Here is a 144179-nt window from a genome sequence, read left to right on the forward strand (position 1 = left end):
GCTAGGGTTCATCCACCCACCAAAGGAGAAACTTTTTTATACACCTCAGCTTTTGCATAGGGTCACTTTGGCAATTCCACTTCCAGAATTTTTTGATGATTCTGATGGAAATTACTGAAGGGAAAAGATGTTTTCAGTGGGACAGGGATTAAGTACTTGAATTGTGGTTTTGATCTATGGGCCATTTCCTGAGTCCTTGGATTTTAAACTCCAGCCAATACTTATTTCCTTAAAGGATCTGTAGTCTGCTAGGACTGCCATGACAAAATACCACAGACCTGGGGGGCATAAACAGGAGACATTTATTTTCTCACAGTTCTGGAAGATTGAAGTCCAAGATCAAGGTCTCGCCAGGTTTGGATTCTCCTGAAGCCTCTCTCCTTGGCTTGCATATAGATCTTCTCACTGTGTCCTCACACTGGCCTTGCCTCTGTGTGCATAAGTATCTGTACCTCTTCTTATTGAAGTAGGCCCCCAGTCTCCAGGACTTGATGGTATTAGTTAGAGTTCTCCAGAGAAATAAGCAATAGGATATAAAAGGAGACTTCTATAGAGTTGATTCATGTGGTTGTGGAGGCCAGGAAGTCCTATAGTTTGATGAGGAACTAGGTGAAGCCAGTGGTATAATACAGTTCAAGTCCAAAGACCTGAGAAACAGGGGGTTGATGATTTAAGTCCCAGTCTGAGTCCAAAATTCCAAGAACCAGAACTTTCAATGTCCGAGGGCTAGAGATGGATGCCTCAGCTCTCCCAGAGCATAAACTCACCCCCCTCTGCCATTTTGTTCTCTCGAGCCTCTCAGTGATTTAGATGATGCTCACCTGCACTGGAGAAGGCCATCTGCTTGATACAGTTCACCAATTCAAACGCTAACCTCTTCCAGAAACACTCTCGAACACATCCAGAAATAATGTTTTACCAACTATCTGGGCATCCTTTAGCCCCGGAAAGTTGACATAACATTAACCATCACACTCATTGAACCTTAATTGTCTCCTCAAAGGGCCTGTCTCCAAATACCGTCACATTGAAGGTTAAAGCCTCAACATATGAATTTGGAGGAGCACAATGTAGGGCATCACAGAGAATATACCAGACAAATTAACAGAACCAAAAATGGAAACTCTGTAGAATGGTAGAGAAGTTTAAGTGAACACTCTATTTTAACTTGACCCATAATACCATCAGAGCACAAATACTGTGAGTTAAATCATACTCCTGAAATAAATCAACTGTATATAGAATTAAAGCACTGAATTTATGGGAAGGGATTGGTCCTATTGCTAATCTCTACCTTTTAATATAATTAAAAGGGGCTTCTACTCAACCAGAACCCTTAGACATTCATTTCAGATCCAAATGATAAAGTATGTCAAAATATATATCTTGGAAACCGTCGGTATTTAGCTTTTCTGATAGGGAAAACTTTTGTGGACATAGCATTTAATAAATAAGAGAAGAGGGATTTTTCACTCAATATCCTTATGATCTGAAAGATGGCTGCTATTAAATTTAATAGCCATTACTATTTCAATAAACAATGAACACAACCCAGAAGGCACTTTATCCAAAATGTATAAAATCTATGCAAATCAACAACTGTGATGAGCCAATGGGAGAGTTGGCCTTCTGGCATTAATTTGCTATTGGCCCCTGGTACTTACTTTTCCTCTTCATCAAGAAGCATGGCTCTACTATTCCCTGAGCCCTGATAGATATCTGTCATGCATAGGATAGCATAGCTAAGGGGCAGTTTATAACATGGGATCATTTAAAGGAGGGATAAGATCCTGGAAACAGCCCTAGATTATATTAAACAGCATCTTAAAACAGATATAACTAAGGACTACAGATAGATTTTTCTGAACCTCAGAGTACCCAACCTTTTCTGGCAGCTCTTGATATTTCTATCAGGTGCCTCACACCTGACATCATCTAAGTGAAAATGTGCTGGTGCCTTCTTAGCCCAACCTACACTGTTAGCTTAAATTTCCCATTTATCTTTGTATTTTTTATTATTTTCTTCTTGATTCTAGCATTGGGTTATTTTCTTCTAACCCCCAAACCCATATTACTTTAGATGACTATATCTGTTTCCAGTGTGTCTTACCTCCCATGAAAGTTTTCTATTTAACTTCACTAATGCTGAAGAGTTACTTCTTCAGTAGTTATTACTACTAATAATTATTAGCAAAGCAGGGTGGTGGGTGTGGGGGAGGGGAGAGAGAGAATTGCAGAGGATACACAAGAAGAAATAGCCTATAGGACAGACTTTCCTTTGTAGTAAAGAAATTTGTGTGTATATGGTGTCTGATTCAACACATGTATGGCTGGTAATGGCATAAGAATTTGGAAAACACTTTTCACTAACAGTTACTATAAGGGGGGAAGAATCGTGGCTGAGTTTTTTTTTTTTTTTTTAGTTGCACTCAAACTCTGAAGAACTTCCACAGACAGGACCTACAATGTTCAATTTCTTCCCCGATTACTGTTCCCAAATTGTGAACTCAAAAATAACATGGGAACAGTAGCTACACTGTCCTGTTGCTGCTCTACAGTAAATTGCATTTTACTCTAGGAAGGAATATTTAGAGTGAACAATACAAAACATTACATTCATATTAAATTCCCAAAGCAAACCATCTATTCCCTTGGTTTAGAGTGACCGAGATGGCCTTAATGTTTCCCTCAGCTTGACTGAACCTTAGACAGACTTATTCTTGACCCTAGACCCCGACCTGCCTTTCCTTGGAGCATTTTGTCTAAAAAACTTGTAAATTTTTTTTCTGCCACCTTCAGATATATCTTTTTTAAATTATAGTTTATTGTCAAGTTGGTTTCCATATAACACCCAGTGCTCATCCCAACAAGTGCCCTCCTCTATGCCCATCACCCATTTTCCCCTCTCCCCTATCCCCCATCAACCCTCAATTTGTTCTCAGTATTTAAGAGTCTCTTATAGTTTGCCTCCCTCCATCTCCTTAACTATTTTTTCCCCTTCCCCTCTCCTAGGGTCCTGTTCCACAATGTCATCTTTTTTATAGATTCTTGCCAGTTTTACAGTCCAGGGATGTCTTTCTCAAGGACCTGGGAGCCATTGTTTCAAAATGTAATCATCAAAGGAGATAGCACCCTTATCTCCCCGTCTCTGGGGGAGGGCAGGAGCCCCATGTGATCGCCTAATCACAGAGAAAACATTTGCAAACTCAGGAAATAACCCAGTAGGCTCTACACATCACATCCATCAACCTCTTGCTAACATCCTCCACCAGCTCACTGCAGCCCTTAAAAACCCTCCTGCCCTTTCTTTCAGTAAAGCTGACTTCAGGCTCCAGTTCCTCTCCTATTTTGTAACAGTCTTAAATATGGCCATCCTTGACTGTTTAACTTTGTCTACTGCAATTTTTGCTTTGACAAGAGTTTATCATTCCAATAACTCGGCTCTTCATGGAGAAAAGGGAAAAGCTCCTTTTCTCTTGGCTTCAATGAGTTACTTACTTCACAATTAACAATGGATCCCTAAATTCTTCGTGGTAAAGCACCTCTAGGACATCTGCTGTTAATTGCAGGCAAGTTGTTTGAGAAGTCCACGTACATGTGTTGATAAGGAGCTCTGAAGATATTCATTATTATCATCATTCATTCAACAAACACTTACTGAGCGTTGACCAGCAACTGTGCTTGGCCCTGGGTATGCACTGGGAAGCACGCAGACCCAGTCTCAGCCTGCAAGAAACTTCAGTCCAGCATCAGTGTTACAAGGATAGCAGCTTGTAAAGCATTCATGTGTTTTTTTCTTTTTTGTCTTTCTCTTGGCTCTGACCTTTGGGGACATCCTTCTGTCTGGGGGGGAGAAAGGGGATTAAAGGAGGCATGCAAAGAGACAGACCAGTGTAATGCAAATCATCACCTTCATGCATTCAAAGTGATGCTTTTGTAGCAAGAGATGGCCCTTCAGCCTGGGCTGTTGTCCTGAGAAAAGGTGTCCAGCTTTCCTTATGTCCCCAGTAGTATATCCAGAGCCAGGCTTGGAGGACTAAACCACAGGGTCTTTACACTCGGGGCCTGGACACAACCTGCCCGATTTTGGCCCTGGGGGAACTGTGGTGAGGAGAAGGGAGCCCAGAGGCATGAGGCAAGACAGGTGACTTACTCCACTCTGGCTACTATTTTTATTTAAAAAAAAAATGCCATAGATTGGGTGGCTTAGACAACAAACTTCTATCTTTTATCGTTCAGGAGGCTTGGAGGTCTGAGATCAGGGAGCCAGCATGGTTGGGTTCTGGTGAGAGCTCTGTTCCTGCTGTGTAGACATTCTCTGCTGGGTGTGTCCTCACATGGCAGAGGGAGGCCAGGAGCTCTGGTCTCCTCCTTTTCTTACAAGAGCACTAATCCAAGGGCGCTTGGGTGGCTCAGTCAGTTAAGTGTGTGACTCTTGATCCCAACTCAGGTCTCTTTTTTTTTTTTTTAAATTTACATCCAAGTTAGTTAGCATCTAGTGCAATAATGATTTCAGGAGTAGAATCCAGTGATTCATCCCCTATGTATAACACCCAGTGTCATACGTGTTCATCCCAACAAGTGTCCTCTTTAATATCCCGTGCCCATTCAGCTCATCCATTCACACACAAGCCCTCCAGCAACCCTCATATTGTTCTCTATATTTAAGAGTCTCTTATGTTTTGTTCCCCTCTGTTTTATATTACTTCCCTTCCTTTATGTTCATCTGCGTTGTATCTTAAATTCCACACATGAGTGAAGTCATATGATATTTGTCTTTCTCTGACTAATTTCGCTTAGCATAATAGCCTGTAGTTTCATCCATGTAGGTGCAAATGGCAAGATTTCATTCTTTTTGATTACCAAGCAACACTCCATTATATATATATACATATATATACCACAGCTTCTTATCCACTCATCTGTCGATGGACATTTGGGGATCTCAGCTCAAGTCTTGGTTTCAGAGTCATAAGTTCAAGCCCCACTCTGGGCTCCATGCTGGGTACAAATCCTACTTAAAAACAAAACAAAACAAAGCACTAATTCCATTATGGGGGCTATACTTTCATGACTTCATCTAAGCCTAACCACTTCTCAAAGGCCCCAAAACCATCACACTGGGGGTTAAGATTTCAATGTATGAATGGGCAGTAGGGAGACAGAAACATGCAGTCTATACCTACAAGCCAACAGGCAAACTCTTTTTCAAGCGTGGATATCCAGGACAGAGTTGTGGCCATACTACACATGGCAGGCTGTGAAGGAACCAGTTTATAGGCTGCCCACACTTCAGTTCAGGGCCTGGACACATCCTGCAAACTTGACAGCATAGAAAAGCAAGGTCATTCCAAAGGATGCCTTGAAGAGCAATTGTCCTGGGCCAGGCAGATTCCTGGCCTGGGACCAGGTAGAGAAATCAGGCTCAGAGGTCTGCAGATAGCAAAAGTCAGCAAGGGAGAATGAACAGATGTGTCCCCGGGGTACTGCCTGGGACAGGCTGCAAGTTCACCAGTTGCAGACAGAAGAGCCATCACAGGGAGGACAGAACTGTAAACACAAAGCCCCCTGCTTCTACCCAAAGCCATTTTAGGGGAAGAAACAAGGGAGGCTACTGGACCATGTTGCTCTTTAGGCAATTGCCTAAAGAAGGTATTTAAATTCAATTGAGGCTTTTAAAATTAAATTGGATGAGATAAAATTTAAACTGGAGGGGACTAAAAGCCAGATCTTACCCAATAACCTGTGGGGTGGGCTCCGGGGGAAATTGGATCACACAGCCACAATGAAGGCTTTACATTTTCTCTGTACTATGAGCTAAATTGATGACCCTGCACAACAGCCTGCCTTGGTTGCTGGCAGAGGAACATTTCATCCTCATGACAGCTGGTGCTCTGCTTGTCCTCATTTACAAATGAAGAGGAAGGGGCACAGGATGGATGATAAAAAACTTCCCATGGTCCCAGAACTAGTGAGTGGTAGATCAGGACCCAAACTCAGGTGAGGCTAGGTCGAGAGCCCACACTTGTAACCCATGCCCCACACACCCCTGATCAGAAGACAGTTAAGCAGAAGGCCTGGGTAATTAGGATTCCCATTCAAGCAAATGGAAGGTACCATATAAAGCTTTCGTATCAAAAAATCAAGCAAAAATGCCCTACCAGCAAGCAAAGCTCCATGACTTCTAGGGGTCTCGTGCCTGGTAACACAGTCTGCCCTCAAAACTAAAAAAAAAAAAAAAAAAGTATAACAGCAGCAGCAATATTTAAAGATGAAATGAGAGCAGTTAAGAGAAATGGAAGTTGGAAGAGATTCCCTGTGACAGCTGTATTTTTAGGTAAAGAAAGAAAGGAGACTGATTTTTCTTCCCAGGACTCTGGATCAAACTGAGGTTTGATTAAAGAAATGACCTTGAACCGGAGCAGAGAATAATAAAAGATAATTTCCAGTAAGTATGCTAGCTCAAATTAATGACTTACTCTTTATTTTTAAACTGAATTCAGTAGAGATTTACATGCATTAGGTTACAATGATTAACATTTGAAATTTGACCTTGAAATAATCTTTACATTGTAAATTCTTAATGATCGAAACAATGTTCTCAGTGATTAAAACATATTAGTGATTAATTATTAAAGGAGAATAATTGCAAATACACATTCCTAAAATCTCAAGGCTTTTAAACCATTTGTACAAATGACTGGACATTTTTAAAATTTGCTAAGAAAAAAAACAACCCTCCATCTGATTCTGTCTTATTTTTCTTTTCTTTTCTTTTTTTTTTTTTTGGATTTGCATTCTCAAGCCAACAACAAGAGAAAAGGTACTTCTCACAAGCTAGAAATACACACACCTGTGATCCCATCAAAGCTAGAGAGTAAAGAAAATCGTTCTGTATAAATCTGTAACATTACAAAATAATCCCAAGAATTTCTTAAATAAGGTTAATAAAAAGTCAGTAGCTTTGATCATCATTTATCTTTTAAAAAAAACACTTTGAAGGGCTTCTGGGTGGCTCAATCAGTTGAGTCTCCAACTTGGACTCCAGTCATGGTCTCACGGTTCATGGGTTCGAGCCCCAAGTCAGGCTCTGTGCTAGCAGCTCGGAGCCTGGAGCCTGCTTCAGATTCTGTGTCTCTCTCTTTTCTCTGCCCCTCCCCTGCTTGTGCTCTCTCTATTTTCTCAAAATAAATTTTTTTAAAAATTAAAAAAAAATTTTTTTTACAAATAGTTTATTGTCAAGTTGGTTTCCATATAACACCCAGTGCTCATCCCCACATTTTTTTTTAATTTTTTATTTATTTCTAGGAGAGAGAGAGAGAGACAGCGTGAGCAGAGGAGGGTCAGAGAGAGAGGGAGTCACAGACTGAAACAGGCTCCAGGCTCTGAGCTGGCAGTCAGCACAGAGCCGGACGCGGGGCTCAAACCCACAAACCACGAGATCATGACCTAAGCAAAAGTCGGACGCTTAACCGACTAAGCCACCCAGGTGCCCCAGCTCATCCCCACATTTTTAAAAATACTTTGTAATCAGTTTAATAACTGTGACTGATTCCCAAGCTGATAACTAGACAAGTGAGCTACCTAGCAAACCAGATTTGCCCAGGGGCGCCTGGGTGGCTCAGCTGGTTAAGCATCTGAATTCAGCTCAGGTCATGATCTCACGGATTTGTGAGTTCTAGCCCCATAACAGGTTCTCTGCTCTCAGCATAGAGCCCACTTCGGATCCTTGGTCACCCTCTCTCCCTACCCCTCTCCCCTAGCTGCGCTCTCTCTCTGTCTGTTTCAAAATAAACAAACTTAAAAAAAAAAAAAAAAACTAGATTTGCCTGAACAAGTTTTACTGAGTAAGGTTTCAAGAAACACTGTGTCTCACACCATAGGGAAATAATACTCAACTGAATATTGGCCCTGTGTATTTTAAGCCCTCTTTCCTAATGCCATGGCTCTTCTTAACTAAGATGTACTTGCCTGGTATAGATTTCCTCTCTACAGAAGGAACCCCAGAGTGTGTACAAGCCAGGGCTGTCTGTGGCATCTCAGGTCAAGGCTGTGGCATCCCAGGGCCAGGATGAAGGCCTCTCAGGAACACCTGCCTCCTAAAGCCAAGTACACCTGTCCAACTTTATGGGAGAAGATCCAAAGGATTCCCTACACTCTTCCCAAACCTGTCCCTTGTCTGTGGGGTCCCATCAGTAGTGACAACTTTTAATAGAAAAAGAAAAAGAAAGAAAAGGCAATTTGCCTGGGCATTGACCTACATAATTTTCTGAGTTGTCACACATTACTTTTCACAATCTATTCTATGTTGATCATTTACCTATTTTTTTTTCAACATAAGGAGTGATATTTGAAATGTTACCTATAGTAACTTTCTACTGCTGAATAAAAAACTACCACAAACTTAGTGGCTTACAGTAGGTTCGATTAAAGAAATTTTATTTTGTTATTTTTATTTAATTATTTCACAGCTTCTGTAGGCTAGGACTCTGGCACATTTTAACTGGGTTCTTTGCTCTGGGTTTGGACTAAATGTTTGTATTCCCCCAAATTCAGATGTTGAAGCCCTAATCACTGATGTGCCAGGAACTCTGGGAAGTAACTGGTCTTAGATGAAGTCATGAGGGTGAGGCCCCATGATGAGAAGAGTGTCTTATGAGAAAATGAAGAGACCGAGTCGCTTGCGCTCTCTGTCATGTGAGCCCACAGCAAGAACACGCCATCTGCAAAGCAAGAAGAGGGCCCTCACCAGACACAGAATTTGCCAGCATGCTGATCTTGGACTTCCAAGATCTCGGAGAGCGAGAAATAAATGTCTGTTGTTTAAGCTGCTCAGTCTATGGTATTTTTGTTATAGCAGCCAGAGCAGATGAAGACAATCTCACAATGCTGAAACCAACGTGGTAGCCAGGTATATCCTCATTCAGAGGCTTAGTGAGGGAAATAAACTCTTGCAAGCAGCTTCAAGTTGTTGACAGAATTTGTTTCCTTGGGTCTATGTGACTGAGGTCACCAATTTCTTGCTAGCTGTCAGCTGGGAACCACTCTCAGCTACTAGAGGGTGCTCCCAAGCCCTTGCCACGTGGCCCTTCCTATAGGCCCCTTCACACTTCAAATCTATCTCTTCAGAAGCCACTCAATCCCTTTTAAGGGCTCATCTGATTTGGTCAGGCCCACTTCAAAGTCAACTGATTTGGAACCTTAATTATATCTGAAAAACCTCTTCACTTACATCACATAACATAACCTAATCATTGTGTCCGCAGTCCCACCCACACTTAAGGAAGGGGAATTGTGTAAGGTGTGTATACCAAAGGTCAGAAATGGGAGGCCATCTCAGAATTCTATTGGCCTGGTTTCTCCGTGGAACCCTACTAATACACATGGTCATTCTGTGAGTTACAATTCAGACTCCACAATTACAAATCGCTCCAAACCCAGTGTGTCCTTTATTTTACACATTTTCATGCAAAAGGCAAAAATGGTAACCCCTTAAGGATTTTTTAATGTTCACGACAGCCTAAAGGGTCCCAGCAAAGTTGTATTCCATGTAACCTTTGGGCTGTAGTTGGTTTGCTTTCCACAGAATCCATTGACTGTCTGGTCCCTTTGATGCTACTTTTCTGCAGGGGCAATTTGCATTCTCTTAGCCTTATGACTGATAGAAAGTGGAAGACAACAAAGAAAACAGGGAGTACTCCTGATGAAGGAGGTATCTTAATCACTATCAGATATTGTCAGCTGCATGTAACTGAAAACCTAACAAAAAGGAGCTTAAACAAAAATAAAGACAGGGTTACTCCACATAACAGAGATCTGGGTCAGAGGAGAGGGAAAGAGAGAGAAAGAGAAAAGAGAGAAGAGAGAGAAGGGAGAGAAGAGAGAGAGGCTCCAGGGTTGATTATTCAGTTGTTCATCAAGAACTTTCCCTCTTTCTTCTTTCTACTCTGCCATCCTAAGGATGCTGACTTGGGATGACTCCCTTCCTAGTCACAAAGAGGCTGCCATAGCTCCAGGTATCATGCAGAGATGACAACAACAATATCTAGAAGCACAAAGGTACTATTCCTTCTAAGTTGCCTCTCTTTACATTACAAAATAGAGCATGAAGAGACCTACGTTATTCTACAAAATACAATGAAAAACACCAATACTTCACAAACTGTTCCAAAGAAAAGAAAACATTTCCAAACTTTCTTCATGAGCTGAGATTACCTAAATACCTAATACCAAGACAAAGATAGTACAAGAAAATTATAGACCAATATCCTCTGTGAATATAGATAGAAAAATCATCAATGACATATTAAGAAACCCAATACAGCAACATTTAAAAAGGATTATGACCAAATGGGATTTGTCCCAAGAATGCAAAATTGGTTGATATGAAAATCACCTTATAAGGGGAAAACAGCCGGAGACAATTGGTAAATAGATGTGGCTGTGTTACAATAAAACTTTATTTACACACTCTGGGTATCCACCCAAAGAAACTGAAAGCTTTGACTCAAATATGGGTTTGTACATCCATGTTCAGAGCAGCATTATTCACAATAGGCAACAGATAGAAACATCCCACATGTCAATCAAGTAAGGAACAAAATATATACATTCAGGGGAATATTATTCAGCCATAAAAAAAAGAAGGAAATCCTATCACGTGCTGCAAAATGGATAAACCTTATAGACAGTAGGCTAAGTGAAATAAGCAAGTCACAAAAGGACAAATACTCCATGATCCCACCCCTAGGAGGTATCTAAAGGAGTCCAACTCTTAGAAACAAAAAGTAGAACTATAGTTCCCAGGGGGAGAGGGGACAGCAAAAGGGGAGGGGTTATTCAATGGGTACAGAGTTTCAGTTTCACAAGATGAAAGAGTTCTAGAGATCTGTTGTACAACGAAGTGAATATAGTTAACACTGCTGAACTGTGCATCTAAAAACGGTTAAGATGTAAAGTTTTGTTATGTGTTTTCATCACAATAAGAAAAAGCAATGATGTAAAATGAATAAGTCCTGGAGATCTAATGTTCAATTGTTAATAATACTATATTGTATACCCGAAATTTGCTAAAAGGGGAGATCTGAAGTGTCCTTGCCACTAAGGGGAAAAAAAAGATATGGTAAGTATGTGAGGTGATGGATATGTTAGTTAGCTCAATTGTAGTGATATTTCATAATGTGCAAATCATCCAGTTGTACATCTTAAACATATGTAATGCTTAATTCTCAATTAAACTTCAACAAAGAAGATAAGGAACAATGAAATGCTGGCACATGCCACATCGTGGATGAACCTCAAAAACATGATGCTAAGTTAAATAAACCAGACACAAAAGGACACATAGTATATGATTCCACTTCCATGAAATATCCCAAATAGGCAAATTATAGAGACAAAAAGTACATTAGAGGCTACCAGGTGCAGGGGTGGGGAGAAAGGAAAGAGGAGTTACTATTTAATGGATACAGAGCTTCCGTTTGGGGTGATGAAGTTCTGGAAATAGGTGGTGGTGGTGCTTACACAGCACTGTACTCAATACCACTAAATTGTACACTTAAAAATGGTTACAAGGACACCTGAGTGGCTCAGTTGGTTCAGTGCCTAACCTTTGATCTCAGCTCAGGTCATGATCTCACAGTTGGTGGGTTCAAGCTCAGCCTCAGGTTCTGTGCTGACACTGCAGAGACTGCTTGGGATTCTCTGTCTCCCTCTCTCTCTGCCCCTCACCCCCTCTTAAATAAATACATATTTTTAAAATGATAACAATGACAAATTTTATGTCATGCATATTTTACCACAATTTTTTTAAGTTTTTATTTAGGAAAAAACAAACTTCATTTCCAAAAATAGGGACTGGCTGTGGTTCGCTGAGCCCTGATCTAGAGTCTCTATAACACTAAGAGGGCTGTGGGTGTGTCTTTGCTCCAGAACGACCCCAGCGGAGGAGGTGCAAGGGGGTAGTACTCGGCATGAGCTCTGACGGCCTGTGTCCCTTCCTCATCAGGACGCACACATACACATCTGGCACATGGAGGAAGGTGTGCTTCTATTAGGTTATGTGGCTTTCAAAAGCCTCCAAACCATGTCTCGTATGCGATGCTGTGTCCCTAGAAGAGCAAACACAAGTGGGGCTGTCTGGGCAGAACATGCAGAGCAGCGGTTCAGGACCCCCAGGCACGGTTCACCGCATCACCTTCATGCATGGCGCTTCTGCTCACAGCCTCAGTTTGAACGGCCGGTTCTGATTTGCTGGCTCGATGACACCCTGCATCGGAAAGCATGTCGCTTACAAACGAACGAGACCAAGTGAGGAGTGGCATTGCGTGTTTGGCAGATGGCTGCCACCGTCCTTGGGCATACTTTCAACCAGAAGCATAAACAGCCTAGCAGAAACAGACATGAAACGCGAGGCCTGAGGTCATAATTCAATGTAGAACCACCTGCAGACCAGCACAGGTTTATTAGACGACTAATAAAAATAAATCATGGACGTGTTTTTAAAATGACTCTCCGTGTGTTGTGGTTATTTCTCAGGCATACCGTAAATTACCTGTGAAGTGCTACTTCCTACAGGATTTTTTTTCTCTCTCTCTCTCTCAAATATAAAGGGGTTATAAGGCTAAAGAATGCAGACATGCATCACGTCTGCAGAAATCATAAAAAAAAGATCAAATGTAATATTTTCTTTCAACGTGGATGCCTGCTTTGAGATTTTCCATTCAAGCAGCCTTGAACACAGCCTCCAGCGTTTGCCAATTACTCCTGACAAATACCATTTGGGCCTGAGTGATGTTGTAAGTGAAATAAAACAGTGGGAGGGAAAAACCAGAACATGATAAAAGGCATTTTTCCCTTTTTGGTCTGCTGAGAACTTACTGTAAGTTATACATTCACGAGGGAAGGCCTTGCTTCCTGCCAGTGACGGACCCCATGTGATTTTGAGTTCTAAGGTGACTTTTGTTTGACAGTAATAGGAAGGGAAGACAAAACTCAGTTTTCATGTCCCTTAAAAGGGAGTCAGCTCTTTTTTCCTTCTTCACAAAGGAAAAAATGTATATAAACAAAAGAAGGGACACCGGGCACTGTTCCCATCATTCCGCACAATTACGAGCTAATGTGCAAGAACAATGCCGTGAAATCAGCTGCCAGCAGGTCCGCCTGGCGCAATCTTTGAGCTTGGAGCATGTCAGAACCCGCTACGGGTAACCATAGCCACGAGACAGGAAAGGCACAGCCAGGGTCCTGAGTGTGGTTGTCTGTTACACACACACACACACACACACACACACACATACACACCAGGAACCCACGGAGGCAGCACTGCCTCAGTCTTTGAGATTCCAACCAAACTCAGCCCTACTCTTTTTTATTTTTTTAAATGTTTTTATTTTATTTTTGAGAGAGAGACAGAGCATGAACAGGGGAGGGGCAGAGAGAGAGAGAGAGGGAGACATAGACTCTGAAGCAGTATCCAGGCTCTGAGCTGTCAGCACAGAGCCTGACACAGGGCTTGAACTCATGGACTGTGAGATCATGAACTGAGTTGAAGTCAGATGCTTAACTGACTAAGCCACCCAGGTGCCCCAGCCCTACTCTTAATCATAGTGTTGTAGAGAATCGGGGAGCGGCCCATAGAAATGACCCGAAAGAAGTTGCGTGGGTACAAAGCCCATGTGGCATCAAGCAGACCTGGGCAAGCTGTGTTTAGCCCAGTCTGCCTTCTTCGGCAAGGAGGAGACTTTACCTAGTGACCCACTGAGCTGGGCTTCCTTCATCTCTCCAACATGGTGAGGATGCAATCAATTCATAGATGGCACCCGTCTGGTACTGCACTGGCCCCTATTAGCTAGGCAGACCCCGGAAATGAATACAAGGTAAACACATGGCCAGGCTAAACGTCCCTGGACCCTTGCAGTCAAGGCCCACCAGTGGTACTGTGGTAATTACCACCAGTGGTAATGCCTCTACAGTGGTTCGGTGATCTCATAACAACACTGCTGCATTAGGATCTACTTCTTCCCTGTGAATGTGAACCTCAGAAATGTGTCGGGGAGGCTGGAGTTCCATGGCCAACTGGCCAGCAGCTCCCCAGCGTGGGGTGTAGGTGAGGAACAGGCACCCTCTGTCGGGCTCCTAACCTGGTCCTGCGGGGACGACTGGGAACAGCCATGCGCCTCAGTAAAGGGGGCAAAACCACAATCATTGCTCTGAGACGCTGGCCTTGTGAGTCCCGCCCGTAGCACCCGCAGCCCCGCCCCACCATCTGCAGATGAGCCAGCTCCCAGGGTACTTGCGTCAAGGACCCGCATCCCGCAAGTGTGCTGAACACGTTGCTGATGGTCAGACTGGCCCAGGAGGCTAGGAAGACTGGCCCAAACACAATCCCTGGGGCTAGCCGTCCTCCCGAGTCACAGCTTTTCTAACTTCTGCAGGTACACATATCCTGTTACAGTGCGGACTCTGAGGTACAAGGTCCGGGGTGGGGCCTGAGACTCTGCATTTCTTTCTCTTTTTTTTAATATCAAATGTTAAATGTCAAGTTAACTAACATACAGTGCGTACAGTGTGCTCTTGGCTTCAGGAATAGGTTCCCATGACTCATCGCTTCCATACAACACCCAGTGCTCATCCTAACAAGTGCCCTCCTCAATGCCCATCCCCCATTTTCCTCTCCCCCCACGATCCCCCATCACCCCTCAGTTTGTTGAGATGCTGCATTCCTCACAAATCCCCAAAACTGCCGGACTGGTGGTCTGCATATCAGCCTTTGAGGGTCAGGGCTCTATGTGACCCCAACAAAAGATGCTGAGAACGCTAGCCTCCTGAGGGGTGGTCTCTGGTGGCAGAGGCCTCTGCTATAGACTCCTGCCACTAGCAAACCATAAAATAAAGAGGGTGGGTTCTAATGGTTGCCCACTGCCAGGATTCCGTCCTACAGGTATCAGAGACACTGCCTTCTGAATAAAAAAAGAGGAATATTTCATCTTTCACACAGTCTCTGCTGAGGTTTGTGCCCATAGGATCCATGGCTCCCAACCTCGGCTGTGCTGTGGCTACCTGCTCTGAATCTTGACCCACAGTCATCACAAAGAGCAGTTATCCCAACCTGAACACTCTGGAGCAAGATCTCCTTCCCAAACAGGCAGCCGCCACCAGCAAGGCAATTTGCATCAGGTAAAACGATCATCTGCAGCTTTCTCTGGTCTTTCAATCAAGGGGGCGGAAATCCAATACGGTAGTAAGGGCCTCATGCAGCCCTTGCCAGCACACTCCGGGTGAAATGCCAAAGAGAAAACAAGCATCCAGTCAGGGCAAATCCAGAATGTGTATCAATAGCAAGAGGTGTAGAAGGAGAAGAGTAATCCAAAGGAAAGATGTGTGATAGTTCCCTGATCTGCAAGGTGAGTTAGTCTTGATCTAGGGACAGATAAAGAGAGGCAAAATAAATGGAGAAAGTCCGACAGACCAAAGAAATCATTTCAAATGAGACTGCCCACAGAGCCACTCTGGGATGCTATGCTAGGTCACTCACTTCACATCGCCAGCGGTTTGATCTGGAAGCTGTCGGCTGCCTGTGGGCAGGGAAGCCCAAGGACACGCTGGTGTTTCCCCTCTACCTTGAAGCTCTGTCTTCAGATCAAACGCATGCCTCAAACAACGGATGGGCCAGCTCTCACATCAGTCAGAAGAAACAGCTCTTCTCTAGCTCTCCACAAAATTAGCCCCATTTTCTAATTCCAGAAACATCTGGCAGAGGAGGAGTCACAGGAATAGACCCCTTTCTTTGTGAACTTCAAGGTAGAGGGGAAACACCAGCTTTCCTTAAAAGCTCCCTGTCCTCTGTTTGCCTGCATGTCAGGACCCACGTCTACCTGCTATCAATGATGTTAGAAATTAAAGCCTGCTATGTGCTGTGAGAAATTGTTTCTCAAAAGAAAGTGCTAAATATCAGCATTTATTTATGGCTTGTCTGGATGCAGAGACAAGGCAGTTTCTGCGTCTTATCAGACCCACTCCCCCATCCCAGCCCCTTCCTCTGAGCATAACACACCTGGCCAGGCCCCCTATCTGCCAGCTGTCACCTTGAACTAATGTTTATCTGCCTGTGTTTCTCACCCAAGGAGATCCAACACCGCACGGAGAATAGGAGCCTCTGCATTTCATCCCAGTAACAACACCCAGAGTTGTTTTTGCCTTGTCTGGATCCTAACATTTGGAAAAAAAAAAAAAAAAGATAACTGTTGGCCTCATTTCAACAGAGCCTCAGTGACCAGAGTCAGTGTCCTCAGCCTAACGGTCTTCTTGTGCCATCTAGTGTACAAAAGTGGAAGTGTCTCAAGTTCATGGCAAAGTCCCACAGGATTCAGAGATCCGCTGGGTATTTTTCAGGCATCGGTCCAAACACTTGGGACTCTTACAGGTGTGACTGGTTTTTAGAAAGAGTTGTAAGAAAAGAACTAGGATGCACTTGAGCATCTGTTGTGGTCTGGCCACTCATACTTAAACATACTCACTGAACCAAACGTTAAAGCATTTGAGTTTTGGATGAATCTGTTCTCAGTAGGGACTGGCACCTTTTAAAAGGTTATTTAAGCAGCATAAATGGGTGTAGTCATCTAGTGATGGGCACTCTGTATCCTGCCTTCCAAAATATTGTCATTGGAGGCATTAGCGGAATACCAGAGTATTCCAGCTGGGACAAGTTAAAGCAGCTTGTTCCTCTAGAGCAGAGGCTCAGAGAGGGAACTGTGGCATATATTAGAGTCACCTGGGAGTGATGCTGGCATATCTCAGACCAATTAAATCTGAGCCTCAGGGGGAGAGGGAAGGGATCTGGGCTCAGCAGTTTTTAAAGCTCTGCCACATGCAAGAGAGGTGGTGTCTGTCAGCAAGGTGCAGAGCTAGGGGGTCCCAATGCTCAGGTCACCCAGAAAAAACAAAAAAACCTGTAAACAAACAACTACAAACCAAGGAAAATAGCTCAGGGAAAGCTCTGGACTACAATACAAAAAAAAAAAAAAAGTGGCAAAACCCCTGCAGAGCTTAAAACCCAAGGGAGGACACATAGAGAAGCACAGGAAGGATTTTGGCCGCATCTCCCCCTCCTCGGGTCAAGAGCAGCTTTGAGGCATGGGATCCATTCAGAAGGAGCTCCTCACAGGGTAAAGGAGAGCAGGAGAACCCCAGCAAGCCACACCACTGTGGATGTCTGCAGCCTCTGCTACCATGGCCTCCCACGGTCTACACCACTGCTGATCCCAGCTGACAGCTGCCCAGACTCCCTGCCACCAAGTACCCTCCTCACAGCCGGAGCTGTCACTGCAATAAGATCTGCCCTCAGGGGTCCTGTCACTGCTGTGCCCAGCTCTTTGGGATCCAGACTTCACAGTGCCTCACCATCTACAAGATGGGGGCTGCCACTGCCCTGAGCTCTGCCCTCAACTCAGGTCACAGCTTTGTCCCATCACAGGGGCTGCTCTGAACCCTACCCCCAACTCCCATGTCATGCGTGTGAACCTTCATTGATTGGGCTGCTCTACCATTGCTCTGACCCCTACCCATCCCCTCCCCCACCCCACCCCGGGCCCAGGTCAAGGCTGGGAACCTTCACTGATTGGGCTGTGTGGCCATTGCTCTGACCCACACCCCTCAGGTCCCAGGTGGCTGCTCTGAACCATCATTGCCAGGTCACACTGCCACGGCACCGATCCCGATCCCTGGGTTCCAGGTCAAAGCCCTAAACTGTCATTGGCAGGGGCACGGCTGTGCCCTGAGTCCTGACATCCTCCCTGGATCCTAATGTGTGGCTTTCAGAGGCCATCACTAGGGATGTGCTTCTGCTATCCTGCAAATTTCCCTGAGGCCAAAGTTGGGACTTTGACCCACCACCTTCTACAGGGTGTACTGCTACTGCCCCCTGCCCCCTGGGCCCAAGCTACTGCTGTACCTGCCATCCCAGGGCCTGTGGCATTGCTGCGTCCCCAACCTGGCCAAAATCACTGCAAGACCCAGTGACCCAGACCCTGGCTTCACAGGGTTCCACACACGCACACCTTAGACTTCAGTGTCACTGCCACAGCAAGTGCACCTGTGCCTTAGGAACCAGGCACAGTGGTAGCCCCACATTCCCCTACAGCCAGGACTCCGAGTGCCAGCACGACAGACTATACACCAAGGGGGATCCCCTCTGCTAGCACTTCCTCCCATGGGCAAAAACAGGAGAACAGAAGATCCTAGCAACCTTCACCTCCGTATATCCCAAAAGCCTTAGTTACCACTGCCACCCAGTCTTGGCCACAGAAGATCCACCACGAGTCTGCACCTACACTGACCTCAAGCTGATGAAGTTGATGGAGACTACATTGCTGTGCCTTCCAAGATCCAAAGACAAGATGCTGTGTCCCACCTAGCTGGCACCCTTGCAGCCAACTTTTGGTGAAAGTCTTTCCCCACCAAAGCCAACTCAAATGGCTGGAAGAGGTGAATGCACTCCCAAATGTGCAAACATCAACACAAAGCTGTCAGAAACATGAAGAAGCAAACGTGACACCATGAAAGGAACATGATTTTCCAGTAACCAGTTCCAAAGAAATGCAGATCTTTGAGTTACCTGAAAAAGAATTTACAATAATTTTAAGGAAACTCTGTGAGCTTCAGGAGAACACAATTTAATGAACTCAGGAAAACAACACATGAGCAAAATGAGAAGTTCAACAGAGACATAAAAAAAAAAAAAAAAAGAATGTTACAGAGACTCTGAGCTGAAAGAATACAGTGAATGAAATTTTTAAAAATGCAATAGAAAGGTTCAACATTAGGCTCAATCAGGCAGAAAAGAAGAATCTGGAAACTTGAGGACAGATCATATTGACATAATGCAGTCAGAGGAGAAAAAAAATGGAATGAAAAGAAAGTGAAGAAACCCTATGTTAATTATGGCATACATCCAACAAAACAATATCTGCACTATGGATGACCCAGGAGGAGAAGAGACAGAAAAAGGGAAGAAAATTTACTTAAAGAATGGCTGAACACCCAAATCTAGGAGAAGTATGGCCGTCCAAGTACATGAAGCATAAAGATCCCCAAACAGATACAACCCAAAGAGATCTGCACCAACACACAAAAAGAGAATTTTGAAAACAGCAAGAGAAAAAAGATGAATCACATACAAGGGAATCTCAATAAGGCTATCAGCAGATTTATCAGCAGAAACCTTGCAAGCCAGGAGAGGAGATAATATATTCAAAGTGCTCAAGGAAGAAACCTGTCAGCCTAGAATACTTTACCCAGCAAAGTTTTCCTTAAGAAATGAAGGAGAAATAAAAACTTTCCCAAACAAACAAAAGTTGAGGGACTTTATCACCAACATACCTGCCTTACAAGAAATGTAAGGAGTTTTGAGGCTGAAACAAAAAAGATACTAATTAGGGGCGCCTGGGTGGCTTAGTCGGTTAAGCATCCGACTTTGGCTTAGGTCATGATCTTGCGGTTCGTGGGTTCAAGCCCTGCGTCAGGCTCTGTGCTGACTGCCAGCTCAGAGCCTGGAGCCTATTTCAGAGTCTGTATCTCCCTCTCTCTCTGACCCTCCCCTGCTCACGCTGTCTCTCTCTCTCTCTCCTAGAAATAAAAAAAAAAAAAAGATACTAATTAGTAACATGAAAACAGATGAAAGTATAAATTCACTAGTAAAGGAAAACATATCATCAAATTCAAAATACTCTAATACTGCAAAGGTGGTGTGTAAACCATTTTGAACTCCAACATACAGGTCAAAAAACAAAAATGATAAAAATAACTATAGCAACAATATTTTGTTAATGGACAGATAATATAAAAAGATGTAAATTGGGACACCAACAACATAAACTGTGAGTATAGGCAAGTAAATGTGTAGAACATTTTTGTGCAATTGAAATTAAGTTATCAGCTGAAAATAGTTACAGTTTTAAGATGTATAGTGAAAGCTTCATGATAATCATAAAGCAAAATCTATAATAATTACATGAATGAAAAAGAGAACAGAATTGAAGCATACCACTGTAAACAAAATCACCAGCTCACAAAGAACGATAGATAGCAAGAGAGGAAGAAAGGAACAAAGGAACCACAAACTGTCAGAAAGCAATTAACAAAATGGTGATAATCTTTACCTGTCAGTAATTAATCTAAATATAAATGCTTTAAATTCTCTAGTTAAAGGCAAAGAACGGCTAACTACACCAAAAAATGGATTAAAAAAACAAAACCCAACTAAATCCTGTTCACAAGAGACTCATTTGAGCTTTAAGGACACTCACAGGTTTAAAGTAAACGCTGGAAAAAGATATTTTCTGCAAATGAAAACCAAAAGAGAATAGGGATAGCTATACTTACATCAGACAAAACAGACTTTAAGTCAAAAACTGTAACAAAGACAAAGAAAATCATTATATAATGCTAAAGGAGCCGATTCATCAAAAGGATATAATGACTGTAAACATCTATGTACTCAATATTGGAAAACTTAAATATAGTAAACAATTATTAATATATCTGAAAGCAAAAATAGACAGCAACACAGTAATAGTAGGGAACTTCAATACCTCACTTTTAACAATGGGTAGATCATCCAGAGGAAAAAATCAATAAGAAAATAATGGACTGGAATGACACTTTAGACCAAATGTACCTAATAGACATATACAGAACATTCCATACAACTGCAGCAGAAAACACATTCTTCTCAAGCATACATGAAACACTCCAGAATAAATCATGTGTTAGGTCAAAAAATAAGGATTAAGAAATTTAAGAACATTGAAATCAGGGGTGCCTGGGTGCTCCAGTCAGTTAAGCATCTGACTTCAGCTCAGGTCATGATCTCACAGCTCAAAGGCTCATGGGTTCAAGCCCCACATCAGGCTCTGTACTGACAGTTCAGAGCCTGGAGCCTGCTTCGGATTCTGTGTCTCCCTCTCTCTCTGCCCCTTCCCCCACTCATACTCTGTGTCTCTCTCTCAGAAATAAGTAAACATTAAATTTTTAAAAAACCATTGAAACCATGTCAAGTATCTTTTCCAACTACAATGGTTTGAAACTGGAAATCAGTAGCAAGAAGAAACCTGGAAAGTTTACAAATATGTGAAATTTCAACAACACACTTCTTAACAACCAAAGGGTCAAAGAAATCTAAAAAATATCTAGAGGCAAAGAAAAATGGAAACACAACACACCAAAACTCTAGTATGCATGCAAAGAAATTCAAAAAGGAAAGTTTATAGTGATAAATGCTTACAATAAGAAAAAAGATCTCTCTCTCTTTTTTTTTAAAGAAGATCTCCAATACACAACCTAACCTTACACCTTAGGGAACCAGAAAAAGAAAAACAAACTGAGACCAAAGTTAGCAAAAGGAAGGAAATAGTAAAGAATAGAGCAGAAATAAGTGACATGAGAACTAAGGAAACAACAGGAAATATCAACAAAACTAAGAGTTGGTTTTTTGAAAAGATAAAAAATTGACAAACATTTAGGTAGACTAAGAAAAAAAGAGAACTAAACAAAATTACAAATGAAAGAAGAGACATTAGAACAAATACAACAGAAATTCTAAAGATCATAAGAGACCACTGTGATCAATTATATGCCAACAAATTACATAAGTTAGAAGAAATTGATAAATTCCTAGAAACACATAACTTACCAAGACTGAATCACTAAGTAATAGAAAATTTGAACAGACCCATAACAAGCAAGGAGATTGAATTAGTAATCAAAAATCTCCCAACAGATAAAAGCCTAGGACCAGATGGCCTCACCGGTGAATTCTACCAAAATTTAAAGGAAAATTAATACCAATCCTTTTCAAACTCTTCTAGAAAATTGCAGAGGAAGAAACACTTCCAAACTCTTTTTATGAAGACAGCATTACTGTGATACTGAAGGTAGACAAAGATACCACAAGCAAAGAAAATTATAGACAAATATCCCTGATTAACCCAAATGCAAAAATCCTCAACAAAATACTAGCAAACCAAATGCAAGAACACACTAAAATGATCACACACCATGATCAAGAGGGATTCATCCATGGGATGCAAGGATGGTTGAACATAAGCAAATCAATAAATGTGATATACCACATGAATAGAATAAAGGATAACAATCATATCATTTTAATAGATGCAGAAAAAGCACTTGACAAAATCCAAGATCATTTCATTAAAAAAAAAAAAACCCTCAACAAATTAGGTATAGAATAAGTGTTCCTCAACATAGTAGAAGTCATATATGACAAGCCCGCAGCTACATCATATACAGTGATGAAAAGTTAAAAATCTTTTCATCTAAGATCAGGAATAGACAGGGATGCTCACTCTCATCATTTCCATTTAACATAGTACTCGAAGTCCCAGCCATAGCATTTAGGCAAGAAAAAGAAATAAAGGCATGAAATCAGAAAGGAAGATGTAAAATTATCTGTTTGCAGCTGACATGAGCTTTTGCATAGAAAACCCTAAAGACTCCACCAAAAATCTGTTAGGATGAGTAAATAAGCTCAGTAAAGAAGCTGAATACAAAGTCAACATATAAAAATCTATACATTTCTATACATTAACAAACTATCTGAAAGATGAATCAAGAAAGCAATCCCGGGGCGCCTGGGTGGCTTAGTCGGTTAAGCATCCGACTTTCACTTGGGTCATGATCTCGCGGTTCGTGGGTTCGAGCCCCGCGTCGGGCTCTGTGCTGACTGCCAGCTCAGAGCCTGGAGCCTGTTTCAGTCTGTGACTCCCTCTCTCTCTGAACCTCCCCTGCTCATGCTGTCTCTATCTCTCTCCTAGAAATAAATAAAACATTAAAAAAAAAAATTAAAAAAAAAAGAAAATCCCACTTATAACAACATCAAAAACAATAAAATACATAGGAATAAATTTAACCAAGGAAATGAAGGACCTGTACACTTAAAAGTTTAAGATACTGATGAAAGAAATTAAAGATACAAATAAATGAAAAGATATCCCATGTTCATGGATTGGAAGAATTAATATTGTGAAGATTCATACTACCCAAAATATCTACAGATTCAATGCAATCCTTATCAAAATCCTAATGGTATCATTCACAGAAATAGAAAAAAGTATACAAAAATTTGTATGGAACCACAAAAGACCCTAAATATCCAAAGAGATCCTGGAAAAAAAAAAAAAGAACAAAGTTGGAGGCATCACACTTTCTGATTTCAAGCTATATTACAAAGCTATAGTGTGGTACTGGCATAAAAAAAAATCATATAAACCAGTAGAAGGGAATAGAGAGCCCAGACATAAACCCACACATACATGGTCAACTAAATTTTGACAAGGGCACCAAGAACACACAATGGGAAAAGGATATTCTCTCCAATAAATGGTGTTAGGAAAACCTGATGTTCACATGCAAAAGAGTATAACTGGACCCCTATATTACACAAAAATTTAACTCAAAAATAGATCAAAGATTAAAATGTAAGACCTGAAACCATAAAACTCCCAGAGGAAAACATATGGGAAAAGATCCTTGACATAGGTGTTGGCAATGATTTCTTGGACAAAACATCAAAAGTACAAGCACAAAAGCTAAAATAAACAAGTGAAACAGCATCAAACTAAAGACCTTCTGTATAGCAAGAAAACAATCAACAAATTGAAAAGGCAACCTACAGGATGGGTGAAAATATTTGCAAACTATATATATGATAAGGAGTTTATATCCAAAATATACAAAGATTTCATACAATTTAATAGCAATAAAGCAGATAATACAATTTAAAAATGGGCACAGGACCTGAACATTTTCCAAAAAAAGACATATAAAATGTATTTGAAAAGGTGCTTTACATAACTAATCATCAGAAAAATGCATATATATGTGCGTATACTCAAGACTGGGATTGCTGGATGATAGATATATATATCTCCAAAGGAATTGAAATCAGTATCTCAAAAAGATATCTGCACACCCATCTTCATTACATCATCATTCAAAACAGCCAAGATATGGAAACAATGTAAAATGTCCTTCAATAGATGAATGGGTAAAGAAAACAGAATATTATTCAGCCATAAAAAAGAAGGAAATCCTGCCATTTGCAACTACATGGATAAACCTGGAAGGCATTTTGCTAAGTGAAATAAGCCAGACTGAGAAAGACAAATACTGTATAATATCGATTATATGTGGAATATTAATGGGGGGCGGGCTAGTTTCATGGAAACAGAGAACAGAATGGTGGTTGCAAGGGCCATGGGACAATGAAACGGCATACGTCAAAAGGGTACAATTTTTCAGTTGTAAGAAGAGTAAGTTTGGAGGAACTAATGTACAGTATGTTGACTAGTTAATGCTACAGTACTGTTTACCTGAGAGTCGCTGAGAGCAGATCTTCAGCATTCCTCCCACAGAAAGAAAAAAAAGTTCTCATTGTCAACCATGTGAGCTGATGGATGTGTTCACGATCTTGCTTTTGGTGATTGTTCTATAATGTGTACATGTGTCAAATCATCATGTATATGCCTTAAGTCTATACAAATGTACTTTATAAATGTGGTTCCCAGGGACAGCTAAGGCTTCAAACGGCTGCTGCGACCCTTATTGTCTGAGGCTTGGAAGGACCCAAGGACCTAAGATCTATGCTGCCTGCGACAAACACACCCTTAGACTTGACCCCCTCCTCCCCCATCAATGACATCCTGAATTCCCTTTTATCTTGAACACTCTGAAGTATCCCTCTGTGACAAGGGTGAAGTTAGAACTGGAATTATTTACTGTCCTAAATAATTGCTACATAGATTTCGCACAGTCCTGGTTTTTGCCTTATCTTCTGGCACTGGCAGAAGGCTTCTAAATGCCCATCGTCACAGCTGCATAACCAGACAGGCACCCTTGAGATCAAAAGGAGGGCCCCACCCCCAGAACAGATTCCTCTGAAATGGGAGAAGCCTGCCTTGCAGGACCACTCACCCCTTCTTGCCCCTCCGTCTTTTGTGGGACGTGGGTATCACAGTGACAGGGAGGGGGCTGTAAAGCTGAAAACCACAGGGAGAGGGCTTGGCCTTCTGTGGAGGCCCTTTCTCCTGGCACCTCGGTGCTGCCTGGCTCCTTGTCGCCAGTCTGCCCAGTGTGGTCGATGAGGTTGCCTATTAGAACACGAAAACAAGGGGAGCCTGGCTGGCTGTCAGTTAAGCTTCTGACTCTTGGTTTCTGCTCAGGTCATGATCTCCTGGTTTGTGGGTTTGAGCCCCTGCTTTGGATCCTCTGTCTCCTTCTCTCTCTACTCCTTCCCAGCTTGCACTCTCTCTAAAAAATAAATAAACATTAAAAAAAATTTTTTAAGAACATGCAAACAAAACAAACCGCTTTAAGAGGGCCCTTCCTCACCCTGCACTGGAGGCTGCCCATCTTTGGAGGCAGAAAAATGTATAACTGACAAGTAACAGACTTGAATTGAGAGACTCTTGGGTTCTCATTCCAACTGTTTGATGTGGGCACAGTTTCTTCATCTATGAAACATGTAACACCTGCCTCATAGAGCCACTGTGAAATCAGAAGGGAAAATCAAATGAGAACATGAAGGCTGGTGCAGGGTGGGGTCTCGGCTGCTGTTAGTTCCTTCTCCACCTCTTCCTGGGCTGAGGCTACCCCTTCCCTTTCTCCTCCAACTGCCCAACTGCCCCGCTCTCCACTCTGATTCTTCTCTAAAGAATATAGTTGGGAAGTCCATTTGAGAGAATGTCTAGATCTTCTTACACTATGGAAGGAGAGTGCAGCACAGTATAAAGTCCACCAGAATCAGAACGAAAACCTGGATTCTGATACTAAATCCAGAGTCCAGAGCAAGCTCCATTCACCAGTCAATGGACATTTGGGCTCTTTCCATACTTTGGCTATTGTTGATAGGGCTGCTATAAACATTGGGGTGCATGTGCCCCTTCAAAACAGCACACCTGTATCCCTTGGATAGATACCTAGTAGTGCAATTGCTGTGTCATAGGGTAGTTTAATTTTTTGAGGAAGCTCCATACTGTTTTCCAGAGTGACTGCACCAGTTTACATTCCCACTAGCAGTACAAAAGGGTTCCCCTTTCTCCACATCCTCGCCAACATCTGCTATTGCCTGAATTGTTCATTTTAGCCATTCTGACAGGTGTGAGGTGGTATCTTGTTGTGGTTTTGATTTGTATTTCTCTGATGATGAGTGGTGTTGAGCATCTTTTCACATGTGTCTTAGTCATCTGGATGTCTTCTTTGGAACAGTGTCTATTCATGTCTTCTGCCCATGAAGCATGCTCTTAACAAAGGCTTCAACTACTGTGTTGGAAGGTAGCGCCACCCCGACCCGTGGCTCTGCACTCACCTGCTGAATGCCTTCAGCCACGTTACCTCCCTTCTCTAAACCTGTCTGCTCTTCTATGAAATGTGGCTAAAAACACCTCCTCTCAAGGAATGAGTTATTTTTGAAGACAGGTTCCCTGGGCCATGAGTCTGTTCTTCCGTATACTGAGGAGTCTCTTTGCTTATCAAAAGAAGACGTCATGAGAGAGGGGATTCATGCATTCATTCACTCACTCACTCACTTATTCATTCATTCAAGAGAACAAATCTACACCTTTATTTACTTATTTTATTTTTTCAAGAGAACAAATCTACACCTTTATTTATTTTCCAGTTAGTTTAAATCCTTGAGGGGTATGGCATCACATGGATTCTGTGGCTAATGGCTTTAGCAGGAAGGTTGCTTCGGAATTTGGCACGAACCATGCCACGTTTCCATGAGTACGAGGTACTATTCCCCAGATTACTCTGGTTTTATTTGGTTTGCCACCAGGAGTGTTGTTCTTTGCTTTGTACATATAAGCACATCTCTTGCCTAGAGAGGATTCAGTTTCATCTCAAGCATAAACACCTTTTAAGAAGAGCTGTGTGCTCCCTCTGGTTCCGGAGACCCTGCTTATAGTAAGCAAAAATGGCTTTGGACCACAGCTTTCCAGACATATTTGTCGTTTCAGGAGTCCTGTTCCCAGCACGCCTCCGCAGGTCCCAAGATGGTGGAAAGAGAAAGGCCGAGGAGAGAGGGGATTTAAGTAGGCAGGTCTGTAGTAGCATCTCAGCCCTCCAAATGTTCTTCCAAGGATGGCTGATTGAGCTACACTTTAATTGTACAAAGTCCTGATCAGGTGACATCAGGTGCCTCCCTAGCCTGGGTACATCTTTCACAGACACGGTCTTTGCTGTGTGAAGCCTACAAGCATGTTATCTGGAGACCGACTGAGGTTTGAATCCCAGCTCTGCCCCTCAGTAGCTGTGTGACGTCAGCAATAACTTTACCTTTACGTGTACAGAATCAGGAAAATATGACCTGAACTGGTCGTGGTAAGGATAAACAAGGTGATCAATGCGGTACATGGGCAGAGGGTCTAATGCTACCAGGCCGTTACTGTCATTGTCAGACTGACAGACTCTGGACCTTCCCGGAAAAAGTGTGAGCTGTAAGTGAGAAGAGGGGTAGAATCCTCACCAATTAGGCACTAACCTTACTTCTTTAAAAAAGAGCTTTATTGGCCTGTAACTCTAAAGGTTACACCATTGACCCATTTAAAATGTACTATCCAGGGGCGCCTGAGTGGCTTAGTCGGTTAAGCGTCCGACTTTCGCTTAGGTCATGATCTCGCGGTTCGTGGGTTCGAGCCCCGCGTCGGGCTCTGTGCTGACGGCCAGCTCAGAGCCTGGAGCCTGTTTCAGTCTGTGACTCCCTCTCTCTCTGACCCTCCCCTGCTCACGCTGTCTCTCTCTCTCCCAGAAATAAATAAAAAAAATTAAAAAAAAAAAAATCTCATCCAAATGCATTCATCTACCTTTCCCATTTATCTTCTATGGCAACTGCTGAACAAATTATTCTGTCTCACCCTATAGAGGGAAGAAACTGAGGCTCGANGCCAGCTCAGAGCCTGGAGCCTGTTTCAGTCTGTGACTCCCTCTCTCTCTGACCCTCCCCTGCTCACGCTGTCTCTCTCTCTCCTAGAAATAAATAAAAATATTAAAAAAATAAATAAATAAAATAAAATAAAATAAAATGTACTATCTAATGGGCTTTAGGATACATGGAGGGCCACATAGCCACATCACCCCAAAGAGAAACCCTCCACCCCAGCCCTCATCACTCAATCCCTCCAGTGCCCTGTCCCACCCATGCCAGCCACTAATCTACTTCCCATTGCTTTAGATTTGACCTTTCTGAACATTTCATATAAATACATTTCAAATATTTACTTGAGAAAGAGAGAGAGCACATGCATGAGAGAGAGAGGGGCAGAGAGAAAGGGACACAGAATCTGAAGCGGGGTCTGCACTGTCCACACAGAGCCCAACACGAACTCACAAACCATGAGATCATGACCAGAGCCAAAGTCAGGTGCTCAACCAACTGAGCCACCCAGACACCCCTCATATAAATGCAATTATATGTGGTCTTTTGTGAACAGGTTCTTTTCATTTAGCATGTTTTTAAGGCTCATCCATGTGGTAGCATGTATGTACTTTGTTCCTTTCTGTGCCTGAGTGATATCCCATTTTATGGCAAAATCTCATTTTATTTATCCATTCATCCATGGATGCACATTTGAACTGGGGCTGTTATGAATAATGCCATGACGAACACTGCTATACAAACTGCTATGAACATTCATGTTCACATTTTTGTGTGGATGTGTGTTTTCAGTTCTTGGCTATGTACCCAGAGGGGAGAGTTGCTGAGTCAGAAAGTAACTCTATGCTAAACCTTTTGAGGAACTGCCGGACTGGGTTTCTAAGCAGCCACAGCATCTGACTTTTCCATCAGCAGTGCAAGAGGGTTCCAATTTCTCCACATCCTCAACACTTTTTTTGTTACAGCTGTCCCAGAGGGTGTGAAAGGAAACCTTGCATTTTTATTAAAATTCTTTCATTAAATTTATTAAATTATTTTATTAAATTTATACTATATTTTTGTGAGTTTTTACAAATTTACTCACAGCCTAATGTTAAAATTGTGGAATAGTTTATAGAATAGAAGGAAAGTAAACAAAATATTCAAGGAAAGGTTACAACAGAATAAAGTCAGAACTGCCCTCTGAAAGGTGAAAGAGAACAGCACCAGAGAGAGCACATGGCATTGTAGAATGTGACACACTGGCAGGTTGTACACGGCACCTGGCAGATTGTACTGGCACACCGACAGGTTGTGCGTGGCACACTGGCAGGTTGTGCATGGTACACTGGGAGGTTGTGTGTGGCACAAGGCAGGTTGCACGTGGCACAGTGACATGTGTGGGGCACAGTGGCAGGTTGTACATGGCAGTGGCAGGTGGTGTGTGGCACACTGGGAGACTGTACGTGGCACAGTAGCAGGCTGTGGGTGGCACACTGGCAGGCTTATAGAAAAATGCTTCAGGCCTACTTCTTCCCTCTTAACATTCCATTCCCTTTAATTCACAAATGACTTTCTGGATGTGTTTAAAAAAAAAAAAGACCCTTTTCCAAGTGAACTGACAGGGTGACATTCCTGACAAAACTCTACACTGAAATGTGGGCTGACAAATCTATCACACAGAATGTGGTTGCTGTTTGCCAACTGGGGTGCTAAAATAAATTCCCCATTTCTGCGCCTTGCTGGGCCCTCTCAGGACGTGCCTCGGTGGTTCAGTGAGGGCCATTTTCACAGAATCACAGCTCTGATGGCTAAGTCATTACCAGTCTCCACTTTCAGGCAGAAGCACATAAAGTGCCCCAGTCTGAGAAGCGCCTCTGCTGTTTTTAGCTTGAAAGATAAGGACAAACAGTCCTTTAACTTCTCAGTGTCTGTGCCCTCAGGCCAAGTCAGCCGGTGGGAGGCTCACCACCCACAAACTCTGTAACCAGATACCCACAAGGAGAGGGTGTGCCCACAAACTCTGTAACCAGATACCCACAAGGAGAGGGTGTGTTAGGAACCTCAGGCAAGCCCAAGGCAGCAGTGAGGAGGAAGGCCGAAATGCCCGGGGGGGGGGGGGGGGAACTAAAGAAGGAAGAAAACCATGCCATTGGGAAAAGAGCAGGGTAGAGAAGGGCTTTGCTGGCCCTCACAATGATTTTGTAAGGACAAGCCAAAGGAGGCTGTGTGTCACTGTCAACGGTGGTTTACCCTGTGGGCCAGACTGCCCTACAAGGAGCCACAGATTTCTTGCAGAAAGTCTGACTGCACACATACACCAAGCATGGTCGATAAATGGAAAAGTCTTATTCTGCTGTTTTCCAAATACACATAGATCTGGTGTGGATGATGAAATATTTCTCATTTGTAAATGTGTGAGTAATGATTTTTGTCATTGTGTATAGTTTTTCTAATCACTGGACAACTCAAGCACAACAATTACAGGAGCCTGTGAAGTTTTTCATGTTAAAGTTAGGTGGCTTTGTTTTCAAAAGGTGTAAAGCACCTTCACGTAGTTCATGTGTGTATGTGTGTGTGTGTATACACATACATATTTAGGTCCTAAATGTCCACTAATAGAGGACAGAAAAAATAAGTATGGTATAGCACAGGGGTCAGCGAACTATGGCCGATGACCTGTCTTTGTAAATAGTCTTAAGGAACACAGCCATTCAACTTGTTTGCATATTGTCTATATGCTGTGCAATAGTTGGGGCAAAGGCTGTATAGCTCAGAAAGCTTAAAATATTTACCACTTGCCCCCATTAATGTTTGCAGACCCCTGGTATAGCACATCCTGAAACACACAGCAGCTTTTTTTTAATTTTGAGAGATACAGAACATGCAGGTGCACACAAGTGAACAGGGAAGGGGGAGAGGGGGAGAGGGGGAGGGAGAGAGGGAGAGAGGGAGAGAGAGGGGGAGAGAGAGAGAGAGGGAGAGAGAGAGGGAGAGAGAGAGGGAGAGAGGGGGAGAGAGGGGGAGAGAGAGGGGGAGAGAGAGGGGGAGAGAGAGGGGGAGAGAGAGGGGGAGAGAGAGGGGGAGAGAGAGGGGGAGAGAGAGAGGATATCCCAAGCAGGCTCCACACTGTCAGCCCAGAGTCCCAACACACAGCTTGATCCCATGAACCATGAGATCATGACCTGAGTTGAAATCCAGTCAGACCCTTACCCGACTGAGCTACCCGGGTGCCTCCACAACAGCATTTAAAGATAAAGTCAACACCAACTGCACATACAAACAGGGAAAGACACCCAGACACTGTCTCCTAAGGTGAGTGGGCCCCATCTGCTTGTTTGGGTTGCACCTGAGAGCAGGCGTTCCAGGGCTGAGGAAGAACGAAACCCGGGAAGGAAAAGTGAACTCGGGGCACCTGTGGTCTGATGGGGGCAGCCCTACACTGTCCGGCCCCAACCTCGGGAGAAGCCTGGTGGTCTCTCCACGGCCCCAGCCCCTGCGTCACTTCTCCACGGGTCCCCTGAGGCCAAAGACAATTGAAGGCTGTGGAGGGAATATCCCTTCTTCCCTCCCTGGTTCTGAAAAAGGATAAACAGGAAAAGAATAAGGAAGGGAGTTCACATACGACTACGGCTTTAGGTCAGTTTGTCTACACTGAGCCCCAGAATCAAGCAGACGTCCCCACTGAGGTAGAGCTGCACCAGATGGTCCAGGCCTCCCGCATGGCGTGTTGATGCCTACTGACACGGAGGTGACAGGCCCACACACACGAACCCCATCCCCATGGCAGGGCAGCACGGTAAATCCCGGACACCAACACACCCATGCCGTGGACCCCGATCCCTCCAACGGCCGGGTGAGTGGGCATTTTCGCTGTAGCACACATCAGGTGTACAATCTTAGGCAATTTCTTCCCCTTTCTATTTATGACATAGGGTAACTGTGAGGCTTAAAACACCACATACCAAGACCTGAACCCAGCACCTCGCATCCAGCACTGCTAATATTTAATAAATGTTATTGTCTTATATTCCGATGGCAGTCCAGTTTTTATAATAAATGCATATTTGCTCCTGTGACAAATGATAGAACACCTGCTCCGACTCCCTCCCAGTGATCCTGACTGTTGACTGACAGGCATGAAACTACTAAGAAAAGTGTAAATCCTGAGCTAAACTCTGAGTACTAAAAGTACTAATTAGTACACACTTTATATACAAACCACACTCAGAGGAAAGTCAATAGCCTAAAATGCTTTTAGTGTTTAAAAACAAAAAGGAAAAAAATAGGGAAAGACTCAATTCAAAATGGCCACCTGAGCACAAAAATTCATATATTCCTCCCAAACCCCCATGAAAATGATTTTAAAAAGCAGAATAAGAGTTAAACACCCACCACAAAGAGAATAGAAATGTCTGACGAGAGACTTAAACACATTCTGGAAAACCGCAGAGGGAGGTCTGTCTGCCGAGGCAGGCCCTCCCCTCCCCTGTATTTAATGACTGAACTTCCATTCAATCAAATTCAGATGGGCAGTACCCATACTGTCCCTCCTACAGCCCGTTCCCTGGTTTCTGGTGAGCAAGGCCAAGAAGGGGGGAGGTGGCATCCATCACCTGGGCCTCTGCCCAACATGAGTCCCAGCCCCTGGCCCTTCTGTACAGGAGGTCCACAGTCTCCTTTTCATATCGGAAATCAGAAGGAAAAATTCGAAGTGATTTGCTTTAGCTCAGGGGGCCAAATCCCACCCCCCCAATCCACCCCTATCCCCCACCCAAAACCACCTACCGCCAGCACATCTCTAAACCGATGGTATCAGAGCAGAATAAAAGCACAACTTCTTGTCCTTTTATAGCTGCTGAGTCAGTGGGGAAGCAGGACACCCAGGGAAAGGCCACACACAGAGCCCCTCAGGCCCCTCTCCTTACAGAGCAGTGCTTTCCTCCTACTTCCTCCTGCAGGCCTGGGGTCTGTTCTGAGAATATTTCTCAAAGTGCTGTGAGGGACGACACGTCCATCATCACTTCCACTCCAGAATCCACAGAGCCTGCCCTGTCCCCTGAAGATGTCCTTCAGCGTCTGAGCGGCGGCCACCACTCCATCCCACCAACAAAGAAAAGCAGAAGGAGCAGGATAAGTATATAATTGTTTAATAGGAACCACTCATTGACTGTAAATGATTCTATACAAATAAACCTTTAAAACTGGTTAAGAAGTCACACCCACCACGGGAGGTGATCAAACACATTAGGTGAAGTTACCTAAAAGGTGTCTGCAAACTGTTGAGAATCTTAGCAGAGGCCTGCAGAATCTTTAGCTCTTCTGTCCACAATGTTTCTACCAAAGTTAGCTGGTTTATCAAAGTCACTTCTTCATCTTTCATATGAGAAATCTGGAAGGTATTTTAAAATTATTTTTTTCTTGTAGTAAAACACACATAAACATAAAATTGACTATTCTGACCACTTTTCAGTGTACAGTTCAATGGCATGAAGTACACTCACAATGTTATATAAGCATCGCCACTATTCACCCAGAATTTTTCCATCATCCCTAATGGAAATTCTCTACCCTATTAACAGTAACTGCTCAGCTCCCTTTCCCCCAGCCCCTGGTACCTTCTATTCTACTTTCTGTCTCTATGAATTTGCCCATTCTAGATAACTCACATAAGTGGAATCACACAGTATCTGTCTTTTTGTATTCCAGTTTATTTCACCTAGCATAATGTCTTGAAGGTTCATTAAAATTATTTTTTAATCCCAGTAATGTTTTCATTAAAGTGAGCTGATTTCTCAGTAAAACATGTACTAAATAAAAATATTTTTAAAAAAGAGTACTTGAAAATTCATCCAATAATTTTACCTACTTAAAGGTATAAACACAATGCCAACAGTCATAAAATCCCAGAAATTACATCAGTGTTCATCTATTTAAACATCAAACAATGCCCTAATAAGGTGTAACAAGTAGAAAACAGGTTAACTTCTCAGTCAAAACACTTCTTTAGCAGACGAATGTGATATTCTAGAAGCATACCTTCTGAAGCATAGCATTGGTCTCCTCTGTGAAATAATGGCATATTTTCTGGGCTATGTCCAAACTTGTTTTCTCATTTGTATCTGAAATTACTTCCCCCAGAAGTATTCTTTTCCAGCACGTACTAGAATGAAATTGTTTAGTAATTAAATGTCAGCAGGCTCTCAAAACGTAAAGAAAGCCTTTACATTTCAACACAACACACAAACTCTTCTCCTGTTTTTCTAGAAGCATAATAAAACTCACTCCATTAGCGGACTCCCTAAGCCTCCCCCCACATGCAGTTCCCGTGTTGAAGCAGACAAGGTAGAGGAGCAAGGAGGAGAAACAGGTGAGAATAAGAATCAAGGGGACTGCTGCTCTTTGCAGGCAGGGACTGAACTCTATTGTCATCGCAATCCTGTGTCTAGCACATAAATTAAGTAGAGTCACGTCCACCAGCCATGGGAACAGAGGAAAAGATAGAACAGGAAGGTGAGAACAAGCCAATAGGACTAAGGACTAAGGACAAAAGCGGAAGAATTTTCCTTCTCTTCGAGTGACAGCCTTTCCTAAACTATGGTAAACTGGACAGAACATGTTTCACAAAGTAAAATGTTCTCAAGATGGAAGGAGGAATTTATAATGAAGCCTTTCTTTTTTTTTTTTTTTTTTTTTTTTTATTTATTTCTAGGAGAGAGAGAGAGAGAGAGACAGCGTGAGCAGGGGAGGGTCAGAGAGAGAGGGAGTCACAGACTGAAACAGGCTCCAGGCTCTGAGCTGGCAGTCAGCACAGAGCCCGACGCGGGGCTCGAACCCACGAACCGCAAGATCATGACCTAAGCAAAAGTCGGACGCTTAACCGACTAAGCCACCCAGGCGCCCCTAATGAAGCCTTTCTGTACATATAGGTCATTCCCATTTTATAATCCAAAAATATGTAGGAAATAGGGTTCAGGAAGCAAATGGGGTCTACTTTCTGCAAGAGGAATCTAAGTGTTTCAGGGTAAGCAAGAGGGAGTCACTGCAAGATGCTGAGCCGGAAGGTGGCAGAGCCAAATCTACATGCTAGAAGGTGGCACGAAGCAAAGAGGAAGAGAGTATAGGAAGAAACTCTGGATGCAGATAATCTGAAATGGAATGGCTTAGGAACGGAAAAGTAAGGTGACAAGTGTCACATCAGAGTGGAAGTATACAGCAGTCACTAAGAAATTCAGAGCAGCTGGCAACCTACACAGGGAATAAAGTCTTAAAGGTCTTCAGCTGTAGAGATAACAACTGAAACATCAGGAGCAGGGAGGGAAGGAGGGAGGGAGGGAGGAAGGAAATCACACTATATGCCAGGCACAGTGTTTCATATAAAACCATCATCTAATTTAATCTTCACAATTAAATTATTATATATACAAATATATATAATTATAAATTATATATATACAAAGAAAGCATTATTATCCCCATGTTAGACACAAAGAAACTGAGAATTGGGAAGGTAAGTGACAAAGCTGAGGAGAGGTAGAAACAGCATGCAAACGCCCAGCTGGCAGAATCCCTGCCTCGGGCCTTTTCTGCTGCAGTACTCCAGACGGCCACTCCAGACGGCCACTCCAGACGGCCACGGCAGATGGCCACGGCAGATGGCCATGGCAGATGGCCACTCCAGACCACCACTCCACACCGCCACTCCACACCGCCACTCCAGACTGTTAGGAATAACTCAAAGGGAGGAAAAGGGTCTCAGGGTGACCTCTGGGAAACAGCCTGTTGTTTTATATAATTTGAGGTATGTGCCTAAGAAGGACTCATACCTTTTTCCAAGAAGGATTTAAAGACACTTAACGTGAGCACACGTGAGACGAAACAGAAGGTGAGATGAATGGACAGGAAAACAAGACAAAGGAAGGTTAAGGGAAGAAGAAGATACAACCAGGATACACTGCATGCCTTAAAATCCTACACATTTGAACGAACCACAGATTTGCCTACAAGTTTTCCAGCAAACAATAAACAGAAAGAAACGTTATCAGACACAGAATCCACAATGACTGTAAGATAAAAACACTCCATCTGCTGAGAATAAACACACTCTTTCTGCTGTTGAGACCGGGGAGTGATTTTTCCCCGAGTCCCTGAAGAAAGATGTAAGCCACATCTTAACAGGCACCACTGAATGAGCACCAACTACTTCGCGGCACAGTGCTCCGCGTCAGCTCATTTAGTCCTCCCACCCACTCAAGGATGGGGTCACCATTTTCAGCAAGTCCTCTCTTCAGGTGGCTTCTCTCACCTGAGCTCTTGCTAAGCAGTGGACCCAGGCTGAAGTTGCTCCCTGCACTGGGAAGCACGCAGCTGTATGAGCGGGCAGTCCTTTCCATGCTGGGGGAGTCACTGGCAGCCTCAAGGTCATGTTCAGGAGCCTAACCAGGGTGTGTGTCTATACCTGGGGCTCTTCTATCTGCCCCCCACCCCATGGAAATATCCAGGCCTCTCCTTTAGCAGGGGTCTGGATCTGCCCCTGGGGAGGGCACAGCTCCCCAAGGAAGCTATTTGTCCCCAGGGAAAAACGCCCTACTCAGTCTTCCCCCTGAACAGTGCTGATGCATTTTTTAAAATATTTACTCTTAACAATCAGCTGCAGTTCACCAGGGGAAAATACCTGAGAAGTTTTGAGGCGCATGTACTCTGATTGTGACTCTAAAGCCAGAATTCCAGAAATGGTGAAAACTTAGAAGTGAAACACTCACCACACGGGCAAGTTCCATAAAGAATAAGCCACCCAGTACCCAGTGGCATTCCTTTCTCCTCCCAGGCTGAGTGTTTGAACGTAAGCCAAAGGAAGCCCCCGGCTTATGTCTAGGTTGTAAGCACCGCTCATGACCGACACACGTGAAACTTACAATTCTTCAGCTTCCAGACATAACAACTTAAGAGCTGTGAGTAACCTCCAAGATGGTCCATCCCATCCAAATGTCAAATTCCTAAAGCATAAGAATAAATAATGACACACCTGTCATTTCAGTACTTCATGACACCATGGCAAATGGCTGACGAGCTAAACGTTTTCTGAAGGGGCTGAACATTATGTAACCTGGCATCCTGGTCACAAATGTAAAAGAGAAAACTAAGTCTGCAAATACATAAGAATAAAGCCAGAGTAAAACAAAACAAAACAAAACAAACAAAAATAAACACAAAACTCTTTCTTAAAAAAAAAAAAAAAGGTAAAAAACTATCTTCCAATTGACTTTGGTAGGGAGCTGAGCCTGGGTGAGGAGGCCAGACGAAGAGGGTGTGTGCCACAAGCCCCTGGAGATGAAAGATGAATATGGGCATCGCCCCGGGCATCAGACAACTGGCAGCCACCACAGCCAGGCTGCTCTCACACCGCTGTTGGATCATTCAAACTTGGTTTCATTTACAGAAGAAAATCTGAAAGGGAGAGCCTCGAACCCTATGTATCCCACTTGCTGTGGAACCACCTAGCCGGCCCCTGACAGCCCTGCTTCCGAAGCGCCGGGAGCGCACTGCAGGGTGACTGAGGGCCCGCCAGGCCTGCAGCAGCCCGATGCCATCCCACCTGACCCTGTGCTGCACACCGGGCTCCCAACCAAAATAAACAGGGCTTTCTTATGGTTTGATCACTTAATACTTCAAGCCTAATACACCCAAACAATCTTCTTGATAAGTACCTTACACTCCTTGTGTGCCCACATCAAGCACAATTTAGTACACATAGTAAATGCTCAGTAAACACCTACCTGTCAACAGGAACTGTTAACAGGAACAAGTCAGGAGGTATCTCATATCTATAGAAACCCTGCCTACCATTTTCTCATCAAAGTTTCCTGAAGGAGTAATTTTAAGAGACACTTACTCTATAAAGTCATGATCCTTTAAAATGGAAATCTTCTTGTTCATCTGTTTATCTGTTGATGGAAGGTATTTAACAAGTATATCTATATAAAATAAAAAGATCAGAATGAAATTTAGGGTGTCATTCGATAGAAATGTGCACCTTCTAAAGTTACTCTCTCTTTACTCAGCAATGAAGATGTGTGTGAATGGTTTTACCTAATTCACACTGAAAAGCTCCAGAATTTACTAATTCACAGTGAAAAGCTCCAAGTCAATGAATCTTTATTTGGCCCCTGAAAAGCTACAAGAATTCCAGGGCAAGGGACCAAACATCCACAGACTCCATGTATGCTCCCACTAAGCCAATGAGCCCATAAAACCAGGTCATTAGGACAGTGGCAGGAAGCTGGGAAGTGACACTGACCACACATGCAGGAGCTGTACATACATGAGGAATTGTTTGGAATATAAAGGTCTCAAAAGCCAGAATTCAAAATTGGATATTTGTGATTATGATAATAAGCAATAACATGCAAAAATTAAAGCTTTTGGGGGTAACAGGGTGATGCCTGATTTTTCTATTTTCAAAATTTCTCTTTTGGGGTACCTGGCTAGCTCAGCTGGTTAAGTGTCAGACTTCGGCTCAGGTCATGATTTCGTGGTCTGTGAGTTCAAGCCCCACGTTGGGCTCTGTGCTGACAACTCAGAGCCTGGAGCTCTGTGCTGACAACTCACAGCCTGAAGCTGCTTCGGATTCTGTGTCTCCCTCTCTCTTTGCCCTTCCCCTGCTCACACTCTGTCTCTCAAAGATAAACATTTAAAAATGTTTTTAATTTCCTTTTTATATTTGTATGGTTTTATTTTTTTAATGTAAAAATAACTAAAATGTAAACTTTGTTCAAAACTGTTTGACAAATCAGTATTTCATAGTCATCAATATTAAAGCTATTCTGATAACAGGAGGCTAATCTCAAAGCTAGTTTTCTAAGAGATCCAGCAAGGCTCGGTTTTTGTTTTTTTATTTCTATTTTGAGAAATAATATTATTTCTTGTAGGATGGAGTAGTTTCACCTTGAACAAAAATTTCCATTTCCATCAGCTTTCATTGATTAAAACTACTCCAAATTATGTATTCGGTAAACCTCTGGCCATATTTCTTCAAAGCCTAGAAAACTATTTCTCTGCTGTGTCAAGAGAAGGGAAGAAATCCATTTTCTATGTACTGTTATTAATACTACATTAGGAATTTCCACAGCATAAATTTAATAGCGCAATTATTTCTTTTAAGTAGTAATACCAATGATGGCTAGTTAGTAGGTCACAAAATATAGCAATCAATATTTCATTGTGGCATTAAACCCCCCAAAACACAGACTATGTAAAAGATTTATCCCTGTGATTATCACAGTCCCTCATACAGTAGGTCCCTAAATAAATATTTTTTATGTTTTGCTCTCTAATCTATCCTGTATTTAGTGACAGTAGCAATGTTTCAGTACAAAAATTTCTATTTCTTCCCAACTTTTCAATATTATAATCATTTCCTTAGTGGCTTTCCTTTTCTTCTGTTCTACTGTCTGTCTTAACCGAACACAACTTTTCTCAGTTCTTCCTATCCTCGATAATAATGGAAGCTTTGTTGTTTCACTGGTCCTACCTAAGGGAAGATAAATGGTATACATTTTAGGGTTTTGCGATTTTTACTAAAACTTAAAAAAACTATATCCCAAGACAAGGAGGAAAAAAGAATTATATCATCTTAGTAAGAACAAAGTTGATTCCAACCTTCTGAGACATAAACACAAGCATGAGGATTATGGACGGAAACGAATCCATAGTCCAGGAGCAGCCGCTGGTTATCATGAGGGCCATAGCAGATGAACACCTCTTCATGCTTCCTACAGCTGGAAGCTGTTCTAATTTCGTAACAGCGAGTTTCCTCATTAAATGCTGCTTCTACCTAGAAAGGAAAATTGTTCAAGTTTTTTTAAAACCAAGCATAGAACTAAAAATATTAAGTTACTGTATTAATTTAAGGCAGATGCAGCTTTCAAACACTCCTCCCTGAATTTAACCACATGTGGAAAAAGCCACATCTGCACTGGGCCTCTTGTTTGCCTCCACATAACCCCTCTGTGAGGGAAGGGTCCTGCCCAAGGATTCTCGGGATGGTCGCACACATGACACCTGACAATGGACAGGTAAGACTGACAGCAGTTTGCCAGTCACATATACAGCATGGGGAGTAAGGACACACCGGCTACACTCAGGAGCAGTGTGACTAGGAGGGGCCGTGGGCAGCAGGATTTGGAGTAACAAGAGGTGACCCCTGGCTCCCATGGGAAGATGTGACTGCTTGCTTGAATAATCTCAAGGGCTGGCAGGAATCTGAACCTGGAGGCTGCTAGGTTGAGGCCAGGTGGTGTGTGCTAATCCAGCTGATGGGGCCACCGTGGGGATGGGTGCATATCCAGTGAGAGCAGGGGGCTCACAGTCAAGCCGCTGGGGCCCTGTGAGGCCCTGTGACATCAAGGCAGCAGAGGAACTTCAGATTGTACAACACACAGCCTTTGAGCAGCAGGATACTGACTGACACAATCACATGGATTTTGTGACAATTCTGTTAGTTAACAGATGACAGAGGAAAAGACAAAGGTGACCTACCCGCTCTCCACAATAAGGAGTGGGTACAGGCACTAAGGCCTCCATACTACACAGTGAGGGCAAGGACCAGCAACGGGCTAAAATTCCCAGCATGCTGCACAACAGAGCAGGGCCATGGTTTTGAGTTATGTGCCAAAAGCCAGCTGCAAATCTTTAAACCAAGGATCGGCAATCTTTCTTCCATCAAGAGCTGTAGGGCAAATAATTCAGGCTTTGCCAGAGCCCTGGGGCCACAAGCCCACAGGCTGTAGTTTGTGATGCCCCTTCACTTGGCTGTGAAATCGCTGGGTTAGAGCACAAATGCACTGACAGCCCAATAAAAATAAAAGTCACGCCAGTGAGGACCGACTCAGTCCCTGTGTTCAGCATCCTATTACACTGCACACCCCGACATTATTTCATTAACATCAGTCACAGAGACACCCATCTAATCTCTACCTCCTTTGCTTCACAGTGTCAAAAACTCATCTTTCTACAAAAGCAACAAGCAGACAGGCAAGGAGATGGCCCTGGCCTAACAAAGCAAAGTACGGGCCTCCCTACACTCTTCTCTCACTGGCATGTGGGCTAACGAGATGCCAACGATCTTCTCCAGGTGGGGTGGGGTCCGAGGGGAACAGCACGGGCAAGGGCCCAGCCAGTGTATCTCCAAGTGTACCCTGAGCGGGTTACAGGTATGCCGACATGTGCACACCTCTGCCCTTGAAGCCAGGCACTTAACCCCAGCAAGCCTGCAAGTATAATCGTCTCTGTTACGTGCCACAGGGGGAAAGGGCTGGGGACGAGATCCAGGACTACCTCCCAAAGAGGGTCTCTTTAATATTTCCCAGATATTCATCCATCCAGTAAAGGCTTAAAGAATGCCCACTACATGCCTGGCCCTGTGTTGAGCACTGTGGTTAACGGGCAAAACAAGGCAGAGTCTCCATCCTTACACAGCTCAGAGAGGGAGGCAGCAAGTCAGTCAGCAATCACGGCAAAGATCAATGCTGACAGTGATGCCACCACGTGTGAGAGGGAACAGGACAGCAATCTGGACCTCTGTCCCCACACTGACAGGATGAAAGAGGAGTCTGCACCAAAGGTGGGGGTAGGGGGCTGCTGGTTAAGGCCATCCAGGGGACACAGCACTGAGCACTGTGGGCCTGGACAGCAGAGTATGAAAACACAGCAACAAAAAAGAAAAAAAGAAAAAAAAAATTGCTATGAAGGGAAAATGGGGCTGGGAGGAAGGACAGAAAATCTCCTGGCGGCAGGGAGCTTTACCTAATGACAGCAACACCTCTCTCTATGGTTTCAAAGTCACCGTTTCTACAAGTCAGAGTCCTTCCTGTCAAAACAGAACATGCCCCTTGCCCACTGCTCACCTGCACGTGTGGGCTGTGATTCAGCAGATCCAGGAATGGGGCGAGTGCGCAGGTGTCCGGCTCTGCGGAAAAGCAGCGCCTCCGCCTGTGCTTCACGTACACGGCCCTGGTGTTGACCGTACACCAGGCCCATAGGAAGGCACGGTAGCTAAAGATGCTCTCGACAGCCTCGGAAAACAGAGGCTGCAGGGAAGAGAAGAAGTCTCTGGAAGAAGAAAAGAACTCTTGCACGCGGGCTCTCTGCTCTTCGGCCTTTCCCTTCAAAGGTTTGGGAAAAAGATTCACCACTTCTGGCTCCAAACAAACAGGGCAGGTGTAGGCCTTTGGTAAAATCTCCAGGTAAGGTTTCCACAGAGACTGGTCTCCAGCATGCTTTTCTGAAACCAGAAAGGTACACAGAGCCAGCAGAGGAGATGGAGGAGGGTGCCACCTGTTAAAATTAACAGCCAAAATAACTTAAATTGTTAAATTATTAAAAAGCAGATTAAAAATAATACTTTTATTCAAAATATGGAATAAGCTAGAGACACAGATATCCTAATGGTGTTTTCTGCTCCCAGAGGGACTGTAGCCAAACTGTTGTTACACTCTGAGCTTATTTCAAGTGCCCAAAAGGGGGTCTCTTGCCTCCTCAAACTTTCCTCTCCAGAGTACACCATGATGTAAGCGCTCTAAAGAAGTCATACTGATAAGTGACAAGAACTGGCTCACTAACCCAAAGTTCCAGCTTTGTTTTTCAGGATTCCCTTTTGTAACAAGCTTCTTTGTTTCCAACTGGTTCTCTAGTTTTAAAGCTTTTGCTCTGATTTGGGGTGCCTGGGTGGCTTAGTCCCTTAAGCGTCCGTCCGACTTTGGCTCAGGTCATGATCTCACGGTTCGTGGGTTCAGGCCCCGCATCGGGCTCTGTGCTGACAGCCAGCTCAGAGCCTGAAGCCTGTTTCCAATCTGTGTCTCCTTCTCTCTGACCCTCCCCTGCTCACTCTGTCTCTCTCTCAGAAATAAATAAAACATTAAAAAACAATTTTTTTAAGCTTTTGCTCTGATTCACTTATTTCACTTGGATAAGGGTATCAAACTTGGTGGGGGAAAATTGGTGGAAAGAATCTAGACCTGCCCCATCCAATAAGCACAGACTACTTAGAGCTATTTCAGTTTTAGGGTTTTTTTTTTTAATTAAATATAGCATTTATGCCAAAGACCGAAACTGCACAGGTCATCCCTGATGGCAAGGCCCAGGGAAACACCTGTGTGAAAGGACTGCGCAGATCATCCCTGATGGCAAGGCCCAGGGAAGACTGCAAGGCAGTCAGAAGAACCCCCGGAAGAATTCTTCTCTACTTTGTCTGTACCTTTTACTCTCACTTCTGCTGTTAGTCTATTCTAGGGTTAATATGAAACCAGAATCGCCCAAAGTTCCCCGCTTCCTCCAAAATGGAATGTACCTAAATATCATGTCCGCCCTCTCAATCAGATGTTGTCTAATGAATATTGTAGCAATTAGCAAAATTGGAGACAATCCGGTATGCATGGAGTCTATAAGAGACCTAGAATTCATTTTCCTTGAATAATTGCCAGTAAGAATACATATTATGCCATAAGCAGAGACAAAAACAAGACTTACTAGTTGTGGAGGACTTTCTCGAAAAAGTGTTAGAGAAATATTTGCCTGCTGACCTCAAGCCTGTAAGGCAACTTATGGATTGTTCTGGCCAAAGAGTGAGATTGGTAAATGCAGAGACCAAATTCTAGTTGATCCACGTAAAACATTTCCATACAACATCTATGATAAATGTTGACATTGTTCTTTCTTAGTAAGGGGTTGTGAGAGTCTGTTACCTACAACTGCGGGTACAAGTATATCCTGTTTTTGCATGCCCACTAAATTTAAATAATTAAAGAGCACTGTGATCTCATGTATTCTGGCAATATACTTCACTTATCCTTAGATACCCTGTCATACGTAGTAAAGAATATATAAAACTTTGTTATGACTACCTGGTTGAATTCTATTGGTTGAAGTGGAAATTATGTACCATGAAATCACTGTTGTCAAGAAAACTTAGAAATGTTAAGTCCTATGACTGTAATAAAAAAATGTAAATTGTTTAAGCATGATTGTTTGAATTTGCTATATAAAAACCCTAAGCTGAAAAATAAATTTGAGCAGTCCACCTGAAGAGGCTGGCTCTGTGTCGTCTTTTGCCGACGCCAACCATCACTCTCTGGGCCAACCCTGGCTTGCAGAGGCTGGACCCCTGCACATTTACAATTCAGTTCCTCAGTCACGTTGGCCACATATCAAGCACTCAATAGCCATATGCGGCTAATGGCCACCATACTAGACCAGAGAGAGTGAAATATTGCTATCACTGCAAAGTTCTACTGTATGATACTAACCTAGACAGAAACTCAAGAAGCTCATTATACATTTGCTAAAGTTTTAATTCTGAAATGTACCCAGTCAGTTACCAATTATACCTTGCAGTATTTTTATTTGTTACCAATAAAAAGATCTCATGTTGCATGAATATATTTAGAAAAGTTTTCATTAATCTTTCAAAGTCCAGATTCTACACTGCAAAATATCCTACTCAAAATTTCAGAATGATACAGAAAATGTTAATACTAAGAGTATCCTTGCTTCTACTCAGGCCAATAAAGATACATTTGCCTTCGAAAAACATGTCAAGGAGATTAAAAGTCCAAAACTTACCTTGGGTTAAGAAGCAATACAATCTTTCAGCCCTCATAATTTAGAAACCCCTTCTGCTAAGGATCTCACTCACTCTGTCCTCATAAAAGTCTCCCAAAACAAAGGCCCCCTATAACAAAACCCAGAAAATAGTTCTCAGCTCCTTTTTTGGCCTCCTCCTATGCTAAATAAAACTAACTCTTTCATAATGTCAATAGCTCTTCATAGTTGAAGGAGAATTCAAGCATGTACAGTAAAATAAGAGTAACATTTGTCAAGACCTATGATGATGGAGGAGAACAGGCTACGAGGAGTCAAGGCACTCAGAATGATTTACGTCCATTCTCCCATTTTATCTTCATTTTCTATAAGTGATAGATCAGGATTCACACCCACATCCCAAGCAGCCTATTAAAAACCTTAAAAATGCACTTTACTTATTTATTTTTTTTACAAATAGTTTATTGTCAAGCTGGTTTCCACATAACACCCAGTGCTCATCCCCACAAGCACCCTCTTCCATGTCCATTTCCCCCCTCACCCCCCACACCCATGAGTCCTCAGTTTCTTCTCAGCATTCAAGAGTCTCTCATGGTTTGCCTCTCTCCCTTTCCCCCACCATTTCCCTCCTTCTTCTCCCCCCATGGTCCTCCGTTAAGTTCCTCCTAATCCTCCTATACGTGCAAACATATGATATTTGTCCTTTTCTGCCTCACTTATTTCGCTCAGCATAACACCCTCAAGGTCCATCCATGTTGCTACACATGGCCAGATTTCATTCTCTCTCATTGCCATGTAGTATTCCATTGTATAGATAAACCACATCTTCTTGATCCATTCGTCCGTTGATGGACACGTAGGCTCTTTCCAAGTTTTGGCTATTGTTGAGAGTGCTGCTATGAACATTGGGGTACATGTGCTCCTATGCATCACTATTCCTATATCCCTTGGTTAAATTCCTAGCAGTGCTATTGCTGGGTCATAGGGGAGTTCTATTGTTAATTTTTTGAGGAACCTCCACACTGTTTTCCAGAAGGGCTGTACCAGCTTACATTCCCACCAACAGTGTAGGAGGGTACCCGTTTCTCCACATCTTCGCCAGCATCTAGAGTTCTCTGATTTGCTCAAAAATGCACTTTAAAAGGAATCAAGAACATACTTCAGAGAAGAAACATGTATGAGGTATACGAAGGGGGTGGTCCTAATGAACTAGGCCTTAGTTGACATATTTGCCGATGATGTGGACTTGAAAGGACAAGCATTTGAGCAGACAATCACGGGTGTGGTCACTTACTTAGCGATGTACGCCCCTAAGTAGCTTCTAATCACTGTGTCCGTGGTGAGCAGGCAACTCTCAGGCAATGAAATAATCACCTGTCCCTCCTTACCAAAAAGAAAGTAAAGTTTAGAACACCCATGCTTTGAGAAGAACCTGTGAGCACAAGTTCTGTGAAGTCTTGAGTCCACCACCGCCTCCTAAGAACCCAGCAAAAGCCAACCACGGACACCGAGGAGCCCACCGGCAGTCTGCCTCCCAAGTCCCTGGGTCAGCAGATGCAGGCAAGACTGCTCCGATGTCAGGGACCGCAGCCCCACCAACAATCAAAGGTGACTCATGTGACTGACATCCACTAGCAGTCAGCCTTTCACCAGCACATACGGAAACACTTTGACAACTCACATCATATTGTTCCTTCACTTTCTTACACAAGGAAATTGTGCTAGCTGTGGGAAATGGCAGAGACCATTCCATCTGGTGAAATCCATGCGTCCAGTGACTACTCCCAGCAATGGCCTACTCTCCATAACATCTCTGCCAACTAGATAAAGAAAGGGCAGCCCGCCCACACAAGGGTCTCATTTACTACCTGCAAAAGTGTAGCTTTCAGTTCCTCCCACTGAGACAGAACACAGAAAGAAAAATTAAGATGTCAAGTAATAGACACCAGGAAGAAATAAAGCATTAAGAAGGCTGATGTTAATTAAGATCCTGGCTTTCATTATAACTGGCATCTAAGTTGGTTAAAAGTCTCAGCCAAAAATCTTCTGGGTTCAATTTCTGGTTTCAACATCTGTCATTCAAGATCAAGTTGGATGGTCCCTAGAGTCTACTCCCACTCCAACAGCCCACGATTTTCTGACTTAAAAAAAAAGGCACTTAATAAAATACTCTTCACTGGAATAAATCTCTTCATCATCAACACTTAACAAACTAGACACTTAAAATCTGTGCATTTCACTATGTGTAAAATATGTTCCTAATGTTCAAAAAGTTTAACAGAAAGCTGTATTTGAAAGCAGATGTGAAGCAACTGCCAATTATCATTTCAGAATCTAAACAAAGATGGCCTATATTTATTGCTTTAGATGTGAGGCGTGTTTCTCCTCCAGAAATAGAGCACAGTCAATTACGTGTTCTCTCAAAAAATACAAGTATTGTGGGCTCCCTAGGTGGCTCAGTTTAGTGTCTGACTCTTGATTTTGGCTCAAGTCATGATCCACACTGGGCATGGAAACTGGGATTCTCTCTCTCTCTCTCTCTCTCTCTGCCCCTCCCCCACTTGCTCTCTCTCTCCCTCCTTCTCTCAAAAAAAGTAAGTAAAAATATTGTACAATGTCACTGTACTTAATATTATTGAACCATACACTTAAAAATGGCTAAAATGGTAAATTTTGTCATATATATTTTATCCCAATGTAAAACTTTTAAATTAAAAAAATAAAAGTACAATAGAGTTATACATTAAATGGTACCACTCTTTAGGCTAAACATGTGTACACAGCTGGATATTATAATTAAGGAACTAAAAATAAACTAAAGGATTAACTTCTAGCGTTATAGAAAACTGTGCATTAAATGTCCTTTAAATAGCACAGAAAGAACTAAAATGGGCCTGGGAGATCACCTATGTCACCTACCTTGTTTTGCAGGTGAGAAAAGAAGCTGGGGGTTTGGGGAGGTGGGGTTGGGGGTCTCGAGCTGAAGGCCACCCTGCACCCTGGGACAGGCTCCAAGGCTCTGCTCTCTGCTTCCTGAGGCTGCACTCATACACCACACACAGCCTCTCAGATAAGAGCGCCTTCCTCCCCTGGCACATTTAAAATATGGTCTGCTTTATACAATTGGCGGTGCCAGAGACGGCTAGCTGCCAACCCAATGTGCCTTCTCCCCTCCTGCCATTAACGCACTCGAATCTGGAGGTTCCAGGGAAAGGACGCGGCTCACCTCCCTCGAAGCCAGCTGGGGCTGTGCGCCTAGTCACTGTGGATGCAATGGAGCTGGAATTTCCTTAAAAGAAGGAAGCCTGCCCTTCCTCACCCCCTGGCTCCATGCTGCTGCTCAAGCTCCAGGAGCTAGACCGTGGACCTGAGGGTATAGGGCTTCCTCTAGGATGTACACAGAAAGCTGGAAGGAGCCTGGGCCTCTAACGGCCTGGGACAACCACACCAGCCCAGGTCTGCCTATCCAGGCTTGTTTACTTGAGAGCAAAATAAACTTCTACTTTGTTTAAGCACTGTTACGTTGGGTTTGTCTCTTATACGCAGCAAACTTAATCCTGACACAATTATATTCAAACCTATCATTAGGTAAAAAATGGCTGTGTGACTGAAATATTTAATTCACTTGATCTGAAGCACAAAAACAAAGCAGCAAAATCTACATTAGGTTTAAGGATAAGAGAAATTCTCACCCGCAGGGAAGTTTTGCTCATCAGTCCTCTTCCTGTACCTAAGACACAAAAAGAAAAAAAAAGGGTAAATCCTATGATATCTTCAAGATCTCAGGGATATCATTTTCAAAAGAAAAATGCGATTGAACTTCGAAATTACACAAAGCTGAAGCTAGGCATCTTTTATCCTTTGGCTCTCAGGGGAAACAGAGGATCAAGGAGCTGTTCTGGAAAATATCCTGACCTCCTTTTGCATTTATAATACTTGAAGAGCAAAGAAGCAAGACCTAAAGATAATCAACTTTACACATATCTACTGTGGTGTCTCTTACAGGCCCCTTTGAGCTGGACCCTCTCCTCTGGGGCCTACTGGCCGTGCTGGGGGTCTGCTCTTGACGCCCACCAAAGCTGAGAGGCTGGACCCTCAGCTACCCTTACCCACTACCAGGCCAGCTTTCTCCATGATGATCTTGAGACCTCTTTGACTGGCTGGCCAGTAAAACCCACTCAGGCCCCACAAAGACTGCAGATGACACCCTCCCCTCCCCAGTCATGAAAGTCATTAGACTCTCCTTGACCAGGTGAGCTCAGCAGGTGCAATCCAGGACCAGCTCCTCCCTGTGAACCAAGGCCTTGGCCAGAGCAGTCACAGCAAGTAACTTCACCAGCTGCACTGTCAACACCACCAACACCCAGAAATTAACCCTGCCAGGCCAAAGGCTGCCTTCCCGTAACAGTCAGGTAATGGCTTTTCTGGCAGGCCTAGGTACACTATGACCTATAATTATTATATGAGGTCCAGAATATTCATCTTTTCAAATTCACACTTCTTGATCTTTTTCTCTCAACTCGGAGGGAATATAATACAATTCAGCAAAGGTCAATCCCTGCAGGACTACTGGGAGCTCCTACTTCATGGATGGAACTTCTACCTCGAGTCCTCGATCAGGTGTCTGCCAAGTCTGATTTGAGGAGTCATAACTCATCTCCCCACCCAGAAGCATACTGTCTGTTAACTATTTGGTTTTAGGAACTTATTTAAATATCTTCTGTATGTCCCACGACAGAGTTACTCATCCCTGGGGGTCAGAACCCCTTCTGGAACCATTTACTAATGGGAGGATTTTTTCTACAGGGTCATCCTTTAAAAGACCTTTGTACTAATCTAAGTGGAAATTTCTCTTCAAATATTTATAGGAACAGAACCTGGCATATGAAATAAATCTGGAAGATATTTCACCTGTATTTCTACAACATAGTATCAATATCAGAAAACAAATCACAGGAACGTTTACTTACTAAGGCAAGGTAGGAGGATAAGGCCATTAGGAGCTTATAAAAGTAAAGCTTATTACAGACTTCCCAGCACCTTGAATTTCTGCGATCATAAGTCTAACTGGGAGACCCAGATTGGCCAGTGCTTTTGGTGGCAAAAGGAAATACTAGGGTCAATAATCAAAGCATAAATCAGGTGAGAATCTAATGAGAATCTAAAGACTGAATCCTGCTTGCAACTTAGGAGCCTTGCCTTGCCCCTCCACAAACCATGATTAAATACCCAGAATTGTTCCCATAAATGGTCCCTCCTGTTAGATTTAGAGCTAAAAATATACAAAACATTTAAAGAAGACATGTCAAAATTCCAACCCACAATGTGATGGCATTAGGAAGTGTGGCCTTTGGTAAGTGATTAGGTCATAGGATGGAACCCTCATGAATGGGACTTGGTGCCTACGGCAACAGTAGGAAGAGACCAGAAAGCTTGTCCAGCTCCCTGCTCTCCAATACGTGAGGACCCAACACGAAGATGGCAATTTGTAAACCTGAAATCAGCCCTCATCAGACACTCAATCTGCCCATGCCATGATCTTGGACTTCCCAGCCCCCAGAATTGTGAGAAAGAAACTGTTGTTTAAGCTACCCAGTCTATGGGAATTTGTTACAGCAACCCAAACTAAAACAGAGGATCCTTGCCCCTAGAAATGTAAGTAGTGGGCTATGATCATTACCAAACCGCTCTGCTTTAGCTTCTCTGTGACCATGAATCTGGAGGTGGGCCCAGAAAGAGTTGTTCCAACTAAAAATGGTAACTCTTTACCGCTCCAAATTATAGACAGATTACTTATTTTCAGGCATTCCATGTAAACATATGCCAATCCCTGCTTGATCATTTTAATCCTATCCTTCTTAAAGCAGAGAGAAATCCGAGGCATTTCTCAGACAGTGAAAGACACAAGTCCACACCCGACACAATTTTCTCTGGATCATCTTGTGAAGAACTCCATCCAGTCAAATCTAAGAGCATGACTTTTACTATTTTTTGTGCTTCCTGACACACAAAAACAGAAAGTTAAAAGTTCTGTTAGAGCTTGACAAAAATGGTTTACCATCTTACATACGAGCAGCCCTAACAGATAATGGCAAGTATTTTAGCCCAAAGTCACCATGTATAACTGACACATAGGGTATAACTACATACATCACCTCATTCAACCAGAGCCACACATGGTCAATTATTTATCTTGATGATATATAAGGAAGTTAATTTGCTCAAAGTTAAATTTTGTAACAGGTACTTAATCATTTCAGTGGCCAAAAGGAGCACTCAAGAGGCATATGATTTAATTTTCTGTAAGGTTAGTGCGCTGTATCTGCCCTGCAATATAGAACTTCAAGGCCCTGAAGGCATAGGCGTCTCTATGCTACACCAGACCCAGAATCCTTCTGAAGAGCATCTTGGTCCTCTCCATGGATACTTCAAGCCCCCTTCTGGACAAAATTGGGTGGTACTGTATGCAAGCACACACCCAGAGCAAGCTGCCAAGTTCTAGGAGAGAATGTTCCAGAAGAAAATACTAATCCAAACTCTATATCCAGCTCCTCAACTCCAGAAAATTATGTTAATTGGCCTCTGCTTAGGTGACTGTTGAAGCTATAGCCACACAGAGGGCACAGAGAGGGCTACTCCTCTAACACTTGGGGAGCACAGCCACATGCCAGCTAAGGCCTCCCTAGGACTCCTCTTCTCGAGCCACACCACCAGAGAATGAGCACTTCCACTGGTTGTTTGGAAACTCCTTCTCTTGGAAAATTATTTTGACTCACCTGAGCTATGGATAATCCCATCAGCCTACATGGTTTGAAAAGTCCCATGAAACCACCATAAGCATGATGATAAGGACACCAGTTACATTAATAAATGCCTTCCCTATGACAACCCAACAAAGACATTTCCCTTAGGTCTCAGTTCCAGGAATACCTGAACTTCTGCTGAGTAAACAATTTAGTTTTGTTTATAGAACACAAAGACTCAGGTGTTGATCATATAAATCGTCTGGTGTCTGGAAAGACAAGTCAAATTTGTGGCTCACCTCCCAGGTATACAACAAGATTTTAGAATCAGGGCTTTTACATATTACTCTTATCCCTTCCTTCACCTTATTTTTCAATGCTCCTTTTCCTTTTAGAATTTTTGATATTATTTCATCATTTGGGAATTTCTCCTCATAAGTCACTCAACTTATTTTTAGAACAAGGTGAAGGATAAATAAATATTATTGCTACAAAGTAGAAAACCTGGCACAACAGAAGATGTGCTCCCAGAGAGAATACAGACCACCTTGAAGAACTACACCTGTTTTCCTATCACCACAGGTCTCTCATATTAGAAAAGTCATGAGACTTTAATAACAGGCCTTACCTGGAAAACAAGCAGGTATTAAGTTTGTATCTTCAAACTTTCTGTCTTTCAGCCACTTCTTAAGCTCTATAAATTCAGGCTTGTAACTCTCAGTCACTAATCAAGAGAAAAAAGAAAAAATAGAGAATAAGTACAGTGTTAAGTAATTAATCAAATTACTTTAATTATTTAATTACTTTGATTAATTAAATTAAATGAACATTAAGTAATTAAGTAATTAATTAAAAAGTAATGGCCTTAGATAGTCATATTATAAAAAAGAATAAATTTTAAAACATGCCTAAGTAACATGAACTAAAAAAGAAAAACCATGATCACCTCAAAGATTCAGGAAAAGCATTTGATAAAATCTACATTCATTCCTGATAAATAATGCCAACAAACAAGGATAGAATTTCCTCAACCTGATAAAGACTATCTAACAAAAAACCTACAGCTTACACACCTGACAAGCATGTCTGTTCTCCACACTTCTATTCAAGATTGTACTATTGATTCTAGCCAGTGTAACAGGGAAAGAAAAATAAATAAAAGGCATCTATTATGGGTTGAACTGTGTACCCCCAAAATTTATATGTTGAAGTCCTAACCCTCAATACCTCAGAATAAGACCTTATTTAGAGATAGGGTCTTTACAGAAGTAATCAAGTTAAAATTTAGTCATTTAGGGTGGGCCCTATTCCAATATGACTAGTGTCATTATATAAAAGAGAAGATTGGACACAGGCATGCATGGAGGGAAGATGATCGAAGAGACACAGGAAGATAACCATCTACAAGCCAAGGAGAAAGGCCTGGAAAAGATGCTTCCCTCTTAGCCCTGGGAAGAAACCAATCCTGCTAACACCTCGATTTTAGACTTCTAGCCTCCAGAACTATGAAATAGGGAAATTTACAGCTGTAAAGGCCTGTATGAAAAAAGAAGAGCCACTTAAAAAACAGGCAAAGGACTTGAAGAGACATTTCTTCAATAATGGCATACAAATAGTGAATGAATATTTTTTAAAGTTCAACATCATTAATCACTAGGGAAACGCAAACTGAAACTACAATGTGCAGGGGCACCTAGGTGGCTCAGTCAGGTTAGCGTCCAACTCTTGGTTTTAGCTCAGATCATGATCTCATGGTCTGCGGATCTGAACACCGCATTGGGTTTTGTGCTGATGTGTGAAACCTGCTTGGGATTCTCTCTCTCTACCTCTCCCTTTCTCATGCTCTCTCTCTCTCTTTCTCAAAATAAATAAATAAATAAATAAATAAAAATTTAAGATAAAAAACCTATAATGTGCATCACTCCATACCCATTAGGATGGCTACTGTAAAAAAAAAAAAAAAAAGCATAAATTATAGAAAGTGTTAACAAAGATGTGGAAAAGTTGGAACTATTGAGCACTGTTGGTGGAAATGTAAAATGGTGCAGCTGCTGTGGAAACCAATGATGATTCCTCAAAAAATTAAAAACAGAACTGACCCAGCAACTCCAATTCTGGGTATACAGCCAGTATAGAAAGCAGGATCTCAAAGAGATATTTGCCCATGTTTATAGCAGCATTACTCATAATGGGCAAGAGGTAGAAAAAACTAAATATCCACAGATAGATGAAGAGAATGTGGCATAAATACAATGGATTATTATTCAGCTATAAAAAGGAAGAAAATTCTGATACACACTACATAGATGACTCTTAAGGGCATTATGCAAAGTGAAATAAGCCAGTCACAAAAGACAAATACTTTATGATTCCACTTATATGAGGTATCTAGAATAGTCAAACTCATTGGAACAGAAAGCAGAATGGTAGTTGCTAGGGGCAAGGGAAAAGTGGAGAATGAGGAGTTTACTACTTAATGGGTACAGACTCGCAGTTCTACAAGATGAAAAAAGTTCTGGAGATTCATCGCACAACAATATGAATGCATTTAACACTCCTGGAGTACACTTAAAAATGGTTACAATGGTAAATTTTAAGCTATATGTATTTTACCACAATTAAAAATATTTTTTTTAAAGATCTAAAGTCAATAACATGAATAAACAGAGAAATATACCGTGTCTATGGATTAGAAGACTAAACACTGTTAAAATGTCAAATTCTCCCCAAAGTGATCTATGGATTCAATATGATCCCAACCAAAATTTAAGCAGGCATTTTTGTAAAAATTAACAAAATGATTCTAAAATCCATATGGAAATGCAAAGGACCTACAATAGTCAAAAACACTTTGAAATACTGATTTCAAACCTTATTATAAAGCTATAGTAACCAAGATTATGTGATACTGTCACCAAGACTAATAAAGAAATCAATGGAAAAGAATAGAAAATCCAAAAATAGACCCACACATTTGAATAGATGATTTTTTACAAAGGTACAGAAGCAATTCAATGGAAAAAGGATAGTTTTTTCAATAAATATTGCTGAAACAAGTGGATCTACATAAGCAAAAAAAGATGAACTTAGTCCTATCTTGTACCATCTATAAAAATTAACTCAAAATTAATCAAAGACTTAAATATAAACCTAAAACTATAAAACTACTACTAGAAAACATACTAGAAAATCTTTGCAACCCAGGCTTATGCAAATTTCTTAGGTACAACACCAAAAGGAAGATCCCTAAAACAGCAAATTGATAAACAGGACTTCATGAAAATTTTAAATTTCTGTTCATCAAAAGAAACTGTTAAGAGCATGTAAAGAAATACCACAGAATAATTGTAAATATTTGCAAAACACCTATCTGATCAAAGACTTATATCCAGAATATCCTAAAGAACTCTCAGTAGTCAAGAAAAAGAAAACAAGGCATTTTTCCAAAGAAGACATACAGATGGCAACAGACACATGAGAAGGTGCTCAACATCACTCATCATCGGGGAAATGCAAATCAAAACCACATGAGATATCACATCACGCCTGTGATTGCAGAATGGCTAAAATCAAAAACACAGGAAACAAGTATGAGTGAGTATGTGAAGAAAAAGGAACACTTATGTACTATCGGTAGGAATGTTATCAGATACAGCCATTGACCAAGAGAATAAGGAGCTTCCTCAAAAAATTAAAAACAGAAAAAAAATAAAAATAGGATTACCATATGACTCAGTAATTCCACTACTGAGTATTTACCCAAAGAATATAAAAACACTAATTCCAAAAGACACCTGCACCCCTCTGTTTATTGCAGAATTATTTACAATAGCGAAATTATGAAAGCAGCTCAAATGTTCACTGACAAGACAAATGGATAAAGAAGAGGCGGTTCTCGCGCTCTCTCTCTTTCTCTCTCTCACACACACACAATGCAATATTACCTAACCAAATTAAAAAAAAAAAAGAAATCTTGCCATTTACAACAACATGGATGGATCTAGATGGTATAATGCTAAGTGAAATAAGTCAGCCAAAGAAAGACAAATACTGTATGATTCCACTCATACATGGAATTTAAGAAACAAAGAAAGAAAAAAAGAGATCAATAAAACAACACACTCTTAAATATAGAGAACAAATGATAGTTACAGAGAGGAGGTGAGTGGGGGGGTGGGAGAAATAGGTGATGGGGATTAAAAGTGAACTTATGGTGAGCAGTGAGTAATGTATAGAATTGTGCAATCACTATACTGTACACCTGAAACTAGAATAACACTGTACATTAACTGTACCGGAATTTTAAAAATTAAATAACTTATAAATAAATAAAAATTAGCATTTTCAGCCCAAAAAACAATAAAAGAATAATAGTGCAAAAAGATATATAGAAGAGGATTTACTAAGACGCTATCTTAGTAAACACCCAATAAGCATCATAGCAAAGGGTGACAATTAGTAAAAACTTAAAAATGGCATTACCAAATAAATAAGATCTCAGCTCAGTCTTAAAGGTTGGAGAAAAGCTGAATAAGTTCTAAGAGAAGGAAAACCAGTGATCTGGACTGAAGAAGGATTTGGAGGAATGGCAGAAGTAGACATATGTAGGGTGTGCCCAGGGAGCGGCAAGTAGAGAACATACTTCTGGTCCATGCAGTGGCAGGGTGAAGCCCCCACATAAGGGAGGTAATGTCAGGGAGGAGGAGGAATTCATATATCATGCAAAATAGAATGAGGATCCACGGAGGCTTTTAAACCAAAGGGCAACATGAGAATAGTCCCTTAGGAAAGTTAGACTGAGAGCAACAAATGGAAAAACAAGCAAGTTAGAAAAACAAGGGTGTAGATAAACCAGCAAAGAGCCAGCTGAAATCTTTCGGTAGTAGATGGAGTGGAAGAAGCTACCTAACAAAAACTAGACAAGATTTAGTAGGACACTAGCTAGAGAGAGCAAAGAAACAGGAAAAGATTGCCTCAGATGGTGCTGACAGGCTTGGGATCAAGTAGGAAAAGTTTTATTAACTTTCATCAAAAATAACAACTGCATTTGTTGGTCAAACAATTCCACATACGTCTTGCTCAGACTCAGTTATACTGAATCTGAAATGATGGATTTACACCCAAACACTGATACTCTACAGGTAGCTATAGGTCAAGAAAAAGGTCAGGACTGGAAACAGAAGCCTGAAGTCAATCCCAAAGAAGACAAAGGTGAAGCAATGAGAGGGGCGCCTGGGTGGCTCAGTTGGTTAATCATCCAGCTACCGCTCAGGTCATGATCTTGCGGTTCGTGGGTTTGACCCCTGCATCAGGCTCTGTGCTGACAGCTAGCTCAGAGCCTGGAGTCTGCTTCGTATTCTGTGTTTCCCTCTCTCTCTGACCCTCCCCTGCTCACGCTGCCTCTGTCTCTCAGAAATAAATTTTAAAAAACATTAAAAAAAAAACTTAAAAAACAGGTGAAGCAATGAGAAATATATTGACATTCCCTTAAGAGTTTAAAAGAACATAATGGTATTCCTTAAAAAAGTATTAAGAAATATTCTCTTTGAACATTGCGCATGTGCCTTTGAGAAAAGCTACATGTATCTGTTAATACCAATCAACAAGAGATTCCTTTTCTTCGTCACCGGCACCAAAAGATCAAAACCGTACCTCCTCTTGAGACAGAATTTCTGAAGAGTTTCTGTCTTCTGATCCGGCTTGTTCTTCCTCTTCCCATCTTCATACTAAAACTGCAGTTTCTATTCAGGTGCCCAATCTAATATAATTTCTTTGCCTTTCTTTCCAATTGTATGATAAGCATTGTTCTTTGTACCTACAAGGATTTAAACACACAAGCTTATATTTAGTAAAGACTTTCTCTAGTGTTTTTGTACAAAAACCTTTATACTGTGAGCTAAATCATCACTCCTTAAGCAGTAACGAACCGCCCATTATACTGCTCACTCTAAAACAGTTTTATGTTAAAGTCCTACTAAATGCTGATTAATCATCAAAATCCTCATAACCGATTTCACAACTGTGTGCTTTGGTGACTTATGTATCTCAATTCCAATCAACATTTACTAAGCACCAGTCTAACACTGAAAAAACAGTAGTCATAAAGCTTCTATAAGGTAAGACTTCTTAGAGGGGGGAAAAAAATTCTGGGATGCCTGGGTGGGTCACTTGGTTAAGAGTCTGACCCTTGATTTCAGCTCAGGTCATGATCTCACCATTCATGAGTTTGAGGCCTGAGTTGGGCTCTGCACTGACAGCAAAGACCCTACTTGGGATTCTCTCTCTCCCTCTCTCTCTGCTCCTCCTCCACTCACACACACATGCTCTCTCTCTAAATAGTTTTGTTTTCTGTTAAATCCTCTTTCAGTGTGAAGTAAATAATTTGTTCTTAAAACTAGGATCCTGAAATCAATATAAGTAAATGGGGAGTTGCAAAAAACTAGAAGGAATGAGAGCCAAGAAGGCAGACAAAACAAACAAATCATCATAAAAACTACAATGACTATTGGGATATTACTCAGGGACCGAAAAGAATGAAATCTTGCCATCTGAAACAACGTGCAGGGAAGTAGAGTGTAATATGCTATGCAAAATAAGTCAGAGAAAGACAAATATCATATGATTTCCATATGTGGAATTTTTTTTTAATGTTTTTTTTGGCGGGGGGGCGGGGACGGGCAGAGAGAGAGACACACACACACACACAAAGAATCCGAAGCAGGCTCCAGGCTCTGAGCTGTCAGCACAGGCTGGACACAGGGCTCAAACTCATGAACCTTGAGATCACGATCTAAGGTGAAGTGTGATGCTTAACCAACTGAGCCACCTAGATGCCCCAACATGTGTGCAATTTAAGAAGCAAAGCAGATGGGGGCACCTGGACAGCTCAGTTGGTTAGGCATCCAACTTCAGCTCAGGTTATGATCTTCCAGGTTATGGGTTTGCCCCCCACCTCCCCCTCCCTTGGGCTCTGTGCTGATAGCTCAGAGCCTGCAGCCTGCTTCGTATTCTGTTTCCCTCCCTCTCTCTTCACCTCCCCTGCATGTACTCTTCTCTCTCAAAAAAATTTTTTTTAAATTTTTTAATAAAAAGAAAGTGAACACAGAGGGATGGAAGGAAAAATATATGATAACAACAGAAAGGGAGGCAAATCATAAGAGACTCTTAAACACGAAAATAAACTGAGGGTTGATGGAGGGGAGGTGGACAGGGGATTGAGCTAAATGGGTGACAGGCATTAAGGAGGGCACTTGTTGGGTGTTACATCTAAGTGATGAATTATTAAATTCTCCTGAAACCAATACTACACTATATGTTACCTAACGTGAATTTACATTTTTAAAAATGATATTTTCCTGCCAAAAAGGGACTACTGCAGTCTCTACATGCTATGTCTTTGGAAGCATAAAAAATGAAATCCATTCAACACACAATGGGGTGGAGTATCATACAGCCATTTACAAGAAGGTATGTGCGGTGTTCAAGACACATTACATGGAAAAATTAAGCTGCGGAATCTTCAATGACGCCTTTGGGCTTCGCTGTGGACACATGCTGCATGTTTATAAAACAAGAGAATTTAAGGAAGGACATTCAAAAACGTGCCCGAGGAGGGGCCGTTACTATTACTTTTCTACCCTCCCATTCTCTGACTTCCGTGTGTCTGAACACATAAGTGACCTAACATGAATATTACTTAGGGGCATATGTAGCACTGGAACCACACGCACGACTGGTTTTAGAATCAACGCAGAAATAACGGGACGGAAACAGTAGGAAGCCCAGGCACCACGACGACCCCACCCCAGCAGCGGAAGGCTCCCTCATCTACCCCAAGTCCCCTCCGGGGCCCGGCGCTCCGCCCGCACCAGGACGCCGGGTGACAGCGCGACGGACGGCACGGACCTCGCTTCACAGGCGCAGAGTCGCGCGGGAGGCGGGTCACGGCCCCCGCGGTACGAACTCCCGGCAGGCCTCGCGCACCCCCGGAGCGACTCAACCGCGGTCCAGGGGCTACACCCGCTGAAGCACGTCCGGCTGACGGAGGTTACTGCAGTCGCAGCGTAACGCCAGGGCCGCTGGGGGTCTGCGAGCTGAGCTGTTCTCTTCACACCCAACTGTGAAAGCACACGGGGCTCCAGCGCGCCCCGATCCCGGGACCCGGACCCCCGGTTCACCACCGTCCGTCGCCCCGTAGTCCTTCCGGCTCACCTCGGCGGCGGCGGGCACAGCGAGGCTAAAACAGCGCCGCAGAGACACGCGAGTTGTGGAAAGAGCCCCGGCAGCTGAGGGAGAGGCCCAGTTCAGTCCCGCCCGCCGCGAGTCCTGACCAACCGAGTCCTCAGTCGCCCCGCGGACGTCTCGCGTTACTGCAGTACCATCCTCCTAGAGTGCGACTGCGCCTGCGCATTCCCGCGCGTGCGCCCAGTGTCCCGGAAACGCCTCGACCGCCCCGCCCCGCCGGAGCCTGTGGAAAGAAAACCCAGCGGCCCCCGGCGAGGAAGGTGAGCTCCATAGAGCTGGCCTGCGGAGTCCTTCGTTCTCTAATAGAGGGGACGAAACCAGTAGTGCGCGCGGCCTGGCCCGACCCCTAAAGCCGCCAGGCTTCTCTTGGACCCTCCACCCACTGACATCGGTCTCGCACTCAGGCCCAGGTAGCATCCGGCCCTACCTGGCAACCTTTGGCTCGACCCCGCCCTTCCCTTCCCAGCCGGCCCGGCCTCGCCCCTTTGCTCGGCTAGCACCGCCCCACTTCACCTGCCTGGGCCTAGCTCTGCGGGTACCAGCCTTAGAGAAATCCACACCCTTCCTGGATATGGAGCTTAATTTCTGCCTCCTTCCCCGCCTTGATTGCGATCTATGCTTAGTGACTTGCTTCCAAAAACTACATTGTGGAAAGGGGAGAAAATCAACTACAGTAGAGAAACCTGGCAGATACTGCCATGGTCACGTGATGAGGGTGACTAGTAAGCATGTTGATGTATGATTCCCCAGATATAAGAAGGGTAGTTCATCTCTGTGGTATTCCTCCCCAAAACTCATAATCTCAGTTTCTCCTTGAGGAAAATATCAGACAAACCCCAAAATACCCGACCATGTACTTTAACAAAATCTATCAAACTTAGTATAAAACAAGTGAACTCTGAAAATCTCTCATAAAGCAGAGAAAATTAAGGAGACATGACAGTTATATGTAATGTGGTATTCTGGAGGGAATCCTGGAAAAGAAGATTTTAGGTGGAAAGCTAGTAAGATCCAAATAAAGCATGGAGCTTAGTTAATACTACTGTTCCATGTTGCATTCTTGGGACCAATAATAATAAGATGTTCATAATAGGGAGAATTTGATGAGGAGTATATGGGAGTTCTCTAGTACATTTGCCACTTTTCTGTATATTTATCTAAAATTACGTTTATGAAAAGTAAGGGAGGGACTGGAAATAGATCCAGATTTGGACCTATGGTTCATGCTGTCATCAAGGGCCAAGGCTCTTTCTAATTTTCACCTGTTAGTTTGTTTCCTCATGGTGTCAACACAGTTTTGCTGCAGCTCCAAGCATCACATCCTCACACAAATGCATTCAAGACAGAAAGAAAAGGATCAGATGAAACAAGATTTTTCCTTTTATGAAGGAGGAAAATAATGTCTACTCTCATTTTCTAGATGGGAATTGACAAAGATGCTCCCCTTCTGCAAACTCCAGCCAGGCTGTTCTGGGGCTTCTTCTCAACTGGAGCTCAACCCTGGGCTATACAAAGAACAAACAGCACAACTGATTTCATCCACTCCCCCCATACACATATTAAAAGACTTAACACTATATTTTTAAAAAGCAAACACTAACATAGTTTCTAATAGCCCAGAGCCACATCCCTAAGATAGCCCTAGCCCTCTATACCTGCCAAAATAATTTAGTATTTGTTCAAACCAACAACTGATAATAGGCCCTTCACTACCCTGTCTTAGAGGATTTACTAAAAAGGATTCACAATTTGTGAGCCCTTCCTCTGTCCATTTGAGGTTATATCTATCTCCTACAGCTCAGCTGTGTCTTTCTCAAGGACTTAAAAGCCATTCCTTTGAAATATAATCATCAGATGAAAAGATAGGGCCTCTGTCTCCCAGTCTCTGTGTAGCCCACATCGCTGGCCTAATAGCATTTACACTGACCCACTCTTGATCATTTTTCACTTCCTTGACTCTACTCAAGCCCCTCCATTCCCCCTCTCAACACCCTTAATCTCCCTTTAAAACATTCAGCCACCTCTGTATAAATGCAACCTGAGATCAATTCATTCTGGACCCACTTTCCTATTTCAATAGTATATTACTGATTAAAATCTGTCCTTACCACCTTAACCAGTATCCAGTGTTGTTTATCTTTGACAAAATTAAGTACATTGCTTAGATTTTCATATCTCCTAAGCAGCTCAGCCACAATTTGATTCCTGGAGATAAAATTCATGCACCACCCTTTTAAGAAGGCTTATTGAACATCTAAATAAGCTTAGAATGTAAGAAGAAAAGCCGGTGCCAAGTAGAGTTCTGTGAGGGTAAATAATCATGGGCAAGGGAAGACCCTGAGAGCTTCATAACTTGTCATTTAACACTACTGTTTTCCTACATCTTTTATGTTAGTAGACACCATAGAACTGGGTACTTTAGGGGGCGCCCGGGTGGCTTAGTCGGTTAAGCGTCCGACTTTCGCTTAGGTCATGATCTCGCGGTTCGTGGGTTCGAGCCCCGCGTCGGGCTCTGTGCTGACTGCCAGCTCAGAGCCTGGAGCCTGTTTCAGTCTGTGACTCCCTCTCTCTCTGACCCTCCCCTGCTCACACTGTCTCTCTCTCTCTCTCCTAGAAATAAATAAAAAAAACATTAAAAAAAAAAAAAAAGAACTGGGTACTTTAGGACAGAACAACTGCTTTGAACCAGTGGGTAGTAAAGATGTGAGTTTATTCCACAAGTTCAAAGACATGATAAAAATTCTTTCTCCATATAGCAGCCAGGATGATCTCAGACTTGAATCACAATTCATGAATAGCTTCCAAGCTAAACATTAGCAGTACTAATAAAGATCTGGGGCCTCCATCTTTACTCTTTTGTTTTCTCAAGTTGTTCAGAAGTCAGTCAAGGTGCTATTTATGAAAAGTAATGGTGCCCTTGCAAATACACGACCAGGATCAAGACCCAAATGTGACCCAGGCTGGGGGGGGGGGGGGGGGAGGGGATTGGACATCCAAATAGAGATTAACTCATTAGCTTTAAATTAGCATGCTTTTCAAAAATAAAGTTTCAAAACATTTTCCATACTCAAATCTGTTCTTTTCTTTGTGATGCTTCCTCTGTTCTTATGCTTACAAAACCCTTTTCCCACAAATTTTGGTTATATATCCTTATACTTGTTTTATGGTTGCATTTACAAAACTGTAAATTTTAAAAGTGAGAAAGCACTTTTTTGTCTTGATAGAAATTAATCAGTTTACATTATGCAGTCATCACTCCCTTTCCCCAGTACCATTTTTGGACTAATTCTTTCTTACCCCCATAATTGTTAATACCGCTTTCATCATAAGCTAAATTCATGTTTCCATGTGATATTTTGTGCATTGTATTTTCTTAAGCATCCTGTGTCATTAACCATCAAGTCTTGTGTTGGTACCAGTACCAAAAGGATAAACAATCAGGCAGAAAATATGATTCATGGCCCTCTAGGAATTTGCCTTTTGAAACAGCAGGCCCCTCACCATGCCCAAATTTTCCCTGCACACCATGTACTATCTCTGTGGCTTAATTCAGTGAATTTAATTCATCCCATTTCCTTTTCACACTAGCTCAACCCAAGTAGAGAAGAAAGTAGGGAGTGGTGTGGAGAGAGGCCAGCAAATGACAAACCAAGTATACACTTTGATAAAGGAGAAAATCCAAAACAAAGAAACAGTTATCTTGAGTGAAAAAAAAAAATCCCCAAAGGTTTTGCACAACTCCATCTATGTGACATTTTTGAAACAATAAAATTTTTAAATGAAGAATAGATTGCTGTTTCCCAGGGAATGGAGTGGAGATGGGGGTGGGCAAGAGAGAGATGTTTGGCTATAGAAAAGCAACAATGGGGATCTTTGTGCTGATGGAAATGTTTTCAGCATCTCTACTATAGTGGTGAACAGATAAACCTACGCATGTGATGAAATTGTATAGATCCAAATACACAAATAAGTACAAGTAGAACTGAGGAATTCCAAACTACTGGTGGATTGTTTTAATGTGAATATCCTTATTATGATATTGTACTATGTTGTTGTAAAATATTACCATAGATGAAAACTGGGTAAAGCGTAAGGAATCTCTGTATCATTTTTTACTGCTCTATGCGAATCAGCAATTATCTCAATAAAAATTGGGGTCAAAAAAAAAGCAAAGGTCTTTTCCCTTTTCCCAGATTGTTTGGTTTTTGTAACTAACTGGAAACCTACCTTGAATTACAAAGTAATTGGAATCTATCTAAAGCATTGCTTGTAACTTTCTGTTGTAATGGAAATATTATAAATCTGCACTATCCAATACAGTGGCCACTAATACATTGCGACTTCTGAGCACATGAAATATGGCTAATGTAACTAAACACTGATTTTAAATTGTATTATTTCAATTAAATTTACATTTAAATAGCCACTCATGGCTAACATACTGGGCAGTACAGAAAGGAGATTTGATTTTATAGTCCCCTTTTCCTCTGTTGTAAATAAGAAATAAGAAAAAAATTCACTTCCCACCAGTGAACTAATTTACAGACTTCTGAGGATCCATTTCCTCACTTTAAAATGGGGAGGAGAAGGGGCGCCTGGGTGGCTCAGTCGGTGAAGTGTCCAGCTTCAGGCCAGGTCATGACCTCATAGCTCGTGGGTTCGAGTCCCGCAGTCTGGCTCTGTGCTGACAGCTCAGAGCCTGGAATCGGCTTCAGATTCTGTGTCTCCCTCTCTCTCTGTTCCTCCCCGCTCTTGCTCTCTTTCTCTCTCTAAAAAACAAATAAAAGATTTAAATACATACATACATATGTACGTACATACATACATACATACATAAAATGGGGAGGGGCGCCTGGGTGGCTCAGTTGGTTAAGTGGCCAACCTCAGCTCAGGTCATGATCTCAGATTCACAGGTTTGAACCCCACCTCCAGCTCTGTGCTGACAGCTCAGAGTCTGGAGCCTGCTTCAGATTCTGGGCCTCCCTCTCTCTCTGCTGTTCCCCCATTCTTTCTCTCTCTCTCTCTCTCAAAAATAAACCTTAAAGTTTTTAATAAAAAATAAAATGGGGAAAATAAGATGCACCCTGACAAGTTATTTTGAATCTGAAAAAAGACTTCAACCGCCCCCCTTCCCCACCCACCCACCCCCCGCCGCTCCCGCCCTTCCACCTGTACCCTGCAGGACCTAGATACAAGTAACTTGATGACCCTGCAAGTGTCTAAGGAGGTAATCTTGTGACGATTTAGTGACTGTTCCCCACTATTATGTGAAAACCAGCCAAGGACAAGCCGGAAGATTTGCTTTCACATACTTAGAAAAGAAAACAACACACACCTGATCTCCTAGCTTATTCCACAACTACAGTTCCAAACACTTCAAGAGATTTTTTTTCTTTACCAGGAAAAACAAACAAGTCCCTACAAATGCCCTACTTCTTGAATTACACAGGTGAATAGTTGAATAGTTGAGAGAATACAGATCCTCTCCTCTTGCAATGATCCTCTCCGCTGCCAGGCAGACAGCCCCCAAATCACCCTCTGCCGTCCACCGGCCCTTCCCTATCTCCACCACCCCTGGGAGGTTCCGGCGAAGCCACGCCCCAAGGGGGGTGCGTCCTGTCCGTGAGCCCCTGCCGCTCTCTGACCTCGCGCACGCGCGCCGAACTTCTCGCATACGTTCCAGAGGCACCGAGTGCGACAGACGTCTCCAGCCGGTCGGCTCCCGTGCAAGTACTTCGTGAGCCCCACGCACAACCATGTCGTCACACACCCGCGTGGCGCTGGTGACCGGGGCCAACAAGGGCATTGGCCTCGCTATCGTGCGCGACCTGTGCCGGCAGTTCTCGGGGGACGTGGTGCTCACGGCGCGGGACGAAGCGCGGGGCCGGGCGGCCGTGCAGCAGCTGCAGGCCGAGGGCTTGAGCCCCCGCTTCCACCTGCTGGACATCAACGACCTGCAGAGCATCCGCGCCCTGCGCGACTTCCTGCGCAAGGAGTACGGGGGCCTGGACGTGCTGGTCAACAACGCGGGCATCGCCTTCAAGAGTAAGGGGATGGGAGCGCGCGGGGAAGGTGGACACCCGGAGCACCTACAGCCAGGGCGTTGGGGAAGTCGCTGCGGTGGGGCTCTCCGCGCCCGTGGCGTCCAAAGGGCTTCTGAGGGCTGGAGGAGGGATGGGCGACAGGGGTGGGGCTGGAGCCAAGTCCAACGGGAATGGCGGCGCTTTTCATCCAGAATGACCTTTCTGTTTCATAGGACACCTTGGATTCTTTCCAGGTTGTCACACATTTACTCTGGGAGTGGACTTGAGGGCAGTTGGGCGGATTTTTAATGTATTTTGAAATCAACACGAAGATGGCACAAACTCGTGAACACAGGTCCCATGTGTGCACCCTTCACCCACCCTCCCCAGATGGTGCCATCTTACAGCATTCTACAACAATATCAAATGAGGACATGGTCACTGACACAATACTGTTAACTAGAGGCCAATTTTACACAAAATTCACCAGATTTCACATGCACTCTAACTTTATATTGCTGTTCTGTGGAAGTTTACCACACGGCTGCTATTAACACTACTCTCTTTCTCCCGGGAAGCTAATGATCCGACACCATTTCATATTCAAGCAGAAGTGACGATGAAAACTAACTTCTTTGGTACCCGAGACGTGTGCACAGAACTGCTGCCTCTAATGAAACCCCAAGGTAGGTGTGACAAGGCACCCAAGCTGTGGTGTTTGTGTCATGATCTGGCCCCTGCCTCTCTGACCTCATCTATGGGCCCTGCTCCCTCTCACTGCTCCCCCACACCAACCTCCCTGTGGTGTCCCCACCTGGACAGGTGCCCTTCTCCTCAGGGCTCTGTACACACGTGTCCAGCACTCAGCAGTGCCCTCTGTCCCACTGGCCTTTCACAACTGGCCCTTTCTTCTTGGCGTCTTCATTCCAAACTCTCCCAGAGAGGCCTTTTCCTGGCTCTGTGCCCCTCACAGGTGCACTTCCATGGGGATTCCTTTGTGGACCTTTCTTCTCCCTCCCCCTTCCCTCTGAGTGATCTTATTCAGGTAGTGGACTCTTCACTATCCAGATTTCACAGGTCACCCTAAAGTCTATCACCTGCCTAGAACGTTCCCAGAGTCCAGACACACATAGTTCTTCTCCTGCCCAGGCCAGGTGCAGACCCCTCCCCATCGCCTCCAGGCCTGCAAACTCACATGTGGCCATAGCTGCTGATGGCCACAGGACAGTGGTACATCTCCAGACAGATGAGGCAGCTCTACTGTCGCTCCAGGCTGCTGTCACGTGTAGAGGCCTCCACCACCATGCCTCTCCCCCGGCCTGCCTAGGCCACCTATATGCACATTTTTTTCAATAAGCATACATACAGTACTATAAATATATTTTTCTTTTATTTATGATTTTCATAACCTGTTCTCTAGCTTACTTTTTTGTAAGAATACATGTGTGTTAATTGACTGTTTATGCCATGGATATACCTTCAGTCAAAATCAAGCTATTAGTAAAGTTTTGGGGGAATCAAAAGTTAATGTGGGTTTTTCTGCTACGTGGGGGTTCAGTAATTCCTAATATGTGGGTTATCAAGGTTCAACTGTATTTGGATCAGGAAGCACAAAACCAGAAATAGTTAGCAATGCTCCATCAACAGGTGCCCAGGGAAAGACTATTATACAGAAAAACCCAGAATTAAAGTAAGATTACTGATTGAATACAACTTCAAGCTTAGTTGGTTGGTTGTGATTGGTGGTCCTTAGGTTTCAGTTTTGTAAGTTCGGGTCACTTACAGGCATTGATTTTGGTTAGCTACATATGCCACCAGGCTATTAGAGCCACCACAAAGTGATGGCCTCCTTGTTTAATTGATTAACAGTACAGAAATTAGCTGACAGGTAAATCCAGTTCTTCATCAGGCTAGCCATTTTCTATCAGTATTACATCCTGAGGAGACTTTCACTCAGTCTTCTAGTACATTTGGTCATCACTCTTCATATCATCATGATTCATTTATAAATAGTACTTGAATCTAAGAAGTCCACTGTGACACCACATCACAGTGCAGTAGCACACCTAACACAAAAATAAGAGTCAAGAGATGCCAGCACATTGTTAAGAGTCCCACTTGGTCACTGGCAGTTGGTTCAGTTCATCAACATATCACGTGAGCAGATCTCCCACAGAGTGCCACTCAGGCTCTCAGGCCTACATTCATCCTTGCCGGCATGTTCTCATATGAACCATTTCCCATTTCCTGTGGAACATCTGCCAGCACCCTCCCCTAGAGCATGTCTCAGGCATCAACAGAGATATTATGGGTATAACAAGTTTCAAGATCGTGTCCTGTCCCTGACTCATGCAGGCAGTCTTCATTAGTGCTCACAGCAAACTAATAATAGGTGGAAATTTTCTAGTACAAAATCTTAGTGAAATTGGAATTCATCTTTCCTGTGCCTTTCTCCGTAACATTTTGTCTTGTGTTTTAGGCAGAGTGGTCAATGTGTCTAGCGTAGTGAGCCTCAGATCGCTTAAAAACTGCAGCCCAGAACTGCAGCAGAAGTTCAGAAGTGAGACTATCACAGAGGAGGAGCTGGTGGGGCTCATGAACAAGTTCGTGGAAGACACAAAGAACGGGATGCACAGGAAGGAGGGCTGGCCTGATACTGCATATGGAGTGACAAAAATTGGTGTCACGGTCCTGTCCAGAATCCATGCCAGGACACTGAGTGAGCAGCGGAGAGGGGACAGGATCCTCCTGAATGCCTGCTGCCCTGGGTGGGTGAGAACAGACATGGCCGGACCTAACGCCACTAAAAGCCCAGAAGAAGGAGCAGAAACCCCCGTCTACTTGGCCCTTTTGCCCTCAGATGCTGAGGGACCTCACGGGAAGTTTGTTATGGAGAAGAAAGTTGAACAGTGGTGAGCTAAATTCACAGCTCTATCCATGGGCCCCTCTGTGATCCCCCATCCCTTGCCCAAAAGGACTTCTAATGTCAAGACTATCCTATCCAAAACAAAACAAAAGTGTAAAATATCCCTACTTGTATTTAATTTGAGTAGGCTACTAATTCTGTGGAGGGGTTTTGTTTTGTTTTGTTTTTTGCTGTGAAAAGGCAGAGAAAAATGAAATGAGTAAAATAATGAACACCAGAAATGAATAAATGGTTCTTTATAAATGCCTCTTTGTATAGACTGTATATGCTAAACCAGCTGAGAAATCTAACATGCCTAATTAGATCAAGAGAAGTTACAGTTTAATTCAAGAGTAAGCAAACATTATAGAAAGACAGATAGTAATAATTTTAGCTTTGCAGGCCACACATCCCTATATGATCTTCTAGATCCGCTGTTGTAGCTGAAAGAACCCAGAGCCAATGAGAATGGTTGGATGTGCCTGGCAGCATATCTCACCAGCCTCTAGTATAGCCTGGGCAACACATCTGCTGTGGCCCCTGAAAATATCAGACTCCTTGGGAAAAAACAATTGCCAAGTGTGAAATGGAGTGGGCACTCACAATACGTCCATATGGCAATCTGAGACAAGGCGGGGATTGAGTATGGACTGGATGTGCATCATGAGTCCACATGACAGGGCCCGAGACACCAAAGTGACAGAAGATTCTGCCCAAACCAAGCCTGGCTCCTGGGTGACTGAATGAACATCTACCACCTGCCTCCCTTCACAGGAACATCCCTGTTCTAAAGATGCCCTTACTTACTGATTACTTTTCACTCTTCACCAGGGATTTTCAGGCTTATCCAAATGAAAGGTGATAGACCCAGAAAGAAAGCATAGGGTCCTTATGTTAGAAGTTTTTCACTTCAAAAGGGAAAACTAATTTCCACCCTGTGAGCTTGTAATTCTAAATTGACCATAAGGAAACTCAATGTGTAAGCAAGAAAACATATCTCAATTGCTCCTTCTGCAGTGTATCACAAACATCTTTTTTTTGATACCATAAAAATAATACTAGATACATATAACATTTACTGTGACCTTGGAACCCAAGAAATAGGCAATTTAGGCGAATGGGATTATATAACCATTAAACATTCTAAACAATGCCTCCGCACTCGGTGACCCTCATAAACATTCCCTCCCTCTCAGAACCCACTGGGAGTCATACCCAGGGAGAAGAAGCCCAAAAGTTAGGACAGGACCTAATTCTCTACTTCTCCCTCTTGAGTTGCGCTTGGAAAAGCAAGGGGATCTGAGTCCCCAAACGCAGTTCTGTGTAAGCGACTTCACTGCATCTTGGAAAGAAAGCAACATTATCCATTCTGCAGAGGAAGAAGGACACATTCCCAAGACAATATCTGTACTCCTTTATTTCTGCTGGGGTTTTCCCAAAATAATTTTACTTCACCTACCATGAATCTCAACCCCTTACAAACCCATGACCAGCCACCTTTATTTGGGGGAGCACAGCATTCCAACTGGAACCAATGCTGGGTTCAGAGGAGGGATCCTGAGAGCACACAGTCCTGGTTGGGCTCGTGGTGCAGGCCCAGGAGGGACAGATTGGGTATAGCATCATTAGGGAAACTTCTGGTACCTTGGCCCCTCCTTTCTTGGAGTTCTAGGAGTCACAGCACTGGATCCAAGAACACAGTTCTACTGGCATCTCTGACTATGGCCAGGCCTCTGCACCACTAGCCCTTGGTGTGGCCCGCAGCACCATCCACTCCACACAGAGCGCCTCACTTGCACTCCACACAGTCATGTTGACACACATCCGTGCAGTGCTGGTAACCTGGGCCAATAAGGGCATTGGCTTCACCATCGTGCGTGATCTGTGCTGGCAGTTTTCCGGGACATGGTGCTCACCACGCGGGACGAGGTGTGGTGATAGGGGCCATGCAGCAGCTCCAGGCTGAGGGCCTGGGTCCCTGCTTCTTTCCACCTGCTACACATTGACGACCTGCCAAGCATCCGCGCCCTGTGTGACTTCCTGCGAAAGGAGTACAGGGGCCTGGATGTGCTGGTCAACAACGTGGGCATCTTCTTTGACAGTAAGAACATGGGAACCCTTTGGCAAGGAGACCACCCTTAGGGGACCACCCAGAGTGGGTTTGGGGCTGGTGTCTGAACTGCTGCTGTGGGGCCATAGCTCCAAAGGGATCCATTCTAGAATGGTCTCCCTAGGGAAGAAGATGGACTGAAGGCAGAGGGAGAGCAGGACCCTCTAAGAATTGCAAGCCTTTCCAGCAAAAGTACCTTGGCATTGACATGGATCAGACTCTCAGGGACTTCACATGGGTTTTTGCATGTTTTTCCCCAATGAGACTTTGAGAATCTCCATGAGTCTTCTTTTCTTTTTTTAAGTTTATTTATATATTTTGAGAGAAAGAGAGAGTGAGCGGGGGGGTTGGGGGGAGGGAGAGAGAATCCCAAGCAGGCTCCACACTGTCAGCACAGAGCCTGATGTGGGGCTTGAACTCACAAACTGCAATATCATGATCTGAGCAAAGTCAGACGCTTAACTAAAGCACACAGGCACCCCTCCATGAACTTTTACTTATTTTGAAATACACAACAAATCCCACAGGGTTATACACAGAGATACTTCGTGCACACTTGAAAATTGACCAGATTGCACATACAACCAAAATGTTATTGTCGCTGCATGGAATATTCTTAGAAGGCTACTACTTACTAACTTATTCTCCTTCCATACCAGCTAATGATCCCAAACCCTTCCATATTCAAGCAGAAGTGACGATAAAAACAAACTTCTTTGGTACCTGAGACGTGTGCACAGAACTGCTGCCTCTAATGAAACCCCAAGGTAGGTGTGACAGCGGCCCAAACGGTGCTGTTTCTGGCACAATCTGGCCCCTGTCTCTCTGACCTCATCTACGGGCCCTGCTCTCTCTCCCTGCTCAGCCACACTGGCCTCCTTGCTGTGACTCCACCGGGACAGGTGCCCTTCTCCTCAGGACTCTGTACACACGTGTCCAGCACTCAGCAGTGCCCTCTGTCCTGCTGGCCTTTCACAACTGGCCCTTTCTTCTCCTTGGCGTCTTCATTCCAAACTCTCCCAGAGAGGCCTTTTCCTGGCTCTGTGCCCCTCACAGGTGCACTTCCCTGGGGATTCCTTCCTGGATGCTTTCTTCTCCCTCCCCCTTCCCTCTGAGTGATCTTATTTAGGCTAGTACACTCTTCACTATCCCAATTTCTCAGGTTCCCCTAAAATCTATCACCTGCCTAGAGCATTCCTGGAGCTCCAGACACACCTAATTCTCTTTCTGTGCCTCCCTCTCCTCAGGATGTCCTCCCTTCCCTCCTCAAATCCCAGCCCTCCAGCTCCCCACCCACCCACACCCCTACCTAAAACTCAAACACATCTAGATGACATTTGTACTTTCCCAATATAATCCTAGTCATAGGCCCCACCATCCATCCTCCATGATAAATGAGGTCACCATGCCCACCTCCTGTTTATCACTGACCAGGTCCTAACAGTTATCCTATGGAATTTCCCTCAGCCTTCTCCATCCCAACCCTCCAACAGAGACCCAGCTTTCATTATTGGACAAGTATAACTTTTCAAAGAAGTTACTTTGTCTTTCAAAGAATACTGCTTCTTCAGTCTTTTCCTTTCTGGTTATTCTCTGTACTCCCTGAGTGCTCACTTACGCCCAAAAGTCCCTCAGCAGCAAAGTCCTATCCTGAGCATAACGTGTAGTGATGTCTGTCATCAGACCTGCCACGGTCCAGGCCCATCAACTCCCCCACTTTGTTCAATGGTCTGGAGAAAACAAACTGCCATAATTCCTTGATTGTAAGCTACTGTAACATTTACCCCCATGTTAATGTGGGGGGGAACCACCACCATTCAGTACACTGATTAAGTAAGATGACACTTTCAGAAAGATTAGGGTGTCTGGCCTGAGTGAACACATACGGTTTTTACTCTCAGTTCTGCCCCTGCTGCCTCTTCCATCCTGGAAACTTTATCACTTCTTCTATAACCGGCTTCACTGGCACCCAAAGGGCAGCTCTCAAATGTCCCCCAACTCCTTTACTCACCATGTTGATAGGGGATAGTTCCTTGTGCTAGCACCACACATCCTCCACGTATCCCCTTAGAGGCAAAACTCACTTCTGCCCAATTGTCTTCTCACTTACTGAACAGTGTGGGTACCTGCTGTGTAGTGGCCTTGGACCAGAATGAGGAATGAGTGCTCTCCTGATTTGATAAGGCAGGCTCTAATCAAACGGTTGATCTTGCCTCAGGAAAACTAGACTCATGGACATGGAAATGCAAGCTATATTCTCAGAGTAAGAGCAGGGTTTTCTTGATAGAAATAGGAGCGTTCTTCAAATATTTGGGGGGATAGCAGCCACAGCGGTTCATGTTACCACAACTTTACACCCTTTAGTGACACTATCTGGGAGAAATCCTCGCTAGGATAACCAAAACCAAAAACCTTCCCACCTCCCACCTACTTTAGAAACCAGGATAGAAAGAATAATCTTGAATGACATCCATCAGATCTCTCTGGTTTAGAACCTATTCAAAAGGCCAATGTTTGCTCTGGATTTTGGCATGAAAGGACAAACCAAAAGACAGAATTGTGAACTAAAGATCACAAGGGTATATATTCATTCTTCTTACTTTTTAATCCTTTCTTCAAAAAGAGTGTTACTGAAATAATTTAGCCACAAAAAGTAAGAATCTATAACAAAAAAAGGTAAGAATTACACACCACCAATCTTAACCAGGTAATCAGTATCAAGGTCATGTAAACCCCTTCCCACATTCTATATCATTTCCCTCCCCTTCCCCCCAAATTTCTATTCCTGAAAGAGAAGGATACTCTCTTTAAAAGGATAAGCTGTTATTCCTCTTTACTGTCTTTATCTATGGTTTTATTTCAAAAAGATATTAAGGTATAAACATCTCTAAGGAATTGAGCAAACATTGGAAATCTGAACATTCTTGTTCATCAGATATTAGCCTAAAGTCCTAAGTGGAAATACAGTCTTGTTAAGGCTACACTTACCAAGGAAACCTTAAAGAAGGTGTTCTCAGCCTTCATTTGAAAAGGTACTGCTTTCCAACATTCTGTAGTCTGAAAAACCACTAGAGGAATTTGGAGGGGAAATTACAATAGTAAAGGTATCTCACTCGCACACACACTCTGACATATTGGTTCTAGAGAGGACAGATGGGTGGACACTTCTAGATGTGATGTGCTAGGCATCTTATATAAGGTCCCCATTAAGAACCTGGAGGAATCATGGATCTCAAGGTCACAAGCACAGCTGGTTGCAGACTGAGGTCATGTGACATCCAAACTAGTGGTTCTTCTCACTACTCAAGGTGCTCAAATCATTTTTACTCGATCCCCCTCTCCAAATATAGTCTTACCGTAAGTTTAGAGAAGCAGGAAATAAGAGGACAAGACTTGATTGGGCCTATGTCTTCTCATCTCAGGGCCCCAGGTACATCAGGGAAAACCACACGAGGCACATTTTAAACCCCTGAAGTGTTTTGTGAAAATCCTCATTGGTCGAGAGACTTAACAACTGTACCCATGATATTAGAAAAGATGAATCTTCCAGAGAATGTGATGAATGTGAAATCATCAAAGGTAACAAGAACCAGCTTGAACTTACAGACTACGAATAGCCTTCAGAGTCAAGTAATGCACTCGAAGTTTGTGACCCCAGATGACACAATGTCTATAATATCCTGTGTTATGTATATCACTGTGACTCTGTTTTAGCACAGTGAGATTTGGAGAGTAGGAGATAGTGAGAGATTTCTTAAAAATAGGTCCCTGGTCACATACAGAGTAATGTTCGGGATAAACTGTAAGCCCAACACATATCCCAGCCCCACCATCACAAGAGTCCTTTCTTACCTGGGTGATGAGTCCTTTCTTACCTACGTGACTGTGACACGGCAACCCTTTTACACACTACCTCACATACAGTGTCACATGCTTATAGTCACACAGTCTCTCTCTCATGCACACTTCCATTCACAGACACATCACACATGGACATGAATTCACACACCCTTAGCACAAGGATGTTGGGACAGTCCATACACTTCTTAGTTTGTAGGCTATGTGCATTCCAGTTCTGAGTCCCCAAAATGACACTTGAAAACCATGAGTCCACCCTGACAACAAAAATGTTTGGATCAGAGTCTTTGCTGTATAAACAGTACAAGTGCTTCCCATTCCTGCATGTGTGATTCCTGTCCTGAACTATCAGACTAGAAGGGTCTACCATCTCTCCCAGTTCTAGAAGAAGCCCACTGACAGCCACTCTACCCACTTGGGGATGTGGTCGTGCGTGAGACAGGCATGAGGAAGACAGTCTAGTTACAGCATCTACCACCAGAAATTTACCTACAAAAACCTTTTACTCTCCATCAGACTTTCCTCATATACACAGGTAAGCATTTTCACAGCTGAAGCATGACTTCCTGAGATAGAAAATACAAAATAGAAGTCATCACTTCATTACAAACAGCCTACAGAAAGTTAGAATTTTTCATTTACTATTTATACTAAAGGTACTTAAGAAAATGGTTTAAATACCCAAGAAATAAATGGAGCTGTCTTTCTGGTATACCAGTAACCCAGTGTTGATTCCTCTGCCTCTGTCTTATTTCACACACTTCTGTTTTTGAAATTTCAAATCATTAATATATGTTATTTTTATTGTGAGAGAGGCAGATGGTGTTTGAAAATGAAACAAACTAATAAGAGGGAAGTAATAAATTCTGAGAGCTGCTTACTAAAACATCTAACAAATAAGGTTCATTAATCTTTTTTAAAATATTTTTTTCTTACAGGCTCAATTTTATTATTTTTTTTATTTTTCTTTTACAAATAGTTTATTGTCAAGTTGGTTTCCATATAACACCCAGTGCTCATCCCCACAAGTGCAATCCTCCATGCCCATCTCCCCTCTCCCCCCCACACTCATCAGTCCTCAATTTGTTCTCAGCATTCAAGAGTCTTTCATGGTTTGCCTCTCTCCCTCTCCCCCATGGTCTTCCATTAAGTTCCTCCTAATCCTCCTATACGTGCAAACATATGGCATCTGTCCTTCTCTGCCTGACTTCTTTTGCTCAGCGTAACACCCTCAAGTTCCATCCATGTTGCTACACATGGCCAGGTTTCATTCTTTCTCATTGCCATGTAGTATTCCATTGTATAGATAAACAACATCTTCTTGATCCATTCGTCAGTTGATGGACACTTAGGCTCTTTCCATGCCTTGGCTATTGTTGACAGTGCTGCTATGAACATTGGAGCCCATGTGCCCCTATCCATCAGCACTCCTGTATCCCTTGGGTAAATTCCTTGCTGGGTCATAGGGGAGTTCTATTGTTAATTTTTTGAGGAACCTCCACACTGTTTTCCAGAGGAGCTGAACCCGTTTACATTCCCACCAACAGTGTAAGAGGGTGCCCGTTTCTCCACATCCTCACCAGCATCTAGAGTCCTCTGATTTGGTCATTTTAGCCACTCTGGCATGAGGTGGTATCTCAGTGAGGTTTTCATTTGTATTTCCCTGATGAGGAGGGATGTTGAGCATCGTTTCATGTGTCTGTTGGCCATCTGGATGTCCTCTTTGGGGAAGTGTCTGTTCATATCTTCTGCCCATTTCTTCACTGGGTTGTTTGTTTTCGGATGTGGAGTTTAGTGAGTTCCTTATAGATTTTGGATACTAGACCTTCATCATGTCATTTGCAACTATCTTTTCCCATTCTGTCAGTTTCCTATTAGTTTTATGGATTGTTTCCTTTGCCGTGCAGAAGCTTTTATTCTTGATGAGGTCCCAATAGTTCATTTTTGCTCTTGATTCCCTTGCCTTTGGGGAATGTGTCAAATAAGAAACTGCTGCGGTGGAGGTCAAGGAGATTGTTTCCTGCTTTCTCCTCTAGAGTTTTGATGGTTTCCTGTCTCACATTCAGGTCTTTTATCCGTTTTGAGTTTATTTTTTGTGTATGGTGTGAGAAAATGATCTATTTTCATTCTTCTGCATGTTGCTGTCCAGTTCTCCCAGCACCGTTAAAGAGGCTGTCTTTTTTCCATTGGGTACTCTTTCCTGCTTTGTCAAGATTAGTTGGCCGTACATTTGTGGGTCCAATTCTGAGTTCTCTATTCTATTCCACTGGTCTATGTCATTAACTCTGGAGCAATGACAAGACACCAGGCAATATGGTCATGGGAAGGGGCAATGGAAAAGTCACATGTTAAAGTGGGACTGAACACTTTATTTTGGGTAATGTCATCAAGATTCATCCATGTTGTAGCATTTCTTTTTATAGCATCTCTTTAACATGTGACTTTTCCATTGCCCCTTCCCATGACCATATTGCCTCTTGTCTTGTCACTGCTCCAGAGTTAATGACATCCCAACATAGAGAAAACAGCATGCACCTTAGCCCACTGAGGTGATTTGGTTTTGGGTTTTTTTTAATAGTTCATTGTCAAGTTGGTTTCCATATAACACCCAGTGCTCATCCCCACAAGTGCCCTCCTCCATGCCCATCACCCCCCTTCCCCACCCCCCACCCCCATCAGTCCTCAGTTTGTTCTCAGCATTCAAAAGTGAGGTGATTTGTTTTTACCTGGTTACAGCAGAGCTACAGCCCACAAAACTCTGCTCTCCTTCAAAAGGAGCTAATCAGCTCTTTGCTGGTCCGTAAATATCTGTTTATGCAACATTGTCAAAGTAACAGTAAGATGCTCAAACAGTCTCTAAGGGGACCTGTGAAGAAAAGTGGCTCTCTACCCATGATTTCATGAGTTACTGCTTACATTCCACTCAGCACTTTCTTTACTTTTGGGACTTCTGGGCAATGTGCTTCCCATTTGATCATTTCTCTGACGTCACCTGAGACATTATGAGTATTATAGGGTTCAAGACTATGTAATGACCTTCATTATAGAGACTTCATTAACACTCTTAGCAAACTGTCCATTTCTCCCAAATGGACAGACCCTAGTGATTTCGGTATTCATAGTTCTCGTGCATGCCATTCTATGTGACTACTTGTGTTGCATTTTAGGCAGAGTGGTCAATGTGTCTAGCATAATGAGTTTAGTAGCGCTTAAATACTGCAACCCAGGACTGCAGCAGAATTTCAGAAGTGAGACCATCATAGAGGAGGAGCTGATGGGGCTCAGAACAAGTTTGTGAAAGATACGAAGAGCAGGGTACACAGGAAGGAGGGCTGGCCTGATATGAAAGCACTCACATATTGAGTGTCAAAGATGGGTGTCATAGTCTTGTCCAGTATCCATGCCAGGAAACTGAGTGAGCAGAGGAGGGGAGACAAGATCCTCCTGATTGCCTGCTCCCCTCGGTGGGTGAGAACAGAAATGGGTGGGCCTACAGTCATTAAAAGCCCAGAAGAAGGAGCAGAGACACCCATCTACTTGGCCCTTTTGTCCTTGGGTGTTGAGAGTCCTCGCAGGGAGTTTGTCATGGAGAAGAAAGTTGAACAATGGGGACCCCACTCTCAATTCCCTCTATGGGTCCTATTATGATATTGCCATGATTTGACTAAAAGGACTCTTATACTGTCAACAATGTTCTTATGGAAGGAAGAAAGGAAGGAAGGAAGGAAGGAAGGAAGGAAGGAAGGAAGGAAGGAAGGAAGGAAGGAAGGATCCCTATTTATATCTAATACTCACATTGAATTGGCTACCAATTCTCTGAAGTCTATTGTGATTCTTCTGTGATATAAGAGGAGAAAAACAGGAATTGATGACAATAATATATGAACAGCATAGATGAATAAACAATTCTAAGTAAATGTCCATGTGTGCATATTGTTTCATGTGAACCAGCCCAAAAAAATAACAGACCCTAAGTTAGGTCAACACAAAGGACAGTTTAACATAGGGGTTGGTAAACAATAGTGAAAGGACCACATAGTGAATATTTTTGCCTTTGCAGGCCAATGGTCTCTGTTAGACCTACACAAATATACTCTTGTAGCTTAAAAATCAGTCACCATAGATGATATATATAAACCCATGAATGGGGCTGGGCTTCCCCAGCCAGCATACTTAATCAGCCTCTACTATGACATGGGCAACCACATCAAAGATAGGCATCCAAAGTGATCTCTTTAAATATCAAACACATTGGTGGGGGGGGAACAATGCAAGGTGTGAAATGGAAGTAGGCACTAGATATACATCCATTAGACAATCTGAGACAAGGGGGAAAAGTGAATATGGATTGGTATCAATGCAGATGAAAGAATTCCTGTCAAATCTCCTCAAGGTGAATGTGCCATTGATGTAGGAATATAGGGTCACCAAGTCTGTAACATTAACACATTTCAGCAAAATCTTCACAGAAGATGAACATATAGGGATAGAAAAACACTCATCATTGTTGAGGAACTTTGGTGTATACATGGAGCTCTACAGTAATCTTCTTTTCACTTTTCTCTTTGAAAACTTTCAAGACAAATATCTGGAAACAAGCTGCCTTACTGGGTGACCCTGAGCAAAATCCTGCATGTTGCTGTATGTCAGTCTCAAGTGTACAATTTGGGGAAGTCATAGGATTGCCATGAAGAGTAAATGAAGTAATACAGGTGAACAGGCTGAAAATAATCACAGTGCAAAGTGCCCTCCATATGGGTCCCTGGAGCGGGGCCTGACACATTCAGGGCCCTGAGGGGAGCCTCTTCCTTCCTCACACCAAGCCTGGCTCTCCGGGGCCCTCAGTGAATGCCCACCACCTCCTCCCCACCTCTCACAGAAACATCCGTGTTGTACAGACTCCTCCTGTTGTGATTATTTTTCAGTCTTCACCAGGGATTTTCAGGCTGACAGAAATGATAATTGATGGCCCCTGCAAGCAAGGGTAGGGTTTCTATTTGAAAATGAGGGTTCCTTTGGGGCTCTGGCTGGCTCAGTAGTTAAAGCGTGGGTCTATTGATCTCAGGGTTGTAAGTTTGAGCCCCACATTAGGTGCAGACATTACTTAATAATAAAGTCTCCAAAAAATAAAATGAAATAAAAAATAAAAGTGACATTTCCTTTAAAGTTTTCCCCTTCAACAAGTCTGTTAATTTCTTCCCTGTTAGCTTGCATTTCTAAACTGAGCCATGAGGAGTATCAATGTTGAGGACAAAATAATATCATGACTACTGCTGGTTTGGAAATGTATCCCATTATCGCAGAGATCTTTCTTTCTCAATACTTCAAAAATAACACCTATTTATATATAACACTTATTTACTGTGACCTTAAGCAAACCAAAAACTAGGCACTGCAGGCAAACAGCAGATTGTGTAATCACTAAATCAAACATTCCAATCAATGCCTTGGCCCACAATGAGCTTCATAAGCATTTCTTCCCACTCAGGGTCCACTGGGAATCACACAGAGGGAGGAGCCTAATTCTCTGTTTCTCCCTCTTGAGATTCTCCTAAGAAAGCAAGGGGATCTGTATGCTCAGTAGCAGTTTTGTTGTACAAATTTCACTGGATCTTAGAAGGAGGCAACCATTCCCATTCTGTAGACAAAGGGCACATTCCAAAGACAATTACTCTGCTCTTTTTTTTCTCCCATTGAGTTTCTCCCAAAATAGTTCACTATTTGAATGCTATGAATCGCCATTGCCCTATTAACCGATCACCCACCACCTTAGTTTTGGTGAACACGTCAACACTCCCCAAACCATTGCTTGTCTTAGACACAGGATCTAAGAGGAGAGAGACCTGGTTGGGCTCAGGATGCAGCCTCAGGAGAGATGGATTTGTTATAGCATCATCAGGGGACATTCTGGAACATTTTGTCCTTCCTTTCATGAAGGGATGGAGGCAGGGCCTGGGGCTCTAGGAGTCATAGCACTGGATCCAAGAACATAGTTCTGCTGGCATCTCTGACTGTGGTCAGGCCTCTGTACCATGAACCCTCCATGTGGCCCACAGCATCATCCGCTCTACAAACAGGGCCTTGCTTACGTTCCACACAGCCATGTCATCACACACCCATGTGGCAATAGTGACCAGGGCCAACAAGGTCTTCATCTTCATCCTGCAAAACCTATGCCTGACGATCTCCGGTAAATGGTGCTTACAGTACAGGGCAAGGAGTGAGGACAGGCAGAGGGCCTGAGCCGCCGCTTCCATCAAGAACTTCCTACTCAAGGGATACAGGGACCTCACGTGTTGATCAACAACACAGGCATCATCTTTGACGGTAACATCTTTGAGGGTAAGAACATGGGAACTCTTAGGCCAGGATAGCTCCCTTAGGGGACCACACAGGGTGGGTGGGGGCTGGTCCTGAACCACTGCAGTGGGGCCCACAGCTCTGAGGGTATCTAGAATGGGCTCCTTAGGGAAGAAAGATGGACTGAAGTCAGAGGCCAGCAGGACCCTCCAGGTGTTGCAAGCCTTTCCAGCCAGAAGGCCTTGGCATTGCCATGGATCAGACTCTCAGGAACCTAACAAAGGTTTATGCAAGATTCTCTCTGTTGGATTTTGAGCTTCTCCATGAATTTCTAACTTATTTTGAAATACACAACAAATCCCACAGAGATAACTTTGTGTACCTTTACCTTAGCTCCTTGCAATGGTGCCAACTTACAAAGCTACACAGCATCAACCAGCCAGATAATTCACTTTGAGACAAACTGTTCACTAACCTACACATTATTGAGAATTGATCAGATTGCACATAAAACAAAAAAATATTAGTTTTCACTTCATGGAATCTTCTCAGACTATTAATACTTATTAACCTCTTCTTCCTTACAAGCTAGTGATCCCACATCCTTACATGTTAAAGCAGTAGTGACCATGAAAATAAACTTCTTTGGTACCAGAGACATGTGCACAGAACTGCTGCCTCTAATTAAATCCCAAGGTAGGTGTGACAAGGGACCCAAGGGTCCCTGCTCAGCCACACCAGCCTCCCAGCTGTGTCCCCACCCAGACAGGTGCCCCTCTCCTCAGGACTCTGTACACAGGTGTCCAGCACTCAGCAGTGCCCCCTGTCCCACTGGCCTTTCACAACTGCTCTTTCTTCTCATGTCTTCATTACAAACTCTCCTCACAGAAGCCTTTTCTTCACTCTGTGCCCCTCACAGGTGCACTTCCCTGGGGATTCCTTCCTGGACCCTTTCTTCTCCCTCTCTCTCCATCTGAGTGATTTTATTCAGGCTAGTAGACTCTTCATTCTCCAAACATCTCAGGCCCCCATAAAATTTGTCATCTGCCTAGAACATTCCCAGGGCTCCAGACACACATAGTTCTCTTCCTACCTCTCCCTCTCCTGATGTCTTCTTCTCCCTTTTCTCCTCAAATTTTACCCCTCCAGCCCCTCCCAGACCCCCATCTAAACATCTTAAACATGTACAGATGACATTTGTACTTTCCCAATATCATTCGGGTCAGACCCCACCATCCACCCACCATGATAAATGAAGTCATCATGCCCACCTCCTGATTATCACTAACCAGGTCCTAAAAGTCCTAAAAGTTGTCTTATAGATTTCTCCAACTGTCTCCATTCCAGCTCTCCAAAAGACATGGCTATCATTTCTGGACAACTGTAACCTTCCTAAGGGACCCTGCTTCTGCAGTCTTTTCTGGGCATCTCTGTACTCTCTGAGTGCCTACTTACTCACAAAAGTCCTTCAGAACTAGGTGACCTCTAAAGGAGCTGCAATAGCATATGCAGCATTATATTTTACCATTACCATCCATTAAATAGGAGCCATCAGGAAACCATAAAAAACGCTCACTGGTTAGAGGAGTGTCCTGTAAACTGTCATGGGGAGTCAAAAGGTAACCTGTCACTTGCTAGCAGTCCTGAGAGCATCAGAGTCCAAATGCAGTTCTCATTTCGAGATCTCACACATTAGGTATCTGACCTGAGTCTGGGTAAACCGCAGGGTTTCACTGGAGATATTATGTCCCTTTATGGCCCAAAGTTGTAACAGGTAGATGCTATCTTCCTGTGAAGATGGTTGAGACAGGGAACAGAGAACCAAGTCATCTACATACTGTAACAAAGTAGAGCCTGCAGAAACATACTATCATCCAAATCAGCCTCTAACCTTTTGTGAAAATAGAAAGGACTCTCTGTGTAACCTTGGGGCAATACTGTCCATATGGATTGCCATTCTTCCCAATGAAGGCGAAAAGAAATTGGCTGTCCTTACCATCTAGAATCATAAAAACTGTACTGCATAACGCTATTACAGTGAAAACTTTGCCTTCAGGGGAATGAATGTCAGTAAGTTTGTTCGTGGGTTGGGAATAGGGTGCTGAGGTTTGGGGAGGGGTTGTTTTTGACTTTTCTTTTCTTTTCCTTTCTCTTCTTTTCTTCTCTTCTCTTCTCTTTCCTTTTCTTTCCTTTTCTTTCAAGAAGAAATAGCTTTTTAACTCAATTTTGACTCAACCAAGTTTGGGGATACCACTGTGGCCACCGAAGTTCCTGAAAGTTTGTAACAAGAAACCTCACTAAAAATGGATTCGGGAGGTGTCTGCAGGGAGAGCTCTCATGCCCTACTACTCCTACTAAATTGCAGACTCAACAAGAAGAAATGAACTTGACCTTAGAAGGATTTGACTTTGAACAAGGATACTGCTCTACTAAGGATACTGCTCTACTATACCAGCCAGAAAAAGAGACACTTTCCTTTTCCACCTGGCAATGCCTAGACAATGAAAAGCCACTGTACTTCTGACACCCAGTTTATGCCAAGGGACTTTTAATTTATAAAAGCCTTCCCAACTCCTCCCCCTTCTCCTAAAAAAGCATCCTTCTCTTTTGTTCCCTTGTCTATAAGTTTTGTTGCAGCTTGATTTTCCAGGATCCAAATTCTCTTTATTCATGAATACATACATCTGTTACACTGGCAGTTTTACTTTTAAGGTTAACAAGGTCTAAAATACTTTTGTTTAAAGCAGTCCATTTAGTTAGGAATGCACCTACAGAATGATCATAGATTTTAAACATAAAACAAGCCACAGTCCCAAAGGGGAGGGGTACCCCAAAAACATTCTGATCCTGGGGGTCTCATTTTTTGAGGTTTTCCTGAAACAATCTAGTTCCAGAAGGAATCATATCAGAGGCCAGCCAGTTCCAAGAGGAATAGTCTAGTATGAAGCAGAACTCGGACCCAAGGCTAGTTCATTTCCAATAGGCACAGTTCTAACCAGAACAGTCCAATCCCAAAAAGAATTTAGAGAGAAGACCTATGCAGATACAAATGGTACCATTCTGACAGGAACAGTTCAATCCCAAAGCAGAATAAGACCAAAGGCCAAGGCAGTTCAAACTGTTATTTTTCCAACAGGAACAATACAATCCCAAAAGGAACTAGACCAGACAAAGCAGTTCCATTAGGAACAGTTTGATTCTGAGAAGGAATCAGATCAAAGACCAAATGAATATTCACAGAGATGAAAGAAAGAAAGAAAGAAAGAAAGAAAGAAAGAAAGAAAGAAAGAAAGGAAGGAAGGAAGGAAGGAAGGAAGGAAGGAAGGAAGGAAGGAAGGAAGGAGGAAGGAAGGAAGGAAGGAAGGAAGGAAGGAAGGAAGGAAGGAAGGAGGGAGGAAGGAGGGAAGGCAGGCAGGCAGGCAAACCTTAAAATAGATCCTAAGGAAGGAAGGAAGGAAGGAAGGAAGGAAGGAAGGAAGGAAGGAAGGAAGGAAGGAAGACAGACCTTAAAATAGATCCTGAATAAAGCCTAGAGAGCACAGACACAAATAACAGAACTGGAAATCCAGGAGAAAAGCTTACTCTCAAACCCCAGGGTCAGTGAGAAAACAGTGAGCCCAAACCCCTCCATGGACACCACACCTGCTTGCCCACCAGAGCAAGACGCCTTGGGGGTCCTCTCTGGATCCCCATACGTGTCACCAAGGAATGTTATTTGTAAAAATATAAACTGCCAGTTATTTTAGCAGCAAAAGATGGGCTTCTTTGGGAGTAAAGAGAATTGCAATCTTGGAAAACCAAGCTGTGGCAAAACCATAGGCAAGTCCAGGGAACAAAGGAGAGGTATATTTTTAAGGAGAAAAGGGGTAAGTTGGGAGGGAGGTTTTAAGGTAAAAGTCCACTGGGTGTTATATGGAAACCAACTTGACAATAAACTATAAAAAAAAAACTGAGCACATGCAAGTACAGCTTATTCTCAGTCCTGCCCCCTTTCCCTATCCTGTCTGAGAAAGTTCTACTATTTCTACTATTGCTGAGTTCACTGACACCTCAAAGGGCAGCTCTCAAATGTCCCCTGACTCCTTTACTCACCACAATGTTGATGGGGGACAAGTTCCTTGTGCCACCACCACGCATCTTACATGTATCCCCTTAGAAAGAAAAATCACTTCTGGCTGATTGTTTTCTCACTTAGTGAACAGTGGGTGCCCTTGTGTATTGGCCTTGGACTAGAATGAGGAATGAGTGCTCTCCTGTATTTGCTAAGGCAGGAGCTAATGAAATATTGATCATGCCTCAGGAAAACTAGACTCATGGACATGGAGGTACAAGCTATATCCTCAGTATGAAAGCAGGGTTTTCTTGACTTTGAAAATAGTAGAGTTCTTCCATTATTTGGGGGGATGGTAGCCACAGTGGTGCATGTTATCAGGACATTACCCACTTTGGGGAGACTATCTGGAAGAAGTCTGAGGTAGCCAAAGGACATGCTGTCCCTCCTCCCCCATACTTTAGAACCTTAGATACAAAGAACAATCTTGAATATTTTGCACCAGTGCTCTGTGGGGTCAGAACACATCCAAAAGGCCAATGTTCACCTTGTTGTTTGCCTTCAAAGGAGAATGCCAGAGTAGAATGACCTCATGATTAGGATACCAAAGGATAATAGATGTGGATTTCTTCTTCTTACTTTTTTTTAAAAAATTTTATTTATTTTGAGAGAGAGAGAGAGAGAGAGAGAGCAAGAGCAAGGGAAGGGAGACAGAGGGAGACAGAATCCCAAGCAGGCTTCACAATGTCAGCCCAGATCTGATGTAGAACTCAAACTCATGAATCATGAGATCATGACATGAGCCAAAATCAAGATTTGGATGCTTAACTGACAGAGCCACCCAGGCACCCAACTTCTTCTTACTTTTTCATGCTTTCTGTAAAAACACTGTTTCTGAAATAATCTAGCCACAGAAGATAAAAGAATCTACAGTGATCAGTTGCCAACCACGTATCTTAACCCATGTAAACCCCTTCCCACATTCCAATTCGCATTCCCCCCAGGTTCCTATTCCTGACTTTGGAGACTATTCTCTTTAATGCTCATAAGCTGTTATTATTTTTTCTCCAAATTTTTGGAGTATTTTCATTTATTTCAAAAATTTGTTACAGAATTACCACCCTGAGGAATGAAGCACACCTGTGAAATCAGAACACTCTTGTTCATAAGATAGTAGCTATAAAAGTACTAGGAACAAGACAGTCTTGTTAAGGCACACACATCATGTAAACCTTAAAGAAAGTGTTATCATCCTTGATTTGAGGTACTGCTTTTCAATATCCAATAGTCTGGCAAATCACTACAGGAATCAGCTGGCAGGGGAAATTACCATAGTAAAGCCATTTCCATCACACACACACACACACACACACACACACACACACACACTGACATATTGTAGTTCTAAAAAGGTAGGGTGCGAGAACACTACTAGATTTGATGTGCTAGGCATTTTATATATTGTCCCCATTAAGAACATGAAGGAAAAACAGATCTCAAGATCCCAAGCACAGCCTGATGCAGACCAAGTTCATGTAGCTTCCAACCTAAGGGTTCTTCCCACTACTCAGTGTCCTCAAATATTTTATGCTGAGGATTCTGTTCCTCAAGTGATTTCTTGCCCAGTAAGGCTAGAGGGACGTCTGATAAAGAAACTCATCTTGACTGGGGCCCATGTCTCCCCATCACAGAGCTCCATGATACTTTAAAAATTTGCCTAATTATATATAACATGTATTAACTCTAACCTTCAACAGAACCAAAAAGTAGAGACTTCAGGAAAAAGAGGCTAATGTAACAATCAAATCAAACATTCCAAACAACTCCTTGGCCACAGTGAGCTTCATAAACATTCCCTCCCACTGGGGGCCCACTGGGAAACACACAGAGGGAGGAGCCCTGCCCACACCCCAGTCTCAGCACAGGACCTAATTCTTTGTTTCTTCCTCTTGAGATTCTCCTAAAAAGGCAAATGGGTCTGTGTCCTCAGAGGACACAGTTCCCCTGTGCAAGCCACTTCACTGCCTTTTGGAAGAAAGCAACTTTCCCATTCTGCAGGGAAAGAAGGATACACTCCCAAGATAATTCCTTTTTTCCTGTTGAGGTTTGCCCAGAATCATTTTAGTTCTCCTACCATGAATCTCCAGCCCCTATTGACCTATTATCCACACCCTTCTTTGGGGAGCACAGCATTTCTGGGGAAGCTGGAAGCAACGTTGGGCTCAGAGGAGGGACCCTAAGAGGACAAAGTAGTGGTTCGCCTCAGGGTGCAGCCTTGGGAGATACAGATTTGGTATAGTGTCATTAGGAACCTTCTGGAACCGTGGCCCCTCCTTTCATAGAGGGGCAGAGGCGGGGCCTCAGACTCCAGAGGTCATAGGACTAAGAGTTACAGTTTTCCTGGCATCTCTGGCTGTGGCCAGGCCTCTGCACCACTAGCCCTCGGTGTTGTCCACAGCACCGTCCGCTCCACACACAGCGCCTCCCTAGAACCCCACACAGTCATGTCGACACACATCCGCGCAGCACTGGTGACCGGGGCCAACAAGGGCATTGGCTTTGCCATCGTGCGTGACCTGTGCCAGCAGTTCTCCGGGGACGTGGTGCTCACATCGCGGGACAAGGCACGGGGACAGGCTGCCGTGCAGCAGCTCCAGGCCGAGGGCCTGAGGCCGCGCTTCCACCAGCTCGACATCAACGACCTGCAGAGCATCCGTGCCCTGCGTGACTTCTTGCACAAGGAGTACGGGGGCCTGGACGTGCTGGTCAACAACGCGGGCATCGCCCTTGACAGTAAGGACATGGGAACTCTTAGGCCAGGAGACCTCCCTTAGGGGACCGCTCAGTGTGGGTTTGGGGCTGGTCTGAACAGCTACTCTAGGGCCCGGAGCTCTGAGGGGATCTAGAACAGCCTCCCTAGGGAAGAAAACGGACTGGAGGCACAGGGAGAGCAGAATCCTCCAGAAGTTACAAGCCTTTCCAGCCAGAGGACCTTGGCCCTGCCATGGATCAGACTTTCAGGAACCTCACCCAGGTTTTGCAAAGTTTCTGCCTGATCAGATCTGAGTCATTTGGTAAATGTTTAACCTACTTTGCAATAAACAACATATTGTAAACAAGGACACACAGAAATCCCACTGTGGATCCTTCCCTTAGACTCCTCAACTGGTGCCCACTTACAAAGCTACACAGCACCAACCAGCCAGATAATTCACACCGGGACAATAGTGTTATCTAACACAGAAATGACTGAAAATTCACAAGTTTGCACACACAAAAAAAATTATTGTCACCTCGTGGAATATTCTCAGAATGCAACTACTTACTAATATATTCTCCTTCTCCCCTACCAGTGCATGATCACACACCCTTACATACTAAAGCAGAAGTGACGATGAAAACAAACTTCTTTGGTACCAGACACATGTGCACAGAACTGCTGCCTCTAATGAAACCGCAAGGTAGGTGTGACAAGGTGCCAGGCAGTGATGTTTCTGACAATATCTGGCCCCTGACTCTCTGACCTCATCTACAGGCCCTGATCCCTCTCCTTACTCTGCCAGCCTGGTCTCCCTGCTATGATCCCACCAGACAGGTGCCTTTCTCCTCAGGACTCTGTACACACAGGTCCAGCACTCAGCAGTGCCCTCTGTCTGCTGGCCTTTCACAACTGGCTCTTTATTCTACTTCATGTCTTTATTTCAAACTCTCCTCACAGAGGCCTTTTCTTCACTCTGTGTCTCTCACAGGTGTACTTCCTGGGGGACTCCTTCCTGGACCTTTCTTTTTGCTCTCCCTCTTGCTGAGGATTTTATTCAGGCTGTTGGACTCTTCACTATCCAAACTTCTCAGGCTCCCCTAAAATCTGTCACCTGCCTAGAACATTCCCTAGAACATTCTCTTCTGCTTCTCCTTCTCCTCAGGATGCCCTCTTCCCTCCTCAGATCCGACCCCTCCACCCCCTACCTATACCCCCACCGAAACATCTATAATATGTCCAGATGACACTTGTACTTTCCCAATATCATCCTGGTCACCGACCACTCCATACACCCACCATGAAAAGTGAGGTCACCATGCCCACCTCCTGATTATCACTGACCAGGTCCTAACAGTTGTCCCACAGAGTTTGTCCCCAAGCTTTCTCCATTCCAGCTCTCCAACAGAGACTCAGCTGTCATTTCTGGACCATTGTAACATTCCTAAAAGATGCAGCATCTTCTGTCTTTTCCTTTCTGGTTATTCTCTGTACTCCCTGAGTGCTCACTTACTCCCAAAAGTCTATCAGGAGCAAAGTCCAATCCTGAGCACAACTTGCAGGGATCTCTGTCTTCTGACCTGCCAAAGTCCAATCCCATCAACTCCCCTCACCTTGATCAATGTTGGCACAAAACAGACTGCCATAATTCCTTGGTTGTAAGCTACTGCAATATTTACCCCCACGTTAATGTGCTAGTGGAACAACCATCATTCAGTACACTGATAAGCTGATACTTTTAGAAACATTAGTGTGTCTGGTTTGAATGAGCACATGCATGTCCAGCTTACCCTCAGCTCTGCCCCAGCTACCTCTTCCATCCTGGAAACTTCTATCACTTCTTCTACCACCGACTTCACTGGCCCCCAAATGGCAGCTCTCAAATGTCCCCAGACTCCTTTAGTCACAACAACATTGATGGGGGACTAAGTCTGTGTGCCAGCACCACGCATCCTCCACGTATTCCCCTTAGAAGGCAGAAATCACATTTCTGGCTGATTGTTTTCTCACTTACTGAACCGTGTGGGTATCTGCTGTGTAGTGGCCTTTGACCAGAATGAGGAATGAGTGCTCTCCTACATTTGCCAAGGCAGGTTCTGGTCAAATATTGACCTTGCCTCAGGAAAACAAGATTCATGGACATGGAAATGCAAGCTATATTCTCAGAGTAAGAGCAGGGTTTTATTGCTTTTGGAAATAAGAAATCTCTTCCATTATTTGGGCGAATGGCAGCCACAGTGGTTCCCGTTATAAGAACATTGCCCTCTTCGGGGAGACTATATGGGAGAAGTTTTAGTTCAATAATTTGGGCAGAAAACAAAGATAAGAATTTACAACAACCAGGTGGCTATCACCAGTCATAACCATGCAATTAGTATCAAAGTCCTAAAAATTGCTTCCCACATTCCACATCTTTTCACTCTCATTCCACAAAAATTCCTATTCCTGAATTTAAAAGACAGTCTCTTGAAATGAATAAGCTGTTGTTATTCTTATTCTCTTTAAATTGTACTCTGTATTTATTTCAAAAAGATATTAAGCTATAATCATCCCTACGGAATTGAGCAAACATTGGAAATCTGAGCACTCTTCATCAACAGCATAACCTTAAAATACTAGGTACAAATATCATCTTATTAAGGCTACTGTTACCAAGGATACCTTACAGAAGTTGTTCTCAAGCTTCATTTGAAAAGGTATTGCTTTGCAATATCCTTAGTATAAAAAAATCACTAGAGAAATTTGATGGCAAAATGACAATAGTAAAGGTATCTCCACTCACACACACACTCTGACATATTGGTTCTAGAAAGGATAGGTGGCTGGACAATTCTAGATATGATGTGCTAGGCACATTATATAGAGTCCCTGTTCAGAATCTGGAGGGATCATGGAATTCAAGGTCACAAGCACAGCTCACTGAAGAACAAGGTCATGTGACATCCAAAGTAGCGGTTCTTCCCACTACTCAAGGTCCTCAAATCATTTTCCCTACATCCCTGTTCTTCAAATGAAGCTTTACTCAGTAAGTCCAGAGAAACAGGAAATAAAAGGACTCTGCTCTATTGGGCTATTGTCTTCCTCATTCCAAGACTCCCAGGTACCTCAGGGAAAACCACAAGAGGCATATTTTAAAACTTTGAAGTGTTTTCTGAAACCTCTTATCAGCCCAGAGACTGAAGAACTGGTCCTCTTGACATCAGAAAACATGAATCTCCCAAGGAATGTGACAAATGTTAAATCATCAATTGTCAGGAGAAACAGCTTGGAATTACAGATTCTGAATAGCCGTGAGAGTCAAATACTGCCCTTGAAGCTTGTGACCACAGATGAGATGATGTCTAAAATATCTTGTGTTATGGAGATCAGTGTGGCTCTGCGTTAGGACAGTGAAGTTTGGAGAGGGAGAGATTTCCTCAAAATAGATACCTGGCCACATACAGGTAATGGTCTGGACAAACTGTTAGCCCAAAATACAAAGCAGCCCCACCAGAGCACGAATCCTTTCTTACCTGGGTGACATGCTTTTCACACTGTGACAGGCCAATTCCTTTACATGCTACCTCACACACAGTGTCACGCACTTACAGTCACACACAGTCTCTTTCTCACATGTATACATATGACACGCTCAAATGCACTCACACACCCTTATCACAAGGACATCTGGTTTGTCCATACATTCTTTTTTTTAAGTTTATTTATTTATTTTTGAGACTGGGCCTCCCAAGCAGGCCCCAAACTGTCATTACAGGGCCCAATGCCGAGCTCGAGCCCACAAACCATGAGGTCATGACTTTAGTTGAAATAAAGAGTGGGACACTTAACTGACTAAGCCATCCAGGCACTCCACCCTTAAAGTTCTTAGCACACAGGCTGTGTGCATTCCAAGTCAGGATCCTCAACACATGACACATGAAACATGAAAGCCAAGAGTCTACTCTGGAGACAAAATGTTTGTATCAAATGCTTTACTGTATAAACTTTTTAAGTACTTCCTATTCCTGCCCTCATGTTTCCTGCCCTGAGCTATCAGACCAGAAGGGTCTACCATATTACCCAGCTCTAAGGTGAAGTCTGTTGACAGCTACCCTGCCCACTTGGAGTTATGGTTAGAGCGTGAAACAGGCCTGGGGTGAGGGAATGATTGCAGTTTCTACTACAAGGAATTTATCTATAAAACCTTTCACTCCCTGTCAAGCTTCCCTCATATACACAGGAAAGCATTTTCACAGCTGATACTAGACTTCCTATGATAGACAAAACAGAATAGACAAGAGGGCATCACTTTACTATACACAGCCTACAGACAGTAGAGTTTCTCCATCTACTGACTATACTAAAGATAGATAAGAAAATGGCTCCAAGCCCCTATGAGTAAATAGTACTGTCTTTCTGGTATACCAGGTACCCAGCTCCTGTCTTATTTCACACACTTCTGTGTTCTGCAATTTTGAATCATTAATGTGTACTATTTTTATTGTGAGTCAGCCCGAAGATGTTTTTGAAAATAAGATAAATCTAATTAGAGGTACATAATAATATCTGAGAGGTGCTTAATGAAACATTTGACATATATGTTCCGTTAATCCTACACTTAAAACACTGTAGATGAAAGGAAGGACCAGAATAATGGAACCCTTTCTAAAAGGTGTTTATGTTAGAAAACTGTTACATTAATGAGGTATTTTCTAGAAATCATTTTAACTATCTCTAAACAACACTTAATGAGAGACATAAGGTCATGCATTATCTATTTCATTGAGCTTATCTGACACTGCCATTCCTTAGTGGGCTAGAGCTAGAGTTAAGTGACTCAGAGCTATGACTGTCTTTCCCAGTTATTTACATAAAATAGGTATAGTTTCCTAATGTTCTTGAAGCTCTTACTGCTCACAAATTCTCATAACCTTTCTATTAGGCTAAAGATACTCATGTAGATATAAAACTAGCAAACTATACATGTCAATATAAGTTTACTTTTAGGAATACTAGCTATATTTTTGAAAAAGAATTAGTGACTATTAGTGTGATTAACACCTTTAACACCTTTACTGAGATACAATTCATATATAATACACTTCACCCATTTCAAGAATGCAATTCAGTGGAGTTTAGTATATGGACAGAGGTGTGGAGCAATCACCACTTCAAGATTAGCACACTGTCATCACACCAAGGAGAAAAAATACCCTTAGCCTCAGCCCTCTTGGTCTCACATTCCCACTGCCATAAGCAAACCTCTAATCTATTTTCTGTCTGAACATCTACTTTTCTGGACATACCCTATATAGAGAATCACATAATGAGTAGTCATTTCTGACTGGCCACTTTATTTTGAGTAATGTTATCAAGATTCATCCATGTTGTAGCATTTCTTTTTATAGCATCTCTTTAACATGGGACTGTTCCATTGCCCCTTCCCATGACCATATTGCCTGGTGTTTTGTCTCTGCTCCCGAGTTGATGAAATCCCAACATGCAGAAAACAGCATGCACCTTAACCCACTGAGGTGATTAGTTTTTACCCAGTTATTGCAAGTGACAGCCCCTATACACATCCAGTCTGTTCTCTTTCATAAGGCATCAATAAACTGATTAGTTGTCTGTTGGTAAATAGACACTCATTCATAGAGCAGGGCCCATGGGCCCGTAAGATGTTAAGATGGTCTCAAGAGGACCTGTGAAGAAGAGTGTCTCTCTACTCATGATTGCAATGAGCACCCACTTACCTTCAGAAAACACATTCCTATATAAGGTGCTATTTTCTCTTTATGGGACATCTGGGCACTGCATTCCCCATTAGATCATTCCACCTATGTCCCGTGAGACATTATGAGTGTTACAAGGATCAAGACTGCATCAAGTCCATCACTTATACAGCAAGGCTACATTAACACTCATAGCAAACTGGTATTTGTCTCCAAAATGGACAAACCAAACGATTTTGGTATTCATGATTCTCGTGCATGCCATTCTTTGTGATTACTTGTGTTGTATTTTAGGCAGAGTGGTCAATCTGTCTAGCATAATGAGCATAGTAGCTCTTACAAACTGCGGTTCTGGACTGCAGCAGAAGTTCAGAAGTGAGATCATCACAGAGGAGGAGCTGGCGGGGCTCATGAACAAGTTTGTGGATGATGTAAAGAACAGAGTGCACCAAAGCGAGGGCTGGCCTGATATGAAAATGCTCACATATGGAGTGTCAAAGATGGGTGTCACGGTCCTGTCCAGAATCTATGCCAGGAAACTGAGTGAGCAGAGGAGGGGAGACAAGATCCTCCTGAATGCCTGCTGCCCTGGGTGGGTGAAAACAGACATGGGTGGATCTACAGCCATTAAAAGTCCAGAAGAAGGAGCAGAGACGCCCATCTACTTGGCTCTTTTGCCTTCAGATGCTAAGGAGCCTCACGGGGAGTTTGTCATGGAGAAGAAAGTTGAACAATGGGGACCCCACTCTCAGTTTCCTCCATGGGTTCCATTATGATAGTGCCATGATTTGACCAGATTACTGACAACAATGTCCTCATCAAAAAAAAGAAATAAAGGAATCATTATCCATATCAAGTACTCACACTGAATTGGCTAATAATTCTGTGAAGTCTTTTGTGATTTCTTCTGTGATATAAGTGAAGAAACCAAATGGAAATAATGACAATAATGAATATACATCATAGATAAACAATTTTAAGTAAATATCCATGTGTGCAGTTTATTCCTTGCCAACTAGCCCAAAAAACTAACAGAACCTAAGTTAAGTCAAGAGAAGGGACAGTTTAACACAGGGGTTGGTACACATAGGGTGAATGAGCCCCATAGTGATTTTTTTTTTTTGCCTGTGCAGACCAAAGGCCTCCGGTGGACCTACTCCAATCTGCTGTTTAGCTTGACAGTCACCATATACAGACCCATAAATGGGGCTGGATTTCCCTAGCCAGCATTGTGTATAAGCCTCTACTATGACATGGGCACCCCACCATGGAGAGATACCTACTGTGGTTATTAAATATCAAACTCATTGGAGAAAAAGAAGTTGTAAGGTATGAAATGAGAGTAGGCACTAGAGGTGCATCCGTAAGTCAACCTGAGACGGGGGGAAAGGAGAATATGGATTGGTATCAAGGCATATGAAAGAATTTCTGTCAATCTGCTCAAGGCAAAAGTGCTATTGATGTAGGGATAAATGGTCACCAAGTTTGTAACACAGCTCAGCAAATTCTCTACAGAAGATGGAGAACAGTAAAAAAACTCATCACTGCTGATGCTAGTTTACTGAATCCATGGGTGTCTACAGTCCTATTCTTTCCACTTTCCTTCTTCAAAGCTTTCAAGACAAACATCTGGAAACAAAAAGATCTTGGCCCTGCCACCTTATGAGTGACCTTGAGAAAAATCCTGCATGTTGCTGTATGTCAATCTCCTCAAGTGTACAATCTGGGGGGAAGTCAGAGGATTTCCAAGAGTAAATGAACTAATACAGGTGAACAGCCTGAAAACAATGGCGGTGCAAAGTACCCTCCATATGCGTTCCTGGAGTGGGGCCTGACACATCCAGGGCCCTGAAGGCAACTTCTTACTGCCCCACACCAAACCTGTCTCCTCAGGGGACCTCTGTGAATACCCACCACCTCCCACCCCTCACAGAACCATTTGTGTTGTACAGATTCCCTCCTTCCGTGATTATTTTTCACTCTTCCTCGGGGGTTTCAAGCTGACAGAAATGAGAACTGATGGTCCCTACGAGCAAGGGTAGGGTCCATCCTTTCAAAGTCTTTGCTTTCAGAATGACTATTAATTTTCTCTCTGTTATTTGGCTTTTCTAAACTGACCCATGACGCAAAACAAAATCTAGGACAAAACATTAGCATATCAACTGCTGGTTGGAAATATACCCCAGTATCACTGAGATCTTTTTCCCTTTATATTTTAAAAATAATAAATAATAATATATATACATATAACACTTAGCAACTCTGACCTTGGACAAACACAAGAAATAGACAGTATAGGCAAACAGGAGATTATGTAAACGTTAGATCAAACATGCCAAGCAACTCCTTGGCCACAGTGAGCTTCGTAAACGTTCCCTCCCACTCGGGGCCCACTGGGAATCACACAGAGGGGGGAATCCTGCCCACACCCCACTCTCAGCACAGGACCTAATTCTCTGGTTCTCCGTCTTGAGTTTCTCCTAATATAACAAGAGGCAGTTTCCCTGCAAAAGTAATTTCACTGCATCTGGGAAGAAAGCATCCATTCCTATTCTGAAGAGGAAGGACACGTTTTCAAGATAATATCTGTACTCCTTTGTTCCTGTTGACATTTCTCCAAAATAATTTTAGTTCACCTACCATGAATCTCTAGCCCCTACTAACCTATGACCAATACCATTCTTTGGGGAGCAGACCAGGCTAACCAGAACCAACACTGGCTCAAAGGAGGGATCCTAAGAGGACACAGTCCTGCTTGGCCTCAGGGTGCAGCCCTAGGAGGTATAGATTTGATACAGCATCATTAGGAAACCTTCTGGAACTCTGGCCCCTCCTTTCATAGTGGGACAGAGGTAGGGCCTCGGGGGCTAGGAATCATAGCACTGGATCTCAGAACACAGTTCTACTGGCATCTATGACTATGGTCAGACTTTTGCATCACGAGCCCTCTGTGTGGGCCACAGCACCATCTGCTCCACACACAAGGCCTCTCTTGCACTCCACACAGCCATGTGTTCAGACACCCGCGTGACGGTGGTAAGCAGGACAAACAAGGGCATCAGCTTTGCCATCGTGCGAGACCGGTGCCAGCAGTTCCCTAGGGACGTAGTGCTTACGTCACAGGACAAGGCGCGGGGACAGGTGGCCGTGCAGCAGCTCCAGGCCAAGGGCCTGAGTTCTCACTTCTACCTGCTGGACATCAATGACCTACAGAGCATCCGTACCCTGTGCGGCATCCTTTGCAAGGAGTACAGGTGCCTAGATTGTTGGTCAATAATGCAGGGGTCTTCTTTGACAGTAAGGATATGGGAACTCTTAGGCCAGGAAACTCCCTTAGGGGACCACCCAGGATGTGTTGGGGCTGCTGTCTAAATGGCCGCTCTGGGGCCATAGCTCACGAGACAATCTAAAATGTTCTCCCTAGGGCAGAAGATGGACTGAGGGCACAGGAAGAACAGAACCTTCCAAAAGTTGCAAGCTTTTCCACCCAGAGGACCTTGGCATTGCCATAGGTCAGGCTCTCAGGGACCTCACCTAGGTTTTTCCAAGTTATTCTCTGATTGGACTTTGAGCAGCCCCATGAATTTTTAAATTATTTTAAAATACATAAAATCCCCCAGGGCCATGTGCAGAGATGGCATGTGCACCTCATCTTAGCTTCTTGCAGTGGTGCCAACATACAGAGCTACACAGCATCAACCGGTCAGATAATAAATGTTGGGGTAGACTGTTCACTAACCTGCACACTACTGAGAATTGACCAGATTACACATATAACAAAAATGATATTGTCACTTTATGGAATTTTCTCGATGGCTAACACATATTAATCTATTCTCCTTCCCCGCTACGAGTTGGTGATCATACACCCTTACATATTCAAGTAGAAGTGACAATGAAAACTAACTTCTATAGTACCCGAGGCGTGTGCACAGAACTACTGCCTCTAATGAAACCCCAGGATAGGTGTGACGAGGGGTCTAAGGGGTGGTGTTTCTGACATGGTCTGGCCCCTGACTTCCTGACCTCATCTGAGGGCCCTGTTCCCTCTCCTTGCTCAGCCCCATCAGCCTTATCCTCACCGGGACAGGTGGTCTTCTCCTCAGGACTCTGTACACACAGGTCCAGCACTCAGCAGTGTCCTCTGCCGTGCTGGTCTTTCACAACTGCTCTTTCATCACATTCATGTCTTCATTCCAAACTCTCCTCATAGAGGCCTTTTCCTGACTCTGTGCCCCTTACAGGTGCAATTCCATGGGGATTCCTTCGTGGACCTTTCTTCTCCCTCTCCTTCCCTCTGTGATTTTATTGAGGCTAGTGGACTCTCCAAACTTGTTGGGGCCCACAAAAATCTGTCACCTGCCTAGAACATTCCCAGAGCTCAAGACCCACATAGTTCTCTTCCTGCCCCTCCCTCTCATCTTGATGTCCTCCCCTCCCTCCTCAAATCCCAGCTCTCCAGTCCCCCAATCACACCCCCATCTAACCATCTAAAACACGTCCAGATGACACTTATACTTTCCCAATATCATCCTGGTCATAGGCCCCACCATCCAGCCACCATGATAAATGAGGTCAGCATGCCCACCTCCTGATTATCACTGACCAGGTCCTCACAGTTATCCTTGGATTTTCCCCAACCTTCTTCATTCCAGTTTCTCCAACAGATTCAGCTGTCATTTCTAGACCACCGCAACCTTCCTAAGAAATGGTGCTTCTGTCTTTTCCTTCTGAGTTATTCTCTGTACTCTCTGAGAGCACACTCACTCCTGAAAGCCCTTCAGGAGCAAAGTCCAATCCTAAGCATAACTTGTAGTGATGTCTGTCATCAGATCTGCCAAGGTCCAGGCCCATCAACTCCCCTCACCTTGTTCAATGGTCTGAAGAAAACAAACTGCCATAATTCCTTGATTGTAAACTACCGTTATATTTACCCCCACATTAGTGTGATGTGGGAAACACCACCCATTCATTACACTGATTAAGTAAGATGACACTTTTAAAAAGACTAGGATGTCTGGCCTGAGTGAGTACATGTATGTATAGTTTACTCTTAGTTCTGCCCACATATCCTCTTCTGTCCTGGAATGTTCTACCACTTCCTCTACCACTGGTTTCATTGGTACCCAAAGGGTAGCTCTCAAATATCTCCCGACTCCTTTATTCACAACATTGTTGTAGGACGAGTTCTGTGTGCCAGCACCACACATCCTACATGTATCTCCCTAGAAGGCAAAACTCACTTCCAGCTGATTGTTTTCTCACTTACTGAACAGTGTGGGTATCTGCTGTGTATTGGCTTTGGACAAGAATGAGGAATGATTGCTCTCCTGATTTGATAAGCCAGGCTCTAATCAAACAGTTGATCTTGCCTCAGGAAAACTAGACTCATGGACATGGAAATGCAAGCTATATCTTCAGTGTAAGAGCAGGGTTGTCTTTTCTTTGAAAACACCAGAATTCTTCCATTATTTGGGGAAATGGCAGCCACAGTAGTTGGTGTTACCATAACTTTACACCCTTTAGTGACACTATCAGAGAGAAATCCAAGGGAGGATATTCAAAAGCAAATACTGTCCCACCTGCCCCATACTTCAGAAACCAGGAGACAAAGAACATTCTTGGATGACTTCCACCAGTTGTCTCTGGGCTCAGAACCCATACAAAAGGCCAATGTTTGCTGTACTTTTTGACATGGAAGGACAAACCAAAAGACAGAATTATTACCTTAAGGACATTGAGGGATAGTAGATATTATTTTTTAATCCTATCTTTAAAAAGAGGTTTACTGGGGCGCCAGAGTGGCTCAGTTGGTTAAGTGTCCGACTTCGGCTCAGGTCATGATCTCACGGTTCGTGGGTTCGACCCCCGCGTCGGGCTCTGTGCTGACACCTAGCTCAGAGCCTGGAGCCTGTTTCAGGTTCTGTGTCTCCCTCTCTCTCTGACCCTCCCCTGCTCATGCTGTCTCTATCTCAAAAATAAATAAAACATTAAAAAAAAACTTTTTAATGTTTTATTTAAATAATGTAGCCACAAAAAACAAAATAATAACCTACAATACCCAGGTGCCCACCACCAATTTTAACAAGGCAATCAATATCAAAGCCATGTAAACCCCTTCCCACATTCCATATCGTTTCCCTCCCATTCCCCCAAATTCCTATTCCTGAATGAGAATACTCTCTTTAAAAGGATGAGATGAAGTTCCTCTTTACTGTCTTTTCTATGGTTTTATTTCAAAAGATTTTAAGGTATAAACATCTCTAAGGAAATGAGCAAGCACTGAAAATCTGAACATTCTTGCTCTTCAGATATTAGCTTAAAGTATGAGGTGGAAATACAATCTTGTTAAGGCTGCACTTACCAAGGAAACCTTAAAGAAAGCATTTTCAAGTTTATTTGGAAAGATACTGCTTTGCAACATCCTGTAGCCTAAAAACCACTAGAGGAATTTGGAGGGAAAATTACAATAGTAAAATTATCTCACTCACTCACACACACACACACACACACACACACACACACACTCACATATTGGTTCTAGAAAGGATAGATGGGTGGACATTTCTAGATGTGATGTGCTAGGCATTTTATATAAGGTCCCCATTAATAACCTGGAGGAATCATGGACCTCAAGTTCACAAGTGCAGCTCACTGAAGAACAAGGTCATGTGACATCCAAATTAGTGGTTTTTTCTACTACTCAAAATCCTCAAATCATTTTCCCTATATCCCCATTCTTCAAATGAAGCCTTACCCAATAAGTCCAGAGAAACATAAATAAAAGGACTCTGCTCTATTGGGTCAATGATTCCTTATTCCAAGACTCCCAGTACCTCAGAGAAACCCACAGGAGGCATATTTTAAAACTTTGAAGTGTTTCCCTTGGGTAAATTCCTAGCAGTGCTATTGCTGAGTCATAGGGGAATTCTATTGCTAATTTTTGAGGAACCTCCATACAGTTTTCCAGAGGGGCTGCACCAGCTTACATTCCCACCAACAGTGTAGGAAGGTGCCCATTTCTCCACATCCCCACCAGCATCTAGAGTCTCCTGATTTGTTCATTTTAGCTACTCTGGCTGGCATGAGGTGGTATCTCAGTGTGGTTTTGATTTGTATTTCCATGATGATGAGGGACACTGAGCATCATTTCATGTGTCTGCAGGCCATCTGGATGTCCTCTTTGGAAAAGTGTCTGTTCATGTATTCTGGCCATTTCTTCACTGGATTATTTGTTTTTCGGGTGTGGAGTTTGGTTGAGTTCCTTATAGATATTGGATACTAGCCCTTTATCTGCTATGTCATTTGCAACTATCTTTTTCCATTCTGTCAATTGCCTATTAGTTTTATTGATTGTTTCCTTTGCCATGCAGAAGCTTTTTATCTTGATGAGGTCCCAGTAGTTCATTGAAGTGCTTTCTGAAAACCCCGTATCAGTCGAGTGACTGAAAAACTGGTCCTCTTGATACTAGAAAACATGAATCTTCCAGGGAATGTGATGAATGTTAAATCATCAAAGGTCACAAACACCAGCTTAGACTTACAAACTCTGAATTTCCCTGAGACTCAAATACTGCCCTTGAAGTTTGTGACCCCAGATGAGATGATGTTTAAAATATATTGTGTTGTATAGATCACTGCGGTTCTGGTTTAGGACAGTGAGGTTTGCAGAGTAGGAGACAGTGAGAGATTTCCTAAAAATAGATCCTTGGTCACATCAGGGTAAGGATCTGGATAAACTGTAAGCCCAACACACAACCTGGCCCTACCAGTGCAAGTGTCCTTTCTGACCTGGGTGACATGCTTTTCACAGTGACTATGACAGGGCAACCCTTTTAAAAACTACCTCACACACAGTGTCACACACTCACAGTCACATTCACATACAATCTCTCTAATGCACACTCACATTCACACAAATCTCACACACTGACATGAACTCACATACCCTTAACATAAGAATGTCCCATACACTTCTTAGCACATAGTCTGTGTGCATTTCACTTCAGAGTAGTTGAAATAACACTTGAGAGCCATGTGTCACTATGACGACAAAAATGTTTGGATCAGGAACTCTGCTATGGAAACTCTACAAGTGCTTCCCATTCCTATGTATGTCCTGTCCCGAGCTGTCAGACCAGAAGAGTCTACCTTACACGCAGCTCTAAGGTGAAAGCCTGCTGACAGCCCTCCTGCCCCCTGGAGATGTGGTTAGTGTGTGGGAAAAACCTGGGGTGACGGTTTGGTTGCAGCATCCACATCTAGGATTTTACCTATGAAACCTTTTAATCTCTGTCAGGCTTCCCTCATATACACAGGTAAGCATGTTCACAGCTGATACTAGGCTCCCTTCAATAGACAACATAATAGAAAAAGGTCATTATTTCCTTGCAAACAGCCTACAGAAAGTTAGTAGAGTTTCTCCAACTAATGATTTTACTAAAGGTATGTACAAAATAGTTCCTAGCCCCTATGAGTAAATGTATTGGCCTTTCTGGTAAACCAGTTACCCAGTGTGGGTTCCTCTGCCCCAATCGTGTTCTTTTTCAAATATCTCTTGCTCGGTGTTGCAATTTTGAATCATAAAACAGTTTATCATATTATTACACACGCAGATAATATTTTTGTAAATAAAATAATTATGTTAAGTAGTATTAAAATCTTAGAGGTGCTTAATGAAACATTTGACATATATGTTCCATTAATCCTATACTTAATACACCTTTCTAAAAGGTGTTATGTTACAAAACTGTTAATAATAAGGCACTTTCTAGAAATCACTGTAATTATCTCTAAACAGCACTAAATGAAAGTCATATGGTCATGCATTATCTCTGTCATTGAACTTGTCTGGCACTGCCATTCCTTAGTGGGAAGGAGCTCAGAGTTAAGTGACCATGGTCTACGGCCATACCACCCTGAACCCGCCCGATCTCATCTGACCTTGGAAGCTAAGCAGGTTTGGGCCTGGTTAGTACTTGGATGGGAGAGGTAAGTGACCATGACTGTCTTCCCTGGATATTTCCATAATACAGGGACAGTTTCCTAATGCTATTGAAGCTCTTATTATTCATAAATTCTCATAACCTTTCTATTAGGCTAAAGATACTCATGTAGATATAAAACTAGTAAACTATTTATGCATGTCAACATAAGTTCACTTTTAGGAATACTAGCTATAGTTTCAAAAAAGAATTAGTGATATTGGTTTATCTATACCATGGAATACTACATGGCAATGAGAAACAATGAAATCTGGCCATGTGTAGCAACATGGACGGACCTTGAGGGTGTTATGCTGAGCGAAATAAGTCAGGCAGAGGACAAATATCATATGTTTGCACGNGAAATAAGTCAGGCAGAGGACAAATATCATATGTTTGCACGTATAGGAGGATTAGGAGGAACTTGATGGAGGAACAAGGGGGAAAAGAAGGGGGGAAATGGTGGGGGAAAGGGAGAGAGGCAAGCCATGAGAGACTCTTGAATGCTGACAAAAACTGAGGACTGATGGATGTGGGGGGGGGGATGGGCATGGAGGGGGACACTTGTGGGGATGAGCACTGAGTGTTATGTGGAAACTAATTTGACAATCAACTATTTGTAAAAATTAAAAAAAAAAAGAATTAGTGAGTATTAGTGTGATTAACACCTTTAACACCTTTACTGAGATACAATACACATATCATACACTTCACCCATTTCAGGAATGCAGTTCAGTGGAGTTTAGTTTATGGACAGAGGTGTGGAGCAATCACCACTTCAAGATTAGCACACTGTCATCACACCAAGGAGAAAAAATACCCTTAGCCTCAGCCCTCTTGGTCTCACATTCCCACTGCCATAAGCAAACCTCTAATCTATTTTCTGTCTGAACATCTACTTTTCTGCACATCCCCTATATAGAGAATCACGTAATGAGTAGTCTTTTCTCACTAGCCACTTTATTTTGGATAATGTTATCAAGATTCATCCATGTTGTAGCATTTCTTTTTATAGCATCTCTTTAACATAGGACTGTTCCATTGTCCCTTCCCATGATCATATTGCCTGGAGTTTTCTCACTGCTCCCGAGTTGATGAAATCCCAACATACAGAAAATAGCATGCACCTTGGCCCATGGGGTGATTTGTTTTTACCTGGTTACAGCAGAGTGACAGCCCACAAATTGCACGCAGTCTGTTCTCCTTCAAAAGGTCATCAATAAACTGATTGGTTGGTTGTTGTTTGATAGACACTCGTTCATAGACCACTGCCCATGTGCCCATGAGATATTAAGATGGTCCCAAAGGGGACTTGTAAGGAAAGTGGCTCTCTACTCATGATTGCAGTGCACACCTACATACCTTCTGAAGTACGTTCCTGTATAAGGGGCTACCTTTTCTTTATGGGACATCTGGGCACCGCGCTCCACATTAGATCATTTCTCTGACGTCCTCTGAGACATTATGAGTGCTGCAAGGATCAAGACTGTATCAAGTCCTTCACTTATATAGGAGGACTACATTAACACTCATAGCAAACTGGTAATTGTCTCCCAAATGGACAAATCCAAGCGATTTTGGTATTCATGATTCACATGCATGCCATTCTATTTCACTATTTGTGTTGTATTATGGGAAGAGTGGTCAATGTGTCTAGCATAATGAGCTCAGGAGCTATTAAATACTGCAGTCCAGGAATGCAGCAGAAGTTCATAAGTAAGACTATTGCAGAGGAGGAGCTGGTGGGGCTCATGAACAAGTTCAAGGATGACACAAAGAACAGGTCCACTCACATATGGAGTGTCAAAGATGGGTGCCATGGTCCTATCTAGAATCCATGCCACGAAACTGAGTGAGCAGAGGAAGGGAGACAGGATCCTCCTGAATGCCTGCTGCCCTGGTTAGGTGACAACAGACATGGGTGGAGCTATAGCCACTAAAAGCCCAGAAGAAGATGCAGAGACCCCCATTTACTTGGACATTTACCCTCGGATGCTAAGAGGATTCATGGGGAGTCTATCATGGAGAAGAAAGTTGAACAATGGGGACCTCACTTTCAGATTCCTCCATGGGTCCCATTATGATACTGTCATGATTTGACCTAACAGATTACACTGTCAACAATGTCCTTATTAAAAAAAAAAAAGAAAAAAGAATCATTATCCATATCAAGTACTCATATTGAATTGGCCACTAATTCTGTGAGGACTTCTGTGATTTATTCTGTAATATAGGAGATGGAAAAATGGAATTAATGACAATAATAAATGGATATCATAGATCTAAAAAAATTCTAAGAAAATATCCACATGTGCAGATTATTCCTTGCCAAACAGACCAAAAAACTGACAGAACCTAAGTTAGGTCAAGAGAAGAGACACTTTAACACAGGGGTTGGTAAACATTAGTGAAAGAGTCACATAGTGAATATTTTCACCTTTGCAACCCAATGGTCTCTGTTGGACCTACTCAAACCTGCTGTTGTAGCTTGAAAGTCACTGCAGATGATATATAGATCCATGAATGGGGCTGGACGTCCCTCGCCAGCATACTCTATCAGCCTCTACTATGACATGGGCACCCCACCATGGATAGACCTCCTCTGCGGTCTCGTTAAATATCAAACTCGTTGGAGAAAATGCAGCTGCAAGGTGAGAAATGGGAGTGGGCCCTAGAGGTACATCCATAAGACAACCTGAGATAAGGGGGAAAGTGAATATGGATGGGTCTCAATGCATATGGAGGAATTATGTCAAATCTCCTCAAGGTGAACATGCTATTGATGTAGGGATAAAGTGTCACCACGATTGTAACATTAACATGGTCCAGCAAGATCTCTACAGAAGTTGGAATATACTCATCATTGCTGAGGCTAGTTTGGTGGATACATGCGTGTCTACAGTCCTATTCTTTCCACTTTCGTCTTTCCAACCTTTAGGACAAACAACTGTAAACAAACATCTTCAACTTTGGATCAGGTCATTATGTCAAGGTTCACAAGCCCCACATGAGACTCTCTGCTGTCAGCACAGAGCCCACTTCAGATTCTCTCCCTCTCTCTCTCTCTGTCTCTCAGCTCCTCCCCTGTTCATTCTTTCTCTCTCTTTCAGAATAAACTTAAAAATAAATAAAAGTCTTTTCCTTCAAAAGCGCTATTAATGTATTAATTTTCTCTCTGCTATATGCTTCTCTAAACAGACCCATGAGGACTATGAATGTCTAGGACAAAACAATAATACGTCAACTGCTGGTTTGGAAATCTTTTCCTTGATACCTTAAAAAGAGCAGTGAATTATATATAGCACTTAGTGACTAAAATCTTGGTCTACCCTAAAAATAAGCACTTTTAACAAACATTAAGTATTTATACCCATTAAATTATACATTAAAGCAATTCCTCAGCCACATGAGCTTCATAAACACTCCCTCCCACTTGGGCCCACTGGGATTCACGCTGAGGGAGGAGTCCTGCACACACCCAAGTCTCAGCACAGGACCTCATTCTCTGTATCTCTCTCTTGAGTTTCTACTGACAGAGCAGGGGATCTGTGTCCTCAGAAGCACTTCCCCTCTACAACCAATTTCACTGCATCTTAGAAAAAGGCAAACTTTCCCATGCGACAGAGGGAGAAGGACAAATTCCCAACACAATTATCTATATATCTTTTTTCCCCAAATTAATTTTAGTTCTACCACCATGATCTCTAGCCTCTATTTACCTATGACCATCCATTTTCTTTTTGGGGAGCACATCAGTCCATCCTGAACCATTGCTGAGCTTAGAGGAGGGATCCTTAGAGTGAAGAGTTCTGGTTGGTTTTAGGGTATAGCCCTGGGAGAGACAGGCATGATATAGCATCATGAGGGAGCCATCTGGAACCTTTGGCCCCTCTTTTGATGGGGGATGGAGGCAGGGCCCCTGGCTCTAGGGGTAATAGCACTGGATCCTAGAACACAGTTTACTGACATCTGTGCAAGTACCCAGGGCCCAGGGCACATACCCAGTGTCTAACCATGTCTGCCTCACTCAGCCTGATAGGTCTGTAGCCGTGTGGTGCTGGTGATGGGCACAACAAGGCTTCACCGTTATGGGTGTTCTGTGCCAGCAGGTCTCAGGGGACATGGTTCTCACAGCCGTGTTTCTCCCTGCCTGACACCAACGACCTGCAGAGCAGCCATGCACTGCTCGAACTCCTGTGCAGGAGTGTGGGGGTATGGACATGCTGGTCAACAACACGGGCATCGTCTTCCACTCCTCCTCTTTCTGTGTGATCTTCAGAGTAGTGGTACCACCTCCAATCCATAAGGCCCACCTAACACTTGTCACCTGCCTAGAATATTCCAGGATCTCCAGACACACATATTTGTCCCCCTGCCTCTACACCTACACCTATGCTCCTTTCCTGCTTCAAATCCCTCTAACCCCATCTAAAACCAACATTTCCGGAGGACACTGCTTTTCCCCTTCCTCCATTCACAGTAGCTTCTCTCCAGTTTGTGCTCCTCTGGAAGACTGCAACTTATAACCGGATTCAGGACCTCCATCAATTGGGTGTTTCTGTGGCTAAACTAGTGATACGACTTCTTACTCTGCCATCTTGCTCATGTCACTCTTCAGATGGTTTTTGGCCTGAATCTCCCTGATTCTCTCTTCCCTGAATCTCCAGGCTGTTGGCCTGCCTTGCTGACTTGGGACTTGTGAGCATCCATAATTGTGAGTCGTTCCTTACAATTCCTTAAAATAAATCTCTCTCGTTCACTCTTGTCTTCTCTTCCTCTATGCATGTACACACACACACACACACACACACACACACACACACACCCTATCAGTTCATATTTCTCTGGGGATACTAGACTGATTAATGCATATGGCAAAAGAATAAATATTACTCTATAGTGGAATAAAAGTGTTACGTTGGGATTTTGAGCAGAAGAGCCTTTCCTGGATTATCTTGGAGGGCCCACAATGCCATCACATGTACCCTTATTGACAGAAGCAGAGGAAGTTTTGAGGACAAAGCAGAGGCATGTGACCATGGAAGCAGTGAGTGGACTTATGTTGCCACAGGCAAAGACACATCAGCAGCCACTAGAAAGTGGAAGAGCCAAGGTAAGGGCTTCCCTAGAAACCAGAGAGCGCACAGCACTGGAAGCACCTTGATTTCAGACCTCTGGCCTCCGGAGCTTCAAGAGAATAGACTGTTGTTGTTCTAACAGGGTACAGTTGTATCATTTGTTATGAGATCTCCAGAAGAATAAGGTCCCCATGTTCCTTATTTACTTAGCAGTTTGGCCATATTTGTGACTCAGTGTAAGTTTTGCCAGATTACCCTAAAGTTCCCACAGGGAAAACCATCTGGCATTTCTTCCTGGCAGCTCTCCCTAGGATACTGCTTGTACCGAAGTATCGCTCCTGAAGAACAAAGAGTTCAGAAAGTTCCTTGCTGAAAGCAAGGAACACACACAATCAGCAATTTTGTCTCTTCTCTCTCAAACTAAATAAATAAACTTCAACAATTGGAAGGAAGGAAGGAAGGAAGGAAGGAAGGAAGGAAGGAAGGAAGGCAGGCAGGCAGGCAGGCAGGAAGGATAAAGACAGACTTGAAACCATTGTCTGGCTCCAAATTCAGAGCCATCAATGACTATCCTAATATTTTATTGAGAAACTCAAAATAGTCTTATGAATTGTTAATTCTGGACTGCCAGGCTTCTATTCACTAGCTCACACACTGGTGGGCACCTCAGATGTTAAATCTTGGATGAAAAAGACTCACTAGGATCAGACCACAGAGAATGCTAGGAACCCTGAGTCCAGAGAGCAGCCTGCTCGGTCAACAGGACTATCAGAATAGAAGACACTCTCCTCAGGATCGCATCAGAAACATCCCCTGTAGGGGCGCCTGGGTGGCTTAGTCGGTTAAGCGTCCGACTTTCGCTTGGGTCATGATCTCACGGTTCGTGGGTTCGAGCCCCGCGTCGGGCTCTGTGCTGACTGCCAGCTCAGAGCCTGGAGCCTGTTTCAGTCTGTGACTCCCTCTCTCTCTGACCCTCCCCTGCTCGCGCCATCTCTCTCTCTCTCTCTCCTAGAAATAAAAAAAAAAAAAAAAAAAAAAAAAAAGAAACATCCCCTGTAAACACTGACTAGGATCTTCCTCAGTTTTATAAATAAGACAAAGATTAAGTATGGTCAATTCAAAGACAGATTATTAAGCAAAACTTAGTATAGACACTAAAATCAACGTCAGTGTACAGCTGTTTCCGTTTCTTATAATGAATAAAAAGGATATTTCATTTCCAAAAGCAAGTTAGGGTGGAAAATAACTCTCTTCGCTCAACTATAGCACTCAGAAGAATACCTATAGAAGGGAAGAGATCAAATCCAGAATAATACTTGGAATAAATTTAAGATTTTACGACTTAAACAATGACATATTTCCCACAGAAATAATTGCTGACACCACAAACAAGGAAATTCTCAGGACAAGTGCACTTGTCCATATTGCAAACAAAAGGACTGGAAAATAATTATCCTGTATTAGCTATGAAATAAAAAGAGAGGATTAAGATGCCCAAACAGAAAAACAGCATCCAATACCCTGTTGTATCTTTAAGTTTACGTGGAGACATTTATCTAAATATAAAGGACCACCATACGAATTTATGGGTTGAATAGGGTCCTCAAAAAATTCATGTTGACCCTGAGCCTGTGAATGTGACCTTGCTTGCAGACTGGGTCTTTGCAGTTGTCATCAAAGAAACATGAAGTCACACCGGATTAGAGTGGGCCCTATAGAAACTGGTATCTTTTGGGCCGCCTGGGTGGCTTAGTTGGTTAGGCGTCTGACTTCGGCTCAGGTCATGATCTCGCAGTTTGTGGGTTTGAGCCCCGTGTCAGGGTCTGTGCTGACAGCTAGCTCAGAGCCTGGAGCCTGTTTTGGGTTCTGTGTCTCCCTCTCTCTTGACCTTCCCCTGTTCACGCTGTCTCACTCTCTATCTCAAAAATAAAATATTAAAAAAAATTTTTTTAACTGGTTTCTTTACAAGAAGACCATATGAAAACACCCAGGACACCCAGGAAGAATCCCATGTGACAAGGTTGGGTGGTGCTTCTACAAACCAAAGGGATGACAATAATTGCTGACACCCACCAAAGCCTAGGGAGAGGCAAGGAAGCATCCTTCTCCAAAGCCTTCAGAGGTCCACGGCCCTGACCATGGCCTGCTCTTAGCCTTTAAGCCTCTAAAGGCTGAGGACTATTTTTCTTTTATTTTAAGCCACCCAGGCTGTAGTACTTTGTCACGGCAAACACAGGAAATGAATACAATGTGGATACTACCAAACAACAGTGAACCTACCACTATCACAGAAACTTTCCTTCAGGGGCACGCCAGCCCACCAACCCCCAAATCCCATCTCCAAACACATAGTTATCACTTTTGGACTTTTAACAGAAGGATGGTCCTCCTTTCTTAGTGGCACTTCATCTGCTCATTTAAGAGACAAATGCCACTCACTAAGCCAATGGAATTGCCAGATGAAATGACCTTCCAGAGATTTCCTCTGGACATTTCTGAAGATTTCTTATTTATAATCAAGTTAAAATTATTTGAGACAAACTGAGGGCCGATGGGAGGTGTGGGAGAGGAGAAGGGGGTGATGGGCATGGAGGAGGGCACTTGTTGGGATGAGCACTGAGTGCTATATGGAAACCAACTTGACAATAAACTATTAAAAATTTTTTTATGGTTAATTTTTTTTAAATAGTTTATTGTCAAATTAGTTTCCACATAACACTCAGTGCTCATCCCCACAAGTGTCCTCCATGCCCATCCCCCCTCCCCCCCACATCCATCGATGCTCAGCATCCCTCCTCATCAGGGAAATACAAATCAAAACCACACTGAGATACCACCTCACGCCAGTCAGAGTGGCTAAAAAATTTTTTAAATAAAATAAAATTAGTTGAGGTATTAACTTACCACTAAGTTCCTCACAGTAACCTCACAGACCAGAAATTAAAGACATAAAGGCCTATCACCCCCGGATGGGCATGGAGAAGGGCACATCGCACAGTGGATGACATTATGGATGATGTGGGCATTTTGTTGTTTCTGTGGAGATCCTGAAAGAGACAGGTGTTTCAAAAATCTATGTAATGGCCACTCATGGCATCCTGTCTGCAGAGGCCTCCTGCCTTCACTGATGAGGTAGTGCCGAATACTGTTCCTCATGAGGTACAGAAGCTGCAGTGTCCCATGATACAGACGGTGGATATCAGTCTGATTCTTTCTGAAGCGATTCAGAGAATCCACAATGGGAGGTCCATGGCCTACCTTTTCCTGAAACATCACTAATTGCCCCGGTTGACTGTGGGAGCTCCTGAGCAAAACAATGTGGAAAGCAGTTCCTTCAACTTCCATACACAGTATTTCCTTCCAGGGGAGGACTGGAAATAGCTGGATGTCAGATAACCTCTCTTGCCAAGTGTGGTAGGTAGGAGGCATGAAGATGGTCAAGGGGGAGACAGAGTTCATGGATAAATGGTCTAAAATGTCTGCCATTGTCATCCTGTTCATGAAACGAAAGCTACAGACACTTTCCTGATAAGAAGCCCCAAATCTTGTTGATATGGAAAAGGGGCTCAAGACACATAAGGCCTTAACTCCTTAATTTGCAGCTGTTTCCACTGCAGGGAAAGGCTGTCTCCATGTGGGACTTGGTGAGGGAAGCTGAGTGCCCTGCCAGTGTTGCCATTCTAGTTGTCCTCTCCCCAGCTAACCTCACATGAGTCTTTTGTAGAAAACCCTATTTTTCCGTGAGAAGCTGCTGTGCCTACTGCCACTCAACAACAAAGCATGTGCGGCATGACCCCGAGCAAGGCAGTCCGATTAGAGAGTAGCATCCTGTATCTCTCAGTAGCTGCGTTGCCCTTCAATAGAAAATAAAAGAATCTGTGGTCTTGCTAGTCTGTTCACTACACTGCAGAGCTGCCCACCCTCCTGCCTTCATGGTGACTCACTTCTGTCCAGCTGTGCAGAAGACAATATAAAATTAAAATATAAAAATGAAAGATGTTTCAGGTCCATGGCTGGTCCCAAACCCTAGACATTGAGTTTCCATGTGAAGGTTCCATCCCCTTGCTAAGCATCAAAGTCAAATCATTGTTGGAATAATGGACTTAGAAACCTACATTTTTTACATATAGAACTAACTTTACTTTTTGTATGACAAGTGACACTTATCTCAATTGTACTACTTAGGACTGCACTTGACCTTTCTATCCAGCATTTAAAATTACCTAGTCATGAAGCATCTGGATAGCTCAGTCGGTTAAGCATCAGAATCTTGATTTCGGCCCAGGTCATGTTCTCATGGTTTGTGAGACTGATCCCTGTGTCAGACTCTTTGATGACAGCAGGGACCCTTCTTAGGATTCTCTCTCTCTCTCTGCTCTTCCCCTACATGTGTGCATGTGCGTGCTCTCTCACTCTCTCAAAATCGATAAACATTGTTTATAAATTAAAAAATTAATTTTAAAAAAACAGACAGGAGCTCCTGGGTGGTTCAGTCAGTTGAGCATCCAGCTTCAGCTCAGGTCACAATCTCATGGTTCATGGGTTCAAGCACTGTGTCACACTCTGTGCTGATAGCTCAGAGCCTGGAGCCTGTCCTCAGATTCTGTGTCTCCCTCTCTTTCTGACTCTCCCCTGATCACGCTGTTTCTCTCTCTCTCTCTCTTTCTCAAAAATAAATAAAACATTTTTTAAAAATGTAAAAAAAAAAAAAAAAAAAAAGACAGGGACTAATTCCTCTCCAAGGAGGTATATGTCACATACTCCCTAGAAATGTAGAGAAACAGTGGTTTTTCCCAACCTTGGCAATACTGCTCTAGAACAAACAGTGAGGTAGGTCCCAAGGACAGCGCTAAGGGCTCTAAGACCCACATCTCCCAGTTCAGGGGCCTCACCAGTGTGATGGGTACTACAGATCCCCAGTCTTCTAGAAACTCTACTCCAGCCTGGCACAGGCACACTTGATTCCTTTTCAGGCATGGAACTTGGCCTCTCAGACACCACCCATACTCTGGTTCCTGCCACACTGCAGGGAGAAGGTCTTCCTCCAAGTGTACAGTGTTCCCAAAAAGTATTAGCACCGCCCTTTTCCCTCGAGTCCATCTGAACACAGAGGCCTGAAACCAATTCCAGGGCGCCATAGGCATAGCCACCGTGGTGGCCTCAAGAACAGCCCTTACATCCCAGCACATCTGACAAAGCAACTGAGAATACTCAATGGAGAAAAGGCACTGTCTTCAAACAATGGTGCTGGGAGGTTCCTGGGTCGCAATAATTATCCAGTTGAACATCCGACTCTTGATTTCAGCTCAGTTTGTGAATCGTGATCTGGAAGTTCATGGGATTGAGGCCTGTGTGGGACTTCAACTGCAGCTTGGAGCCTGCTTGGGGTTTGTTCTCTCTATCTCTCCCTCTCTCTCAAAATAAAGAAATAAATATTTTTTGAAATGGTGGTGGGAAACTTAGTCACATGAAAAAAATGAAACTAAACTCCTATCTTACACCACTCACAAAAATTAACTCAAAATGGATTTAAGATGTTTACGTGTAAGACTAGAAACCATAGAGGTACCTGGTGGTGGCTCAGTAGGTTAAGCATCCAAGCCTTGGTTCTGTCTCAGAATATGATGGCATCATTAGGAGTTCGAGCCCCGAGTTGGGCTCTGGGATAACAGCATGGAGCCTACTCAGGACACTCTCTTTCCCTCTCTCAGACCTTCTGTGCCTCCCCAGCTCATGAGCACACACATTCTCTCTGTTTCAAAATAAATCCATAAACTTAAAAAAATTATTAGAAATAATAAAATAGATAAAAATTAGGATAAAGTCCCCTTGACATGGTTCATGGCAATGATTTTTTTTTTAAAAAATAGTTTATTGTCAAGTTGGTTTCCATATAACACCCAGTGCTCATCTCCACAAGTGCCCTCCTCCATGCCCATTTCCCCCTCCCCACCAACACCCATCAGTCCTCAGTTTGTTCTCAGCATTCAAGATTCTCTCATGGTGGCAATGACTTTCTGACATGATATCTAAAGCACAAACAACCAAATAAAAAACAAACAACTGGGGCAACATCAAATTAAAAACCTTTGTCACAGCAAAGGAAACCGTCAACAAGATGAAAAGACAACCTACAGAATGGGAAATAATATTTGCAAATCAAATATATACCTAACTAGAGGTAAATATCAAAAAATATTAAAAGTAACACAACACTACAGCAAAAAACAAAAAACAAACAAACAAAAACACCCCACCAGTAACACCAAATAATGCATCTAAAAACATAGGCAAAGGATCTGAATAGACATTTTTCCAAAGAAGATGCAAATGGCCCACAGGTACATTAGAAGGTGCTCAACAGCACTCATCACCTGGGAAATGCATATCAAAGCCATGAGATACCACCTCACACCTGTTAAAAAGATCATCATCAAAAACACAAGAGATAAAAAGTGCTGGTGAGAATGTCAACCAAAGGGAACTCTTCTGCACTCCTGGTAAGAATGTAAGTTGATGCCACCACTATGGAGAACAGTATGGAGGTTCCTTTAAAAATGAAAAGTAGAGGATAGCCTGGCTGGCTCAGTCACAGGAGACTCTTAATCTTGGGGTCATGAGTTCAAGCTCCACGTGGGGTGTAGAGATTACTAAAATAAAGAAAACTTAAAAATAACTTAAAAAAACTAAAAGAAACTAAATAACTAAAAAACTTGAAAAAAAAACTTGAAAAAAGCTTTAAAAAAAAACCCTCAAAATAGAACTACAATCTGATGCAGTAATTCCACTTGTGGGTATATGGGAAATGGAATCGAAGAGACAGGTGAGTTCCCATGTTTATTACAGCATTATTTATAATAGCTAAAACATGGACACAACCTAAATGTACATAGACAGACAGATGGATAAGGAAACTGTAGTATATACACGGTAGAATATCATTCAACCACAAAAGGAAGGAAACCTGCTGTTTGTGACAACACAGATAAACTTGGAAGGCCTCCCTGATTCCCCATGTAAAATATCTACCAACCCATTATCCTTTGTCACAGCACCCTGTTTATTGTCTTCAAGGTACTAATCATGATCGACTTTATGTGTTTGTTGACTGGCATACAGTCCATCTTTCCACTTGAATATATATTCATAGGGGGCAGCAAACTGGCCATCTCCTTTGCCATCATATCACCAGCACCAAGCACAGGGTCAAAGCTAAATGAACAGGGAATGGATGGATGAATGAATGGATACACAGATGAATGAATCTGTACCAAATCCATTTACGGGATATCCTCCCCCTTTCAGAAGGTACTTAGTGGTGATGTGTCCTGCCCTTGATATCAAGCAGGAACACAGTTCCCCAAGCTCAACACTGTGCTCCCACACAAGTCCCTAAAGTGCACTTCACCCACTGCGATATCCACACCTTGGTAACAGTTGCTCCAGCATCTGACTTCCCAAGCCCAAGCCTCTTCTCCATCTTCGAAATGTAGTCCGTGTACTAATACCTTTGAAGCCGTCTACCTGTGTAGTGCAGAGCACTGGCCCACGCTCCTTTGAGAAAAGCTACGTGTATCTGCTAATACCAATCATCAAAGGATTCCTTTCTTTCATCACAGGCACTAAAAGATCAAAACTGTACCTCTTCCTGATACAGACCTTCTGAAGAGTTTCCGTCTTCTGATCCGCCTTGTTCTTCCTCTTCCCATCTTTACACTAAAACTGCAGTTTCTGCTCAGGTGCCCCATCTAAAGAAAAAGCTTTTTTTTTTTTTTTTTTTTTTAATATTTTTATTTATTTCTAGGAGAGAGAGAGAGACAGCGTGAGCAGGGGAGGGTCAGAGAGAGAGGGAGACACAGACTCTGAAAAAGGCTCCAGGCTCTGAGCTGGCAGTCAGCACAGAGCCCGACGCGGGGCTCGAACCCACGAACCGCGAGATCATGACCTAAGCGAAAGTCGGACGCTTAATCGACTAAGCCATCCAGGCGCCCCAGAAAAAGCTTTTTCTTTGCCTTTCTTTCCAGATGTATGATAATCACTGCTCTTTTTACCTACAAGGACTTAAGCACACAAGCTTATATTATTTGGAAAACCCTTTCTCTAGTGCTTTCATACACAAAACATTTATACTGTGAGCTAAATCATCACTCCTTAAACAGTAAGGAAGCCCCCATTATACTGCTCCCTCTAAAACAGTCCTATCTTGAGGAGCCTGGGTGGCACAGTTAGTGAAGAGTCTGACACTTGATCTCAGCTCATCTCATGATCTCACAGTTTCTGAATCTGAGCCCCTCAACGGGCTCTACACTGATGGTGGGGGAGTTCTCTCTCTAAATAAATAAATAAACTTAAAAATTTTTTTAATAAAAAATAAAGAAATATAAGCTTTATTTTAAGATGCTACTAAATATTAATCGTTGACATCCTCATAATTGATTTCACAACTGTGTGCTTTGGTGACTTACATATCTCAATTCCAATCAACATTTACTAAGCACCAACCTAACATACTTTGAAAAAAACAGTAGCCACGAAGTTTCCATCACCTAGGAAATCTTAGAGGAAAAAAAAAATCTGGGCTCCTGAGTGGCCCACTTGGTTAAGAGTCCAACTCTTGATTTCAGCTCAGGTCATGATCTCACATTTTGTGAGACAGAACCCCACATCAGCTCTTCGCTACCATTTTAAAATAAAAAAAAAAAACCCTCTTTCCATGTGAAGTAAATAATTTGTTCTTAGAAACAGGATCCTGAAATCAATATAAGTAATGGGGGTTTGCAACAGATTACGGAGGGAATGAGAGCCAAGAAGCCAGACAAAACAAATAAATGATTGTAAAATCTAAGATGACTATTGGAATATTACTTGGCAGTCAAAAAGAACGACATCTTGCCATTTGTGACTATGTGGATGGAACTAGACTGTATTGTGCTAAGCAAAATAAGTCCGAGAAAGACAAACATGTGACTTCACTCATATGTGGAATTTCAGAAACACAACAGAAGAATATAGGGGAAGGGAGGGAAAAATGAGATAAAAACACAGAGAGAGGAACTATAAGAGACTCTTAAATACAGAGAACAAAGTGAGGGTTGAAGGAGGGGAATGGGCTGGAGGTGAAGGGCATCAAGGGTGATACTTGACAGGATGAGCACTGGGCGTTATATGTAAGTGATGAATCACTGGGTTCCACTCCTGAAACCAATACCACACTATGTGTTAACTAACTTGAATTTAAAAACAGTAAAAGGAGGGGTACCTGGGCGGCTCAGTCAGTTGAGCGACAGGCTTTGGATAGGTCCTGATCTCCCAGTTGCTGACTTTGAGCCCTGCATGAGGCTCCCTGTCAAGCAGCTTCGTTTGGATCCTAAGTCCCCCTCTCACTCTGTCCATACCCTGCTCAGTCTCTCTCAAAATAGTCGGTTTTCAAGAAATAAATTAATAAACATTTTATCGCAAACACAGAAACAAACATAAAGTCACTATTGCAGTCTCTACATGCCACGTCTTTGGAAGACTAATAAATGAAATCCATTCAACACACCAGCATCACACACACAATGGGGTGGAGTATCACAGCCATTTACAAGAAGGTATGTGCGGTGTTCAAGACACATTACATGGAAAAATTAAGCTGCAGAATCTTCAATGACGCCTTTGGGCTTCGCTGTGGACACATGCTGCATGTTTATAAAACAAGAGAATTTAAGGAAGGACATTCAAAAACGTGCCCGGGGAGGGGCCGTTACTATTACTTTTCTACCCTCCCATTCTCTGACTTCCGTGTGTCTGAACACATAAGTGACCTAACATGAATATTACTTAGGGGCATATGTAGCACTGGAACCACACGCACGACTGGTTTTAGAATCAACGCAGAAATAACGGGACGGAAACAGTAGGAAGCCCAGGCACCACGACGACCCCACCCCAGCAGCGGAAGGCTCCCTCATCTACCCCAAGTCCCCTCCGGGGCCCGGCGCTCCGCCCGCACCAGGACGCCGGGTGACAGCGCGACGGACGGCACGGACCTCGCTTCACAGGCGCAGAGTCGCGCGGGAGGCGGGTCACGGCCCCCGCGGTACGAACTCCCGGCAGGCCTCGCGCACCCCCGGAGCGACTCAACCGCGGTCCAGGGGCTACACCCGCTGAAGCACGTCCGGCTGACGGAGGTTACTGCAGTCGCAGCGTAACGCCAGGGCCGCTGGGGGTCTGCGAGCTGAGCTGTTCTCTTCACACCCAACTGTGAAAGCACACGGGGCTCCAGCGCGCCCCGATCCCGGGACCCGGACCCCCGGTTCACCACCGTCCGTCGCCCCGTAGTCCTTCCGGCTCACCTCGGCGGCGGCGGGCACAGCGAGGCTAAAACAGCGCCGCAGAGACACGCGAGTTGTGGAAAGAGCCCCGGCAGCTGAGGGAGAGGCCCAGTTCAGTCCCGCCCGCCGCGAGTCCTGACCAACCAAGTCCTCAGTCGCCCCGCGGACGTCTCCAGGGGCTGGAGCGCCAGCCTCCCAGCGTGCGCCTGCGCCTGCGCGCGCGTGCGCCCAGTGTCCCGGAAGCGCCAGGGTCTCGCCGCCCCGCCGGGGTCTGAGGTGAGTAAACCCTGCGGCCCCGCGTGCGAGGAACCTGAGCTCGGTGGAGCTGGCCTGCGGAGTCCTTCCTTCCCTAAGAGGGGACGAAACCGGCCCCTAAAGCCGCCAGGCTCCGACTTCATTCCCAACCCAGCGACCTCCGCCTCGCACTCGGGCCCACGTAGCGTCCGGCCCTACCTAGCAACTTTTGCTTCGCCCCCGCCTCGCCCTTCCCTTCGCCGGCTGGCCCGGCCTCGCCCCTTTCCTAGGCTTCCCCGCCCCACTTCAGCGTCTTTCGACTAGCGCTCTCAGTCCCAGCCTTGCCGAAGTCCGGCTCCGTCCTGGATGTGAAGTTCAGTTTCTGCCTCCTTCCCCGCCTTGACTGCGATCTTCGCCAGTGACTTGCTTCCAAAGAGTACATTGTGGAAAGGGGAGAAAATCAACTCCAGAGGAGACACCCTGCAGATACTGCCATGGTCGCTGATGAGGGTGACCAGTAAGCATCTATGGCAGGTGCCCCAGATTTAAGAAGGGTAGTTCATCTCTGTGGTATTCGTCCCCCAAACTCATTACCTCAGTTCCTCCTTGAGGAAAATATCAGGCAAACCCAAAAACACCCGACCGTGTTCTTGGACAAAAGCTATTCGTGTAAAACATGTGAACACGGAGAATCTCTCATAAACCAGAGAAAACTAAGGAGACGTGCCAGCTACGTGTAAAGTGCTATTCTGGAGGGCATCCTGGAAAAGAAAAAGGGATTTAGGGGAAAAGCTAGTAAAATCCAAATAAAGCACGGAGCTTAGCCAATACTACTGTTCCGTGTTGCCTTTTTACTTGTGACAAATGTGATCAACAATAGTAAGACGTTAATAATTGGGAGAATTTGACGAGAACCATATGGGATTTCTCTACTATATTTGCCACTTTTCAGTATATTTATCTGAAATTACGTTTATGAAAAGTAAGGGAGGGACTGGAAATAGATCCAGATTTGGACCTATGGTTCATGCTGTCATCAAGGGTCAAGGCTCTTTCTAATTTTCACCTGTTAGTTTGTTTCCTCATGGTGTCAACACAGTTTTGCTACAACTCCAAGCATCACATTCTCACACAAATGCATTCAAGACAGAAAGGAAAGGATCAGATGAAACGAGATTTTTTTCTTTTATGAGGGAGGAAAATAATGTCTACTCCCATTTTCTAGATGGGAATTGACAAAGATGCTCCCCTTCAGCAAACTCCAGCCAGGCTGTTCTGGGGCTTCTTCTCAACTGGAGCTCAACCCTGGGCTATACAAAGTACAAACAGCACAACTGATTTCATCCACTCCCCCCACACATACTAAAAGACTTAACATTATATTCTTAAAAAGCAAACGCTAACATAGTTTCTTCTTTTTTAAATTATTTAAATGTTTAATTATATTTGAGAGAGAGAGACCGTTTGACAACAAGCTCCGAGTTGTGGGCACAGAGCCTGGTGCTGGGCTCAATTTCATGAACTGTGAGATCATGACCTGAGCTGAAGGCAGACGCATAACTGACTGAGCTTCCCTGGTGTCCCTAATATAGTTTCTAATACCTCAAGCCACATCCCTAAGATAGCCCTGGCCCTCTATACCTGCCAAAAGAATTTACCATTTGTTTGAAACAACAACTTATAATAGGCCCTTCACCACCCTTTCTTAGAGGATTTAGTAAAAAGGATTCACAATTTGTGAGTCCTTCCTCTGTCCATTTTAGGTATGTATCTATCTCCTACAACTCTGTTGTGTCTTTCTCAAGGTCTCGAAAGCCATTCCTTTGAAATGTAATCAACAGAAAGATAGGGCCTCTGTATGGGGGCACCTGGGTGGCTCAGTCGGTTAAGTGTCCAACTTTGGCTCAGGTCATGATCTCACAGTTCACGCGAACAAGCCCCGCGTCGGGCTCTGCTGACAGCTAGCTCAGAGCCGGCAGCTGGCAGCAGATTCTGTATCTCCTTCTCTCTCTCTGACCCTCCCCTTCTCATGCTCTCTCTCTCAGAAATAAATAAAACATTAATAATTTTTTTAAAAAAAGAAAAGATAGGGCATCTGTCGCCAGACACTGTGTAACCCACATCTCTGCCCTAATGCCATTTACATGACCCACTCGGTCATTTTTCTTTTCCCTGACTACTCAAGCCCCTCCATTCCCCTCTCTACACCCTCATTCTCCCTTTAAAACATGCAGCCACTTGTGTACAAGTCCAAATTGAGTTCAGATCATGCTGGACCCACTTCTCTATTTCAGTAGTATATTACTGATTAAAATCTGCCAAGTCCAGGGGAAATCGCATCGGGTTTCATCCAGAGTTACCTTTGTGTTTCCTTGGACTCTGAGGACTGTTTCCCGGCTGTCACATGGTCTCTCTGGAATTGGACCTTAGGGCAGGGGGTGAATTAAATTTTAAAACAAACAAGAAAATTGCACAAATAGGTTAACACATTCCCATGTGTGCTCCCTTCACCCACCCTCCCCAGATGGTGCCATTTTACAATATTCTACAATGATATCAAATGAAGACATTGCCATTGGAACAATACAGTTAACTAGAGGCTAATTTTACAAAACTTCCACCAGATTTCACGTGCATTCTTCTTTTATATGTCATTCTGTGGAATTTTACCACATGGCTGTTACTAATGGTACTCTTTCTCGCAGGAAGCTGATGATCCCACACCATTTCATATTCAAGCAGGAGTGATGATGAAAACAAACTTCTTTGGTACCTGAGTCATGTGCACAAAACCGCTGCCTCTAATGAAACCCCAAGGTAGGAGTGATGCGGGGCCCAAGCGGTGGTATTTATGGCATGATCTAACGAGTGCCTTCCATTTCAGTCCACTCACATTCGTAAAGGATAGGGCTACACAGGTCCTAGATGACCTGGTGTCTCACCGACTACACAGTACAGCTACATTCACTGTCTCCCCAGTTTTTCCAGATGGGGGAAGGCACCGTTCACTCCATTGCACCCCTAGGAATTCTGACTAAAGGCTTAAAGGCATGGCTCCAGATCCTTGCCTAGAGATTATCCCTGCTTCCCACGTCCACAGGTGCTGCCCTTGTCCCAGGACCACTGTATGAATTAGAAGAAAAGGAAGTTGGGAGGATGTGGGGAAGAATCCTATACTCAGTTTGGCATTTTCCCTACCCCCCTGCCCCAAGATTCCCCAGCAAAGCTGAAAATTGTGTCCAGTGGGGGATCCCCCTCGGCACCACTCATGTGGAGTGTGAATCCATGCTCATGAATGTGTGTAGGCCTACATACCCTTATCTCCTGTTTGACACAAACTTGGTTTCAGATGCCTGTTACAGTTCTCTGTGGAATCACTTCTCTGCAGGTGAAAATGTGTTGCTTGGCCTGCAGAAATGTAACTCATCAGTGCAAATTGTTCCAATATCTTCTGTTCTCATCTGGCTCACTGCTTGAACACCAGCACCTTCTGCCTAAGAAAACTTCGTCCAGAAATAATGTCTTGTCCGGACCATTAGTAGCCTCCCAGGCTACAACCTTCAACCCAACTGGCCAGCTGTGGACAGTGTCTCCCAGAACCTTCTACAACTTTGGTCTGTCTTGCAGAGAAACATAAGGGCCCTTGGCAATTTTTTGCCTCAGAGGGTGCAAGGGTCCATGTCCACAATTATCCCATGTCTGCATTGCTCCATCTCCCCCACTTCCACTCATGTCATAGATTCACTGGCCACTTCCCACAAACACAGCAGAATAGCCACCTGCAGAACTCAGTCCCAGGCCGACCCTGGAAGCGATTCTAATGGCGGGAATTGGCATCCCTATTCTAATCTCTCCCCGTAATCTCCATAGTGACTTCCATAGGGCCACACCCTGTATAGGAACTCTTGAATCCCAGATTCCCACTGCTTCTCTCCATGACCATATTCTGAGGCCATAACACATTATAGACATACAACATAGAGACCCAAACAGACAGCAATCACCATGCAAGTCAGGCCACTCTACTGATTGGTTTTTACCATCCTTGAGCAGAGCAGATGTAACTGCCTAAACAAGTCAGTTTTTTCTTGGTCTGTAGAGACCTGTCTGTAGAGCATGGCCCAAGAGACCATGAGACCCTCAGGTGGTCCCAAAGGTGGCCTTAAGGAGAAAGAGGTACTCTGCTCATGAAGGCAGTAAGTGTCCCTTACATTCTCCTTAGCCTGTTCTCGGACGAACCATTTCCCATTTCCTGTGTAGCATCTGTCCAGCGCCTTCCCCTAGAACATGTCTCAGGCATCATCAGAGATATTATGGGTATGACAAGTTTCAAGATCGTGTCTTGTCCCTGACTAAATCAGGCAGTCTTCATTGGTGCTCACAGCAAAATAATAATACTTACGTGGAAATTTTCTAGTACAAAATCTTAGTGAAATTGGAATTCATCTTTCCTGTGCCTTTCTCCATAAAAAAATGTTATTTTGTCTTGTGTTATAGGCAGAGTGGTCATGTGTCTAGCGTAGTGAGCCACAGATTGCTTAAAAACTGCAGCCCAGGCACCCTCCTACACTGTTGGTGGGAATGTAAACTGGTACAGCCCCTCTGGAAAACAGTGTGGAGGTTCCTCAGGAAACTAACAATAGAACTCCCTTATGACCCAGCAATAGCACTGCTAGGAATTTACCCAAGGGATACAGAAATGCTGAGGCATAGGAGCACATGTACCCCAATGTTCATAGCAGCACTCTCCACAATAGCTAAAACATGGAAAGAGCCTAAGTGTCCATCAACAGATGAATGGATCAAGAAGATGTGGTTTATCTATACCATGGAATACTACATGGCAATGAGAAACAATGAAATCTGGCCATGTGTAGCAACATGGATGGACCTTGAGGGTGTTATGCTGAGCGAAATAAGTCAGGCAGAGAAGGACAAATATCATATGTTTGCACGTATAGGAGGATTAGGAGGAACTTGACGGAGGAACAAGGGGGAGAAGAAGGGCGGAAATGGTGGGGGAAAGGGAGAGAGGCAAACCATGAGAGACTCTTGAATGCTGACAAAAACTGAGGACTGATGGATGTGGGGGGGAGGGGGGATGGGCATGGAGGAGGGCACTTTGGGGATGAGCACTGAGTGTTATGTAGAAACTAATTTGACAATAAACTATTTGTAAAAAAAAAAAAAAAAAAAAAAAACTGCAGCCCAGGACTGCAGCAGAAGTTCAGAAGTGAGGCCATCACGGAGGAGGAGCTGGTGGGGCTCATGAATAAGTTCGTGGAAGACACAAAGGAAGGTGGGCTGGCCTGAGGCTGCATATGGAGTGACAAAAATTGGTGTCACGGTCCTGTCCAGAATCCATGCCAGGACACAGTGAGCAGAGAAGAGGGGACAGGATCCTCCTGAATGCCTGCTGCCCTTGGTGGTTGAGAGCAGACATGGCTGGACCTAAAGCATCTAAAATCCCAGAAGAAGGAGAGAGACCCTCATCTCCTTGCCCGTTTGCCCCCGGATGCTTAGGAGCCTCACGGGAAGTTTGTTAAAGAGAAGAAATGTCAATAATGGTGAGCTTAATTCATAGCTCTGTCCATGGGCCCCTCTGTGATTCCCCATCCCTTGCCCAAAAGGACTCTTCCAATGTCAAGACTATCCCTATCCAAAACAAAAGTGTAAAATATCCCTACTAGTATTTAATTTGCTTGGCTGATAATTCCTTGAAAATTTTTTTTATTTCATCTGTGAAAAGGCAGAGACAAAATAAATCAGTGAAATAATGAACAGCAGAAATTATTAAATGGTTCTTTATGAATGCCTGTATTTACAGACTATATATGCAAAACTACCTGAGAAATCTAATATGCCTATTTAGATCAAGAGAAGTTACAGTTTAGTTCAAGTGTAGGTAAACATAGAGACAATCATTTTTTACCTTTGCAGGCTATTCAGTCCCTATAGGATATACTCAGATCTGTTGTTGAAGCTGAAAAGAACCCAAATCCAAAATGTAAAGCATGGTTGGATGTGCCTAGCAGCATATTTCACCAGCCTCTAAGATAGCCTGGGTAACACATCTGCTGCGGCCCCTTAAAATACCAGACTCCCTGGGAAAAACAATTGCCAAGTGTGAAATGGAGTGGGCACTCACGATATGTCCATATGGCAATCTGAGACAAAGCAGGGATTGGGTATGGACTGGATGTGCATCATGAGTCCACGTGACAGGGCCCAGGATACCTAAGTGACAAGATTCTTCCTGCCCAAACCAATCCTGGCTCCTCTGGGCCTGAATGAACATCCAACCCCTCCTCGCTTCACAGGAACATCCCTGTTCTAAAGATGCCTCTGCTTACTGATTACTTTTCACTCTTGACCAGGGATTTTCAGGCTTACCCAAATGAAAGGTGATAGACCCATAAAGCAAGGGCATGGTCCTCATTTTAAAAGTTTTTCATTTCAAGAGGCACCTGGGTGGCTCAGTCGGTTAAGCACCCAGCTTCTGCTCAGGTTGTGATCTCATGGTTTGTGGGTTCGAGCCCCATGTCGGGCTCTGTGCTGATAGCTAGCTCAGAGCCTGGAGCCTGTCTTCGGATTCTGTGTCTCCCTCTCTTTCTGTCCCTCTCCTGCTCACACTGTCTCTCTCTCTCTCAGAAATAAATAAAACATTAAAAATTTTTGTTTTTAAAGTTTTTCACCTCAAAAGGGCTAATAATTTCCTCCCTGTGAGCTCGTATTTCTAAACTGACCATGAGGAAACTCAATTTATAGAGCAACCCAATAGAATCTCACCTGCTACTTTGGCTATCCATCACAAACATCTTCTTTCCTGGATACCCTAAAAATGGCACCAGATATATATAACATTGAGTAACTGTCATCTTGGAATAACCCAAGACGTAGACAGTCTAGGCAAGCAGGATTATACAACCGTTAACTATTCCAAGCAATGCCTTGGCCCTCAGTGACCTTCATAAACATTCCCTTCCCTGGGGGCCTACGGGGAATCACACAGAAGAAGGAGCCCTGCCTAAGCCCAAGAGTCACCAAACACCGAAGGCTCTATTTCTCCCTCTTGAATTTCTCTTAAAAAGCAAGGTGATCTGTGTCCCCAAAGGCAGTTCTCCTGTGTAAGCAATTTCACTGCATCTTGGAAGAAAGCAACTTTATCCGTTCCGTAGAGGAGGGACACATTCCCAAGACAATATCTGTACTCCTTGATTTCTGCTCACGTTTTCCCAAAATAATAATGGCTCGCCTACCATGAATCTCAACCCCCTACAAACCCATGACCAGCCACTTTCTTTGGGGAGCACAGCAGTCCAACCAGAACCAATACTGGGCTCTGAGGATGGATCTTAAGAGGACACAGTGCTGGTTGGGCTCAGGGGGAAGCCCCAGAAGGTACAGAATTGGTGTAGCATCATTAGGGAAACTTCTAAAATGGTTACCACTCTTACATGGTGGGATGGCAGCCACAGCGGTTCATGTTACCATTACCGTATCCTCTTTTCAACCTGGAAAAATTCTAGTTAGGATAACGAAAAGCAAATACTATCCCACCTGCCCCATACTTCAGAAACCAGCATACGAAGAACCATCTTGAATGACTTACACCATATCCCTGTGGGTTCAGTACTCATTCAAAAGGCCAATATTTGCTGTTTTTGGCCTAGAAGGACAAGCCAGAAGAGAATTGTAACCATAAGGTCACAATAGTAGATGTTCATTTTTCTTACGTTTTCTTATGTCTAACTTCAAAAGGCGTTTCACTGAAATATTTAGCCACAAAAAAGATAAGAATGTACACCAGCCAGGTGCCCACCACCAATCTTAACCAGTCAATCAGCATCAAGGTTACATAAATCCCTTCCCACGTTCCATAGTTTTTCCCTCCCATTCTCCCAAACCCCTCATCCAGAATTTGAAAGTTATTCTTTTATTTAATATTTTAATGTTTATTTGAGTGAGAGAGAGAGAGAAGCACAAGGGGGGGGGGGCGGGCAGTGAGAGAAGGAGACAGAATCCAAAGCATCCTACAGGCTCCAAGCTGTCAGCACAGAGCACAACTGGGAGTCGAACTCACAAACCGTGAGATTATGACCTGTGCCAACATTGGACACTTAACCGATTAGGCCACCTAGATGCCATGATAATCATTCTATTTAGAGAAATAAGCTGTTGTTCCTCTTTATTCTCTTTAAATTGTTCTTTGGTTTTATTTCAAAAAGATATTATGGTATCCTCATCCTCAAGGTCATGATCTCACAGTTCATGGGTTCGAGCCCCACTTCGAGCTCTGTGCTGACAGCTTAGAGCCCAGAGCCTGCTTTGGCAGAGAGAGAGGGTTGCACAACATTGTGAATATAGTAAAAATCACTGAATTGTACACTTTAAAAATGTGAATTTTCAGAGTACAGGTCTTCTATTTCCTTGGCTGGATTCATTCTTAGGTATTTTGTTCTTTTTGATGCAATCGTGGTGGGATTGTTTTCTTGATTTCTCTTTCTGCTAGTTTATTGTTGGTGGATAGAAATGCAACAGCTTTCTGTATATTGATTTTGTATCCTGCAACCTTACTGAACTCATTTACCAGTTCTAGCAGTTTTTTGGTGGAGGTCTTTGGGTTTTCTATATATAGTACCATGTGATCTGCAAAGAGTGAAAGTTTTATTTCTTCCTTGCCCATCTGGATGCCTTTTATTTCTCCCCCTCCTCTTCTTCCCCGTCCTTGCCTGACTGCTGTGGCTAGGGCTTCCAGTACTGTTGAATAAAAGTGGTAGGAGGGACATCCTGGTCTTGGTGCTTATCTTAGTGGAAAAGCTTTCAGTTTTTCCCCAATGAGCATGATGTTGGCTGCAGGGTTTTCGTATATGGCCTTTATTATGTTGAGATATGTTTCCTCTAAACCTACTTTGTTGAGAATTTTTATCAAGAATAGATGTTGTACTTTGTCAAATGCTTTTTCTGAATCTATTGTGGTAGCCATATGGTTTTTATCCTTTTTCTTGTTAATATGACGTATCACTTTGATTAATTTGTGAATATTGAGCCACCCTTACAACTGGGGAATAAATTGTACTTGGGTCGTGTGAAAATAAATAAATAAATAAATAAAACTTTGAAGTGTTTTCTAAAAATCTCTTGTCAGTCCAGAAGCTTAATAACTTGCACCCTTCATATTAGAAAAGATTAATCTCCAGGGAATGTGATGAATGTTAAATCATCAAAGGTCACCAAAACCAGCTTAGAATTACAGACTCTGAATTGCCTTGAGAATCAAGTAATGCACTTGAAGTTGGTGATCCCAGATGAGATGATGTCTAAATTGCCCTGTGTTGTGTAGGTCACTGTGGCTCTGCTGTAGGACAGTGAGATTTGGAGAGGAAGAGATAGTGAGAGATTTCCTAAAAATAGATCCCTGGTCACATACAGAGTAATGGTCTGGACCGTAAGCCCGACACACACCCACCAGAGCAGGAGTCCTTTCTTATGTAGTTGACGTGCCTTTTACAGTGACTGTGACACGGCAATCCTTTTACAGACTACTGCATACACAGTGCCACACACTCACAATCACACACACAGTCTCTTTCTCACACACTCACATTCACACACATCACACACTCACATGCACTCACACACCCATAACACAAGGATATCAGGACGGCCCACATACTTATTTGTTCATAGGCTGTGTGTATTTCTGGGCACCACCCTCCCCATTAGATCATTTCTCTGACGTCATCTGAGACATTGTGAGTGTTACAGGAGTCAAGACTGTATCATTTCCTATTATGCTAAGTGAAATTAGTCTGGAAGAGAAAGACAAATATCATATGACTTCACTGAGATGATGATTTTAAGATACAAAACAGATGAATACAAGGGAAGGAAAGCAAAAATAATATAAAAACAGGGAGTGGGACAAAACATATGAGACTATTAAATATGGAGAACAAACAGAGGGTTACTGGAGGGGTTGTGGAAGAGGGGATGGGTTAAATGGGTAAGGAGCAGTAAGGAATCTACTCCCAAAATCATTGTTGCACTAAATGCTAATGAACTTGGATGTAAATTTTAAAAATTAAAAAAAAAAAAGAGGAAAAACACTGCATCGAGTCCTTCACTTATATAAGAAGACTACACTAACACTCCCAGCATACTGGTAATTGTCTCCCAAATGGCCAAATGCAGGAATGTTGCTACTTATCATTCTCGTGCAAGTGATTCTATGTGAGTATTTGCATTGTATTTTAGGCACAGTGGTCTCTGTGTCTAGCATAACAAGCTTCGTAGCTCTTGAGAACTGCAGCGCAGAACTGCAGCAAAAGTCCAGAAATGAAACCATCACAGAGGAGAGGCTGGAGGAGCTCATGAACGAGTTCGTAGAAGACACAAAGAGTAGGGTGCACAGGAAGGAGCCTGGTCTGATATGAAAGCACTCACATATGGAGTGTCAAAGATCAGTGTCACGGTTCTCTGCAGAATCTATCCCAGAAAACTGAGTGAGCAAGGGAGAGAGACAGGATTCTCCTGAATGCCTGCTGCTCTGGGTGGGTGAGAACAGACATGGGTGCACATACAGCTACTAAAAGCCCAGAAGAAGGAGCAGAGATCCCTGTCTACCTGGCCCTTTAGCCCTCAGATGCTAAGGGCCTTCACGGGGAGTTTGTTACTGAGAAGAAAGCTGAACAATGAGGACTCTGCCCTCAGTTCCCTCCATGGGTGTCATTAAGACACCCAACAGGATTTGACAAAAGGATTCTTACACTGTGAACAATGTCTTTATCCAAGAATATAAATAAATTAAAGGAAAAATCAGGGTCCATACCAAATACTCACGTTGAATTGCCTACTAATTCTGTGAAGTCTTTTGTGAGTTCTTCTGTGGTATATAAAGAGACAACATGAAACTGATGAAGATAATAAATGAACATCATAGATGAATAAATAGTTCTAAATAGTGAGCAAATTGTTTCATGCCAACCAGCCCAAAGTCTAACACACCATAGCCAGATCAATAGAAGGGACAGTTCAACTCAGGGGTAAGTGAACATTAGGGAATGAGCCAAAGAGTGAATACTTTTGCCTTTGCACACCAATGGTCTCTGTTGGACCTACTCAACCCTGCCGTTATAGCTTGAAAGCGAACACAGATGACTTATAATCTCATGAATGGGGCTGGGTACCCCTCACAAGCCTATTTTATCAGCCTCTACTATGACCTGGACAACCCCACCACAGATAGACATCACTGTTGTCTCTTTAAATATCAAAGTCATTAGAGAAAAAAATTGCCTCAAGGTGAGAAATGGGAGTGGGCACTAGATGTGCATCCATAAGACACCTACGACAAGGGGGAAAGTGAATATGGATTGGTATCAATGCCTATGAAGGAATTACTGTCAAATGTCCTCACGGTGAATGTGCTAGTATGTAGGGATAAACTGTCATCAAGTTTGTAACATTAACACCGTACAGCAAAATCTCCACAGAAGATGAACATATAAGGATAGTAAAATACTCATTATGTTGAGGCTAGTTTGGTGGACACATGGGTGTCTACAGTCCTTTCCACTTTCCTCTTTCAAATTTTCAAGACAAACATTTGGAAACACAAAGGCTGTGGCTCTGTCAACTTCCAGGGTGACCTTGAGCAAAATCTTGCATGTAGCTGTACATCAATCAGTCTCCTAGGTGTACAATTTGAGAGAAGTCATAGGATTGCCATGAAGAGCAAATGAACTAATACCCGTGAACAGCCTGAAAACAATGGCCATGGAAACAATGGATAGGTCCATATTTAAAAAAATATTTTTTTTTACAAATAGTTTATTGGCAAGTTGGTTTTCATATAACACCCAGTGCTCATCCCCACAAGTACCCTCCTCCATGTCCATCTCCCCCTCCGCCCCCACACCCATCAGTCCTCAGTTTGTTCTCAGCATTCAAGAGTCTCTCGTGGTTTGCCTCTCTCCCTCTCCCCCAAGATTTCCCCCCTTCTTCTTCTCCATGGTCCTCCGTTAAGTTCCTCCTAATCCTCCTATACGTGCAAACATACGGTATCTGTCCTTCTCAGCCTGACTTATTTCGCTCAGCATAACACACTCAAGGTCCATCCATGTTGCTACACATGGCCAGATTTCATTCTTTCTCATTGCCATGTAGTATTCCATCGTATAGATAAACCACATCTTCTTGACCCATTTGTCCATTGATGGACACTTAGGCTCTTTCCATGTTTTGGCTATTGTTGAGAGTGCTGCTGTGAACATTGGGGTCCATGTGCCCCTATGCATCAGCACTCCTATATCCCTTGGGTAAATTCCTAGCAGTGCTATTGCTGGACCATAGGGGAGTTCTATTGTTAATTTTTTGAGGAACCTCCACACTGTTTTCCAGAGGAGCTGAACCCGTTTACATTCCCACCAACAGTGTAAGAGGGTGCCCGTTTCTCCACATCCTCACCAGCATCTAGAGTCCTCTGATTTGGTCATTTTAGCCACTCTGGCATGAGGTGGTATCTCAGTGAGGTTTTCATTTGTATTTCCCTGATGAGGAGGGATGTTGAGCATCGTTTCATGTGTCTGTTGGCCATCTGGATGTCCTCTTTGGGGAAGTGTCTGTTCATATCTTCTGCCCATTTCTTCACTGGGTTGTTTGTTTTCGGGTGTGGAGTTTGGTGAGTTCCTTATAGATTTTGGATATTATCCCTTTATCTGATATGTCATTTGCAACTATCTTTTCCCATTCCGTCGGTGGCCTATTAGTTTTATGGTTGTTTCCTTTGCCGTGCAGAAGCTTTTAATCTTGATGAGGTCCCCATAGTTTATTTTTCCTCTTGAGTCTTTCGCTTTTGTGGATGTATGAAGTAAGAAATTGCTGCGGTTGAGGTGAAGGAGGTTGTTTCCTGCTTTCTCCTCTAGGGTTTTGATAGTTTCCTGTCTCACGTTCAGGTCCTTTATCCATTTTGAGTTTATTTTTGTGTATGGTGTGAGAAAATGATCTAGTCTCATTCTTCTGCATGTTGCCGTCCAGTTCTCCCAACACCATCTGTTAAAGAGGCTGTCTTTTTTTCCGTGGATATTCTTTCCTGCTTTGTCAAAGATTACTTGGCTGTATACACTTGGGTCCAGCTAAGTTTTCAATTCTATTCCATTGGTCTATGTGTCTGTTTTTGTGCCAATACCATACTGTCTTAAAAATCTTTCCCTACAAAAGGGCTATTAATGTTTTCTCTGTTATTTGGTTTTTCTAAACTGACACACAATACATAACAAAACCTAGGACAAACCTTAGCATGACAACTGCTGGGTTGGAAATGTACCCCAGTATGACTTAGATCCTTTTTTTCCATGATACTTTACAAATAACTAATTATATAGAACACTGAGCAACTCTTCCCTTGGACAAACACTAGATATAGGCAATATAGGCAAACAGGAGCTTATGTGACCATTAGATCAAACATTCCAAGCACTCCTTGGCCATAGTGAGCTTCATAAATATTCCCTCGCACTGGGGCCCACTGGGAATCACACAGAAGGAGGAATCCTGCCCACACCCCAGTCTCAGCACAAGCCTTAATTCTCTTGTTCTCCCTCTTGAGATTCTCCTAAAAAAGCAAAAGAGTCTGTGTCCTCAGAGGCAGTTCCCCTGTGCAAGGCACTTCACTGCATCTTGGAAGAAAGCAACCTTTCCTTTCTGCAGAGGAAAGAAGGACACATTCCCGAGACAATATCTGTACTCCTTTATTTCTACTGGGGTTTTCCTAAAAATTTTACTTTACCTACCCTGTATCACTAGCCCCCTATTAACCCAAGATCAACTACCTTAGTTTTGGGGAACACATCAGGTGGCCTCAAAACATTGCTTGGCTCAGATATAGGATCCTAAGCAACACAGTCCTGGTTGGGCTCAGGGTGCAGCCCCAGGATATACAAATTTGATACAGCTTTATTAGGAAACCGTCTGGAATTTGGCCCCTCCTTTCGTGGAGGGATAGAGGTGGGGCCTTAGCCTCTAGGAGTCACAGCCTTCGATCTGAGAACACAGTTTTCCTGGCATCACTGACTGTGGCCAGGCATCTGCACCACTAGCCCTCGGTGTGGTCCACAGCACCGTCCACTCCACACACAGGGACACGCTTGCACTCCACACAGCCATGTCTTCACACACCCGCGTGGCGCTGGTGACCGGGGCCAACAAGGGCATTGGCTTCGCCATCGTGCGTGACCTGTGCCGGCAGTTTTTGGGGGACGTGGTGCTCACAGCACGGGATGAGTCACGGGGACAGGCTGCCCTGCAGCAGCTCAAGGCCGAGGGCCTGAGCCCCCGCTTCCACCTGCTGGACATCAACGACCTGCAGAGTATCCACACCCTGTGTGACTTCCTACGCAAGGAGTACGGGGGCCTGGACGTGCTGGTCAACAACGCAGGCATCGCCCTTAACAGTAAGGACATGGGAACTCTTAGGCCAGGAGACCTCCCTTAGGGGACCACTCAGGGTGTGTTTGTGGCTGGTGTCTGAACCACTGCTATGGGGCCTGGTTTCTGAGGGGATCTAGAACAACCTCCCTAGGGAAGTAGATGGACTGGAGACCCAGGGAGAGCAGAATCCTCCAGAAATTACAAAGCTTTCCAGCCAGAGGACTTCGGCACCGCCATGCATCAGACTATCAGGGATCTCACCCAGGTTTTTCCAGTTTCCCTGGATTGGTTGTGAGTCATTTCCTAAATATTTAACCTATTTTGCAATAAACAACATATTGTAAACAAGGACACACAGAAATCCCATTGTGCATCCTTCCCTTAGGCTCCCCAGATGGTGCCCACTTACAAAGCTACACAGCATCCAGCAGCCAGAGAATTCACACCGGGACAATAGTGTTATCTAACACAGAAATGACTGAGAACGCACCAGTTTGCACATGAAAAAAAAGTTATTGTCACTTCGTGGAATATTCTTAGAATGCAACTTCTTACTAATCTATTCTCCTTCTCCCCTACCAGTGCGTGATCCTACACCCTACCATATTAAAGCAGAAATGATGATGAAAACAAACTTCTTTGGTACCAGAGACATGTGCGCAGAACTGCTGCCTCTAATGAAACCCCAAGGTAGGTGTGACAAGGGGCCCAAGCAGTGCTGTTTCTGAAATGATGTGGCTCCTGCCTCGCAACCCTTCTTCCAGCCCTGCTCCCTCTCCCTGCTCAGCCACCATGGTCTCCCTGCTATGTCCTCACATGGACAGGTGCTATATCCCTCAGGACTCTGTACATACATGTCCAGCACTCAACAGTGACCTCTGTCCTGCTGGCCTTTCACAACTGGCTCTTTGGTCTCATGTCGTCATTTCAGACTCTACTCACAGAGGCCTTTTCTTCACTCTGTGTCCCTCATAGGTGCACTTCCCTGGGGATTCCTTCCTGGACCCTTTCTTCTCCTTCTCCCTCCCTCTGAGTGATTCTATTTAGGCTATTGGACTCTTCACTCTTCAAATTTCTCAGGCTCCCCTAAAATCTGTCACCTGCCTAGAACACTCCCTAGGACGTTCTCTTCCTGCCTCTCCTTCTCCTCAGGACGCCATCCCGTCCCTCCACTAATCTTACCACTTATGCCCCCCATTCACACCCCCATATAAACATCTAAAATATGTCCAGATGACCTTTGTAATTGCCAAATAACATCCTGGTAACAGACCACTCCATCCACCCTCCATGGACTGGGTCACCATTCCTACCTCCTGATTATCACACCAGGTCCTAACAGTTGTTCTACAGAGTTTGTCCCCAAGATTTATCCATCCCAGCTCTCCAACAGAGACTCGGCTGTCATTTATGAACAACTGCAACCTTCCTAATAGATGCAGCTTCTTCTGTCTTTTCCTTTCTGGTTATTCTCTGTACTCCCTAGTGCTCACTTACTCCCAAAGGTCTATCAGGAGCAAAGTCTAATCCTGAGAACAACTTGTAGTGATCTCTGTCATCAGACCTGCCACAGTCCAAGTCCAACAACCTCTCCTCACCTTGTTCAGTGTTTGCACACACACACACACACACACACACACACACACACACACACACACAGCCATAATTACTTGGTTGTAAACTACTGCAACATTTACCCCCCTGTTAACGTGATGAAGGAACCACCACACATTTAGTACACTAATTAAGTAAGCTGATACTTTTAGAAAGATTAGGGTGTCTGGCTTGAATGAGGACATGCATGTCCAGTTTACTCTCAGTTCTGCCTCCACTGCCTCTTCCGTCCTGGAAACATCCTATCTTCCTTCTATCCCCGACTTCACTGGCACCCAAGGGTACTCTCAAATGTCCCTCAACTCCTTTACTCACCACAACATTGATGGGGGATGAGTTTTCTGTGCCAGCATCACACATCCTCCATGTATTCTCCTTAGAAGGCACAAATCACACTTCTGGCTGATAGTTTTCTCACGTACTGAACAGTGTGGTTACCCGCTGTGTACTGGCCCAGACCAGAATGAGGAATGAATGCTCTCCTGTATTTGCAAAGGCAGGCTCTAGCCAAATATTGATCTTGTCTCAGGAAAACTACACTCATGCATATGGAAAAGCGAACTATATTCTCAGAGTAAGAGCAGGGTTTTCTTGATTTTGGAAATAAGAAAGTTCTTCTTGTTTGGGGGTTTGGCAGCCACAGTGGTTCATGTTATCAGGACAACCCACTCTGGGGAGACTATCTGGGAGGAGTCCTAGCTAGGGTAGCCAAAGGAAATACAGTCCCTCCTCCCCATACTTCAGACACTAGGATACAAAGTACAATCTCTAATGACATTCACCAGTTCTCTGTGGGTTAGAACACATCCAAAAGGCCAATGTGTGCTCTGTTTTTAGGCATGGAAAGATAAGCCAAAAGACAGAATCTTGACTTACAGATATTGAGAGATAGGAAATGTTGAGTCTTCTTTTATATTTAACCAACAGAATCAAAACTCAACCAATTGAATCACTAAGGCACCCCTCTTCTTATATTTTTTAAGTTTATTTATTTATTTTGAGAGAGAGAGAGAGAGTACCAGTGGGAAGGGGCACAGAGAGTAGGAGAGGCAAGTCCCATACTTTCATTGCAGAGCCCAGTTGGGCCTTGGACTCATGAACCATGGGATCATGACCTGAGCAAAATCAGTGGTTGGACGCTTAAACCAGCTGAGCCACTCAGGCACCCCAATTCTTCTTATGTTTTAATTCTTTCTTCAATAACAGTTTTAGTTAAATGTTAGGCAGAAAACAAAGATGAGAACTTACAACAAACAGATGCCCATCACCTGTCTTAACCACGCAATTAGTATCAGTGTCACATATATCCCTCCCTACGTTCCCTATCTTTTCATTCTCATTACACCAAAAGTCCTATTCCTGAAATTGAAAGATATTCTCCTTAAAGGGATGAGCTATTTTCATTCTTTCTCTCTTTAAATTATACTCTACATTTATTTCAAAAAGATATTAAGCTATAATCATCTCTAAGGTATTGAACAAATGTTGGAAATCTGAGCACTCTTGTTCATCATACATAAGCTTAAAATACTAGGTAGAAATATGGTCTTATTAAGGCTACTGTTACTACGGAAACCTTACAGAAGTTGTTGTCAACCTTTCTTTCAGAAGGTACTGCAATATCCTGTACTCTGACAAAAACACTAGAGGAATATGGAGGGAAAATTATAAGAGTAAAATATCTCACTCACACACATACTCTGACATATTGGTTCTAGAAAGGATAGGTGGCTGGACATTTCTAGATGTGATGTGCTAGGCATTTTATATAAGGTCCCCATTAAGAACCTGGAGGAATAATGGATCTCCAGGTCACAAGCACAGCTCATTGAAGAACAAGGTCATGTGACATCCAATTAGTGGTTCTTCCCACTGCTCAAGGTTCTCAAATCATTTTCCCTACATTCCCGTCTTCAAATGAAGCCTTACCTAGTAAGTCCAGAGAAACAGGAAATAAAAGGACTCTGCTCTATTGGGGCAATGTCTTCCTCATTCCAAGACTCCCAGCTACCTCAGGGAAAACCACAGGAGGCATATTTTAAAATTTTTGAAGTGTTTTCCAAAACCCCTTATCTGTCAAGAGACTGAAGAACTGGTCCTCTTGATATCAGAAAACATGAATCTTCCAGGGAACATGACAAAAGTTAAAACATCAAAAGTCAGGAGAACCAGCTTTGACATACAGATTCTGAATAGCCATGAGAGTCACATACTGCCCTTGAAGTATGTGACCCCAGATGAGACGATGTCTAAAATATCTTGTGTTCTGGAGATCAGTGTGGCTCTTCTTTTGGAAGTAAAGTTTGGAGAGGGAGAGATTTCCTCAAAATAGATCCTGGCCACATACAGGTACTGGTCTGGACAAACTGTTAGCCCAAAACACACAGCAGCCCCACCAGAACACGAGTCCTTTCTTACTTGGGTGACATGCTTTTCACACTGACTGTCACAGGGAAATCCTTTACATGCTACCTCACACACAATGTCACACACTTACAGTCACACATACAGTCTCTTTCTCATATGTATACATATGCACTCACACACCCTTATCACAGGAAATCTGGTTGCTCCATACACTCTTTTTTTAAAAGTTTATTTATTTGTTTTTGAGAAAGAGAGAGCACACATGTAAGGGTGGGACAGAGAGAAAGAGAGAGAGAGAGAGCGCGCGCGAGTGAGAATCCTAGGTAGGCTCCAAACTGTCATTGCAGGGCCCAACACAGACTCAAGCCCACAAACCATGAGATCATGACCAGAGTTGAAATAAAGAGTGGGACACTTAACTGACTAAGCGATCCAGGCACCCCACCCTTAAACTTCTTAGCACACAGACTGTGTGCATTCCAGCTCAGAGTCCTCGAAATGACACATGAAAGCCATGAGTCTACTCTGGAGACAAAATATTTGGATCAGATGCTTTGCTGTATAAACTCTCTAAGTACCTCCTATTCCTGCACTTGTGTTTCCTGTCCTAAGCTGTCAGACCAGAAAAGTTTACCATCTCACCCATTTCTGAGGTGAAGCCCGCTGACAGCCATCCTGCCCACTTGGAGGCATGGTTAGTGCATGAAACTGGCCTGGGGTGAGGGAATGGTTGAAGCATCTACTACAAGGAATTTACCTACAAAACTATCTTACTCCCAGTCAGACTTCCCTCATATACACTGGTAAGCGTTTTCACAGTGGACACTACTTTTCCTGAGATAGACAATACAGAATAGACAAGGGGGCATCACTTCACTACACACAGCCTATGGACAGGTAGTAGAGTTTCTCCATCTACTGACTATATTAAAGGTACATAAAAAGATAGCTCCAAGCCCCTATGAGTAAATGTTGCTGTCTTTCTGGTATACCAGTCACCCAGCATGCGTTCCTCTGCACCTGTCTTATTTCACACACTTCTGTGTTCTGCCATTTTGAATCATTAATGGGTATTATTCTTATTGTGAGACAGACCAGTGATGTTTCTGAAAATAAAGTAAATCTAATTAGAAGTAAGTAATAAAACCTGAGAGGTGCTTACTAAAACATTTGAGATGTAAGTTCCATTAAACTGACACTTAACATGATATAGATGAAAGGAAGGACTGGAATAACTGACCCCTTTCTCTTTTTATTTTTTTCTTTTTTTTTTTACAAATAGTTTATTGTCAAGTTGGTTCCATGTAACACCTATGCTCATCCCCACAAGTGCCCCCCTCCATGCCCAACTCTCCCCTCCCCCCACCACCCCTCAGTCCTCTGTTCTTAGTATTCAAGAGTCTCTCATGGTTTGCATCTCTCCCTTTCCCCCACCATTTCCCCCCTTCTTCTCCCCCATGGTCCTCCATTAAGTTCCCCCTAGTCCTCCTATACCTGCAAACATATGATATTTGTCCTTCTCTGCCTGACTTATTTCGCTCAGCATAACACCCTCAAGGACCATCCATGTAGCTACACATGGCCATAACTGACCCCTTTCTAAAAGGTATTTATGTTAGCAAACTCTTACATTCATAAGGCACTTTCTAGAAATCATTTTAATTATCTCTAAACACCACTTTTCAAAAAAAAAATTTAATAGTTTATTGTCAAGTTGGTTTCCATATAACACATAGTGCTCATCCCCACAAGTGCCCTCCTCCATGCCCATCACCCCCCTTCCCATAGTCTCCCACCTTCATCAGCCCTCAGTTTGTTCTCAGCATTCAAGAGTCTCTCATGGTTTGCCTCCCTACCTCTCCCCCACTATTTTTCACCCCTTCTTCTTCCCCACGGTCCTCTGTTAAGTTCCTCCTAATCCTCCTATACGTGCAAAAATATAGAGCTGTCCTTCTCTGCCTCACTTATTTCACTCAGCATAACACCCTCAAGGTCCATCCATGTTGCTACACATGGCCAGATTTCATTCTTTCTCATTGCCATGTAGTATTCCATTTAAACACCACTTAATGAGAGTCATAGTGTCATGCATTGTCTTTTTCATTGAACTTATATGGCACTGCCATTCCTTGGTGGGATGGAGCTCAGAGTTAAGTGACCATGACTGTATTCCCTGCATATTTACATAAAATAAGGATGGTTTCCTAATGTTATTGAAGCTCTTATTGTTCATAAATTCTCGTAACCTTTCTATTACACAAAGGATACCCATGGAGATATAAACATAGTAAACTATACATGTCAATATAAGTTCACATTAATGAATACTAACTATATATTTTTGAAAAAGATTAGTGAGAACTACATGATCAACACTCGGCTTTACTGAGATACAATTCACATATCATACACTTCACCCATTTTAGGTATGCAATTCAGTGGAGTTTAGTATATTGACAGAGGTGTAGAGCAGTCATTACCTCAGGATTAGCACCTTGTCATCACCCCAGGAGAACTTGTGCCCTTGGCCTGAGCCCTATAGTCGTGCATTCCCACTGCCATAAGCAACCTCAAATCTACTTTCTGTCAAAACATTTACTTTTCTGGACATCCGCATGTAAAAAAAATCATATAATGAAGTCTTTTCTCACTGGCCACTTTATTTTGGGTAATGTTATCAAGAGTCATCTTTATTGTAGCATTTCTTTTTATAGCACCTCTTTAACATGGGACTCTTCCACTACCCCTTTCCATGACCATATCGCCTAGTGTTTTCTCACTGCTCTCAAGGTGATGAAATCCCAACATAGAGAAAATAGCATGCACCTTGGCCCATGACGCGATTTGTTTTTACCTGGTTACAGCAGAGTGACAACCCCTATGCACTCTGTTCTTCAAAAGGTCATCAATTAACTGATCTGTTGTTTCTTGGTTGATAGACACCCATTCACTGAGCATTGCCCATCAGAGCATAAGACGGTAAGTGGTCCCAAAGGGGACCTGTGAAGAAAAGTGGCTCTCTACTCATCATTGCAGTGAATGCCTCCTTACCTTCGGATAACACGTTTCTGTATAAATCACTCTCTTTTCTTTATGGGACATCTGGGCACTGCCCTCCCCGTTAGATCATTTCGCTGATGTCATCTGAGACATTATGAGTGTTACAAGGGTCAAGACTGTATTGTGTCCTTCATGTATGTAGGAAGATTACATTAACACTCATAGCAAACTGGTAATTGTCTCCCAAATGGACAAATTCAAGCAATTTTGGTATTCATCATTCTTGTGCCTGCTATTCCATGTGACTACTTGTGTTGTATTTTAGGCAGAGTGGTCAATCTGTCTAGCATAATGTGCTTAGTAGCTCTTAAAAATTGCGGCCCAGAACTTCAGCAGAAGTTCAGAAGTGAGACCATCACAGAGGAGGAGCTGGTGGGGCTCATGAACAAGTTCGTGGATGACGTAAAGAACAAAGTGGACCAAAGCGAAGGCTGGCCTGATGTGAAACTCCCACCATATGGAGTGTCAAAGATGGGTGTCACGGTCCTGTCCAGAATCTACGCCAGGAAACTGAGTGAGCAGAGGAGAGGGGACAACATCCTCCTGAATGCCTGCTGCCCTGGGTGGGTGAGAACAGACATGGGTGGACCTAATGCCATTAAAAGTCCAGAAGAAGGAGCAGAGACTCCCATCTACTTGGCCCTTTTGCCCTCGGATGCTAAGGGGCCCCACGGGGAGTTTGTTATGGAGAAGAAAGTTGAACAATGGGAACCCCCGTCTCAGTTCCCTTCATGGCTTTTTTCTGTAATGTCATGATTTGACTAAACATATTTCACAGTCAACAACGTCCTTATCAAAAAAATCATTTTTCATATCAAGTACTCACATTGAATTGTCTACTAACTCTGTGAAGTCTTTTGTGATTTCTTTTCTGATACTTGAGAAGAAAAAGTGGAATTAATCACAATAATGATTGAACATCATAGATCAATAAACAATTCTAATTAAATGTCCACATGTGCAGATTATTCCTTACCAACCAGTCCAAAAAACTACCAGGGTCTACATTAGGTCAAGAGAAGGGACTTGAACACAGGGGTTGGTATACATAGTGAATATTTTTGCCTTTGTAGGCCAATGGCCTCTGTTGGACCTACTCAAATCTTCTGTTTAGCTTGAAAGTCACCATAGAAGATATATAGACCCATGAACGGGGCTGGATTTTCCTAGCCAGTATTGTTTATTAGCCTTCAATATGACATGGCCACCTCACCATGGAGAGACATCCATGTGGTCTCCTTAAATATGAAAGTCATTAGAGAAAAAGTTGCTTCGAGGTGAGAAATGGAAGTGGGCATGAGAGGTGCATCCATGAGACAATCTGAGACAAGGGGGAAAGTGAATATGGATTGCTATCAATGGCATGAAAGAATTACTGTTAAATCTCCCCAAGGCAAATGTGCTATTCATGTAAGGATAAAGTGCCACCGAGTTGGTAACATTAACATGGTCTAGCAAAATCTCTAGAGAAGATGGAAGATAATAAAATACTCTCCATGATGAAGTTAGTTTGGTGGACTCATGGATGTCTACAGTCCTTGCCACTTTCCTCTTTGAAAGTTTTCACATCAAACATCTGGAAATAAAAATGTCTTGAATCTGCCGCTTTACGGGGTGACCTTGAGCAAAATCCTGCATGTTGTTGGATGTCAATCTCCTCAAGTGTACAATCTGGGGGGAAATGATAGGATTTACATGAAAAGTAAATGAACTACTACAGGTGAATAGGCTGAAAACAATGGTGGTGCAAAGTACCCTTCTGACACATCCAGGGCCCGGAAGGGAGCTTCTTCCTGCCCCACACCACGCATGGCTCCCCTGGGGCCTCCATGAATGCCCACCACCACCATCCCCTCACAGAAGCATCCGTGTTGTATAGACTCCCTCCTCTCATGATTATTTTTCATTCTTCACCAAGGGTTTTCAGGCTGACGGAAATGAGAACTTTCAGTCCCTGCAAGCAAGTGTTGGTCCATACTTTAAATAGTCTTTCCCTACAAAAGGGCTATTAATGTTTTCTCTGTTATTTGGTTTCTCTAAACTGACACACAATACATAACAAAACCTAGGACAAAACGTTAGCATGTCAACTGCTAGGTTGGAAATGTACCCCAGTATCACTGAGATCCTTTCTTGCGATGATACTTTACAAATAACAACTAATTATATAGAACACTGAGCAACTCTGCCCTTGGACAAACACAAGAAATAGGCAATATAGGCAAACAGGAGATTATGTAACCATTAGATCAAACATGCCAAGCACCTTCTTGGCCACAGTGAGCTTCATAAACATTCCCTCCCACTGGGGCCCCACTGGGAATCACACAGAGGGAGGAATCCTGCCCACACCCCAGTCTCAGCACAGGACCTAATTCTCTGTTTCTCCCACTTAAGATTCTCCTAAAAAAGCAAAGGGATCTGTGTCCTCAGAAGCCATTCCCGCGTGCAAGCCACTTCACTGCATCTTGGAAGAAAGCATCCTTTCCCAATCTGCAGAGGAAGGACACATTCCCAAGATCATATCTGTACTCCTTTTTTCCTGTAGAGGTTTGCCCAGAATAATTTTAGTTCACCTACTATCAACCTCTACCCCGCACTAACCTATAACCAACACGTTTTTGGGGAGCAGGTCAGTCCAACCAGAACCAATGCTGGCTTCAGAGGAAGGATCCGAAGAGTACACAGTCCTGGTTGGCCTTGGAGTGCAGCCCTAGGATGCACAGATTTGGTACAGCATCATTAGGTAACCTGGAATTTTGACCCCTCCTTTCATAGAAGAATGAAGGCGGGGCCTCGGGCTCTAGAAGTCACAGCACTGGATCCCAGAAACAGCTTTACTGGCATTTCTGACTGTGGCCAGGCCTCTGCACCACTAGCTCTCGGTGTTGTCCATAGCACCATCCACTCCACACGCAGGGACACGCTTGCACTCCACACAGCCATGTCTTCACACACCCGCATGGCACTGGTTACCGGGGCCAACAAGGGCATTGGCTTCGCCATCGTGCGTGACATGTGCCAGCAGTTTCCGGGGTACGTGGTGCTCACGGCGCGGAACGAGGCGCGGGGACAAGCGGCTGTGCAGCAGCTCCAGGCTGAGGGCCTGAGTCCCCGCTTCCACCTGCTGGACATTGACGACCTGCAGAGCATCCACACCCTGCGTGACTTTCTGCGCAAGGAGTACGGGGGCCTGGACGTGCTGGTCAACAACGCCGGCGTCTGTTTTGATGGTAAGGATGTGGGAAATCATAGGCCAGGAGGCCTCCCTTAGGGGACCACCCAGGGGGTGTTGGGACTGGTGTCTGAATGGCCATAGCTCTGGTGCCATAGCTCTGAGGGGGTCAAGAACAACATTCCTAGGGAAGTAGATGGACTGGAGGCACAGGGAGAGCAGAAACCTACAGAAGTTGAAAGCATTTCCAGACAGAGGACTTGGCATTGCCATGGACCCTACTCAGGGACCACACTCTCAGGGACCCTACCCAGGTTTTTGCAAATTACCCTCATTGGACTTTGTGCAGCTCCATGAATTTTGAAATTAGTTTGAAATACACAAATCCTCCCAGGGCCATGTGCAGAGACTATACGTGCACTACCTTAGCTTCTTGAAGTGGTGCCAACAAACAGAGCTACACAGCATCAACCTGCCAGATAATAAATGTTGGGATAGACTGTTCACTAACCTGCACACTACTGAGAATTGACCAGATTACACATATAACAAAAATGCTATTATCACTTCACGGAATTTTCTCGATGGCTACTGCTTATTAATCTATTCTCCTTCCCCACTACAAGTTGATGACCACACACCCTTACATATTCAAGCAGAAGTGACAATGAAAACTAACTTCTTTGGTACCCGGGACGTGTGCACGGAACTGCTGCCTCTAATGAAACCCCAAAGTAGGTGTGACGAGGGGCCCAAGGGGTGGTGTTTCTGACATGATCTGGCCCCTGACTCTCTGACCTCATCTAAGGGCCCTGTTCCCTCTCCCTTGCTCAGCCCCACCAGCCTCCTTGCTGTATCCCCACCCGGACATGTGCCCTTCGCCTCGGGACACTGAACACACGTGTTTAGCACTCAGCTGTGCCCTCTGTCCTGCTGGCCTTTCACAACTGGCTTTGTATTCCCCTTCATGTCTCCATTCTAAACTCTCCTCACAGAGGCCTTTTCCTGACTCTGTGCCCCTCACAGGTGCACTTCGCTGAGGATTCATTCCTGGACCCTTTCTTCTCCCTCTCCCTCCCTCTGAGTGATTTTATCCAAACTAGTAGACTCTTCACTGTCTAAATATCTCAGGCCCCACAAAAATAGGTCACCAGTCTAGGACATTCCCAGAGCTCCTGACACATATAGTTCTCTTCCAGCCCCTACCTCTCATCCTGATGTCCTCGCTTCCCTCCTCGAGTCCTGGCTCTCCAGACCCCAATCCACACTCCCATCTAAACACATAAAACACGTCCAGATGACACTTGTACTTTCCCAATATTATCCTGGTCACAGACCCCACCATCCACCCACCGTGATAAATGAGGTCAGCATGCCCACCTCCTGATTATCACTGACCAGGTCCTAACAGTTATCCTATGGATTTGGTCCAACCTTCTTCATTCCAGCTCTCCAACAGATCCAGCTGTCATTTCTAGACAATTACAACCTTCCTAAGAGACGCTGCTTCTTCTGTCTTTTCCTATCTACTTATTCTCTGTACTCTCTGAGTGTGCACTCACTCCTGAAAGGCCCTCAGCAGCAAAGTCCTTGCCCTGAGCATAACTTGTAGGGATCTCTGTCATCAGCCCTGCCAAGTCCAGGCCCATCAGCTCCCACTAACCTTGTTCAGCAGTTTGGAGCAAACAAACTAC

At 43.5% G+C, this 144179-nt stretch overlaps 5 protein-coding genes and 3 pseudogenes across 7 annotated transcripts in view; 7 read left to right on the top strand and 1 right to left on the bottom strand.

Annotated features, from left to right (window-relative positions):
* Window positions 1–32742: 32742 nt before the first annotated feature.
* Window positions 32743–60435, bottom strand: SETD4 (SET domain containing 4). Of its 3 annotated transcripts, none has more exons than XM_039229521.1 (12): window positions 59479–60435; window positions 56920–57082; window positions 51896–51991; window positions 48217–48254; window positions 45819–45907; window positions 41833–42262; window positions 39587–39761; window positions 37821–37902; window positions 36844–36924; window positions 33968–34091; window positions 33190–33320; window positions 32743–33024 (listed from the first exon to the last, which is right to left on the bottom strand). In XM_039229521.1, the coding sequence occupies exons 2-12, from the start codon at window positions 56990–56992 to the stop codon at window positions 32949–32951; spliced, it is 1395 nt and encodes a 464-aa protein (XP_039085452.1). In that variant the 5' UTR covers window positions 56993–57082; window positions 59479–60435; the 3' UTR covers window positions 32743–32948. The 3 variants fall into 3 exon arrangements, with proteins under 3 accessions (XP_039085452.1, XP_039085442.1, XP_039085460.1); XM_039229511.1 differs by having other exon boundaries at window positions 59173–60435; XM_039229529.1 differs by lacking the exon at window positions 32743–33024 and having other exon boundaries at window positions 33061–33320; window positions 59173–60435.
* A 4735-nt stretch (window positions 60436–65170) lies between these two features.
* On the top strand, window positions 65171–68561 carry LOC120229905 (carbonyl reductase [NADPH] 1). The gene is made up of 3 exons (XM_039229230.1): window positions 65171–65556; window positions 66113–66220; window positions 68014–68561. The coding sequence occupies exons 1-3, from the start codon at window positions 65268–65270 to the stop codon at window positions 68448–68450; spliced, it is 834 nt and encodes a 277-aa protein (XP_039085161.1). The 5' UTR covers window positions 65171–65267; the 3' UTR covers window positions 68451–68561.
* A 1674-nt stretch (window positions 68562–70235) lies between these two features.
* On the top strand, window positions 70236–78055 carry LOC120229895 (annotated as a pseudogene).
* Window positions 78056–87193: 9138 nt separating this feature from the next.
* On the top strand, window positions 87194–94086 carry LOC120229888 (carbonyl reductase [NADPH] 1-like). The gene is made up of 3 exons (XM_039229209.1): window positions 87194–87551; window positions 88112–88219; window positions 93522–94086. The coding sequence occupies exons 1-3, from the start codon at window positions 87263–87265 to the stop codon at window positions 94001–94003; spliced, it is 879 nt and encodes a 292-aa protein (XP_039085140.1). The 5' UTR covers window positions 87194–87262; the 3' UTR covers window positions 94004–94086.
* A 2150-nt stretch (window positions 94087–96236) lies between these two features.
* Window positions 96237–104295, top strand: LOC120229884 (annotated as a pseudogene).
* A 2130-nt stretch (window positions 104296–106425) lies between these two features.
* LOC120230217 lies at window positions 106426–128537 on the top strand (annotated as a pseudogene).
* Window positions 128538–131998: 3461 nt separating this feature from the next.
* LOC120229760 (carbonyl reductase [NADPH] 1-like) lies at window positions 131999–140196 on the top strand. Its single transcript, XM_039228971.1, has 3 exons — window positions 131999–132292; window positions 132852–132959; window positions 139576–140196. The coding sequence occupies exons 1-3, from the start codon at window positions 132004–132006 to the stop codon at window positions 140064–140066; spliced, it is 888 nt and encodes a 295-aa protein (XP_039084902.1). The 5' UTR covers window positions 131999–132003; the 3' UTR covers window positions 140067–140196.
* A 2058-nt stretch (window positions 140197–142254) lies between these two features.
* The window catches only part of LOC120229943 (carbonyl reductase [NADPH] 1-like), a 7114-nt gene continuing 5189 nt past the window's right edge, over window positions 142255–144179 (top strand). The window contains 2 exon segments of the mRNA XM_039229261.1: window positions 142255–142543; window positions 143112–143219. Coding sequence (XP_039085192.1) covers window positions 142255–142543; window positions 143112–143219 — 397 coding nt within the window.

This window comes from Hyaena hyaena, unplaced genomic scaffold (genome assembly GCF_003009895.1).
Source record: "Hyaena hyaena isolate Hyena2069 unplaced genomic scaffold, ASM300989v1 scaffold_2, whole genome shotgun sequence".
In the NCBI taxonomy this organism is placed as follows: domain Eukaryota; kingdom Metazoa; phylum Chordata; class Mammalia; order Carnivora; family Hyaenidae; genus Hyaena; species Hyaena hyaena.

Excerpts from the sequence above, each read along its gene's own strand:
- LOC120229905 (XM_039229230.1), top strand. The coding sequence starts at position 65,268 with ATGTCGTCACACACCCGCGTGGCGCTGGTGACCGGGGCCAACAAGGGC. Across the intron at positions 65,557-66,112 it reads CGCGGGCATCGCCTTCAAGA|CTAATGATCCGACACCATTT; the intron begins GTAAGGGGATGG and ends TCTCCCGGGAAG. Across the intron at positions 66,221-68,013 it reads GCCTCTAATGAAACCCCAAG|GCAGAGTGGTCAATGTGTCT; the intron begins GTAGGTGTGACA and ends CTTGTGTTTTAG.
- SETD4 (XM_039229521.1), bottom strand. The coding sequence starts at position 56,992 with ATGAAGATGGGAAGAGGAAGAACAAGCCGGATCAGAAGACAGAAACTC. Across the intron at positions 51,992-56,919 it reads AAATTCTGTCTCAAGAGGAG|TGACTGAGAGTTACAAGCCT; the intron begins GTACGGTTTTGA and ends TCTCTTGATTAG. Across the intron at positions 33,025-33,189 it reads AGTTTGCAGACACCTTTTAG|TGGTGGCCGCCGCTCAGACG; the intron begins GTAACTTCACCT and ends GGTGGGATGGAG.
- LOC120229888 (XM_039229209.1), top strand. The coding sequence starts at position 87,263 with ATGTCGACACACATCCGCGCAGCACTGGTGACCGGGGCCAACAAGGGC. Across the intron at positions 87,552-88,111 it reads CGCGGGCATCGCCCTTGACA|TGCATGATCACACACCCTTA; the intron begins GTAAGGACATGG and ends CTCCCCTACCAG. Across the intron at positions 88,220-93,521 it reads GCCTCTAATGAAACCGCAAG|GCAGAGTGGTCAATCTGTCT; the intron begins GTAGGTGTGACA and ends GTTGTATTTTAG.
- LOC120229760 (XM_039228971.1), top strand. The coding sequence starts at position 132,004 with ATGTCTTCACACACCCGCGTGGCGCTGGTGACCGGGGCCAACAAGGGC. Across the intron at positions 132,293-132,851 it reads CGCAGGCATCGCCCTTAACA|TGCGTGATCCTACACCCTAC; the intron begins GTAAGGACATGG and ends CTCCCCTACCAG. Across the intron at positions 132,960-139,575 it reads GCCTCTAATGAAACCCCAAG|GCAGAGTGGTCAATCTGTCT; the intron begins GTAGGTGTGACA and ends GTTGTATTTTAG.